The 111,311-nt window shown below is 42.5% G+C and overlaps 3 protein-coding genes and 1 pseudogene across 19 annotated transcripts; 2 read left to right on the top strand and 2 right to left on the bottom strand.

The window, feature by feature from the left end:
- Nucleotides 1-4,120: 4,120 nt before the first annotated feature.
- LOC115900334 (protein atonal homolog 7) lies at nucleotides 4,121-4,606 on the bottom strand. Its single transcript, XM_030940188.1, has one exon. The coding sequence runs from the start codon at nucleotides 4,604-4,606 to the stop codon at nucleotides 4,148-4,150; it is 459 nt and encodes a 152-aa protein (XP_030796048.1). The 3' UTR covers nucleotides 4,121-4,147.
- A 48,037-nt stretch (nucleotides 4,607-52,643) lies between these two features.
- Nucleotides 52,644-98,800, bottom strand: PBLD (phenazine biosynthesis like protein domain containing). 5 transcript variants are annotated; one of them, XM_010375302.2, is made up of 10 exons: nucleotides 98,657-98,800; nucleotides 76,339-76,481; nucleotides 66,410-66,509; nucleotides 65,802-65,900; nucleotides 62,050-62,159; nucleotides 61,931-61,960; nucleotides 58,830-58,918; nucleotides 58,421-58,599; nucleotides 55,341-55,403; nucleotides 52,644-54,281 (listed from the first exon to the last, which is right to left on the bottom strand). In XM_010375302.2, exons 2-10 carry the CDS (start codon nucleotides 76,420-76,422, stop codon nucleotides 54,169-54,171), a joined length of 867 nt encoding a protein of 288 aa, XP_010373604.2. In that variant the 5' UTR covers nucleotides 76,423-76,481; nucleotides 98,657-98,800; the 3' UTR covers nucleotides 52,644-54,168. The 5 variants fall into 5 exon arrangements, with proteins under 5 accessions (XP_010373604.2, XP_030797416.1, XP_030797417.1 ...); XM_030941556.1 differs by having other exon boundaries at nucleotides 76,339-76,478; nucleotides 98,657-98,782; XM_030941557.1 differs by lacking the exon at nucleotides 98,657-98,800 and adding an exon at nucleotides 97,330-97,420.
- Nucleotides 74,247-74,777, top strand: LOC104671697 (annotated as a pseudogene). The gene has a single exon (XR_749313.2). The product of XR_749313.2 is annotated as a 60S ribosomal protein L21 pseudogene (transcript).
- HNRNPH3 (heterogeneous nuclear ribonucleoprotein H3) lies at nucleotides 97,883-108,810 on the top strand. Of its 12 annotated transcripts, none has more exons than XM_010375312.1 (10): nucleotides 97,883-98,107; nucleotides 102,949-103,083; nucleotides 103,614-103,752; nucleotides 104,262-104,446; nucleotides 104,897-104,983; nucleotides 105,200-105,315; nucleotides 106,798-106,933; nucleotides 107,193-107,288; nucleotides 107,374-107,466; nucleotides 107,595-108,810. In XM_010375312.1, exons 2-10 carry the CDS (start codon nucleotides 102,972-102,974, stop codon nucleotides 107,669-107,671), a joined length of 1,041 nt encoding a protein of 346 aa, XP_010373614.1. In that variant the 5' UTR covers nucleotides 97,883-98,107; nucleotides 102,949-102,971; the 3' UTR covers nucleotides 107,672-108,810. The 12 variants fall into 12 exon arrangements, with proteins under 12 accessions (XP_010373614.1, XP_010373637.1, XP_010373623.1 ...); XM_010375335.2 differs by having other exon boundaries at nucleotides 97,883-98,088; nucleotides 104,262-104,401; nucleotides 107,595-108,809; XM_010375321.2 differs by having other exon boundaries at nucleotides 97,883-98,088; nucleotides 107,595-108,809.
- Nucleotides 108,811-111,311: the final 2,501 nt, after the last annotated feature.

Below are 111,311 nucleotides of genomic sequence, written 5' to 3'. Positions count from 1 at the left end.
TTTACTGTAATATGGCAAAATTTAAGTGAATTGGACCTTAATTGTTGAATCCTGCAGCTCCACTAACCACAACCTAAATACACCCCCATCTGGGCCATATCTAGCAGAAATTTTAGCTCTTCATTAGTATAAATGTCAACTCATTAAGAAGCTGGCTATATTGGATGTTTAGCCTCATCTTCCTTAAGATCTGCAAATAGAAAGTATAAGAAGTCAGTATAACCCGTTTTTGGTAATGAGATTAATGCTGGATTGTTCCATCTTTTTTTGTTTTTGTTTTTGTGTTTGAGACAGGATCTCACTCTGACACCCAGGCTGGAGTGATGAGGCACAATCATAGCTCACTGCAACCTGGAACTCCTGGACTCAAGCAATCCTCCCCCAACTCAGCCTCCAGAGTAGTTGGGACTACAGATGCATACCACCACACCTGGCTAATTTTTTGTAGAAATAGAGTCTTGCTTTGCTGCCCAGGCTGGTCTTGAATTCCTGGCCTCAAGTTACCCTCCTGCCTCAGGCTCCCAAAGTGCCGGGATTACAGGAATGAGCCACGGTGCCCAGTCACCTTTCCCATCTTGATAGTCCCATTCATTTGTATGTGGTTCTTCAAGAGTTCTGACCTTGGGGTTTGGGAGCTCAGTCTCTAGCCTGTACCCAGGGAGAGCCCACATATAATAATAGCTAGTTAAACTTTCAGAGGAGGTCTTCCTTTATTATTTAATGCCCCTCTCTTAGGAGCTTTTATAGCACATATCCCTGGTACTACACTATTGAAGGATTCAGCTAAACTCTGTTTAGGACTACTTATTGATTAGAACATGTGTGTTCTCTTTTGGTTGTCTAGCCAAGGACAAGAATGGTGTCACATAAGACTGGGTATGTGTAGGTACTTGATAATATTTGTTGATTTGTTGAAAAAAGGGAGTGCAGATACAAAAATATTTTTGAATTTTAATGTCTTGTCAAACTAGAAAGAAAATGAATGTTCAAGATGAACAGTATAAAATACTACAGCAAGTTTTAGGTTGCTTGGTAATCTAAATTCTATTATCATAATAGATGAATCTTGACTGCAGAAAGATTTTATACTTGGTTTAATCTGAGCTCCTACTTCATAAACCACAATGGATCTCTCAACATACAGTTTGGAGAGTTTCATCAAAGATTGGATTTTATCACTGAGGCTTATTTACTGTTCCCTCAAATGTCTTTCAGGAAAAAAAAAAACTAGTACATTGGGGTGGAAAGTTTAGAAATTTGGCAAGAGCTAAGTTGCTTCCAGAAGCAGACAGCTAAAGGCTTAATATTTAAAAGACAGACTCCCATTCTTTTGGAGGTGTGAGGTTAGGGAAGAAGTATGAGATTAGAATCCCATCATTTTAATTGAATTGTTTTATTTCATTGAGAAAGTGTTGTTAAATTAGTAGCCAAAAATGAAATATCTGTTGAAAAAATAATTTTTTTCTGTGCAAAGCCCTATACTAGAAGCCATAGACAAATAATGAAAAGCACACTACTCTTTCACAAGGTACTTACAGTTCAGAGAGGGAGATGTGACACCCTACCTGGAAAATGACTAATGATCTTAATATATTTTGAGACGTTCTCTGATAAAAGCACCGATTTTGCTCATTCTCAAACTCTGCACACTTACTGGAGTTATTAATGAAGCTTTTCAGGAGATCTGAGTAAGTAGACTATTGTGCCCTAATAGCGAGTAAGGCCTTGAATCTTGCTATTGACCCAAGTGCACACTGCAGAGTGGAGTTGTGACTAGAAAGGGGTCCTGGCATCATCACTTCTAGAATTGTGTTGTTTGTCTGCTAGATTACACAGCATCTTTTAAAAGTTGTTGAAGTCAAGAAGTTAAACATTTCACTAAAGAATTTGCAGTTTCTAAATTTTCAGTTTACTATCAAATTTGCAGGAAGCAAAGTTCTGAGCCTCTCCTCTGTTTCTTATTAACAGATATCACCTGGAAAGGGAAATGCAGCTTCAAACTCCCAAAAGGCTTCTGAAAATACACTTGTGATTTTTTTTTTTTTTTTTTTTTTTAGACAGAGTTTTGCTCTTATTGCCCAGGCTGGAGTGCAATGGTGCAATTCTGCTCACTGCAACCTCCACTTCCTAGGTTCAAGCGATTCTCCTACCTCAGCTTTCCAAGTAGCTGGGATTATAGGCATATGACACCACGCCAGGCTAATTTTGTATTTTTAGTAGAGATAGGGTTTCATCATGTTGGTCAGGCTGGTCTCGAACTTCTAACCTCAGGTGATCCACCTGCCTCAGCCTCCCAAAGTACTGAGATTACAGGCATGAGCCACTGCGCCTGGCCCACTTGTGATTTTTTTAAGTGTAAATGTATGTATGGGCTGGGGAAGACACTTTCCCTCATTACAAACCAAATAGATTTTGATAGGGATAACTAAGAAAATAAAAATTGTAATAAAGTCTGTAAATAAACTGCGAAGAGGCAGCTGTGTCTGAGGTTAGACTTTGGAATCCAAAATAAAAGAGTTTTGGGAGTGATTGGTGTTGTTTTTGTTGACTTGTGACAAGACAAATTCCAAATGCATAGATAACTTAGAGTCCTGCTTTTCCTAATTATGAGTAAGACATTCTCCCAAATGCATGCATCACTCTTCACCAAGTCACTCTTTATATGAAGGGCTTGGTTTATTCATGCAATGGTTAAGCAAATTAATAAAAGTAATTCAAATCAATACCATGTTTATTATTTTGCTCCCATTTTGATTGGTCTTGATGGTAGTGAAGCCCTTATTGTCCAACTTGTACTGATAAAAAGGAAATCACTTCCGGCCGGGCGCAGTGGCTCATGCCTGTAATTCCAGCACTTTGGGAGGCCAAGGCGGGCAGATCACAAGGTCAGGAGATCGAGACCATCCTGGCTAACACGGTGAAACCCCGTCTCTACCAAAAAGACAAAAAAAAAAAATTAGCCGGCCGTGGTGGCGGGCGCCTGTAGTCCCAGCTACTCCGGAGGCGTGCACCCGGGAGGCGGAGCTTGCAGTGAGCCGAGATCACGCCACTGCACTCCAGCCTGGGCGACAGGGCGAGACTCTGTCTCAAAAAAAGAAAAAGAAAATCGCCTCCAAAGGCAATATTTTTAATTTATGTGTTAGTTTTAGAAATACATGTGTGTATTCCTGTATATATGTGTATATGTACATTACTGTATACATATAAGAATAACTACATATATTTGGGTACTTGTAAAGACTTAGTAATCTGCTTAATATGGGTAATAAAATATTGAGGAACTCTGTATCTAGTTACTTAAAAGCTAAATATTTCACTTTAATCTTTTAAAAAATCAACAAAAATTTACAAGTGACAGAGAAAATGTTCAAATTAATTACATGTACTCTCATCAGCTTTTTGAGGCAGTACTACAAAGCGGCACATTCGTTTATTGGTCGTATTAGGTTTAAACACTCCACATCTTTGCTCAGGGAAGCATTCTATATCATCACCTCCGAAGAGTTCTTTAGCGCCATCAGGAAACTGACAAGGTAGTTAGCATGAAAAACAAATCCACGTTTTTATTTATTTTTATAAAATCTATATTTAATAATGTGTACACAGTTTAAAAAAATACAGAGCACCGATACCCATGTACTGTACCCCGAAAAAAAAGTGTTTCTACTTCATGCATGCACACACAATGCACTAAAGCAAAAACGCATTTACACAACAGGAAGGTAGCTCTATTGTGAGTAATGGATACCGTAACTTCACCAGAACAGGACAAACTCACAAAGTTTAAGAAAGTGATTATTTCTCTGAGGACTGGAACAGAATAGCCTAATCCTATTTTTTTTTCCTAAGATTATTTTCCCTCAGAGTAGCCCAGAAAAGGGGAAAGGGGGCATTATTTTCACAGCAATCAGCCCATTCACAAGATCCATTAATGAAATCTACAAAATAGGAGGAGGGGAAAAGAATGGCAATTAAATTATTGCGTCCATAGGTCTGATGATGCAAATAAGGTAATCTGAGAATCGACTGATTTTCCTCGAGGAATGCATTCTTAGAATCCGGGGCTGCCGGAGGCTTCTGGGCTACTTGGGGCAGGGCCGCGGCTCGGAGCGGCTGCCAGGCATCCACCGCCGCGGAGGCGCGCGCCCTAGGTGGCCATCTGGAAGGGCTCGGGCTGGAAGCCGAAGAGTCTCTGGCTGTACAGCTCGCTCTCGCCAGGCAGCTTCGCGCCCGGGAACTGGAGGTAGTGGTCGTGGCCGAAGTGCTCACAGTGGAGACCCACCCAGTCCCGCTCCGAGCCGAATCGCTCGGCCTCGGCCAGGATCCGGGTCAGAGCCATGATGTAACTCAGCGCCATTTGCAGGGTCTCGTACTTGGATAGCTTTTTATCCTGGCCCCACTGGGGAACCACCCTCCGTAAGCGGTCGAAGGCCGTGTTGAGCCCCTGCATGCGGCGGCGCTCGCGCGCGTTGGCCGCCAGGCGCCTGCGCGCCGCGCTCTCCAGCCGCCCGGCCCCGGAGCACGTGCCCGCGCACTCGGCGCCGGCCGCGCACGGGGGAGCAACGCGCGCTCCCGCCGGCGGGCCGCCGGGTTTGCAGGACTTCATCCTTGGCCCGAAGCAGCGAGGCGCCAACCTCGCACGCACGCACGCCCGCTCAGGACCTGCGCGTGGGCTGGTCTCTCGAGCCGCTTCCCAACGTGGCTCTTCTGAGCAAATAAGTCATAAACAAAGCAACTCACGTGCAATCAAATAGTTTACAGGGCGGAGTGCGGGACTCGGCCTTCTGTCCTACTGGATGACCAGGCTGATATCTCTTCACTTCCCCAAATTTAGGAGAAATTGAGACGCTCAAGGGAAAGTCATTTTCTCAACGTGAAGTTGAAAAAGAGAAGGAAACCTTCTGCAGCAGAGTTTGGTGTGGCTGGTTCGAGGAAGGCCTTTCAAGTCCTCTGGGAAAGCCTGAGACTCCTTTGCAGGAAGATGAACTCTTTCCCGAAGCTCAGGGAAGGAGCGCTTTTAGCGGCAGTAGCTGTCGGAGAGTGCGGGATGAATCTTGGAGACAGGAGAATTTATAGCAGAGAGCTGAAGGAGGGAACAGGTGGTGGCAGGTGGGCGGGCGTCCCTCGGCTTCTATCTCAGCACCTTCCTACCCTGGGAACTGCGGGGGGGAGGGGGGCGACTCACAGCAAAATCCTGACATTACAGCCTTAGTCTGTTGAAGTTTCTCCAAAGCTATGTCCAACACTAACTAACACACCATCTGGAGTGGCCTGGCTGTCCCCAAAAGAATAACAAGGTGGGGGTTGGGGCAGAGCTTGGTCTATCTTTTCCCATATCAGTGGGCAGCTTACGTGTCAAAAACTTAACCGAGGATTTGTAAATTATTAGAAATCATCTGTGTGAAGATGTCGGTTTTGGCATTATGAGATACATCGGGACTGTAGCATAAGATGATGTAGCTTTGTTGAGAAGTGTGACAATTTTGCATAACGCTGATCTAATATACTGACATTAAAATTTTAGTTATTAAGTAAATTGGAACAAATTAGCAGGTGCCAATATTATTGCAGACATGGAATTTTACTGTGCAAATAATTTGGCTGTTTTCTATGAAACAATTATTATAACATATCAAAAGATATTAACGTGTGTATAACACTTTATATTATTCTAATTATAAAATTGGGTTGCTTGAGTTCAGATACTTAGGCAAATTAATTCAGTATTTATACTTCATTTCCCCTGCCACAGGTTCATAAATGTTTGTGGGAAATGCACTGAGATGATAACTAATCATTTAACATTTAAATCAAAGAAAACTAATCATAATGCACATTTTTGTGCAAAATGAGAACATCTAAGTAACTTGTGAGGTTTTAAAAAATAGTTCCTAAAGCACAATTTTTGAAAATAGTTTATATCTTTGAACATTTCAGTTGTGTCAACTGCCCCCTGGAATAATAGCAAAGCATGGTTTCTGCTATTGATAATGACAGTCTGCTAGTTTATGTTCTAACGTAACTGTTGTGTGCACAGTACTATTTCCTGTTTCTCTTTAAGTTATGCTTTCATTGTCTTTGGTACTCGGGTTACAATCTCATCAATCCTGGGTACCCTGGATAATGAGCCAGAAAACTACCTCCAAATAGGTTCAATCCAGAATCCTTACTGGATTCTTTAAGAAGAGCAAGTATGCTCTTTCTTCTTCCGAGATATGGACATGTCAGCATTATTCTCAAATATGATTATGTAATTAAAGTATCAAGAAACTCTCACAAACCAGAAGTATTTTAACCGTGACTTGCTTTCCCCACCATTGCTCAGACTATAACCCCATTGTGACTGCCCTGACTCCAAGTCCTGTCTTCCCATAAATAGTTGATTAATCCCCCAGCTGAAGCAATGACAATGAAATGAAGTTGAATGACAGGAAGACAATAGGAAGCAATTGAACATTAATGATCTCCAGCATGACAGATGTTGAACACAGACTTTTGCGTGGAGCCACTCAGCTCTGTTACTTTGAGTCGTAACAGTCTTGGTTGGGAACAGCAGTCCTGTGACAGAAAAAACTATGTTATATAGTCATCAAAATGTCAAATATATTTTTCTGTGTTTCTGAGGAATTCTGCCCTATTAATGCTGTTGTTTCTTCATATTCATTTACTTCATCCCTTTCCTCCAAAGAGCTCCTCTGTGCTGCTCTGTGGAATGTTTCTCTGCAAAATGGACTGTACATTTGTTCTGGACGTTATTGTCCAAAGTGCTAATGAGATGTATGATTTTGCAGGCCATGTACCCAGGATTGATGAGATTGTAGCCCGAGTACCAAAGACAATGAAAGCATAACTTGAAGAGAAACAAGAAATAGTACTGTGCACACAACAGTTATATTAGAACATAAACTAGCAGACACCTGTGATATGAAGTTGATCCAAGGGTAGAGAGAATTGCTGCAATAAAGGGTTTTAGAGGGCATGTTTAAGACATTTCCCAAATGTATTCTGAAAGACATTATTAGTATGAAGAAGATGCTTCTGGGGGAAAGGGTTCCATTGTCAAATAAATTTGGGAAACATTATCTGCTGTCTTCCTCTTGGAGAGTCATGAAGCAAAATTGGCACAGTAAAGTTTCTGAGAAATCCTGGAGTAAAGAAACCTATTGACTCCAGCATTTCTGAGACCTCCTTGAACACAGAACCCTCTTATCCTAGAAAGATCTATTGACAAAGTTCCTTGGCTGAGTGCAGTGCCTCATGCCTATAATCCTAGCACTTTGGGAGGCCAAGGCAGGATTGCTTCAGACCAGCCTAGGCAATATAGTGAGACCCTATCTCTGTGAAAAATGTTGTAAAAATATTAGCCAGGTGTGGTGGCATGCACCTGTAGTCCCAACTACTTGGGAGGCTGAAGTGTGAGAATCGCTTGAGCCTGGGAGGTGGAGGCTGCAGTGAGCAGTGATCACCACTGCACTCCAGCCTGGGCAACAAAGTATGACCCTGTCTCAAAACAAAGTTCCTTGGACACTTTTTCTAACCTACTGTAGTACATTTCATTTCATTTCATTTATTTTATTTATGTATGTATTTATTTATTGCGATGGAGTTTCACTCTTTTTGCATAGGCTGGAGTGCAGTGGTGTGATCTCAGCTCACTGCAACCTCCACCTCCCAAGTTCAAGTGATTCTCCTGCCTCAGCCTCCCAAATAGCTGAACTTACAGGTGTGCGCCACCACAACTGGCTAATTTTGTATTTTTAGTAGAGACGGGGTTTCACCATGTTGGCCAGGCTGGTCTCAAACTCTTGACCTCTGGTGATCCACCTGCCTCCGCCTCTGCCTCCGCCTCCCAAAGTGCTGGAATTACAGGCATGAGCCACCATGCTCGGCCATCATTCATTTTACAGAGGAGAAGGAGACTGAGATCTAGAGACTGAACATTGTACTAAAAGGCACTGAGCAATTTAATGATTAGATTAAGGCAAGAAGTCAAATCTCCTACATCCCTTCATTTTAGAGGCCTTAAAATTATAAGATCACTTAATACAAGCCCCTCGTTTTGCAATGGGCCAACTGATATCTACCAGTGACTTCCAAGTCAGACAAGTCACTAATAAAATTTTCAGTAATAGGATTAGCAATTTTGTGCATAAAGCACAGTATCAGTTATTTTATAACCCTAGTGTCTAGCACACTAGACACTAGAAATAATAAGTAGTCAGTAAATAACCTGGAATGAGTGACTGGAACAATAAACTAGATAAATGATAGATACTGGCCAGAATGAACACATTCCTCGTGAATAACCCAGACAATGATTCATGTTCCCTCACCTGTAGGGAACGGGAGCTAGCTGCACATTTTGAATGCAGAATGACTTCTTAAAAAACAGGCTGGGTGCAGTGGCCCACACCATCATTTGAGCACAGGAATTCGAGACCAGCCTATGCAACATGTAAGGCCCTGTCTCTACAGAAATAAAATTAATTAGCTGGGGGTAATGGAGAATGCCTGTAGTACCAGTTACTTGGGAGGCTAAGTAAGGGAGGATAGCTTGAGTGTAGGAGGTCAAGGTCAAGACTGCAGTGAACTATGATTGCACCACTGACTCCAGCCTGGGTGGCAGAGCAAGACCCTGTCTCAAAAAAAAAAAAAAAAAATCCATAGCGTTTTGGGCCAGAAGAATATGTATGTCAGACTAATTTCCACAGTGTTTCCATACTGAATATATGATCCTACCAGTTCAATTGGTGGTTACCATACATCTGGTGGTTGGCCAGAAATCAAAACTGGCAGATGGAGATAAGGAGATGGCAGGAATTGGGGGTGGGCCCAGGGAAGAAGGAGTTTACACATGCAGAAGGAATAGAAAAATAGAAAATATTATTTTAGAGGTAAAAGATCCATGGTTAGAAATTATTACATAAAATATGTAGAATAGGTTTAAGGGTAAACATTCCTTTATTATCCAAAACTGTGTTTAATTTTTAAGATGAAAGCTCTCAAACACACACACACAACTAAAAGAGAGAAAGGAAAACACTTGGCAAAAAATATTATTCTGAAATTTGCAGAGAAAACTATGGAAATTGAAGACTGAGGCTTCATTATGGAGAGTGTAGCAGTCAGGAGACTCTGGGTCCCCTAAAGACTTAAGAGGAAAGCCAGCAAAAGACAAAGGAACAATGAAGCTGAGGTCCACTCCTATTTTACTGAAAACCAAAAGTGCAGTGTGTTAACAGTTCCTGTAGCTTTATTTATTTATTTATTTATTTATTTATTTATTTATTTATTTAAAGGTGGAATCTGACTCTGTCTTCTGGGCTGGAGTGCAGTAGTACGATCTCGGCTCATTGCAATCTCTGCCTCCTGGGTTCCGGCAGTTCTGCTTCAGCCTCCTGAGTAGCTGGGTTTACAGGCGTGCACTATCACACCCAGCTAATTTTTGTATATTTAGTAGAGATGGGGTTTTACCATGTTGACCAGGCTGGTCTCAATCTCCTGACTTCAGTGATCTGCCCACCTCAGCCACCCAGAGTTCTGGGATTACAGGCATGAGCCACTACGCCCAACCAAGTTCCTGTAGCTTTAATAATGTCCTGCGTAGTTACTAGGAGGAGAAAAACCCACAAAAGGATTGAAGGACTGATATGCTTAGAGAGAGGAAGGGAGAGGCCAAATCTTGTACCTCTGCTCTCTGCCACTCAAAGGTCCAGGGAAGAGAAAAGCCAGTGAAGGACAGAAAGAAGGGACAGGGACTAATCATGAGGTCAAGAGAAAGATGACAGCAATGGGGGGTCCTGTCCCAGGTCTCCGCAGTGATCAATCACCAGAAAAATCCAAGCTCACCAAAGGACCCCAGGAGGTTCTCCAGCTTCTGGTCACTTGGCACACTGCTGGAGAATTCTGGCTAGGCACTTTGATTTAGACTCTAGTTGCCATGAGCCAGACCGACTTGCACAGTTTGCACTCTGCCTTCACTCTTCTTGCTAGTGGATCTTAGAGTCCTGTTGGCACTGTGGCTAAACATAACACCATCTTTGGAGTCCATTTTGAATCCTGGACCCCCCTGCAACTAGCTGAGCTGTATGCTCTTACACAAGTCACTTCTGTTTCTCCTCCTGCAAGGTAGGAGTCATAATACCTACCTCATAGGGGAGATCGCATTAAATAAGACTGGGCCTGCAAAGGACCCTGCCTGGTCCCTAAGAAAGTCACCTTTTAAATGACAGCGAGGATTACATATTATGAATGTTTTTTTTAAAAAAAGATAATAAAAATGAACTTGTCACCAGTTTCTGAAGATTTTGAATTAAATGAGTAATTTTTGAAACTTTTATACATCGAACTATAAAGTCATGATATGAATCTCAGTTGTATGATCTTGGCCAACTTACTTAACTTCTCTGTGCCACTCATGTTATATGTAAAAGAGGAATAGTAACAGTATAATCAATCTCATACAATAGGATTAAATTAGTTTCTCTTTGTAAAGCACTTAGATCTATGCCTGGAATAAAATTAAATGTCATATAGCTGCTTGCTTAAATAAACAAAATAACCTGCTGCAATTTTCCAGGGTATAGAATAGCCACCCACTTCTGCTCATTTTTGCTTCAATTTTCTGCTCTTGAATGCTGGTACCTTAAGGAGAACAGGGACAGGGAGAGAAGGGAAAATTCAAATAAATTCATTTTGCCTTTGATATTGGAGCAATCTGGTTTGAAATGTCAGAGACTGGCCAGGTGCGGTGGCTCATGCCTGTAATCCAAACACTTTGGGAGGCTGATACGGGTAGATCACCTGAGGTCAGGAGTTCGAGACCAGCCTTGCCAACATGGCGAAACCCTGTCTCTACAAAAAAACTACAAAAATTAATGGGGCATGGTGGCACATGCCTGTAGTCCCCACTACTCAGGAGGCTGAGGCAGGAGAATCGCATGAACCTGGGAAGCAGAGGTTGCAGTGAGCCGAGATCGTGCCACTGCAATCCAGCCTGGGCGACAGAGCAAGATTCCATCTCAAAAAAAAAAAAAAAAAAAAAAAAAGGCAGTGACCGAAGCCAAAAGGCTGCTCAGGGAAAGCCTTACTTGTTAGTAAGTTTAGTGATTTCGTTAGAGTTTGAGGTTCAGTTTTACAGTTGTAGACACATATTTAAAAGTGTTCATTTTCAGGGGATGCTCTAATTGTCCAGTGACTGAAATATCTGCATTTACCATCCAGGCCCCTTCCTTCCTGGTACTGAGGTATTTGAGAAGACAAATTGACAATCATGATGTTGCTTTATGCATATAGAACCAGAACAAAGGGAATGGGTCTTAAGGATGTGCTAAGCTTTTTGTGACATACTTAGGCTGGAAGCTACATTTCTCAGAATGCCTTTCCCTGTGTGGCTCCAGATTTGAGTTCCCGGGCAAATGAGCAGTTGCATGAGCTATGGGAGGCATAAGTAAAGTCACCAAACTCTGGAGATGACGGCAGGTTGAGGGACAGGAGAGACAGACACAGAGGTGTAGATGGAGCCATTTGTGCTTGTCTTCTCTTATTCCACATCCAGCACACACCCTCTCGACTGTTGGCCCTGCTGAGCAACAGCAGCCCCAGGCCCACCACCAGATGCTTCATGTGAACTCAAGGAGGTGGCAGCCACAGAGCACCTGACTTCTCTGCCACCTCCCTGCCCTTACTTCAGCAGCTGGACATCCCTGGCTTCTGGAGCCCTTGCATGCTTGGATTCATTCACCCAAGCCCATGCTGTTTAGTGACACTCATCCAATCCTTCAACAACTTCTTTTTTGTTTTGTTTTGGGGTTTTTTTTTTTTTTTTTTTTTTGGAGACGGAGTCTTGCTGTCGCCCAGGCTGGAGTGCAGTGGTGCAATCTCGGCTTATAGCAACCTCCACTTCCGAATTCAAGCAACTCTCCTGTCTCAGCCTCCTGAGTAGCTGGAATTACAAGCATGCACCACCATGTCTGGCTAATTTTTGTATTTTTAGTAGAGACGGAGTTTCACCATGTTGGCCAGGCTGATCTCGAACTCCTGACCTCAGATGATCTGCCCAACTGGGCCTCCCAAAGTGCTGGGATTACAGGCGTGAGACACTGTGCCCGGCCAGCAACTTCTTTTTTGGACCTTTGTGTCCCTAGCTCCTCTCCCAATTGTGTAAGGCCTTGTCCTTCTAAGAAATTTCTTCTTCCATTATGCTCAGAGTAGCTCTGCTTTCCTGACTGGACCCTCACTGGAGCAAGGGATATTTCATCGAGACCGCAGTAAGGCCACAAGGCCTATCCCTACCTCCCAGTGGAGAGAGACCCTCTGCACAGTGTCCATGTGTCCACTAGGATTCGAGACTTTGTCTCTTAGACAGGGATTACTATTTCTATCTGTTCAGACCTGTGCCAGGCAACATCAGTGATAAGACAGCCTTTAGCCCCATTGGAATTCACGATCCAATTCTGCAGGTAAGACCCATTTAACAGATATTAAAATTCTACCCTGAGCAGTAAACCAGGGTCTTGCTCCTCAACAGGTGCATAAGACAACCCATTAGACTATGGGAAAATAATATAAATTTTACTGATATTTGTTTTACATCATTCTTTTAATTTCTGTCTTGGGGTGGAGGGACCCCACACACAGGAAGAAAGTAGACATTTCCCCTCCCAGCCCCCAGCAACACAGCTCTTTTTCCTTTTGCTAACGGCCCCTTTTGAGAGAAATCATGCCCTCCAAAAGCAATGGCAACAGACCTGCTGCTTTGTTTCTGCTGTGAAATGGTGGCATTTGCTATTTCACAGTGAGCAGGTGGCTTTCTTCCCCAAAGGATGGCTCTCATTACATCCAGGTTTCAGGCGGTACCTGAGTCAGCTCAGAGTTAAAGCCCAGAGGCTTCGCTTGCCCAGGCCAGCCGCTGATGTCGGCTCCCTGCCCCGTGGGAAGTGGTTTTCTGTTTATTTTAGTTGGTTTAGCCTTTTTTGTTTCCTTGTGCAATTTCAGCAGCTTGGCTAAACAAGTTATTCTAAGTGTCCAGACACCCAGGTCTTCTGATTCTGAGGTTGTATTCCCATCGCTCCTTACCATTGTTTTTGACTCTTACTTCTTGGCTGTGCGCCTGCCTCCTACTGACCTCCACTGAGAGGGAAGCAAAAAGACACCATGGCTAGCTAGCCAGACATCTGTCCCAATCAGATTCCTAGGCGATCGTTAAGTAGAACCGCAAACTGGAAGCCATATGAGTATATAGTCTTTTCTATTCCTGTGGTAACTATATACCAACTTGTTTCATTGTTTCAAACTGATTTTCATTTGTTCATTTATTCAACAAATTTTTGATCTTATTTTATTTTATTTTATTTTTTGAGACAGGGTTTTACTGTCACCCAGGTTGGAGTGCAGTGGCACATCATGGCTCACTGCAGCCTCAACTTCCCTGGGCTCAGGTGATCCTCTCACCTCAGCCTCCAGAATAGCTGAGACAACAGGCATGTGCCCACCATGCCCAGCTAATTTTTTCTTTTTTTTGAGATGGGGTTTCACCATGTTGCCCAGGCTGGTTTCGAACTCCTGAGCTCAGGCAATCTGCCTGCCTCAGCCTCCCAAAGTGTTGGAATTACAGGCATGTGCCACTGTGCCAGGTTTGACAAATATTTATTGTACTTACTATGCACCAGGGATTGTTTTAGGCCCTAGAGATAGTGCTGAACAAACTGCAAAAATCTCTCCCCCCATGAATATTTAAAACTGGTATTGTTGATATCTTCTTATATGTTTATTTCCTGCTTCTCCCAATAGACTAGAAATTCTCTGAGAGAAGGGACAAATTTTCGATGTCTGGTTCTTACTAGAATGTTCACTAAATACATATTTGCTGCTTGGCTGACTGAAGTTCTTACTTATTCAGGCTGACCTTAAACTAAAAAAAAAAAATGGTGTTATCATCACCATAACAGTATTTGCACCTTCAGGAAATACCAAAGGCTCACCCAGTATTAACTCCAATTCTCATAACCGTCTTTGAGTGAGGACAGTTGTAATCCCATTTCGTGGCCAAGAAAACCAAGGCCCTAGTTAAACTGAGCAACACAGCAGCCAGATTTGAACCCAGCTAGCTCTCTTTCTCCACAGAGCTCATGTCTGTGCTGCACTGGCCCTTGTCTGTAAGAGCTTTGATGGCAGGAATACGGCCTTCTTCTTCACTGTGCACCCAGTTTCTAGAAAAGGAGCTGGGACCCCGGTTGCGCTCATTAAATATGCTGAGATTTGTAAGCAGGCGCTGTGTCAGGCCCAGCTGGTCCCCATTCTGCTAAACTGTAGGCACAGGATCTAGCAATCTGCAGGCACAGATGAGCCTCATTCTGTGAACCAAGTCCAAGGGTTCCTTGGAGCCCCATTTCCCACTAGGTGTTGTCTGATGTACCTGGGAGTGAGCCAGAGGCTCCTGAAGATGCATAAACCTCACCTTCTTCTTTGGACCTTCCTGCAAATCTCCTTCCCCCATAGGCCCTCCTCGTTAGGTTCCCAAAGTTCCCATCAGCTTGGGTAATGGGGTCCCTCGTCCACCATGAGATCTCTCCTCTGAGGACCTGGACTCTTGCTCTTCTCTCAGCAGAGGACTAGGGGCCTACCTAACCTACACGCACCTTCCCAGCCCCAGCACCCACCACTGGATTACTCCCACACTGCATGCACCCTACCTGGAGCCTCTGCATCTCTTCACATAAAATCAAATCTTTGAACATTGGTGCCAAAACAAAGAGTCTCAGTTTGCCTTGTCCCTCTGCTACTGAGCATCTGACCATCCTGCTCACAGGCCAATTTCACCCCCGAGTCAGTTCCTCCAGCCCTGGCTGCCATTATTTGCATGTTCACCTCCCTGGGACTGCCTGCTCTTGAGTCTTCGGTGGACCAGGGGTGGACCTGAGCACCCGGCACTTTGACAGTCATGACATCCCTGCTGACTGCTGTGCTCAGGTGACAAGTGACACTCATGACCTTTCTTTTCAGCACATTTGTCCTGTTTCCTAGTGGCTGCTCCCAATTGCCATAAAATTTGTCACTCTAGGTCACTTGATTCACTTTAGCAAGCTTGCTTTGCTACTATCTGAGGAACACTGAATTGGGTCCCAGGTAACATTGGTTCCATGCCTCCATGCTCCTTGGTGGCACGCATGACTTAGGTAAGTCATCTAGGACAGAAGCCAAAGTTGGCTTATGTACTTAACCACTTCGGGCTAAGAAACACTCCTATAAGTTTTCTGCAGAAGCCCATCAAAAGAACCTCTTACTGATAGGATCCCCAACATGTCCCCAGAATCAAGTGGTTCAGAGTAATTCCAGAGTGCTGACTCAAACCCCAGTCCCTCCTTTTCCCCATTACTCACTTTATCCGGCTCAGTTTTGTTGGTCCTTTGAAGTGTGTTTCCCAAATTGTGTCCTGAAACTGCTACCCTTCAACAAAGAAAAGAAAATTCTGGCTTAGACAAAGCTATATAGTCATCCTTTGGTTCCTGTTGGGGATTGGCTTCAGGACCTTTCTTGGATACCAAAATTTATGGATGCTCAAGCCCCTGATATAAAATGATGTTGTATTTGCATATAACCTATGCACATCCTCCCATATGCCTTAAATCATCCACAGATTACTTGTGATAGTTAACACAAAGTAAATGCTATGGAAATTATTGTTGTACCATATTGTTTAGGGAATAATGACAAGAAAAAAGTCTGTGCATGTTGAATACAGACACAAATTTTTTTCTCAAAAAAAAATTTTTTTTTTTAAGATGGAGTCTCACTTCTGTCAGGCAGGATGGAGTTCAGTGGTGTGATCTCAGTTCACTGCACCCTCTGCCTCTCGGGTTCAAGTGATTCTCCTTCCTCGGCCTCCCGAGTAGCTGGGATTATAGGCATGCGCCACCACACCCAGAAAATTTTTTTATTTTTAGTAGATACGGGGTTTCACCATGTTGGTCAGGCTGTTCTCAAACTCCTGACCTCAGCTGATCCATCTGCCTCAGCCTCCCGAGTAGCTGGGATTACAGGCATGCACCACCACGCCCAGCTAATTTTTGTATTTTTAGTAGATACGGGGTTTCACCATGTTGGTCAGGCTGGTCTCAAACTCCTGACCTCAGCTGATCCACCTGCCTTAGCCTCCCAAAATGTCAGGATTACAGGCTTGAGCCACTGTGCCCAGCCATTACACCAAATTTTAAAATTGTGTGCCTGGATTGGGGCGAATGAGTTGATCATCATCATGTGGGCTCCTGAAATTAGGAAAAAAAAATCAGTCTGCAGAAAATTTCCATTTCAAGGTTGTATTTGGCGATGCTTCAGAAATGGGCACAGAATTCAGAAGAGGAGCAGTGTGTGTCTTCAGGTGTTGGTGGTCACCATCAGTGCCTTGGCCTCAAGGAGGTGACCTGCATACAGGTGAGTGAATCTCACAGAGCCTCCCTCTGGGATCCCAGATATTAATCCAACTCTTTGCTAATTTCACAACCTGCCTGGAGACATCCCTAGCTGCTCCCTGCTGGACTGGTCCCAGTCCTGATGTTACCTACCATGTGTGTTGTGGGGAGGGGGAAGGAAAGGAGACTTAGAGAGATAAATGTAAGGTATAGGAGCACTCAAGACAGGAGGCCATGAGACGGTTGTAACTGCTAATTCCTGACATGGAAGCATGAAAACCCTTAGAAGGAGGTTTTGGTAGATCCTGTGATATGTGTGATAATCCAAAGCAGTGCCGCCGACGCTAACTCCTGCAGAAGTGAGGATAGGTTATGTCATGGCCACCCAGGGGGGATGAGTTCCATGCCAGAGAAGAGAAGGAAATGAATTGGCCCTTACAAGGAATTCTAGCTTCAGCTCAGCTACAAAGTTACCCAGCCTTCGATGACCTCATATAGAAGGCCTCCCTATTTGAGGGAGAGAGGAGAAAGATTTCAGTCTCTTGGTCAGAATTTTGCCCAGCTCCAGAGCTGTCAGAGATAAACGAACCCAACCTCACATTCAGATCCTCATATGAAGCTTTCTGGAGAAGTCAAAGCCAGAGACTTCCAAGTTCAAATCAGTGCCCAAACATGAATTACAATGATGGATATTATGGAAGAAGCCATTTCCAGTGATAACTGTGGGAAATCTGTGGCCTGCCTCACTGTAGGAGTAACATAGCCAAGACTCATTTCCAGCTCATCACTGAAGGCATTGTGGTTCATAAAGAAAAGGAAGGTACTTAGCTGTACAAGTTTGTGCAGCTTGGATGAGCCCAAAGCCTTTTTTCTGATACAGTGGACCTTGGTATTTGAAGAATTAACATTTCAGAGTCACCTCTTCTCGAGGAAGTCCACTTCGGCATTTTGGGTAGGCATAAATTTGAATCCCAGGTTGCCAGACATGGATGCAAATCACTTAGCCAAGAAACAGATCCAGCTGGCTAACCACCTGGCACCTGCATCACCGTGCAGCCTTACACTCGTGTGCCTTACAGCTCAGGTGCCCTTTATGGGGAAAATGTTACATTATGATGATATTCTTTTTTTTTTTTTTTTTGAGACTGAGTTTCACTCTTGTTACCCAGGTTGGAGTGTAATGGCGCGCTCTCAGCTCACCTTGACCTCTACCTCCCTGGTTCAAGCGATTCTCCTGCCTCAGCCTCCCGAGTAGCTGGGTTTACAATAATGTGCCACCATGCCTGGCTAACTTTGTATTTTTAGTAGAAACAGGGTTTTTTCATGTTGGTCAGGCTGGTCTCGAACTCCCGACCTCAAGTGATCTGCCAGGCATGGTGGCTCACGCCTGTAATCCCAACACTTTGGGAGGCCGAAGTGGGTGGATCACGAGCCCAGGAGTTCAAGATCAGCCTGGCCAACATAGTGAAACCTTGTCTCTACTAAAAATACAAAAATTAGCTGGGCATGGTGGCGGCCTGTAGTCGCAACTACTTGGGAGGCTGAGGCAGGAGAATCCATTGAACCCAGGAGGTGGAGGCTGCAGTGAGCCGAGATCACACCACTACACTCCAGCCTGGGCGACACAGCGAGACTGTCTCAAAAAAAAGAAAAGAAAAAAGAAAAAAAGAAAATCCAGAGGTTTTGGGTTAAACCATTTGCAAACATCACAAGCCTACTGTACAAAACTCATTCTCACTCTGTTTTTTTTTTAATTTTTGTTGGGAAATAGTATCACTCAAGCATCTTTCAGAAGCAAAAAGAAAACAACCATTCTTTGGTTAATGTATTTATTTATTTATTTATTTATTTTTATTTCTTATTTTGTTTGAGACGGAGTCTTACTCTGTCACCCAAGCTGGAGTTCAATGGCTTGATCTCAGCTCACTGCAACCACTGTCTCCCAGGTTCAAGCGATTCTCCTGCTTCAGCCTCCAGAGTAGCTGGCATTACAGGCACACGACACCACGCCTGGCTGATTTTGTATTTTTACTAGAGACGGGGTTTCACCATGTTGGCCAGGCTAGTCTCAAATTCCTGACCTCAGCTGATCCACCTGCCTCGGCCTCCCAAAGTGCTGGGATTACAGGTGTGAGTCACCACGCCCGGCCTCTTTGGTTAATTTAAGCAAAAAAAAAGGATTTATGAGAAAGATACTGGGAGTAGCTCACTAAATCAAGTGAAGCTTAAACCATCAATTCTATGTCAGGACGTAAATGAAGGTGACCTTGGGAGCTATTGCTCCTGGCACTGGAGCACTATCATGAGACAACTCTGCTCAAACTGACTTGTCTATTTCAGTCACGTTTTCAAATACCCAGGAGAGAGAATGTAGCTGGCCAGCTTGACAGGTGTCTCTAGCTTTGGCCAGAGAACAGGATAGGGAGCACCAACATAATCACTGGGAGATCAGTTGTGAGCCAGAAGCCACTGCAGGTTGTGTCTACTAGAGAAAGAAGGACCTGCTAGAGAAAGAGGGATCCTGCCCCAATGATGGAAGCCAGCTGAAGCTGTAGATTAATTTAAAAAAAAAAGTAATCAAGCATCTTGCAGAAGCTGTGATTCTGGTTGGTAGCACAGTCCTCCCCACCGCCGCTGTTCTCTACTCATCTGGTAGAACTGGCCCTTCCCCTCCCATGCTCCTCACCCAGCCCCATGCAGAGGCAGAGGTCTTCAAGAGCTCCTATTCTCTTGGCATCCATTGCAATGAAACTGCCTCTGATGGGAGAGAGGATAGCTTGAGGTACATATGGCCAGGCACCCCACACTCCATCAATGTCTGGCCCTGAAAAAAGCAACCCCATCCCCAGCTATATGAAAGCTTTTCTCCTACATGGACCATCACTTGATCTTCCTTATCCATCTCTCACCTGGGAATGATCCACCTGAGAAACATGACAGGAGCCATTGCCATAGCTGTTGCTAGGTACCCCAAGTTCTGGTTCGGATGGGACCCAGGAATTGGCATGAAGTGCTTCCAGAGCAATAACCCATTCATCTCAGGGTGAATCAAAATACAGCATGTTGGCTGGATCGTCATCTCTTTGATGAGAAACAAGTAAGTTTAACAAGTCAGAGCAAAGGAGAAAGAAAAAAGCTAAAGAATTTTCATACAACTTTAAGACTATGGAGTTCAACGGTAAAAATGTTAAAAGTTGAAGGTTTTTAAACTAGCCCTACTACTTCAATGCCACTGTTCCTGCCTATGTTAACAGGCCTATCCTATGGCTGGGATTATTATTATTATCATTATTGTCACCTTTAACACCCAAGATTTATTAAAAAGTGCGTTAATGTACCAGGCACTATATTAAGCCTCTTCAACATATCATCTTACCTCATCCTTTCAGCAGCTCAGTGATGGGGGTATATTATCATACCCATTTACAGATGAGGAAAGTGAGCTCCAGGGAGGTTAAGAAACTTGCCCTACGTACCTTTTGCGGGTGAGTGGTGGAACCTGGATTTGCCTGACTGCAGTACACAACCTCTTAACTGCTCTAAAATCTTATATAAAAAAAACTTATGTAACTACTACAAAATCTTATATGTAACTACTACAAAATCTTATGTAAAGAAAAACTGGTCTGCTTAAAATGGAGTTGGCACTTTGAACATAAATGAACATAATGATTCAATGTTGCTACATGCAGAGGAACCTCCATGTCTTCTTCAGGCTAGAGACAATGTGGTAAGTCATTTGGGACTTGCACGTATTGCATTGAGGATCAAATCTCCAGGCCCTGGATAAATGATGGCTAACCTCATCCTTACTCTGTCTTAGCATGACAGCCAGGCTCCAACACTAACCCCTAGTAAACAGACTCTTCAATTCAACTTATCGATGCACTCTGAAGACGTTTGACTCCATTGCAACAATCCTGGGAGGATGCTCTGAGCTCTCCCCTGCCCGTTAGAGGCTGTAAGTTTGTGCAAATAACCATAAAATTAAACCCACCCAGGGAGGGCCATTGATTTCCAATTGGCACAGTTCGCCAGATGCTGTTTGGTCTAAGAACTGCCTTGACCTCTAGTAGTGACGCCGCCTGCCCTTGGCTTTGCAGGGTGTGTTCCCAGCAGGGAAGGCCTCTCCACTAATGCTTGCTGCTGGAACTTGGGCTGAAGACGTGGTAGGTTCCCCATATGTTGCAGGGGAGAGGCCAGCCACACCCGGCAATGGATTCACCCTCTTATCCAACCCTGGGGCTGAAGCCACCCCCAGGAGATTACAGACGCTCCCACCCCCAACTAATTAAATAGGTGGCCTCCTGCTGTTAAAAGGGAATGAGGGCGGAAAAACAGAGGATGCCTGATTTAACTAGGACCTGGGTAAGTAGCTCGCCAGCAGGACCCAGAAATCACCCATGCGTGCCTAAGCAGTCTCTAATGGGTCAGGGTGGTTCTATGCCTGAGATCTGGAGTTCTGCTTATTCTCAGCTGCCTTGGTACTTTCAAACCTGTAGTCCAAAAAATTCATCATGGAAGCTTTACAAATTATTAAAAATAATATTGTTCTATTAATGAGTATATCTTATACAGCTATTATTACACACCAATCCTTGTGTTCAAACATTGGAATAAAGTGACTATTCAAAGACATTATTTGTTTCTTGTAGTACAACTTGAAGACGATTCTACCCCCTTCCACACATACGCCCACTCGCACGCACACACACAGAGAATAGGCTTCTGAATGATATCCATGCAACTATAAATTTAGATGGAAACTAAAATTGTGTTTCCAATTAAGGAAAGAAACCCCTTAGACTTTTTCAGTTCAGCCTAACAAGCGAGTTACTAATTGTTTCAGTTCTGGTTTAGCTACAAATCATTTAGAAGGAAAGAGGTTCAGAGGTGCAAAGAGGAAGGCAGTTGTAATAATGGGAAATTGGACTAAATTAAAATGATCCTAAGTCACAGCACAACTAGGCCTCTTTGCCACCAACTTTTGACATTCTAATTAGGGTAAATGATTATGCAAATCCAGTCAGTCGCTCTTTTCCCCCCCAGCTGAAGTGCTTGTGATTGTTCAAGTGAGGACTGTTGATGGCATAATTAAAGCTCTCCTAAAAATTAATTGAGAATCGGAGGACAACCTCCAAAGATGCCCTAATTTGTGGGCAGCCCAGCACAGCTGTCCTTTTGTCCTGCCTGCCACCAGGACGCCTCGAGTTTCCCCATCAAGTATAATAGAATGTGACACTCGAGGTGTTCTCAAGCCTCAGTCCTCATGAGTGGAGTGGAGGACGGTACAGCAGGAGTCCAGCACACCTAGGTCACCTCCTTCTGGGCATGTTAGCTGAGGAAACAGGGTTGGGGGTGAACCCAAATACAGAGCACAAAGCACCTGAGTTTGGGGGCACCTATGAAATGAAATTGATCATGAGTTGATAAGTGTTGAAACAGCCTAACATGTACTTGGTTGGTTGGTGGTAGGGTAGGGTAAGTATAGTAATTTGCTTTGCTTTTGTATATGTTTAATATATTAATTTTTTAAAATTAATGCATGCACTGCCAAAAATAACATCTGTTATGGAGAGAAAGTTCTTATTAGCAAAAGTTAGCTTTTGGTTATCTTTTAATGGGGCAGAGTTCTGGAGATACTAATCTTTAAAAGTGGGTATACTGTTCTATTACTTCTCCTTAATCACCTCTCATTACATCAAGAACACATGCCCAGATCTGGCCCTTACTCTTCTCAGTTTAGCCCTAACGCTTGGAAGAACAAAGACTGAATGGCTAGGAAAGAAACCAAGCCAAGTGAGAGGCAGAAGAGCTCTATGTGGGGGAGAAAAGTAAGAGAGATCCCCAGGTAATCCAACCAGAGGATAACTGAGAGCTGACTGTGAATTACTTCTATGTCATAAAAACCCAATACCATCCTATCTGACTTTAAAAGAAAAATAATTTATGTAAAGCCCCTAAATTAAAAAAATTAAAAGTTCCGGAAAACCAAGGGGCAAACTCTCTACAGAGTAACAAGCTTCCCGGGACAGCAATGAGTAAGGATGCTGAGGGAGAAGGGTTGATAGTTTCAATTCTGTAGGTGGAAGTTTTTAAATCTGGGGAGCCCCTTGGCTATAGGAATCATGCTACCAGATAGCTGCCAGCCTTGGAGATCACTCATCTTCCCTGGTGCAGCATGATGCTTTTTTCTTTATCTTTTAGGAGTATCCATGACTGGGGTAATTAATGAGCTCATAAAAACCTGCTCCAACCAGGCTGTGCCCAATGTTTCCTAGCTTTGTTAGAAAAACTTGACAGAATCAGTGTGGCCTAATTAATTGGTCTCAGGTAGTAACTAAATCAAAGATGTCTTGGGTACCCTGGGAAGCTGGAGTCTTCTCTTTCCTGAGAATCAATCAGCTCAAGATTGATGAAGGGCTGCTAAGGTCAGGCTTAGAAACACAAAACCATCTGCCAACTCTCTAGGGCTGATATCTGCAGTAGAGCAATTTTAGAAGAACAGGTGCTCACTTTTAACTTACCTCTTCTTTTCTTTTATGCTGAAATCGTGATTTTTAGCTAGAAAGTACCTCCAGTTGGTTGATGAAATACACAAACTGTCTATTGTAACTTAAAATAACATGGCCCAAAGGTATTGAGATAACTTCAGCTGACTATTACCCAAAGTCATAGGCCATGCATCCCTGACAGTGGCCACTCTGGCCTCCCCAGAAGTATTTGGCAGCATCAGGAAACAGTGACTAGAAGTCACTGCCCCAAGAAGATGAAGCCAAGGAACACTGTTTCATCCTCAGAATGATGCAGGACTGTGGAACAGATCCAATTTGGCCCATCTACTTTGCAAAGCATGCTCAAGAGCCATAAAGTCCTTGAAAGCTGACACTTAAATGTTGCTGGTTCCTTGAAAGTATCTTCTGGCTCAATAGTCTGAGAACATTTTCAAAAGTCTTTGATGATGAACTGTAAGCACATCCATATGTTTGGTGATGATGGTTCAATGACAGGAGGTGCCTTGGCTCAGTATAAAAAAGGTTCAAGATTTACATCAGGTTTTCTTCTTCTTCCTCTTTTTTTTTGAGACACAGTCTTGCTCTGTCGCCCAGACTGGAGTGCAATGGCACGATCTCAGCTCATTGCAATCTCCGCCTCCCGGCTTCAAGCGATTCTCCTGCCTCAGCCTCCTGAGTAGCTGAGATTACAGGTGCCCACCACCACGGCCGGCTAATTTTTGTATTTTTAGTAGAGACAAGGTTTCATCATGTTGGCTAGGCTGGTCTCAAACTCCTGACCTCAGGTGATCCACTTGCCTCGGCCTCCCAAAGTGCTGGGATTACAGGTGTGAGCCACTACACCTGGCCAAGTTTTCTTTTTAGTGAAGGTATCCTTGTTCCTGCTAACCAGTTATGCTCCCATCTTCCCAAGAATATAAGAAACTTCCCAAAACTCATGTGGCAGATTCTATTTTCCAAAGGTAGCTGCAGTTAAATATATTTCATCCTGTATGCTCTTCTTACAATGTGATATTGATGCTTCTCTATCAAGAGGTTGGATTCACGGTTCCTGTCCCTTGAGCCTCGACAGAACTTTGTAAATGCCTCCAACAGTAGAATGTAGCAGAAGCGAAATGGTGTGAGTCTAACTCACAAAAGGTGACACAGCTTCCACTTGGCTCCCTCAGGGCATGTGCCTTATGACCTAAGCCAACGGGGAGGAAGTCCAGTGATCCTAAACCTTCCATGCTAGAAACATCATATGAAGAGACCACATAGAATTAAAGATGCCCAAGGAGCTCTAATTGTTCCAGCTTCCAGCTATTTGAGTGTTCCCAACCCAGGCTCCAAACATGTGAGCAAACAAGCCTTCAGATGACCACAACCTCTACCTTTGAGCCACCCAGGTGAAACCAAGATGAGTAGAGACAAGCTTTCCCCATTATGTCTTGTAAAAATTTCCAACCCACAGAATCTGTATGTGTAATAAATGGTTGTTTTATGCCTCTAAATTTTGGGAGTAATTTGTTACACAGAATAGTAACCAGAACAATACTTGAGGGGTATTCCTTGAAGTGTGAAAGGGCATTAGGTTTGCAGTCATATAGCCTGGTTTTGAATCCAGACCTAACCACTTTACTGAGTGACCTTAAGAAGGTCAGTTTCCTTTCTGAGCATTGCTTTCCTCATCTATAAAATGGGGTTAATAATGGCTACCCACGCAGGGCACAGTGGCTCACGCCTGTAATCCCAGCACTTTGGGAAGCTAAGGCGGGCAGATCACTTCAGGTCAGGAGTTCAAGACCATCCTAGCCAACATGGTGAAACCCCATCTCTAATAAAAATACAAAAATTAGCCGGTTGCAGTGGCAGGTGCCTGTAATCCCAGCTACTCAGGAGGCAGAAGCAGGAGAATCACTTGAGCCCGGGAAGCAGAGGGTGCAGTGAGCTGAGATTGCACCACTGCACTCCAGCCTGGGTGACAGAGCGAGACTCCATCTAAAAAAATTTTTTTTAAAATCGTTACCCAAATATATATCAAATTTAAAAATTAAGATGCAAAACAATGTGATTAGTTGGCCACCATTAATGTTAGACCTAGGTATATGCACAGAGACATATGTACATAGACAAACATACCCACATTGATACATTTGTTCATGTATAAACTTAACTAGGAGAATAAAAATTTGAGAGTCATTGCCTCTGAGGAAGGGAATGGTAGATTAGGGATCAGAGCTGGGAGGGAGACTTACTTTTCACTGTGTATACTTTTGCATTACTTGAATCATCTACCAAATGTTTGCACTAATAATTTTGAAACAATTATAAAATTAAAATAAATAATATTTTGTAAATTTTATAGCAAATTTTGTGTAACAAGTATTAAAATGTTTAATAAAAATAATACTTAAGGCTGGGTGCAGTGGCTCATGCCTGTAATCCTAGCACTTTGGGAGGCTAAGGCGGGTAGATCACTTGAGGTCGGGAATTCAAGACCAGTCTGACCAACATGGTGAAATCCCTTCTCTACTAAAAATGCAAAAACTAGATGGGCATGGTGGCGCATGCTTGTTCCCAGCTACTTGGGAGGCTGAGGCAGGAGAATTGCTTGAAACCCGGGAGGTTGGAGGTTGCAGTAAGGCTGAGATCATGCCATTACACTCCAGCCTGGGTGACAGAGAGAGACTCCATCTCCAAAAAAAAGAAAAGAAAGAAGGAAAGAAGGAAAGAAGGAAAGGAAGGAAGGAAGGAAGGAAGGAAGGAAGGAAGGAAGGAAGGAGGAAGGAGAGGAGAATAAGAAAGAAAGAAAGAAAGAAAAACGAAGAAAGAAATAAAGAAAGAAAGAAAGAAAGAAAGAAAGAAAGAAAGAAAGAAAAAGAAAGGAAGGAAGGAAGGAAGGAAGGAAGGAAGAAGGAAAGAAAGGAAAGAAAGAAAAGAAAGAAAAGATTTTCAATAGGAGATTGAGGGGACTGGTTGAATAAATTGTGGTATAGCTATACTTTGGAATAAAGTTCAAACATTAGAAAGAATAAGCTAGAGCAAGAGCTAAAGAGTCATGTCAGTTGACTGTTACATCAGAAAAAAGGAGGTGCAGAGAAGGTTATAGAACATGACACCATTACTTTAAAACAAACATATATAAAACAAAAATCATATGTAAGTGTGTTCATAAGAGGATATATTATTATATGAACATGGAGAAGAGAATGGAAGAATGTACCACATTGCAACAACAATTTCATGGGGTAGAGGATGGGGAGGGAGGAGGACTAGTTGGGGAAGGAAGAAGTGAGAGTTGGAGGGAAGAGGAAAAAGACTCAGTATTTGCAGATGGATCTCTGAGCAAATCCAGGAGTAGAAAACTAAGCACTCAGCATTCAATAAAAGCCCTGAGATAAGGAGGCAAATCAGTACACGAGTGGAATACGCCTAACTGTGGACACACAGACACAGAAGGGATCCAAGGTGACAGAAACCAATCAGGGAGAGGAGAGTATCTGTGCAAGCAAGCATGGTGGTAGCTTGGAATGGGAATCAGAGTCCAAGCAGGGATAAGACGGCTCTCTTGCAGAGTATGGGGTGCAGAGATGTGAGATGGGTTAGGTATAGGAAGACTGATGAAATAAGTAAATATATTACGGATAATGGAAATTAGGTTTCTCACTGACGGTGAAGGGAGTTACAAATGCAGAAAGGACTGGTCATGTTGAGTTAGAATTGGAGGTATTCGTTTGAATTCATGGTTTTCAACATATATAGATAGATATAGAAATAAATATAAATAAGTGCATGTGTGTGTGTAAAACACATATTTCCTAACTCTATCCACTGAGAGAGGATGGAGCAGCAACATCCAACAGCAATGAGTAGATCTGACAACTAGATCCTGGCATCTAAGCTACCATTTTGCACTAGAAGGAATCAGGGCTCCTTGTAGAAATGGCTGATTCCAGGGCTGGTACTTGAAAAATACAAGATACACTGGAATGCCTATCTTATCATTCCAAAAAGCAAAGAAGTGCTCAAAGAATGATATGGACAAAAGCCAGCTTTAATAGGCTTTCCCTGAACAAATTTGAGATAATTTGAACATCAAAATAAAAATCAATAGTAATACATTATAGTTCATTGTATAATATAGAAAACCATGATCTGGAGAAATATAAATTATAAATTCAAAGTTCGATGAGGAAAAAGATACTTAAGTTGTTTCAAAGTATTTCCCCACAAAATACTTATTAATTATAAAGGGGAAATGGGTAATTTACAGTAAAGAAAGCTAGTAGACACCACCTTCATCAAGAAATCAGAGTGGGCCAGGTCTGGTGCCTGACGCTTGAAATTCCAGCACTTTTGGGGTCAAGGTGGGAGGATTGCTTGAGCTCAGGAGTTTGAGGCGGCTGCAGTGAGCTATGATCACACCACTGCACTCCAGCCTAGGCAATACAACAAGAGTTGCCTCTAAAAAAAAAAAAGAAAGAAAGAAAAAGAAATCAGAGAGAAGGTCATCAGCAGCACCAGGGGCTCATCAAAATTATGTGCCACCTAATAGGATGCAACAAGGTCACAGTATCACCTCTGATAGACCTGCCAAAGGTGCATATCCTGAATCTAACCACAAGGACACACCAGACAAACTCGAATTGAGAGACACGCCACACCAAACTGGCCTGTAATCTTTAATAGTGCCAATGTCATGAATGTCAAGGAAAGACTGAGCAACTATTCCAGATTGGAAAGTGAGGAGATATGAAAAATTGAATAGCATGTATAATTTGGGACTGAATCCTTTTGCTATAAAGGACATATTGCCATTAAGGACTATTACTAAAAACATGAATCAGGTCTGAAGATAAGTGAGCAATAATGTGTCCAAGTTGATTTCCAGAGTTTGATGGTTTTATTTTGTATATGCGGGAGAATGCTCTTGTTCACAGGAAATACACACTAATGTAGTTGGGGGTGATGGGGCATTAGGTTAGCAACTGAATTTTTAAATTGTTTAGTGAGAAAAGTTTTTGTCCTATTCTGTAAATATGTCTGTTGTTTATGATTATTTTAAAAGAAAAAATGATAATAACAGAGAGAGGAAAAGATGACAAATAAACACAAGCATCTAATTTAGCTCAGTCTTAAAATCCACTAAAATGAGAATAAACATAATTTTAAAAAATACATTATTGTAGTAACATATATAACATTTACCATTGAAGCCATTTTTATCTTTTTTCTGAATGTTTATTGACACTTCATTGACACTTTTCCATTTAACACATTTTTTAATTTTTTTAATTGATACACAAAAATTGTATATATTATGGACTACATATTGATGTTTTGATATGTATAATATATAGTGATCAGATCGGGGTACTTAACATATCCATAATCTCAAACATTTATCTTTACTTTTCTTTTCTTTTTTTTTTAAGACAGAGTTTTGCTTTGTTGCCCAGGCTGGAGTGCAGTGGTGCAACCTTGGCCCACTGCAACCTCCACCTCCTGGGATCAAGCAATTCTCATGCCTCAACCTCCTGAGTAGCTGGGACTACAGGCATGCATCACCACGCCCAGCTAATTTTTATATTTTTAGTAGAGATGGGGTTTCACCATGTTGCCCAGGCTGGTCTCAAACTCCTGGCCTCAAGCAGTCCACCCACCTCAGCCTCCCAAAGTGCTGGGATTACAGACGTGAGCCACTGCACCCAGCTATCATTACTTTGTGTTGGGAACACTCAATATTCTTTCTTCCAGCTATTTGAAAATATATAATATATTATCGACTGTAGTTATCATTACCTACAGTGCTATAGAACATTAGAACTTATTCCTCCTCTCTAGCTGTAATTTTGTGTCCTTTAACAAATCTCTTCTGATACCCCCTCAACCTTGTGCCCTTCTCAGCCTCCAGTAACCTCTCCATTTAACAAATTTTAATTGTACAACTCAGTGGCATTAAATTACTTCACAATGTTGTACAACTATCACCACTATTTTCAAAACCTTTTCATTACCCCAAACAGCAATTCTGTCACCATTAAGCAGTAACTCCTCTTCTCACCTTTTCCTAGCTCCTGGTAACTTGAAATCTACTTTCTGTTCTATGGATTTGCCTATTCTAAACACTTCATATAAGCGGAATCATGCAATATGTGTCCTTTTGTGTCGGGGTTCTTTCATTTAGCGTGTTTTCGAGATCTGTCCATGTTGTAGCACATATCAAAACATCATTCCTTTTTATAGCTAAATGGTATTTCATTGTATGTATATACCATTCCTCTATTGATGGGCACTTGGCTTCTTTCCATCTTTTAACTATTGTGAATAATGCTGCTATGAACACTGGCATATAAGTGTGTGTTTGAATCACTGTTTTCTTTTTTATTTTTTTAGACAGGGTTTTGCTATGTTGCCCAGGCTGGAGTGCAGTGGCGCAATCTCAGCTCATTGCAACCTCCACCTCCCATGTTCAAGAGATTCTCCTGCTTCAGTCCCCTGAGTAGCTGTGATTACAGATGTGCACTGCCACACCTGGCTAATTTTTGTACTTTTAGCAGAGACGGGGTTTCACCATGTTGGCCAGGCTGGCTCCAACTCCTGACCTCAGGTGATCTGCCCACCCGTCTCCCAAAGTGCTGGGATTACAGGCATGAGCCACCATGCCTGGCCCTTTGAGCCACTGTTTTCTATTATTTTAGGTTTATACCTAGAAATATAACTACTGGGTCATGTGGTAAAGATGTTTTAGAAAACATAGTCCACAAGATTGAGAGAACAGTGAGAAGTAACAACAATAAAACTGTAGAAGCTAAAGGCATGACCAAGTGGTAGCTGACCGAGTGATCTGAGGAGCAAGGCTACACTGACGGTGGAGCAACACAGGAACCAATAGAATTTCCATGATTGAATCCTGAATTGGTAGCACTAGTTACCGGAGAAAGTTCTAGACAGTGGAGAAGAACAGGCTTGTTTGAAGGTTCTTTAAGAAGTGGTATTAAGCTGGGCACAGTGGCTCATGCCTGTAATCCTAGCACTTTGCGAGGCTGAGGTCGGTGGATCACTTGAGGTCAGGAGTTCAAGACTAGCCTGGCCAACATGGTGAACCCCCATTTCTACTAAAAATACAAAATTAGCCAAGTGTGATGGCGGGCGCCTATAGTCTCAGCTACTTGAGAGCCTGAGGCAGGGGAATCGCTTGAACCCGGAAGGCAGAGGTTGCAGTGAGCTGAGATCAGGCCACTGCACTCCAGTCTGGGCAACAGAACAAGATTCTGTCTCCAAAAAAAAAAAAAAAAAAAAAAAAAAAGGTGGTATTAAAATGCTCAATTTGGGCCACCATAAAGTAACTGGTATCAGACTTACTTAACCTCCGACTGTTAAAAATAAAATTAAAATTAAAAAGCTGGACAAAATGTGAAAACCCAGGGTTGCAGACATTAAGCAGTTAGCAATACCAAGCTGTGATCACAGATGGAAGGGGCTGTGATCATAGAGGAACTCACACAGGTGAGTTCCACATTCACCCTGGCTTTCTCCCATTTTCTGGGCCAAGCTGTGAGGCCATGGAATACAGCCAGGAGAGAAGAGCGTCTCACGGGTTAGGAGTAGACTTCAGGCTCCTCCTGTCATCAAAGCTCCTCAGACCAGAGTCGCTCATGTCTGCTGCCTTGCCATGCCTTCCTGCAGCTGTCACCAGTCACAGACCAGCCTCGTCCTCCTGGGGCTTGAGTGGCAGCTCCATGCATTTTGAGGCAGGGGACACCTTCTACATGCCCAGCATCCAACAGGCTGCAGTGTGTCAGTATCCTCTGCTGGCTTCTTGTCCTCATCTTTCTCTGTGGGCTATGGTGGGGACGATGGGGGCAACAGTGGCAGCTGTGCTAATGCCCTAGCCAGGTCCAACAGGCAGCTGACAGGCAATGAGAAGATCACCATGTAGACCCTCAACAACCACCTACCTGGCCTCCTACCTGGCCAAGGTGAACGCCCTGGAAGAGGTCACCTTAGAGCTGGAGGTGAAGGTCCATGGCTGGTACCAGAAGCAAGGGCCTGGGCCCTCCTGTGACTACACCCACTACTTTAAGACCATCAAGGACCTATGGGACAAGATTCTCACTGCCACCACTGAGAACTTCAGGATTGTCCTGATGATCAACAGCACCCATCTGGCTGCAGATGACTTCCGAACCAAGTTTAAGGAGCTGGCCCTGGGTCTGAGCCTTGAGATCCACATCAACGTTCTATGCAGGGTGCTGGGCGAGCTGAGCCTGGCCAGGACTGACCTGGAGATGGGGATGTTGGAAAGCCTGAAAGAGGAGCTGGCCTACCTGAATAAAAATTACCAGAAAGGAATTGGTGCCCTGAGGGGCCAGGTGGGAGACCTAGTCAGTGTGGTGATAGATTCCACTCCAGGCGTCAACCCAGCCTAGATCCTGAATGACTTGAGACGCAAATAGGAGGTCATGGCTGAGCAGAACCAGGAGGGTGCTGAAGCCTGGTTAACCAGCCAGTCCCAGGAGCTGAATCAGGAGGTTGCCAGCCACATGAGCAACTCCAGATGAGCAAATTCAAGGTCACTGACCTGTGGTGAACCCCCAGGTTTTGACATCGAGCTGCAGTTGCAGCTCAGCATGAAAGCTGCCCTGGAAGGCACACTGGAAGAAGCAAGGACCCTCTTTGGAGCCAAGCCGGCACAGATCCAGGCACTGGTCAGGAGTGTTGAAGCCCAGCAGGGCGACATGGGTGCTGACAGCCAGGAGCAGAACCAGCACCAGTGGTTCATGGACATCAAGTCACAGCTGGAGGAGGAGATTACTATTTACTGAAGCCTGTCCTTGGGCCAGGATGCCCAACAACAACCCACCTGCCTCCAAGGTCCTCTGAGTCCACTGGCTTCTGGGCTTCTGTCCTCCAGAAGAGGGGTTCCCCTGGGTGGGGGAATGGGAGGGACACTTACCCCTATCTCTTTTCCTGGCCAGCCAATAAAGTTTTATGGCCTAAGGTGGGTGTAGGGGTGTGGGGAGGAGAGGTAGATTTCATAGTTGAAGGCTGAGGAGTCAATTGAGATTAAAGGTGGTGCAGGGTGCTGGAAGCAGTGCTACAAAAAAAGGAAACCAAGAAGTCTGTGTGGAAACCTCTTTCAGGTCTTGGCCAATTCCTGGGCCATGCAAGAACAGTGACTAGAAGACTGAGTGCTGGGTGGAGAGCTGGAGTTTTCACAGTGCTGGCAGACATTGGGATTTGGATCCAGCCAGAGTGGAGAAACTTCAGTGAACACCCAACATTCAGTCAAGACCCTAGCAAATTACACAGATGGGTTGAAAGTAAAAAGATGAGGCCGGGCACGGTGGCTCAAGCCTGTAATCCCAGCACTTTGGGAGGCCAAGACGGGCGGATCACGAGGTCAGGAGATCGAGATCATCCTGGCTAACACGGTGAAACCCCGTCTCTATTAAAAATACAAAAACTAGCCGGGCGAGGTGGCGGGCGCCTGTAGTCCCAGCTACTCGGGAGGCTGAGGCAGGAGAATGGCGTAAACCCAGGAAGCGGAGCTTGCAGTGAGCTGAGATCTGGCCACTGCACTCCAGTCCGGGCGACAGAGCGAGACTCCGCCTCAAAAAAAAAAAAAAAAGAAAGTAAAAAGATGAAAAGGATAAACTCTGCAAACACTATCCAAAAGAAAACAGTTGTGCTTTATTAATATAAAACAAAGTAGACTCTAACACAAGAAATATTACAAGAGATATTATACCTTATTAAGAGGGCTTACACAATCATATACATTAAAAAATTAATATGTGCCTGATAATACAGGTTCAAAATATATAAAGGAGAACTTGACAGCACTAAAAACAGGGATAACATCCATCTCCATAGAGATTTTAATAACTTCTATGAGTAATTGATAGCAAAAACATACAAAAACATCAGTAAGGTTGGGAGCGGTGGCTTACGCCTGTAATCCCAGCACTTTGGGAGGCCAAGGCGGGCAGATCACAAGGTCAGGAGATCAAGACCATCCTGGGCAACACGGTGAAACCCCGTCTCTACTAAAAAAAAAATACAAAAAATTAGCCAGGCGTGGTGGCGGGTGTCTATAGTCCCAGCTACTCGGGAGGCTGAGGCAGGAGAATAGCATGAACCCAGGAGACGAAGCTTGCAGTGAGCCGAGATCGCACCACTGCACTCCAGCCTGTGTGACAGTGAGACTCTGTCTCACAAAAAAAAATCAGTAAGATATAGAAGATGAAAAACATGATTAACTAACTTGGTCCATAAAATATTGCACCAACAATATAGAATACACATTCTTTTCAAGTACACTAATATGATTTGGATTTGTGTCCCCACCCAAATCTCATGTCAAATTGTAATCACCATTGTTGGGGGAGGGGCCTGGTAGGAGGTGATTGAATCATGGAGGTATACTTCCCCCTTGCTCATGATAATGAATGAGTTCTCATCAGACCTGTTGGCTTCAAAGTGTGTAGCACCTCCCCCTTCTCTCTCTCTTCCTCCTGCTCCAGCCATATAAGATGTGACTCCTTCCTCTTCACCTTCCACTATGATTGTAAGTTTCCTGTGGCCTCCCCAGCCATGTTTCCTGTACTCCGTGTGGAACTATGAGCTAATTAAACCTCTTTTCTTTATAAATTACCCCGTCTCAGGTAGTTCTTTATAGCAATGCAAGAACAGACTAATACATACACACAGAACATTTATCCAAGTAGACCATGTTTTGGGCCACAAAAAGTCTTCACAAATTTCAAGGGATTGAAATCAAACAGTATGTGTTCTCTAAACATTGTGGGATAGAAAAATAAACTCAAAAGAAAGGAGAAGAAAGAAAACAATAAGATAAAAGCAAAAATGAATTAAATAAAAAATAAATCTATGCTGGAAAAAATCCACAAAGCCAAAAATTGATTTTTTGAGAATAATAATAAAATTGATAAACTCCTAGCAACTAATCTATAACAAAGAAAACACAAATTGCCATCTCTATGAATAAAATAAGGGATATCACTACATATCCTACAGACATTAAAAATATGAAAGGATACTATGAACAACCTTATGTCAATAAACTAAAAATAGAGACTTTCCAAGGAAAAAGTCCTTGGAAAGCACAATTTACCAAAACTGATACAAGAAATAGAAAATTTGAATGGTTATACAACCATTAACTATTCAATAGTTAAATAAATTAACTGGTCAACTGTTAAATAAATTGAATCAATTATTAAAAGGCTTCTACCAAGAAAACACCAAGTCCATATGGTTTGATCTTAGATTGGTTTCCCTGAAAACCGATTCTTAGATGTTGAACTTCATGCAGGAGTGGGAGACACATCTGTAGGAAACTGAAAGCAGGATTGGCCAGAAATAAAAACTGATTCACAATGCAGTTGCAACCCAGACCTCAGGCAAGCCCTAGAGCTGAGATAACCATTGGAATTGAATCAATTTCAGGAAAGGGGCTAGGCTTCAGTATTCCTATCTTAGCACCCTGGAAATAAGCTTAATCTTGGGTGAGGCAGTTCCCTGCAGCTGAAGGTAGCTCCCAAGGAGGAACACACTGTGAGCTGTCAGCATCAGACAATTGAGCAGTTGGAGAAAGGGTGCGTTAAACCTTAGGAGAGATTTAGGTTGAGTACTAGAGTATCCAATAAGGTTGCACTGGTGATTTTTCCAAACATTTAAGGAATAAAATCTTACACAAACTCTTCCAGAGAATAGGAAAAGAGGAATCAATTCTCAACTCATTTTATGAGGTCAACATAACCTGACACTAAAACTTAACAAGGACATTAGGAGAAAGGAAAATTATAGGTCAATATCACTTATGAACATATATTCAATATCCTAAATAAAATATAAACAAATACAATCTAACAATGCATAAAAACAAGAAAATATTATTACCAATTAGTATGTATTTCAGGCATATAAGGTTGGTTTAACATCTGAAATCAAGGTATTTCGTCCTCACTAACAAAATAAAGGAGAAAATCCATAGGATAATTTCAATAAAGAAGGAAAAGCATTTTACAATATGCAACATCTATTCACGCCAAAAGAAAATGTTCAGTGGGGCAAGGTGGCTCACACCTGTAATCCCAACACTTTGGGCTTCTGAGGTGGGGAAATCACTTGAAGCCAGGAGTTTGAGACCAGCCTGGGCAACACAGCAAGACTCCATCACTACAAAAAAAAAAAAAAAAAATTAACCGGGCATGATGTCATGCACCTGTAATCTCAGCTACTCAGGAGGCTGAGGTGGGAGGATCGCTTGATCCCAGGAGTTCAAGGCTGTGAAGCTATGATCCCACTAGCAAACTCTAGCCTGAGTGACAGAGCAAGACCCTGTCGAAAGAAAGAAAAAGAAAGAAAGAAAGAAAGAAAGAAAGAAAGAAAGAAAGAAAGAAAGAAAGAAAGAAAGAAAGAAAGAAAGAAAGAAAGAAAGAAAGAAAGAAAGAAAAGAAAGAAAGAAAGAAAGAAAGAGGAAGGGAGGGAGGGAGGGAGGGAGGGAGGGAGGGAGGAAGGAAGGAAGGAAGGAGAGTTCTCAGCAGACTAAACAGAAGAAAAATTTCTTAATCTGATATAGAATATCTACAAGAAAGCTACAGCTAATGTCATATTCAGTGGTGAAATATTGAACATTTTTCCCCAAGGTCAAGGATGTTCACTGTTTTTTTGTTGTTGTTGACACAGAGTCTCACTCTGTCGCCAGGCTGGAGCACAGTGGCACAGTGTCAGCTCACTGCAACCTCCACATCCCAGGTTCAAGTGATTCTCCTGCCTCAGCCTCCCGAGTAGCTGGGACTACAGGCATGTGCCACCACACCCAGCTAATTTCTATACTTTTAGTAGAGACCATGTTTCACCATGTTGGCCAGGATGGTCTCAATCTCTTGACCTCATGATCCACCCGCCTCAGCCTCCCAAAGTGCTGGGATTACAAGTGTAAGCCACTACACCTGGCAGGATGTTCACTCTTATCACTTTTATTCACTATTGTACCAGAGGTCTCAGCCAGTGCAATAAGGCAAGAAAAGGAAATAAAGGGTAAAAGGTAGAAAGGAAGAAGTAAAAATGCCTTTGTTATTCATAAATGGCATGGCTGTTTATGTAGAAAAACCAAAAGAATCTATAAGCAGCCAGGTGCAGTGGCTCACACCTGTAATCCCAGTACTTTGGGAGGCTGAGGTGGGCAGATCGCTTGAGGTCAGGAGTTCAAGACCAGTCTGGTTAACATGGTAAAAACCTGTCTCTACTAAAAATACAAAAATTACAAAAATTAGCTGAGCATGGTGGTGTGTGCCTGTAATCCCAATTACTTGGGAGGCTGAGGCAGGGGAATTGCTTGAACCCAAGAGATGGAGATTACAGCAAACCAGATCACCACACTGCACTCCAGCTTGGGCAGCAAAGTGAGACTCTATCTCAAAAAAAAGAATGTATAAGCAATTAGAATTAATAAATTCTATTAAGGTCACTGAAAAGAAGCTAAACATATAAAATCAGTTGCATATATATTTATAATAAATTACTGGAAGATGAAATTTTCTTTTTCCTTTTTTTTTTTCTTGAGACTGGGTTTCATGTTGTCACTCGGGCTGGAGTGCAGTGGCAAAATCATAGGTTGCTGCAGTTTCGCAGCCTTGATCTCCCAGGCTGAGACTACAGGCACATGCCACCAGGCCTAGCTAATTTTTTTTTTTTTTAAGTAGAGATGAGGTCTCCCTCTATTGCCCAGGCTAATCTCAAACTCCTGAGCTCTAGCAATCCTCCTACCTCAGCCTCCCACAGTGCTGGATTACAGGTATGAGCCACCACACCCAGCCTGAAATTTTAAACTACCATTTATAACATTTTTAAAAATCACAAACCTAGAAATAAATCTAGTGAAAGACGTGTAAGTCCTACACTGAAAATTACAAAATATTCCTAAGAGAAATAGAAAACTTGTGGAAGAAGAATTCATTGATTAGAAGACTAAATCTTGTTAAGATATCAGCTCTCTATAGATTGATCTATAGAGTCAATGCAATCCAAATAAAATTCCCAGCAAGATTTTAAACACTTTGTCATCCTCAAAAGTTGGCTAACTTACACTTTCAGCTATCAAAATTTACTATAATGTTACATTAAATTAAGACTGCATGTTGGTGCAAAGATAAATAGGCCAGTGGAACACAATAGAAAATCCAGAAAAATACCCCACAGATACAGTTAGTTGATTTAAGAACTGAATTTAGTGAGGGAAAGTGGTTTTTTTCAGTATGTAGTGCCAGAGCAGTTGGTTATCCACACAGGAAAAGAATGAAACTTGACCCCTACTTTACAATACACAAAAATTAATTTGAGGGGCCAGGTGTGGTGGTTCACGCATGAAATCCCAGCTCTTTGGAAGGTCAAGGCAGGCAGATCACCTGAGGTCAGGAGTTCAAGACCAGCCTGGCTAAAACATGGTGAAACCTCTTCTCTACAAAAAATACAAAATTAGCAGGGCATGGTGGTACATGCCTGTAATCCCAGCTATGCAGGGGGCTGAGACAGGAGAATCGCTTGAATCCAGGAGGTGGAGGTTGCAGTGAGCTGAGATCACACCACTGCACTCCAGCCTGGGCCACAGAGCAAGACTCTGTCTCAAAAATAATAATAATAATAAATTTGAGGTAAGTCATAGATCTACATGTGAAAAGTAAAATAATTTCTAAAAGAAAACATAGAGAGAAATTTTCGTATTCTTGGGGAAGGCAAAGGTTTCTTAGACTGAACACAAAAAACACTAATCATAAAAGATCAAATTGATAAATTAGGCTTTATTAAAATAATTTGTTATTAAAAGATACCATTAAAAAAGTGAATGAAGGCCGGGCGCAGTGGCTCAAGCCTGTAATCCCAGCACTTCGGGAGGCCGAGATGGGCGGATCACAAGGTCAGGAGATCGAGACCATCCTGGCTAACACGGTGAAACCCCGTCTCTACTAAAAAAGTACAAAAAACTAGCCGGGCAAGGTGGTGGGCGCCTGTAGTCCCAGCTACTCGGGAGGCTGAGGCAGGAGAATGGCGTAAACCCGGGAGGCGGAGCTTGCAGTGAGCTGAGATCCGGCCACTGCACCCCAGCCTGGGCAACAGAGCGAGACTCTGTCTCAAAAAAAAAAAAAAAAAAAAAAAAAGTGAATGAACATGCCACAAACTAGGACAAAATATTCACAGTATATACATCTGATGAAGGATTCATGTCCAAAAAATATAAAGAACCCCTACAAATCAATAAAAGAGACAACTCAATTGTGAAGTAGACAAAAATTTGAACCAGCATTTTCACAAAAGAAGATCCCAAATGTCTAACAAACCTATGATGAAGTTGTTCAACACCAGAACTCGCTGGGGTATGCAATTTAAAGCCCACAATGAGATAGCACTACACTCTCCCAAAATGTCTACAATTAAGGAGTGACACTACCAAATGCTGGTGAGAATGTAGAGTAAGTAGAACTCTCAGATGTTACTGGTGAAAAGTGTACATTCATTCAACTGCATTAGAAAACCATTTGGCAGTATCAAAGTTAAACATATAATAAACCTATTACTCAATTATACTCCTAAGTATGCTCTTCAAAATAAATGCATGTATATGTCTACCAAAAGACATATACAAGAATGTATTTGTAACCAAAAACTAGAAACAACGCAAATGATCACCAAAAAATGGTAAAAATAGAGTAATACAGTTATACAATGAAATGCTACACAGCAATAAAAAAGAATAAACTCTCCATCATGTATAAATCTAAAAAACATGTTGAATGAACGAAACCAAAACCAGACAGTACATACTTTATGAATCTATTTATAAAAGCCAAAGAATAGGCTGGGCACAGTGGCTCACATCTGTAATCTCAGCACATTGGGAGGCCAAGGCAGGCAGATTGCTTGAGTTTAAGACCAGCCTAAGCAACATGGTAAAACCTCATCTCTACAAAGAATACTAAAATTAGCCAGGTGTGATGGTGTGCACCTACTATAGTCCCAGCTATTTGAGAGGCTGAGGTGGAAGAATTGCTTGAACCTGGAAGGTTGAGGTTGCAGTGAGCCATGATTCAGCCACGGTACTCTAGCCTGGGTGACACAGCAAGACCCTGTCTCAAAACAAAACAAAAAAAAAGCAAGCAATTTATAGTGATAGAAGTTTCAGAATAGTGATAATTTTAGGGAGTGAGATATGGAGAGTTGTTTTGCTTTGTTTTATTTTGCCAAGAAAGAGCACGAGGGAATCTTTTAGAGTAATGGGAACATTCTATATCTTGATCTCAATGACCGATAGACATTGTATACTTATGCTAAAACACATATAATATTGGCTGGGGACGGCACTTTGGGAGGCTGAGGCAGGCGTGATCACTTGAGGTCAGGAGTTCAAGACCAGCCTGACCAACATGGTGAAACTCCCATCTCTACTAAAAATACAAAAATTAGCTGGGCATGATTGTGCATGCTTGTAATCCCAGCTACTTGGGAGGCTGAAACAGGAGAATCACTTCAACCCAGGAGACGGAGGTTGCAGTGAGCTAAGATCGTGCCTTTGCCTCCAGTCTGGGCAACAAGAGCAAAGCTGTCTAAAAAAAAATGATAGATGACAGATAGATAGATAGATAGATAGATAATAGATTAAAATAATGCATATGTGCTGAACAGCTCCCACACATTGGGCAATTTCCTTGCCCCACCAAAGGAAAAAAGACTAGAGGTTTTTTCTTTGGAGAATATAAAACAGAAGATCTCAAGACTCAAAGGCACCAAGCATAGCTGAAGGAGGGATACCTTACTGAAAATCAGGGGGTTAAGTAAACCTATGCATGTCAAATGCTGCTTCATCCCACCTTTTTCCTCACTTGACTCCCTGAACTGAAAACTTACCCTCATGTCTCATTGGCCAGAATTGTATCACATATTCATTCCTAAACCAATGGACAGGATAGGAAATGTCCAAGATGGAGGAATCCAGAAAAATTAAGACAAGCTTGAAGTTTGTCATCACTATCATCATCCTCATAATCATCACACATTTATCATACGTTCATATAACACAGACTTGATTCCATTACCTACTAGACCAAAATTAAACAAATACTGTTTCTGCAGCCATTATTCTGAGAAGCTACCAAATTCCCAGGACAATGTCTCTGATTTGGTTGAGTGTGAGTTGCATGCCCAGTCTCTGATTTGCAGGAAGAGATGGCATCTGGCCACTTTGGCTTCCATGATAGAAGTTGGGTACTACCTCCTTAGACTACTCACAATGAGAATTTCCCAATTTCAGGTGCCAGGACAATGGTGTTTGGATGCTGAATAACCCCAAGTGACAAATGTTCGTTACCAAGAAAAAGTCATGAACTGCCTTTAATCTACCTTGAGCTAAAATTTGAAAACACTTTCCCTGTTATTTATCTGTCTTTGAGTTTATCTGATACCTTTTCAACTGGACGGTCTCATTTCTTTCTTTGCTCCAACAGCACAAGGCTGTGAATCCTCTTTTTGTGATTCAACACGCAGGAGTGTTTCCGGTCTCTAGGAGTTCACCATCTCCCACTCACTTGATGCTCTGAATAAAGTACAAAGGCCTGGTATGTAATTTTTCACTCTTTCTTCTCTAAGTCCCATCCCATTAACCAATGATCTCTGTTATAGTAGATCGCGTATATGTAAACAGAAAATATTGAGCAATACTTCCCCTATGACAGATCTCACGAGAATACTACATGAGTTTTGATATATAGATCAATTCCTGTTGGAAAAAAGTACAATATTAATGTGCAGTGATTAATTAACATTACCAAGTCAATTCCCTAATATTGCATAAAGTAAAGTTTGTTTTGGCTCCCTTAAAAATGAGTATGTTCTATTCTTGCAGGTCTCAGCAACCCAACTTGCTCTGCATATGGTTGCATGTTTAATTAGTGATCTTTCTGTAAGACTCTGCAATTAGCACCGTGATGATTAATAAAACAACTCCTTTAAAGCTCCATTTAGCTAGCAGAACTGTACAATCAGGTATAATTAATTCATCATTAATAAATCATCACTGATTAACTAATCTGTTTATTACCAACACATTACTGAACAGCTCCCACCTGAGCACAGCTAATTTTTCTATGCTGAACAGAGCTAGAAGCTAATAAAAAATTTAAAAAAATAAAAGCTTCTCTAAAAGTGCATTAAGTAGCAAGTGTGTCAGTATAGTTAGGGAGATCATGGGGCAATATACATTTAAAAGTTATTGAACTGCACAGGCAATTGTCACTCAGGAGTGAAGAAAATGGTGGCTAAGTCTGAAAGCCTAAACACCTAACGGTTCTTGAATTTAAACATACTCCAAAATCACCTGGATGGCTTGTTACAACACAGATCACTGGGTCTCCTCCCCAGAGCTTCTAATTCAGTTGGTCTAGGACAGGGCCTGTGAATGTGCATTTCTCTTTTCTTTTTTTTCTTTTTCTTTTTCTTTTTTTTGAGACAGAGTCTTGCTCTGTCACCCAAGCTAGAGTGCAGTGGCACGATCTCGGCCCACTGCAACCTCTGCCTCCTGGGTTCAAGTGATTCTCCTGCTTCAGCCCCCTGAGTAACTGGGATTACAGGTGAGTGCCACCATGCCCAGCTAACTTTTATATTTTTCGTAGAGATTGGGGGGGGGGGGGGGTCTCACCATGTTGGCCAGGCTGGTCTCGAACTCCTGATCTCAGGTGATCTGCCTGCCTCAGCCTCTCCAAGTGCTGGAATTACAGGCGTGAGCCACCACACCCAGCTGTGAATGCACATTTCTAACAAGCTCCCAGGTGGTGCTGATGCTGATCGTCGGAGAACCACCGTTCTACAATTTACTCATATACTAGGAATGACTCACCATTGCTACGATTTCTAAGTTCTTTTTATAGATTTTAATAGTTTCCAAAAAAAAAAAAAAAACAGTAAGAATAACTTTCAGTATTGTTTATCTGTCCTTGTGTTTACGTGTTATCTATTCAACTGGATTGTTAGTTTAAAAATTGCTGTTTTTTAAATTTCTCTCTGTGTGCCCCCAGAACCTAACAACTACTTTCTAGATGTAGAAACCCTAGACAAAACCCACACATGCCCTGAGCGTTCCTCTCTGAATCTTTGCTCACACCCTCATCTCTCTAAGCCCTTTTCTTCAATACTCCCCTGCTTTCGCCCTTGGTGTCTGTGCCATATGTGGGCCTTAATCACAGACCCACACAAGAGCTCATTATCTTTTCATAAAAGGATGAGCCTGGTCTCCACAGTTAGCGTGAGTCCCTTGAGAGCCCAGTAAGCTCCCTCTCTAATCACGTTTGCCGCCTGCCCCCCAGCTCTCTGCCCTGCCAGCTTCTAGCAGGGTGTCTTACATTGCTTTTTACCAACCATGTAAGATTGCTTTATAACACATCTGACCCCAGGCTGTGAAATCAGATCCCAGCTGGGTACCTAACTCGCAGGATACAGGGATGGACAGCAGGGGGGATTCCCCTCCTGAAAAGAACTTGGAAAAAGGAAAACAATTCACCCTCTGAGAGTTAAGCCACAAAACAAAGAAATGAAAGAAAAAAAGGGAAATAAACTTAAAACAGTGGTTCTCAGCAGAATAATGAATTTTCCCCCTCACCCCCACCTCCCTGGGACATTGGGCAATGTCTAGCAACATTAAAGGAACAGAATGGCTTGACTATAATCTGATCCATGTGGAAAGACAGCACTGGTTAGCATGGAAGCTCTGGAAAATCTTGCTCAGGCAGTCAAGCTTTGGCAGGGCCCAGGCAGTTCTTATCTGAGAGAAAGGCTAAGGCATGGAAAGGAGAATCCAGACTATGCTATGAGGCAGGTTACATATAGTGGACTCACACCTCATGCAAGTGCAGGCTAAAGTCAACATGTCTTAGAAAAAAACTGTGAAAAGGCTGGGCGCAGTGGCTCATGTCTGTAATCTCAACACTTTGGGAGGCCAAGGCAGGCGGATCACTTGAGGTCAGGAGTTTGAGACCAGCCTGGCCAACATGGTGAGACCCCATCTCTACTAAAAATACAAAAATTAGCCAGGTGTGGTGGCACACACCTGTAGTCCCAGCTACTCGGGAGGATGAGGCAGGAAAATCGCTTGAATCAGGGAGGCGGAGGCTGCAGCGAGCCAAGATCGGGCCACTGTAGTCCAGCCTGGTGACAGAGCGAGACTCCTTCTCAAAAAATAAATAAATAAATAAATAAATAAATAGCCAGGCCTGATGGCGCATGCCTGTTGTCCCAGTTACTTGGGAGGCTGAAGCAAGAGAATCATTTGAACCTGGAAGGTGGAGGCTGCAGTGAGGCGAGATCGTGCCACTGCATTCCAGCCTGGGTGACAGAGTCAGACTCTGTCTCAAAACAAAACAAAACAAAGCAAAACAAAACAAAACTGCAGAAAAAAATATATAAGGCAATTGGGGAACTGGAACATTAACTGGATAGTCAATAATATTAAGTAATTGCTTCCAATGTTTTGGATAGTAGTTTTCTATTACTGCACCAATATTACCACAAACTTAGTAGCTGAAAACAACACACATCTATTATTTCACAGTTTCTGTGGATCAGAAGTCCAGGCACGACTGAATTCTCTTCAAAGCTGCAATCAAGGTATTAGTGAGGGTTGGGGTCTCAGTCTCATAAGAATGCTCAACTGGGGAAAGACCTGCTTCCAAATTTACTCAGGTTGTTGGCAAAATTCAGGTCCTTGCTTTCACAGGACTGAGAGCTTCATTTTCCTGCTGGCTATTGTCTACAGGCTGCCTTCAGCTTTGAGAGACCACCCTGAGTTCCTTTTGGGTTCCTGTAAACCAAAAATAAAATTCTAAGCCCCTCAGCCATCTGAATGGACCCCTCTTCTTGGCAAGGGCATTCCAAACTTAACCTGAAAAACTAGCTCAGGCCATGATGGGAAGGGGACATGCCTCGTTATACCCTCCTCCCTTTTGGAATTACTGATAGAACAGACTCTTTAAGTCTGATAAGAAACATTTACAATCTTTTTCTCTGAAGCGTGCTCCTGGAGGCTTCAACTGCATGACAAAACCTTGGCAAGGAGAAGGAGAGCATTAGGACAAATACCTAATGCATGCAGAGCTTAAAACCTAGATTGTTGACAGGTGCAGCAAACCACCATGGCCCATGTGTACCTATGTAACAAACCTGCACATTCTGCACATGTATCCCGAAACTTAAAATTAAAAAAAGAAAAACAACAAAATCAAAAACAATAAAACCTTGGTCTCCACAACCCCTTATCATAACCCAGATATTCCTTTCTATTGATAATAACCCTTTCAACCAATTGCCAATCAGAACATCTTTGAATCCACCTATGACCTGGAAGCCCCTGCTCCCAGTTGTCTCACCTTTCCAGACTGAATCAATGGACATCTTACATGTATTGATTGATTGATGCCTTATGTCTTCTCTAAAATGTACAAAACCAACTGTAGCCGGACTACCTTGGCACATGTCATCAGGACATCCTGAGACTGTCACAGGCATGTCCTTAACTTTGGCAAAATAAGTTTCCTAAATTGATTGAGACCTGTCTCAGATAGTTTTTGGTTTATATTCCCCAACATGGTAACTTGCATCCTCATAGCCAGCAAGGGAGAAGGAGTCTCCAACATGACCATGCTACAATCTTATACAACATAACCACGCAATACATATATGTAATCATATACATTCCGTCATCTTTGTTGTACTTATTGGTTATAAGCAAGTCACTGTCAAGGGGAGGTGATCACATAAGGGCATGAACACCACACCACCTTAATGGTCTATCACAGAAGTGATACTAGTGTTAAGGTTACTTTTTTTTTTAAGAGTACTTATATTTAAAAGATAAATACTTAAATATTTGCTGATGAGAGTGTATGATTTCTTCAAAATAATCCAGTGGAGAAAAGAAGTGGGCTCTGAAGTGGGGTATAGATGACTGGCCATGCACTAAAACTGTTGAACCTGAGGGATAGGTTCATGGGGGCTCATCACACTATTCTCTACTTTTGAATATGTTTGAAATTTTCATAATAAAATTAAGAAGATAAGGACAGAGCAAGACTATGTCTCTAAAAAAGAAGATAAAAGGCTGGGCACGGTGGCTCACACCTGTAATCCCAGAACTTTGGGAGGCCGAGGGAGGTGGATCACTTGAGGTCAGGAGTTCAAGACCAGCCTGACTAACATGGAGAAACCCCGTTTCTACTAAAAAATACAAAATTAGCCAGGCATGGTGGTACACACTTGTAATCCCAGCTACTTGGGAGGCTGAGGCAGGAGAATTGCTTGAACCCAGGAGGCGGAGGTTGCAGTGAGCCAAGATCGTGCCATTGCACTCCAGCCTGGGCAACAAGAGTGAAACTCTGTCTCAAAAAAGTAAATAAAAAATAAAAATAAAAATAAAAGATAAAGACAGCATATGCATTCGTTTTCTTTTGCTGCAAAACAAATTACGTCAAATTTAGCTACTTAAAACTATGAACATTTATTATCTCAGTCTCTGTGGGTTAACAATCTGGAGCAGCATAGCTGGGTACCTCTGGTTCAGGGTCTCTCACAAGGCTACTGTCAAGGTGTCAGTGGGATGGCATCATCTGAGGATGACCAGAGCGGGGAAGGTCCACTTTGAAGCTCATTTATGTGGCTGTTGGTCAAAGGCCTCAGTTCATTGCTACATGGGCTTCTTCTTAAGGCTGCCCATGATAAGGCAGCTGGCTTCCCACAGGGTAAGGTATTCAAGAGAGGGAGGTAGACGGACAGAAACTGACCAAAACAGAAGGTGTAGCCTTTTATAACCTAACTGCTTTACCTCTGGATATTCCACTGGTCTCACAGAACAATCCTGGTGCAATATGGGAGGGGACTGCCTAAGGACCTGATAGCAGAAGATGGGGATCACTGGAAATCATTTTGGAAGCAGGCTACCATAATGTATAAGGCAAAAATTAAGTTTTCCAAGATTATCCTTGAAAATCCCACAAATAGGCTGGGTGTGGTGGCTTACACCTGTAATCCCAACACTCTGGGAGGCCAAAGCAGGCAGATCTTCTGAGGTCAGGAGTTCAACACCAGCCTGGCCAATATGGTGAAACTCTGTTTCTACTAAAAATATGGAAATCAGCCAGGTGTGGTGGTGGGCGCCTGTAGTCCCAGCAACTCGGGAGGCTGAGGCAAGAGAATCACTGGAAACCATGAGGCAGAGTAAGCCAATATCACTACACTGCACTCCAGCCTGGGCCACAGAGTGAGACTTTGTCTCAAAAAGGAAGGAAGGAAGGAGGGAAGGAAAGAAGGAAGGAAGGAAGGAAGGAAGGAAGGGAGGGAGGGAGGGAGGGAGGAGGGAGGGAGGGAAAGGAAGAAAGAAAGAAAGGAAAGAAAGAGAGAGAGAAAGAAAGGAAGAAAGAACGAACGAACGAAAGAAAGAAAGAAAGAAAGAAAGAAAGAGAAAGAAAGAAAAGAAAGAAAAAAGAAAGAAGAAAGAAAGAAAGAAAGAAAGAAAGAAAGAAAGAAAGAAAGAAAGAAAGAAAGAAAGAGAAAGAAAGGAAGGAAGGAAGGAAGGAAGGAAGGAAGGAAGGAAGGAAGGAAGGAAGGAAGGAAGGAAAGAGAGAGAGAGAGTGAGACAGAGAGAGAGAGAGAAAGAAAGAAAGAAAAAGAAAGAAAGAAAGTCCCATGAATAACCTGTAAAGCACAGTAGACAAATACACCAGTTCACAAGCATAGCACTACCAGTTTTTTTTCTACAGTGCTAGAACAAATCACCGTTTTGTTGAGTGTTCGACAGAGATGTTTGCTTGAACTAGGGACCATAGTTGTACCAAAAATGAATATATTTAGGCCAAGTGTGGCGGCTTACACCTATAATCTCAGCATTTTGGGAGGCCAAGGCAGGGAGGTCACTTGTGCCCAGGAGTTTGAGACCAGCCTGTGCAACATAGTGAGACTTCATCTCTACAAAAAAATCAAAAAATTAGCCAGGAGTGTTGGCACGTGCCTGTGGTCCCAGCTACTCAGGAGGCTGGGGTGGGAGGATGGCTTGAGCTCAAGAAGTCAAGGCTGCAATGAGCTATGATCTTCAGCCTGGGTGACAGAGAAAGACCCTATCTCAATCAATCAATCAATTAATCAACACTAAAACCACATTTGGCCTTGACCTGAGCACACATAGTCAAATTCGACTAAAGTAAGTGCAGTATGATGGGATTCTATTGTGTTGTTAAAGTGGGGAAGCTTATCATGTCTTGATGACATCTGCCATTTAAGTCCATTTTGCTCCTTGTTTTGGCTCCCTGGTCACCAAGGAGCTTTCGGATTACAATTTGGTTTCCCAAACAGATATGAAAATAGGGAGAAAATGCTCTGATCTAATCTATTCTGTGGTTACATTTCTCATTGTAAAATAACAAATTGGTGTTCTGGCTTTATGTCAGTCTCTATGTGCTAGGTTAATGTGAGTTTGCCCCTGAAAGATAGATTTACTCTTGGTGCATTTACATAATAGGCTTTTGAGACTGTACCCCTAATCCCCTGGGCTATGATAAGTTTACCCATGTAATGTCATCCTAGAGGGAACCATCTGAGTGGCCTGAAAATCTTTCCCAGGCATAGCAATTATATTTACTGTACACAGAATACATCCACGAGCTCTCACATTTCTCAGCTTTTTGGCTGTTAGGTGGAGATATGTGACCAGTTCTGGCCAAAGACTGTGAACAGAATTGACACCTATCACTTCTGAGCCAAAGCACAGGAAGGTCTCCATACACTCTTTCCTCCTGCTGCCACAACCACAGAGACCACATATTGAGATGGCAGAATGAAAAATCAGCCTGAGCCCCTGCATGATCACAAGGAACAGCACCCCTCCTGACCTGTACTAGACAACTGAGGTCAAATAAAATGTTTGTTATTTTAAGTCACTATGATTTTGTAGATATTTTATACTTTAGCATAATCTAGTCTAATTCAATACACCAGAGATGGGATGCCAACTTTACTGGGAGCACTTTTTTCAACCAATAGCAACATTAAACTTGAAAGCAGTGATACGGTTTGGCTGTGTCCCCATCCAGATCTGATCTTGAATTGTAGCTCCCATAATTCCCACAACTTGTGTGAGGGACCTGGTGGGAGATAACTAAATCATGGGGGCGGTTTCCCCCATACTGTTCTCATGATAGTGAATAAGTCTCACGAGATCTGCTGGTTTTATAAAGGGTTTCTCCTTTTTCTTGGCTCTCATTCTCTCTTGCATGCCACCATGTAAGACATGCTTTCACCTTCTGCCATAATTGTGAGGCCTCCCCAGCCATGCGGAACTGTAAGTCCATTAAACCTCTTTTTCTTTGTAAATTATCCAGTCTCAGGTATGCCTTTATCAGCAACATGAAAACACACTAATACAGTAAATTGGTACCAGGAGTGGGGCACTGCTGTAAAGATACCCAATAATGTGGAAGCAACTTTGGAACTAAGTAACAGGCAGAGGTTGGAACAGTTGGAGGGCTCAAAAGAAGACAGGAAAATGTGGGAAAGTTTGGAACTTCCTAGACACTTGTTGAATGGCTTTGACCAAAATGCTGATAATGATGCGGACAATGAAATCCAGGCTGAGGTGGTCTCAGGGATGAAGAACTTGTTGGGAACTGGAGTAAAGATGACTCTTGCTATGTTTTAGCAAAGAGACTAGCAACATTTTGCCCCTGCCCTAGAGATCTGTGGAACTTTTAACTTGAAGGAGATGATTTAGAGTATCTGGCTGAAAAACTTCTAAGCAGCAAAGCATTCAAGATGTGACTTGGGTGCTGTTAAAAGCATTCAGTTTTAAGGGAAACAAAGCATAAAAGTCCAAAAATATTGCAGTCTGAGGATGTAATAGAAAAAGAAAAACCCATTTTCTGAGGAGAAATTCAAGCCAGCTGCAGAAATTTGCATAACAAGTAGACAAATGTTTATCACCAACACCATGGGGAAAATGTCTCCAGGGCATGTCAGAGACCTTGTGGCAGCTCCTCCCACTATAGGCCCAAAGGCCTAGGAGAGAAAAAATGGTTTTGTGGGCCAGGTCCAGGACCCTCCTGCTGTGTGCAGCCTAGGGACTTGGTGCCCTGCATCCTAGCTGCTCTAGCCATGGCTAAAAGGGGCCAAGGTATAGCTCGGGCCATTACTTCAGCGTGTGCAAGTCCCAAGCCTTGGCAGCTTCCACATGGTGTTGAGCCTGCAGGAGCACAGAAGTCAAGAATCAAGGTTTAGGAACCTCTGCCTAGATTTCAGAGGATTTATGGAATTGCCTGGTTGTCCAGACAGAAGTGTGCTGCAGGGATGGAGCCCTCATGGAGAACCTCTAAGGCACTGCGGAAGGGAAATGTGGGGCGCAAGCCCCCACACAGAGTCCCCACTGGGGCACTGCCTAGTGGAGCTATAAGAGAAGGGCCACTGTCCTCCAGACCCCATAATGGTAGATCAACCAACAGCTTGCATCATGCACCTGGAAAATTCCACAGACACTCAACATCAGCCTGTGAAAGCAGCCATGAGGGGGGGCTATACCCTGCAAAGCCACAGGGGTAGAGCTGCCCAAGGCTGTGGGAGCCCATCTGTTTCATCAGCGTGGCCTGGATTAAGCCATGGAGTCAAAAGAGATCATTTTGGAGCTTTAAGATTTGACTGCCCCAGTGGATTTCAGACTTGCCTGGGACCTGTATGTAGCCACTTTGTTTTGGCCGATTTCTCCCATTTGTAACAGTTGTATTTACTCAATGCCTGTACCCCCATTGCATGTAGGAAGTAACTAACTTGCTTTTGATTTTACAGGCTCATAGGTGGAAGGGACTTGCCTTGTCTCAGATGAGGCTTGGACTCTGGACTTTTGAGTTAATGCCGAAATGAGTTAATACTTTGGGAGACTGTTGGGAAGGCATGATTGGCTTTGAAATGTGAGAACATGAGATTTGGGAGGAACCAAGAATGGAATGATATGGTTTGCCTGTGTCCCCACCCAAATCTCACCTTGAATTGTAGCTCCCATAATTCCCACATGTTGTAGGAGAAACCTGATGGTGGGAAATAATTGAATCATGGGGGCAGTTTCCCCCATACTGTTCTTGTGGTATTGAATAAGTCTCACTAGATCTGCTGGTTTTATAAGGGGTTTCCCCCTTTTGCTTGGCTCTCATTCTCTCTTGCCTGCCACCATGTAAGATGTGCCTTTCACCTTCACCATGATCATGAGGCCTCCCCAGCCATGTAAAACTGTGAGTCCACTAAACTCTTTTTCTTTATAAATTACGTAGTCTCAGGTATGACTTTATCAGCAGTGTGAAAAAGGACTAATACAAGCAGAAACAGCTCTCACAACCTCCCTCTGCATTCACCTCTGGCCATTCTCAGTAAGATCAGGTAGGCAAGAGGTGGGCAGAGGTGGAAGAGGCAGGAACAAACCTATCTGGAACTAGGGCTCTCAAACCTGCCCTGCTCATATCAGCAGATAACTCACTATACATTGTATACCCTAGAGGCTCTTTGCTGTTGCTACCCAGAGATGTCACTTTTTATATTTGTATAAAAACATAAAAAGCTGGCCAGGCACAGTGGCTCATGCCTGTAATGCCAATCATTTGGGAGGCCAAGGCAGGAGGATCACTTGAAGCCAAGAGTTCACGACCAGACTGGGCAACATAACAGGACCCTGCCTCTACAAACAATTCAAAAATTAGCTGGGCATGGAGGCACATGCCTGTAGTCCTAGCTACTCAGGAGGCTGGGGTGGGAGGATCACTTGAGCCCAGGAGTTCAAGGCTGCGATGAGCTATGATCACCCCACTGCTCTCCAGCCTGGGCAACAAGCAAGGGCAAAAGAGCAAGACCTTTTCCCTTAAAAACAAAGAAACAAACAAACATTACAAAGCTGCATAGTGACTAAAAAACCAAAATAAGAAGAGTCAGCAAAATGGCAAAATGGACTTAAATCATAGATGTCATCAAGACATGATAAGCTTCCCAACTTGATGAATTAAAATCCCATCATAATGTATTTATTTAGTAGAATTTGACTACACATGCACAGGTCAAGACCAAATGTGATTTTAGTGTTTATTTATTTATTTATTTTTTTTTTTGAGACGGAGTCTCGCTCTGTCGCCCAGGCTAGAGTGCAGTGGCCGGATCTCAGCTCACTGCAAGCTCCGCCTCCCGGGTTTACGCCATTCTCCTGCCTCAGCCTCCCGAGTAGCTGGGACTACAGGCGCCCGCCACCTCGCCCGGATAGCTTTTTGTATTTTTTAGTAGAGACGGGGTTTCACCGTGTTAGCCAGGATGGTCTCGATCTCCTGACCTCGTGATCCGCCCGTCTCGGCCTCCCAAAGTGCTGGGATTACAGGCTTGAGCCACCGCGCCCGGCCTAGTGTTTATTTATTTATTTTTAGACAGTCTTGCTCTGTCGCCTAGGCTGGAGTGCAGGGTGCGATCTCAGCTCACTGAAACTTCTGCCTCCTGGGTTCAAGTGATTCTCCTGCCTCAGCCTCCTGAGTAGCTGGGATTACAGGTACCTGCCACCACATCCGGCTAATTTTGTATTTTTAGTAGAGACAGGGTTTCACCATGTTGGCCAGGCTGGTATCGAACTCCTGACCTCAAGTGATCCACCCACCTCGGCCTCCCAAAATGCTAGGATTACAGGCATGAGCCACCACGCCTGGCCTTAGTGTTTAAATATGTTTATTTTTATATACATGTAGGCATATTTATATAAAGATAAATAGATGTTTTGTTTATTAACTGAATAGGTGTGCTTGTCCTGCCCTGGTCCCTGCTTCCCTGGTGGCTACTTCCCACACACGTGTGCTGCAGCCCCTGAGCCCATTTTCAGCAGGCTGAGGAAACACAGTAAACATAATCAGTGTTCTTACATAAACAGCACCTGTACAGAAAACAGCATAATCAGTATTCTGACTATTTGGACTCAACTATCCATTGGACAATTTCAAACAAAAATCACACAAGCGAATATGTGGTTTGAAAATATAGGATGAAAAGTCAAGTCAGGTGCTACAAATAACAACTTTCATGCGAAAAGGAATCCAGAGTTATCTCAGAGATTTCTTTCCCAAAAATATCTATTAAGAATATAGCACCACCGGGCACAGTGGCTCACGCCTGTAATCCCAGCACTTTGGGAAGCCAAGGCAGGTGGATCACTTGAGGCTAGGAGTTTGAGACCACCATCCTGGTCAACATGGCAAAATCCCATCTCTACTAAAAATACAAAAATTAGCCAGGCATGGTGGTGGGTGCCTGTAATCCCAGCTACTTTGGAGGCTGTGTCATGAGAATCATTTGAACCTGGAAGGTGGAGGTTGCAGTGAGCCAAGATGGCACCAGCCTGGGCGACAGAGCAAGACTCTGTCTCAAAAAAAAAAAAAAAAAGAATTTAGCACACATTTGAAAGATCAGATTCAGATCTGATCAAATTCAGGCCCTCTCAACTATGCATTTATATAAACTTATTCATATAGTTCAGTCTCAGGTTGGGAAAATCCAAAATTGGGGGAAAACCCTCTGGTGATTCTCATCCTTGGTATCATGACCCATGGGAGTGTTGTGATCAGTTGTGAGGTCTGGTGGGGCGGGGGGCACTGGTTACTCATTAAGTTAAGACATTAAAGCTGGTGAACAATTGACTTTATTGCAAATCAGGAGAAACACAAGATTACTGCTATAATAAATTCACTCTTACATGCTTTAGCAAAAATCAGTAAAACCAGAAAACATGGTAGCAATTAAAGTGAAAAAATTGGGGTCATTAAAGAATGTCTAATTGATTAGCTTGCAGTTTTTGAGATGGCTGAGAACCACCATCAGTGAGATCACCTTAAACAAACACTCTTAATGACGTTAAAAAGTCCCCATCCCTAAGTCGATTATAGGTGTTCAAGATCGTAGATTTAACTAAATTTAAAGTTATGTTAAAGCCCATTTTATTGAAGAGAAGAATTCCTTTTACAATATCATTCTCAAGTCATATATCAAGAAAAAGATTGAAATTACATTACTTTTTTTTTTAAATAGAGACAGGGTCTCGCTGTGTTGCCCAGGCTGGTCTTGAACTCCTAGGCTCAAACAATCCTCCTGCCTCATCCTGCCAAAGTGCTGGGATTACAGGCATGAGCCGCCACACCCAGCTGAGATTACATTACTTTTAGTGTTTAATTTCACTACGACAGGAAGTAGCCTAATACATACTGTTTTGTTTTTATTTTCTGGATTCGTCCTGATTTTTAGTCTTTGTACATGAGTACAACAATAAAGGAAATCACTTGTTAGATACATTAAAATTACTTCCAATCTTGCCCCCCACACATGAACTGTTTTCAGTTTGCTATTTTTAATGGCCCATGCTTATCTACATAGACATAGCATAACATTGCTAACATTTTATGGCCTACTGTCCTCTTTCTTTCTTAGTATTATATTATAAAATATTTTTTCTTTATTTCCACATAGTTATTGATTCATTTTAATGGCTGCAAAATCAGGTACTCATTTAAGTTCAAATGGTTTAGCTTCACTCCTCAGAAATGTATTCCTCCTTCTCTTGATTGGTAGTCATAATCAAATGAAGAGACATTATTCTTTGTAGCTGGTTACTTACATTTCAAATACACTCATGAGTGGAGCCAAAACTCCATTAGTTCATTAGTCTGGAAGCACTATTAAATCTCCATTAAAATGTCTTCATTTTTCAATTTTTATTTATATTTATTTATTTATTTATTTTTGTGGGGACGGAGTCTCACTCTGTCGTCCAGGCTGGAGCGCAGTGGTGCGATCTTGGCTCACTGCAACCTCTGCCTCCCGGGTTCAAGTGATTCTCCTTGCCTCAGCCTCCCGAGTAGCTGGGATTACAGGCATACAGCACCATACCCAGCTCATTTTTGTATTTTTAGTAGAGACGGGGTTTCACCATGTTGGCCAGGCTGGTATCGAACCCCTGACCTAAGGTGATCCGCCCACCTTGGCCTCCCAAAGTGCTAGGATTACAGGCGTGAGCCACTGTGCCTAGCCCATTTTTCAATTTTAAACATGGGGATTAAGTAAACTACTATGCACATTTGCTAAAGGCAGTCCCTTACATTTGTTTTTGTGCAGAAAATACTTGGTGGTTAGAGACAGCAGCAGTCAGTGCACCTCTAGGCTGTCAGCGTGCCCTCTAAAACAACAGCTGCACCTCCTCTAATGTCAACCCTTCCATCTGGACGAAGTGAAATTCCCAGCTCTCCTCCTCGTTGGGAACACTGAAATGCTAAAGAAAACAAACAAGTCAAATTAAGAGTATTTTCACCCTTTTAAATTAACAAAGCATAGTGAAAGACTTATTACAAATCTTAGAGTCCTCCCAGACCAGTTTCAAGAATAAACTCCTTCATCTGTTTATGGTACTGCCCACTCCCATCCCCATTTTCCTGCAGACTGAGAGAGCCACAAACTCAATTTGATCTACAAAACACACAGCTCCACATGCTCCCTTCCTGAGCCTTTTCCTGGGCCACCTCCTCTACTAATTCCTGTAATGGCCCAGACACACCCCACTCATCGCTTCTTCCCCAGCTCTCTCTAGGAGTAAGCAAAGATGTTTGAAACAATAGAGGCAGGCCTATAACTCTAAGGAGATGAAGAAGGGTGGTCTCAGTCCTCCTGAGAAGGCCCCCATCTTCTCAGCGCTGAATAGGACAGAGGGAGTTCATTCACTCATAACATATTCAAGCAACCACGTGTGCCAGGTAGACAAAACAGGCACAGCCTCAATCTTCTAGGAGCTCAGTACTTAGGAGAATAATTAGACTCTCCAAGGAAAATGAATAGCCACCCTGTTCTCTCCAAATCAGGGTCACAGACTCCTCCTTGGATGATCAGGGCAGTGCAGCCTCCATCAGCTGCCATCATTTTTCTTTGCCTCTAAGCAATACATTAATCACTAGGGGACTTGGTTCCAAAGTAATTTGTTTGATTCAATCCTGTGACGAGCAATAGCAGTAAGGAACCTTGGTGATCATCCAGTCTCAACCCATCACATTATAAATAACCTCTCTGGGCCAAAGTTATACAGCTAATTTTATTCAACAAACACTTATTGGGCAGTTACTGTGTCTGTGTCTGTATAGTCTCTGTATGTTGGGGGAGGCAGAGGTGAAGGATGTTTGGGGTGGAGGATCTTTAAGAGTGAAGGAATTTTAAAACCTTTCATTTTCACATGGGTGATACGTAACATTTTATTACATTTTCAAGGGGATAGTACATATGAGAAGGAACACTAGCTTTGAATTAGGCAAATAAAAAAGAAATTGGTAAAGAGCTGTCCTACCATGCATTTCTTTCTTCCCCAGCTGCTGGGACCAGTAGCTGCTGAGAACAGCATGTGCAGACCCTCAAAAGAAGTGAAAAGTTAGGAGATAATCCCAATGAAAACAGAGGCAATTTTGTGGTAAATTTCTAAGCAATTACAATCAATTATCCAGTTTAACTAAACCCTAGATCACCTAAATCATTATGTTGGCCAGGCCACCTCAGGGTGTAGAATTATGAATGGAGACAGAAAGGAAGACATAGAATTTATGGATAAACTCTGCCAAATTATGTATCAAATGGTCTTACAGTTTCTTTTCTTTCCTTTTGTCTTTTTCTTTTATTTAATTTTTATTTATTTTATTTATTTTTTGAGACAGAGTCATGCTCTGTTGTCCGGCCTGGAGTGCAGTGGCACAATCACGGCTTACTGCAGTGTGGACATCCCATTCTCAAGTCATCCTCCTACCTTAGCGCCCCACAAGTAGCTGGAACTACAGGTGCACGTCACTATGCCTGGCTAATTTTTGTATTTGTTGTAGAGATGAGGTTTCGCCATGTTGCCCAGCCTGGTCTCGAATTCCTGATCTCAAGAGATCCACCTGCCTCAGCTTCCCAAAGTGCTGGGATTATAGGTATAAGCCACTGTGACTGGTCGTTACAGTTTCTTAAGGCTGAATTAGACTGCAGGTTTTAATTCTTGTCTTGTCTACCAGCTAATTGTTAGCCCTTGGTAGGAGAATCAAGGCCTTTGCGTAATTTTTTTTTCTTTTTTTTTTTTCTTTTTTTTTTTTTTTTGAGACGGAGTGTTGCTCTGTCGCCCAGGCTGGAGTGCAGTGGCACAATCTTGGCTCACTGCAACCTCCGCCTCCCAGGCGGAAGTGACTCTCCTGCCTCAGCCTCCTGAGTAGCTGGGATTACAGGCATGAGCCGTCACGCCCAGCTGATTTTCGTATTTTTAGTGGAGACAGGGTTTTACCATGTTAGCCAGGCTGTTCTTGAACTCCTGACCTCAAGTGATTCACCCATTTCAGCCTCCCAAAGGGCTGGAATTACAGGCATGAGCCACCGTGCCCAGACTTGCATAAGTCTTTCTACATCTTTAATTTTTTGTAGAGATGGGGTCTCCCTATGTTGCTCAGGCTGCTCTGAAACTCCTGGCCTCATGCAGTCCTCCCACCTCAGTCTCCCAAAGTGATGGGATTAGAGGCATGAGCCACTGCACCTGGCCAAAAGGCTAAATTTTCCACCAAGCTAACATTCCTGAGCTTTTGGTGCCAAAAGAACTTCTTTTTTAGTGAGGTATTTTTTCATGTTTGTACTCTAGATTTAGATCAGAGATTAGATTTTAAAATGAAATAACAAAATATATAGCAATAACTGACAGAAAAATATTTTGCAGAGAAAAAGATGGGGAGGAAAAGCCTCTCATTTAGGAAAACCTACTAAGTGTTATGGGGCCGGGCGCGGTGGCTCACGCCTGTAATCCCAGCACTTTGGGAGTCCGAGGCGGGTGGATCACCTGAGGCTAGGAGTTCGAGACCAGCCTGGCCAACATGGCAAAACCCTCTTTCTACTTAAATACAAAAAATTAGCCTGGCATGGTGGCAGGTGCCTGTAATCCCAGCTACTTGGGAGGCTGAGGTAGGAGAATCTCTTGAACTCTGGAGGCGGAGGGTGCAGAGAGCTGAGATCATGCCATTGCACTCCAGCCTAGGCAACAGAGAGAGAGTCCATCTCAAAAAAAAATAAAAAGGTGTTATGGGATGTTCAAGTAAGGCAACCAACCATCTTGGTTCGCACAAGACTGTTCTGGTTTTAGCACTGAAAGTTCTGTATCCTGAGAAACCCCTCAGTCCCAAGCAAACCCAGATGGTTGGTCATCAAAATCCAAGTCCAAGGGCCTTTACACTCTAGAAAAGCATTATTACAGGGAAAAAAAAAAAAAACTTGCACTCTGTGCCAATTAAAATCTTTGTGAAGCAGCTGTGCATGTGCAAATCTGCTCAGAACTTTTCTTCCATGGGGAAGCTGGACTGTTTGGATATTGTTGGGCATTTTCCTGAGTCTTTAAAAGTGCTTGTTTGCTGAGTTTTGAATTTCACGTGTTTTGTTCCTCACAGAGTGACTGAACCATCCAGGCCCTGCCATCTTACCAGAATGGAGCCTTGAAGGCTCTGCCCAGCTTCCTGTGGCCCCTTCACCATCCCACCCACATCCTCCCACATCAAGCTTTCTTGTCCTTTGCAGTGCAGCCCACTGTTCCCAAAAAGGGTGAGAGTAGGAGTCATGACATTTCTGCCCATCTTTGACTCATCCCTCTGCTCCCAGGTGGCGGACAATCTAGAAGTGTTGGCTCAAGGAGCTAGTTTTGTTGTTAATATTAAAATAGATAGTTGGCTAGGCGCAGTGGCTCATGCCTGTAATCCCAGCACTTTGGAAGGCCAAGGAAGGACCATTTGAGCTCAGGAGTTCAGGACAATCCTGGCCAACATGTTGAAACCCTATCTCTACTAAAAATACAAAAAATAGCCAGGTGTGGTGGTGGACGCCTGTAGTCCCAGCTACTTGGGAGGCTGAGGCAGGAGAATCACTTGAACCTGGGAGGCCGAGGTTGCAGTGAACTGAGATCGTGCCACTCCATTCCAGCCTGGGTGATGCAGTGAGACCCTATCTCAAAAAAACAGAATACAATATAACAGCTAGTAGTTATTGGGCACTTACTACGTGCCAGGCACCGTGTTAAGCCCTTAACAGGCACTGTGTTGTTATACCCCTATCAGGTATTACATACAATTTATAGAGGAGGGAACTGAGAACTTTAAAAGTCAAGTCACTTGCCCAAGGTCAAGAGCTAGGAAGCTCGGAGTGTAAACCCAGGCTGCCTGACACTCAGGTTTAACCCTGCTATCTGCCTGCTCTACTTCATGTTTTTCATGTGAGACTTCAGTGAAGGGATGGCAGGAATGGGGAAAGACAGAGGAATAAGGCAACTCAAAACCCAAGCCACCTGAAAGGTCACATGAAGTGCATTTAATAATTATGTGTGATCCTCCTCTTCCATTGTTTAACCCTCACCTGGGCTCAAGTAAAAAGTACCTGTCACTGGGTCTTCAGCCACACCAACCCATGGTGCAAAATATCTGGAGTAAAAGTCAAACGACTGGCTCTGCCCACCAGGCTCTCCTTTAAGGGTAAGAATAAGCCCTTTCACCTTCCCTGTGTTTTCAACTTGCAGCAGATTCTCCGTGTTCACTTTCAGGTTCTCCAGAAATGACCTGGTTCATAAATCAGACGGATTAGGACAAACCCATTTCACAGCCCACTCACCACACAGATTCTGTAAACAGGCCAGGGTGCAGCTAGCTCAAACAGCTCAGCAGGAAGACGGGGAAGAACAAGTAGGAATGTCTTCCTACTGGGGAAAGAAATGCTCTGGCTGCAAGGCAGAGCTATAAATCTGGGCACTCAGCCCTCCCCAAAGTGCTGATACGACCAAAAATCTTACCTGTTGTAAGTGTCACTGAGGCGGAGGAGGAGCTTTCGGGTATCTGGAGAATAACAGATGTCCTGGACCAGTGTGTTGCCTATGGCAGTCTGTGGAGACAGACCAAAAACTCCTCAGGGGCATGCCCTGGGCCAAGTCCTTGATCCCCTGAAATAGGAAATGACCTCTCATTGAACATTCTCTGTGAGCCAAGCACACCCATCGTCTCCAGTCCCCAAGAGTGTCAGTGCAGTTTCAGAGCTTAAGGTGTTCCCCAAGGATGGCCAGTCTCCTGGCTACCAAACAGGCCTCTGTGAGCCTGAAAACAGGCCTTGCGGCCGGGTGCAGTGGCTCACACCTATAATCCCAGCACTTTGGGAGGCTGAGGTCCAGCACTTTCCTGAGGTCAGGAGCTCGAGACCAGGCTGGCCAGCATGGCAAAACCCCATCTCTACTAAAATACAAAAATTAGTCGGGCATGGTGGTGCACTCCTGTAATCCCAGCTACTCGGGAGGCTGAGGCAAGAGAATCACTCGAACCTGGTGAACCAAGAATCACTTGTGAGCCAAGAATCACTTGGCTGAGATCGCACCACTGCACTCCAGCCTGAGAGACAGAGTGAGACTCCATCTCAAAAAAAAAAAAAGGCATTGCTCACAAGTGCCTACTATGTGCCTCAATGCACAACTCCTTCAAGTAGGTATTCTCCCCACAGAGAAGGGGAAAGAGACTTAGAAAAGCCAAAGATCACACACACACACACACACACACACACACACACACACACACACACACACACACATCTTGGCCCAGGTCTGAGAAGGTCAGAGAAAAAGCTCTACATCCCTACTGTCCACCATCTTTAGAGATGGCCTCATGTCCACCTCTTAGACCTATAAGGATTAAATAAAATAATGTATGTGGAGTATCTGCAGCAGCAATTAGAACATTCCACGTGGCAAAGACTCAGGGCTAGCAGTTTGATTGGAAGTAGGGACTAGAGGGCTCGTCTTACGCTGCTCTGTTTGGCAAGCATACCACTTTCACTAGAGTGTATGTGACAGATCAATAACATAACCTGTTCTCAAGATACCCTGGTTCACTCCACCTGACTGCACATAATCTTGCTGAAATCCAGGAACATCATTTGTTTGTATGTTTGTTTGAGGGTGGCTTGGGGCATTGAGGGGGATTATGAGGAGACAACCCCTTCCCACACCACCAAGCCATCCTTTGGCACCAGCCCCAGCTGCCAAGCCCAGCAGATGGTAATTACATGGTAGTTGTATGGTAGTCACTGGGTGGCTTTAGATTCTGTAATCCTTGTTAGAGGCCAAGACACTCCAGTTCCCACATCCAGAATTCCTTCTGCCTTGGGTGGTACTTGGGCTTTCTGCCTCTGTGACTATGGGCTGACCAACATCACTTCCTCAAGAAATGGGAACTCCTACAGCCAGATCCCACCTGTTCTCCAGAGCCTTAGTCTCTCGAACCCTGCCCTTATCTGCATGGGTTCGTACGTTGATTTGAAAGTTTAAGGGTGGGCATGGTGGCTCACGCCTATAATCCCAGCACTGTGGGAGGCCGAGGCAGGCGGATCACCTGAGCTCAGGAGTTCAAGACCAGCCTGACCAACACAGAGACACCCCATCTCTACTAAAAATACAAAATTAGCCAGGCATGGTGGTGCATGCCTGTAATCCCAGCTACTCAGGGGGCTGAGGCACAAGAATTGCTAGAACCCAGGAGGTGGAGGTTGTGGTGAGCCGAGATCACACCATTGCACTCCAACCTGGGCAACAAGAGCGAACTCCGTCTCAAAAAAAAAAAAAAAAAAAAAAAGTTTAATTCTCCGCTGGGAATCTTACTGCCAGTTTCTAGGGAAGAACACAAAATGGCAATACTTACAACCCTTTGTTATCCCATTTAATAAATGCTGACTCTGATGATAAGTTAAGTTCTTTCTACCATGAACAAGGTCTACCATTATAAGGTTTTTTCCACTTTCTTACCAGTATGTTTAAAGCAGTTTGTTTTTAAATTTGTCTTTAATCCCCTCCAAAACCCAAGCCATGGGTGGGGCTGAGTATAAAATCAGGATCCATCATGCTTATTTGTTTATATTCTTTCAAAACATAGATAAAGCCAAATACTACAGATTACAAATGCTGTAGTTAAAAATTCACTGAGAAATAGTAGTACTCACAATAGGCTAAGCTACAGAATCATTTTTCTCATGACAGCCCTTGCCCTGGTCCTGACCTGGGTCCTCTCTTCTCTACACACCAAGACCCTGGTCATCCAGGGCTGCTCTAGCCCTGCAGAACCTTCATGGGACAACTGCAGTGCCTACCTCATTGAGAAACATTGAGAATTAAATGGACAATGCAAGTGAAATGCTCAGTATGTGGCACTGCACAGAGAGAGACTCTCAAAATGTTTCATCATTATTAATATCATTAAGCCCCAGGCCCACACAGACCCCATGAGGAGCCCACGTTCCGTATCTTGTCTTATCTGTAAGGTACTCATGCTTTCTTGGTTTCCTCTATCAAAGCACAGCTCTCCCCCACCTCAGTCCCATACTTTACTACAGAAACTGGGGCCACTGACAGCTGCCAGGAAGGTTCCATTTTTTCCCTCCACCTTGTGTGTATGGATTTTATCGAATGACCTCTTCCTGCCAGGAATTCCCAACTTTCATACCTGAACTAGCATGGCCATGCTCGGGACCCATTCCTCTCCTTCTAGCTAGAAAAGTACAGAAATTCAACATCCCTTAATTTCCCTAAAGGCTGGTCTTCTCCCAGAAACTTACATTTCCTTAAGACATCCTATTCTCCCTCTTCTTCACCACCTCTATTGGTTCTTTTGTGCCTTTCAGCCTGTCACCTAACAGTGTCTCTTCCCTCCATCCTACCATGGGGCCAGCACTGACAATCAGGAGCCAAGGAAAACTGGTCAACCTTCTCACCAAATAGACTGAACATTAAAATTCAAACCTGAAACACTGTAACATTTATATTGGTAGAATGCCTATCTTTAGGGATCAAATGGTACCAAATCTTTGTGTGCAAACAATAACAAATAACTAGGCTCAGGTTTGATTCTTTTTACCAACCTTTATCAAGTCCTCTACTTCATGGAAGTCCTAGATGGGGGGGAAAAAAACAAAATTATTATAAAACAGGAGAGCTGTCAGTTGTACACGGCTTAGGGCAATAATTACAAAGAGCTGACCTGGGGGTAGACTGGATAAAGAGGCAAGTCCAGGACGATGCCATCGTCTGCTTGTCTGGCCCTTAGTTCTCCACTCAGAGTAACAAACGTGAGTGTGCTATTCATGTTTTCTGGCCAAAATAGGAATCAAGAAATAGGAAATAAACTTTGTCATATATTTGTATGTCCATTTCAAACACCTTTGCATTGTCTTAGATTTTCTGGCAATGCCATCCTTTTCTATGACGGAGCGAGGTTTGGGTTGCTGGGGTCTAGAATGGAGAAAACTCTCACTAGATTCTAGCTTGAGAACCAAGAACAAAACTGATTGGATGTTGCGTCATACTTCAAGTCTTCAGATCCCAGCTGTTTATTGCTTACTGTGCCCTTACTAACTTAGCCTCCTTTTCTTTTTCTTGAGACAGGGTCTCACTGTGTTGCCCAGGTTGGAGTGCAGTGGCGCGATCTCAGCTCACTGTACCCTCTGCCTCCCACGTTCAAGTGATTCTCCCACCTCAGCCTCCCAAGAAGCTGGAATTACAGATGTGCACCATCACACCCAGCTAATTTCTGTATTTTTAGTAGAGACGAGGTTTTATCATGTTGGTCAGGCTGGTCTCAAACTCCTGACCGCAAGTGATCCACCTGCCTCAGCCTCCCAAAGTGCTGGGATTACAGGCGTGAGCCACCACACCTGGCCAGCCTCCTTAAATCTTGGTTTCCTCCTCTATAAAATGAGATTAATACATTAAACCTACCTTTTATAATGTTTTCTCTTTCTTTGAGGAACTGTCTCACTCTGTTGCCCAGGCTGGGGACTGGCTCACTGCAGCCTTAACCCCCTGAGCTCAAGCAATCCTCACACCTCAGCCTCCTGAGTAGCTGGGACTACAGGCATGAGCCATAATGCCTTGATAATTTTTAAATATTTTGCAAAGGCAGGGTCTCACTATGTTGCCCAAGCTGGTCTCTAAGTTCTAGACTGAAGCGATCCTCCCACCTTGGCTCCCAAAGTGTTGGGATTACAGGCGTGAACCACTGCACCTAGCCTAAAATGTTTCTAATACAGATTTTAAAATATCCTGCAGCAACAACCATAGAGTCATAACCTCTTCTAGTCTAAGATATGCCAAGGGAATAACAAAACATTTAAGTTGTAAATATCAGTTTTATATGAAATAAATGTGGTTTATCCTAAATAAACCAAACTTTGTACACAGCAATGTGATTTAAAGAATGCACCACAAATGCTGGCATCCCATGTTACTGATACACCTTGGGCTACTTATCACTGTGTATAACATTTTTAGTGAAAACAAAGAATGGTGACCTAATTCTTTTCTCTCCCTTAATATTTTTGTAAAATTGAAATCACATGTCAAAGGTGAAGAACTTTGACTTATTAACTTTCACTGAGCATAAAATTGACATTTGGAAACACAAAGCTTAATTTTTCTCATTACAATCGATGTAAGACATTACTATTTACAAAGCATTTTTTCATATCTTATCTAACCTTAAGACTGCCCCTATGGGGGGTTCCAGGGTGTTATTATTCCAAACCTCAGCATCAAACCAACCCATGTGGAGTCCAGTTTTCAAAAGACACTCAATCTTGCTTTGGGAGGTCGAGGCAGGTGGTTCACCTGAAGTCAGGAGTTTGAGACCAGCCTGGCCAACATAGTAAAACCCCATCTCTACTAAAAATACAAAAATTAGCCAGGCGTGGTGGCAGGCGCCTGTAATCCCAGCTACTTGGGAGGCTGAGGCAGGAGAATCACTTAAACACAGGAGGCAAAGGTTGCAGTGAGCCGAGATCTTGCCATTGCACTCCAGCCTTGGTGACAAGAGCAAAACTCCATCTCAAAAAAGACAAAAACAAAAAAACAAAAGACACTCAATTTAATTTCAGTAAATCCTATTTTTCAAGACTCAATTCCTAAACATTTCAGAATGTCTGCTTGCCTTTGCACGTGTCCCCTATCCACAGATACCAAAATCATCTTTTTGAAATGTATATTGAATTATATTATATGGCCTCTCAACTTTATCCCCGCCAATCATATAGACAGGTCCCAGGGGCTTTGTAATTGCTAGCCTCTGCCTGGGATGCTCCTCCTCTCACTCTAGCTCGTCCCACAGATGCTTCATCTTATCCTTTAGCCCAAAGTTCTCCTTCTCTAGTGGGTGCTGATCCAGATTCTATGTCCGACCCATGGCCTCAGGACTGGGACTCCATGAGGCAAGGAAGTACCATAGGGTACAAAATGTAAGGAGGCACCTGCTCTCAGCTGCAACCTGGGGCCTTGCTGGCTCTGCCTATACCCGGCCCTGACCCTGCTTGCCCAGAGTACTGGTGGCCTACAGCTCTCAACTGAGTCACTCTCTTGGAGTTACCCTTGGCTGAGTAGAGCTACCTTGTCCAAAGTCATACATCTTTTCCAGGTTTTGGGGACTGGTCCATGGAGGGTAAAAAGGCCTGAATCTCTGCCTCTACTTGGAACTATACTACTTGAAAAAATGTCCAGCTTTTAGAGCTCCCCATGGATTTCTTTGTTGCTACTACTCTGCAGTTCAATTTCTCCCTCTCTTCAATCCTGCTTTCTTTTTTTCCTTTCCTTGAGGCAGAGTCTCGCTCTGTCACCCAGGCTGGAGTGCAATGGCACAATCTCAGCTCACTGCAACCGCCACCTTCCAGATTCAAGTGATTCTCCTGCCTCAGCCTCCTGAGTAGCTGGGACTACAGGCATGCACCACCAGGCTTGGCTAATTTTTGTATTTTTAGTAGAGACGGGGTTTTGCCCAACCCCCACAGTGACCTTCTGTCGTATCATCCTGTTTCTTTCCTTGTTTCCATTTCCGTTTGCTGTCTATGCTTGTTTCTGGCTGCTTCCATCTCCTGTTTTAGGGCATTTCCCAGGAATCTCTCCTCTGTCCCATCCCCACAAGGCCCTGATCTTTGTCCATTAAACTAAATGCAGCTAAGACAGAAACTGGCAGGATTAAGGTGCTGCAACTCCTCTTAAGGTGAATGTACATATACAGTGGGAGCCCAGGAATCTTTAAAATTCAGAGCAAAGAAGCTCTTATTGGCTGGGCGTGGTGGCTCATGCCTGTAATCCCAGCACTTTGGGAGGCCAAGGTGGGTGGATCAATTGAGCTCAGGAATTTGAGACCAGCCTGGGCAACACAGCAAAACCCTGTCTCTACCAAAAATACAAAAATTAGCCAGGTGTGGTAGTGTGCACCTGTGGTCCCAGCTACTTTGGAGGTTGAAGTGGGAGGATGGCTTGAGCTCAGGAGTCAGAGGTTGCAGTGAACTGATATCCCAACTCTGCACTCCAGCCTGGGCAACCGAGCCAGGCTACATCTCAAAAAAAAAAAAAAAAAAAAAAGTTTATTGAAGAATCTCTTACTGTGAAATGAATTTCAATGTGGAAGAGGAAATAATTGGAGCAAAATGTTCCTGTTGGTCCCCAATCTCATATCGTATGAGATGACAATTCTGTCCATGCAAGCTTCACAAAGACCAGAGATCTCCGGTTTAAAAAATAGCATTCTGACTGCAGCTTTCCAGTGATGCTGGGCACATACTCAGAAAGGCAAAAGTGCTACTGAAGGTCACTGGTTTTGTTTCTGCATTATGAATAGCATGAAGTAAACTCTACAAAGTCTTTATACCAGTCACTTTGGACCATCAGAATAAGTGTGGGAGAACTTAAAAAAAAATGCCATTTGCTAAATGTTAGATTCATTAAAGAAAATCACATTACTTATTTTGTGAAACAGCACAGCTGCAGAAGCCAGGGTGGCGTGGCCACAGAGTGGGACCTCACTTGCCGGTGTAAACCATCTTAGTCCAAAGCAGGAACCTGAGGGTAGGAAAAGCCAAAGAGAGATGAGATCATTCCCATGCAAGCAGGTCACAGATTTCTCATTTTCTTCTTTCCTAAATATTTCTCTAGAATGATGAACAACCAAAACATGTTGTAAAAGGAGGAATGATGGCTAGGCAAGCATCCTAGGGCTCCCCAGTGCTAGATCTGGAATGGAAACATTCAGGTTCACCAACACCCTTTCCCCCAGATGAACTGAAAACGAAATCAGAATCTCCCGCTCTATCTACTGTCTGCATGCAAATAATAAGGGGGCATTTTCCTTAAAGATCATTCCCCCACCTAAAAATAATTTCTGGTGTCATTCAAGAATGATTGTAAAGTGGTGGCTCATGCCTTTAATCCCAGCACTTGGGGAGGCTGAGGCACAATTGCTTGAATCCAGGAAGTGGAGGTTGCAGTGAGCCAAATTCATGCCACTGCCCTCCAGCCTGGGCGACAGAGCAGTTCTTTAAAAAAAAAAAAAAAAAAAAAAGCATATTTACTTTGTGCAAAGTTGTCTGTCGGGTGCAGTTTTCGGATAAAAGCAGTTTCAGAGAGGTTCATCTCCCTTGCAATTTTCTGATGCATGTCTTCATCCAATTCCTTAATTAGAAACATAAGATCATTGAAGTTTCAGAAACACAGATCAGACTTCCTTTGGACAACAACTACCATTAATTTAAAAAGCAGTTTATTAAGAATAAAAGTTATATGCTTAAAAGGAAACAATTACCAAGGAATTCAAGACACTTTTACAAAGATTGGTTCTCAGAAACCCAGGTTTGCAGTACCCTGTTAAGAAGAGTTATAAATGTACAAGCTGGAATAGATTGTGAAAAACTGGCTGGCCTGGCCTGTCTTTTGTCACATTAAGATCTAGTCTAGCTGACAGAGTGTGCTCTCTTCTAAAAACAATGGCCATGCAAGGAAGTACCCCAATCTCCCTTGCTTTGTTGGTGAAAAAGAGGTTCAGCACTCACTCTGGGCAGGCTGGACTGCTCCTCCCCTGTCTTTGCATAGTTTACTCCCTTTCGTGGGAAGGGCTTCAGGCCAGGGGTCACCTCCTCCAGTAAGCCTTCCCAGACCACTGTGTCTAAAGGTGTTGTCTCCTCACCAGTGCTTAGATGTCCTGAAATTGCCTAGTATGCCCTTTACTGTCTGGCCTCCCCACCTCTGATTCTAAGTTCTGTTGGAGTACGGACTGTGCTGTCTTGCTTTGTCTGGACCTGGAACAATGCCTGGTATTCATCCCAGCACAGTAGGAGGTCAACAAACACTTGTTGAAAAAATAAGTACATTATTTCACTTAATCTCATTTTTAAAACCCTCAACGTAAATATTTTTGTACCCTTACAAATGAAGAAATTAAACAGAGAGATCATATAATATCCTAAGGCCACAATATACCTAATAAACACTACAGTGATTAAGAATGAGAGCTTCGTTAGGCATGGTGGCTCACGCCTGTAATCCCAGCACTTTGGGAGGCTGAGGGGGGAGGATAGCTTGAGTACAGGAGTTCAAGACCAGCCTGGGTAACATAGTAAGACCCTGTCTCTGTAAAAAAGATTTAAAAAAAACAAACAGAGTGAGGGCTTTAGCTGGGCACGGTGGCTTATGCCTGTAATCCCAGCACTTTGGGAGGCCAAGGCAGGAAGATTGCTTGAGACTAGGAGTTCAAGACCACTCCCCAGTCTCTATAAAAAATAAAAATAAAAAATTTAGCCGCCATGGTGGTGCTTGCCTATGGTCTAGGCTACGTGGGAGGCTAAGGTGGGAGGATCACTTGAGCCCAGAAGTCAAGGCTGCAGTGAGCCATGATTGTGCCACTGCACTCCAGCCTGGGTGACAGAGCAAGATCCTGTCTCAAAAACAAAAAAGAAAAGAAAAAGAAAAAGAATGAGGGCTTTGCAAATGTGGACAATAGCAAAACTGGCCAGGCACATGCCTATAATCCCAGCACTTTGGGAAGCTCATGCCTATAATGCCAGCACTTTGGGAGGCCAAGGAGAGTGGATCACTTGAGCCCAGGAGTTGAAGACCAGCCTGCGCAACATCATGAGAACCTGACTCTAAAAAAAGTTTTTTTACATAGTAACAACTAGTGAATCTAGGGGAAGGGAATATGCATGTTCACTGTACCATTCTTGAAACTTTTCTGTAGGTTTTTAATTTTTCAAAATAAAATGTTTAAAAAAATTATGTGGGTTTGAAAACAGAATTGAATTTCTATCCTGGGTGAGCCCCTAGTAGCAGTGTAAAAGTGGGCAAGTCATTTAATCTTATGGCCTCAGTTTCCACACCTTTAAGATGGGAATAATAGCACTTGAGTCAAGGTTTATTGTGAAGATATATACATGCATACAAACCCACACACACACACATTCTTCAACTCAAGAAAAAAGTGGACCCGGCTGGCCTGTAATCCCAGCTCCTTAGGAGGCCAAGGCAGGTGGATCACGAGGTCATGAGTTCGAGACTAGCCTGGCCAATATGGAGAAACCCCATCTCTACTAAAAATACAAAAAAATTTCCGAGAGTGGTAGCACGTGCCTGTAATCCCAGCTACTCGGGAGACTGAGGCAGGAGAGTTGCTTGAATCCGGAGGCGGAGGTTGCAGTGAGCTGAGATCGCACCACTGCACTCCAGCCTGGGTGACAGAGCGAGATTCCGCAGAGTCTCACTCTGTTGCCCCAGCTAGAGTACAGTGGCACTGTCTCAGCTCACTGCAACCTATGCTTCCTGGGTTCAAGTGATTCTCCCACCTTAGCCTCCTGAGTAGCTGGGACTACAGGTGCAGACCACCATGCCCGGCTAATTTTTTGTATTTTAGTAGAGATGGGGTTTCGCCATGTTGCCCAGGCTGGTCTTGAACTCCTGAGCTCAGGCAATGCGCCCATATAGGCCTCCTAAAGTGCTAGGATTACAGGCGTGAGCCTCTACACCCCAGCTCACCCAGAGAGAGACTGAAAGAAACAGAGAGAGAGAGAGAGAAATAACTCATCCCAGCGCCCAACACATAGTAGGTACTTGATACATGTTAGCTTTTTATTTGAGTGGCTCAAAGTCATGTTTTAACCAGCCATACTACACGGCCTGCCCACACAAAGACAAACTATTATTAACCCTTTAATATGCTACAGACAGGGAAAACCAATGCCTAGCAGAGAAAATGGACCCCTGAAAGGTTTCTAAGACAGAACAGCAATCAACCAATTAATGAGTGCTGTGTGAGCCAGAAGCACGGCACCACAACTAAGTGGATTTGTTAGAAATGCAGAGCCAAGGCCCCCTGTCTTGGGCCTCTGACCTTCTGAATCAGAATCTCCATTTTTACAAGCTCCCCAGGTGATCGTGTACACATTAAAGTTTGAGAAACCCTCGTGAATAAGCCATGGATCTAGCATCTAGGTGGGGAGTCAAGACAGCCACAGACAGCAACTGTGAACAATACTACAGAATATGTAATTGAGACACGTAGATTTTGACAATAAATACTCTAAAACTTTAAAGATAAGGTCTTGTGGTGAACCTAGAAAAGAGGGGAGATTTCGGTGATTTGGACAGAAAAGTGTGTGCAAAAAGCTTTGTATTAGGATAGCTTCTTAGGCAAGTTTCTTGATCTCACTTCTGTTCTCTCTTTTTTTTTTTGAGATGGAATCTCGTTCTGTCACCCAGGCTGGAGCGCAGTGGTGCGATCCAGCTCACTGCAAGCTCCGCCTCCCGGGTTCAAGTGATTCTCTTGCCTCAGCATCCTGAGTAGCTGGGATTACAAGTGCGTGCCACCACTCCCAGCTGATTTTTGTATTTATATTAGAGATGGGGTTTCACCATGTTGGCCAGGCTGGTCTCAAACTCCTGACCTCAGGTGATCCACCCACCTCGGCCTCCCAAAGTGCTGAGATTACAGGCATGAGCCACCACACCCGCCTGTTCTCTTGTTAAATCAGAGATTAAACTTTAACATGGCTGGGCGCAGTGGCTCAAGCCTGTAATCCCAGCACTTTGGGAGGCCGAGACGGGTGGATCACGAGGTCAGGAGATCGAGACCATCCTGGCTAACACGGTGAAACCCCGTCTCTACTAAAAAAATACAAAAAAACTAGCCGGGCGATGTGGCGGGCGCCTGTATTCCCAGTTACTCAGGAGGGAGGCTGAGGCAGGAGAACGGCGTAAACCCAGGAGGCGGAACTTGCAGTGAGCTGAGATCCGGCCACTGCACTCCAGCCTGGGCGACAGAGCAAGACTCCGTCTCAAAAAAAAAAAAAAAAAAAAAAAAACTTTAACATAACGGACACTCTAGAATTCTAGAAATAGGATGATGAAAATGTGGTGGGATGAGTACCTATCCCACCTGTGGGCACCTATGGGCCTGGATAAGTGAGAAATCCCACCTAAGTAGAGGAGTAGAGGGGGCCGCTGGAAAGTCCCAGTCAACAAGACAACAATGTTAACAACTGAACTCAAGCACTTCCCATGGCCTGTTGAATGTTTTCTGTGGAAACTGGTCCAGATGCCCATGCACACGACACCTGATAGAAACTGGGAGGTATTTTAGCCCCTTAGTGCAGAGTTTGCAATCACAAGTCTCAGTGGTAATCGAAAGGTGATCAAGAAAAGCCTTTGCTGGCCTTCCTGGACTTGCCTCCTTGCCTGCAGAAACCTAAAGTGCCTGCCAATCCTTCCTCTATCTGATCTGGCCAAATTTCCTATCTTTGTCCTTACTTTCTTTGTCTATAGCTCCCTGTGACCTTTAGGATAAGTCTTTAAAAGTATTAAAACATCTACATTGTAGCCAAGCTCACCATCTATTGGTAATAGATTTCTTTGCAAATGGGCCCTTTCACACATTAGCTAGGACACAAACTCCACTGCCCACCAGCTCTTTAATCCTCTCTACCTTGGTATACTGCATTTCTTGCAATTTGAATTTATATAACTGTAAATTCTATTTCAGGACACTGAAAAATGCACCTGCTATTTGCCTGAGGGACCAGAGACACGTGGAAAGTTTAACAGTAGTAGCCCACAACATGTACCACTGGCAGCTGGACTTTCACTGAATTTCTACACTGCAACCAAAGGTCAAGACAATGGTGAATCATGGAAAGACTTCAACTTTGAAAGCCTTACAAACAAAAGAGAGAGGATGCATTCGTTCAAAATACTGGCTTTTCTTTCCAACAATTTTTCCATTTTACACTGGGAGCTTCTTTTCAAACACTGCACAAAACAGTCGCAAACCAACAGTTATGAATTCCCTTGCTTTAATATCCATTTCCCTTTGGCCGTCTCATGTGAATCAAATTTCCAAAAGCAAAAACAGAGTGATGTTTGCCTTTCTGAGTTCCAGTGCACTGCTTTGGGATACTGAGGCTCCATCATCCCTATGACCCACAAAGATGATCAGAAAATCAGAGTAAAGGTTTAAAATACTCCCATCTTGTGGCAGTTTTGAAATATGGCAGCCTGAATATGACAGCCCTGACTTATCAGTCCTTATTGTTCATTTGTCCCTCTGCTGTAGACAAGATTCCAGTAAAGTCATCATACCTGGATGGAGAAAGTTCTAAAACCATCAAGGAAGTGGAAAACTTGTAAACTAAAATCTACAAAACATTAGGCTGGGTGCAGTGGCTCTTGTCCAAGCACTTTGGGAGGCTGAGGTGAGAGGATCCCCTGAGGCCAGAAGTTAAAGACCAGCCTGGGCAACAGAGCAAGACCCTGTCTCTACAAAAAATAAAAATTAGCTGAGAGTGGTGGTGCACACTTGTTGTCTCAGCTACTCAGGAGGCTGAGGCAGGAGGATAGCTTGAGCCTAGGAGTTCAAGGCTGCAGTGAGCTATAATCGTGCCACTGTACTCCAGTCTAGGGGAGAGAGCAAGGTCCTGTCTCTGAAAAAAAAAAAAAAAATACAATTAAAAAAAAAAACACCACTGGTTATTGCCACCACAACCAGCAGCTAGTCATGGGTCCCTCTAGTTTTTTACCAGCTGTCATCATAATGTGTCTGTTTTCGTGTTTACATTGCTTCTACACATTTTCCATGCTTCTACAAGGTCTCTATTGTCAAACGGATTGTCAGGCATCTGAGGGCACCATCAATTTTTTTATTATTTATTTATTTATGTATTTATGTTTGAGACGGAGTCTCACTCTGTCACCCAGGCTGGAGTGCAGTGGTGCTTTCTCAGCTTACTGCAACCTCCGCCTCCCAGGTTCAAGTAATTCTACTGCCTCAGCCTCTGGAGTAGCTGGGACTTCAGGGCAGGCATCACCACACCTGGCTAATTTTTGGCTGGTCTTTAACCTTGGCTAATTTGACAGGGTTTCACCATGTTGGCCAGGGTGGTCTCAAACTTCTGACCTCAGGTGATCTGCCTGCCTCAGCCTCCCAAAGAGCTGGGATTACAGGTATGAGCCACAGCACCCAGACAATTTTTATTAAATTTTTTTCAAATATTTGTTTTATGTTCCACTTAGACCTTAATCTGTTTTTGTTTTCACCTAATATATAGTGTTATATGTTTCTCATGTGAAAAATTTAAAAATTTAAAAATGTCAGCTGGGCGTGGTGACTCACACCTGTAATCCCAGCACTTTGGGAGGCTGAGGTGGGAAGATTGCTTATCTCAAAAAAATAAAAATAAAAAAAAATTTTAAATGGACTTGTCTTGAAAACAAACAAAAAATCCTTTAGAATATCATAGAAGCTCTTGAACTTTATTACTCAAAAGTTTTTACTTTACTTTTAGTAGTCTTTTATCAAATGTTAAAAAAGCTCAAAGCACCATGACCTAGTCTTTAGTCAATCCAACAGGTTTTCCTGTGGTTAGTCTCATCCTGGTCAAATTTTGAATAATTTAAAACAAAGCTACAAAAAAAAAAAAAAAAAAAAAAAAAATTCCTCGGAAGCCCTGCACTTAAAATCTGAGTGTTTTTACCTCATAAAACCTAACATTATTCCATTCTCTGAGTCCTGGTACCTTTGTACCTGGTACCTTCAGGTCTTAGCCTCTGTGGTGACTACTGAATAACGATCAGTTTACATGCCCATTTTCCGCACTAGACTCTGAGCACCTCAAGGGTGGGTGAACTTGTTAACCTTTGTACCTCTGGCTCCTAGCCCAGAGCCTGGCTGAATCCCTACTGAATTGTGGTCAATATTATAAGGTTTAGCGTTTATTTGTCTCTGACATTTTCCTGTGGCCACCTGTATTCTCTCCACCATCTCAGGACAACGAACCCAAGGGCAGACACCACCATTTATACTTCTATTATAATTTTTATTGATTATGAATTAGGAAAAGTGCTACCTTCGCCTCCAGGAGGACAAGATTCTCACATCCAAAGAGCAGAAAAGCATGACTAAGAGGCCAGCAAACTAATCTTGAGATACCTATTCAGGTGTCCCTGACAGGCCATGAAATTATCCTGGTCTCACAGGCCCCAGCCTCAAAAGAAGTGAATTGGAAAACTCTTTAGAGAGCGTCCCCAAATTATGGACTTCCTTATCTTCTTTTTCCTTCTTCCATTCATACTAAAGCATGTTGTTTTAAACTACAAGTTCTTTGCTTAAATTTTTATTTCCTAGTTTTTCCAAATATATAATTAACATACAAAGTATGTTTTAATGGAGAGATAGGTAGAAAGAGAGAGGAAAAGAGAAAGAAAGAGAGATATCAATCCTATAAATCTGATGTTTGGTGAATTTACTGGAAATAAAAGGAGTAAGTTGGAGAATAATCCAATTCTTGTTATCTGATAAAAATGGAATATATTCTATTCAATATAAACTACTGTCAGAACTCTTCAAGGATATTACATGGGGACATGGGGCAAGTGTATTAAGATTTTTGATAAGCAGTTATAGTCAATTCCACAATTCCTTGACAGGAAGTTGTGTCTACCAGATTGTTTCTAAAGAAAGGTCATGATTTGGAATGTGGTTGTTAATTGTTTTCATACTAATCTTCCCAAGCTCTTGTAATAATGGACAAAGTTTATTAACTTTATTACCTTCTGCATTTTGTGGAGAGAAAACACCAGCTCAAGTCTACATAATGAATGTAGAGTTAAGGTAAGACAAGGACTCTTGATGGCCATCTTACTGCTCCACTTGAGGGAAAAGTGTGAAAAGGACTCAATTAATAATATTCCACCAGGTGCAGTGGCTCAGGCCTGTAATCCGAGCACTTAGGAAGGCCAAGATGGGAGAATCACTTGAATCCAGGAGTTTGAGACCAGCCTGGTCAACATACCGAGACCCCATCTCTATTTTATAAAAAAATTAAAAAAATAAAATAAAAACAACAGCAATAAGAAAACGATGTTCGTTTTCCTTTCGGCCGGAACCGCCATCTTCCAGTAATTCGCCAAAATGACGAACACAAAGGGAGAGAGGAGAGGCACCCGATATATGTTCTCTAGGCCTTTTAGAAAACATGGAGTTGTTCCTTTGGCCACGTATATGCGAATCTATAAGAAAGGTGATATTGTAGACATCAAGGGAATGGGTACTGTTCAAAAAGGAATGCCCCACAAGTGTTACCATGGCAAAACTGGGAGAGTCTACAACGTTACCCAGCATGCTGTTGGCATTGTTGTAAACAAACAAGTTAAGGGCAAGATTCTTGCCAAGAGAATTAATGTGCGTATTGAGCACATTAAGCACTCTAAGAGCCGAGATAGCTTCCTGAAACGCGTGAAGGAAAATGATCAGAAAAAGAAAGAAGCCAAAGAGAAAGGTACCTGGGTTCAGCTGAAGCGCCAGCCTGCTCCACCCAGAGAAGCACACTTTGTGAGGACCAATGGGAAGGAGCCTGAGCTGCTGGAACCTATTCCCTATGAATTCATGGCATAATAGGTGTTTAAAAAAATAAATAAATAAAAGACAAAAAAGAAAAAAGAAAAAAGAAAAAAGAAAACGATGTTCACCTCAGCAGTCCTCTTTTTTTTTTTCTTTTTTCTTAGAGACAGGGTCTCACTATGTTGGCCAGGTTGGTCTCAAACTCCTGGCCCCAAGCAATCCTCCTGCCTCAGCCTCCCAAAGTACTAGGATTATAGGCAAGAGCCACCGTACCCAGCCCAGTTCTCCATCATGATTGCACACTGGAATCACTTGGGAAACTTTAAAAAAAACACTGCTGGCCAGGCACAGTGCTCACGCCTGTAATCCCAGCACTTTGGGAGGCTGAGGTGGGTGGATCATCTGAGGTCAGGAGTTCGAGACCAGCCTGGCCAACATAATGAAACCCCGTCTCTATTAAAAATACAAAAAATTAGCTGTGCATGGTGGCGGGCACCTGTAATCTCAGCTACTTGGGGGACTAAGGCAAGAGAATCACTTGAACCCGGGAGGCGGAGGTTGCACTAAGCTCAGATCACGCCATTGCACCCCAGCCTGGGCAACAAGAGCAGAACTCCATCTCAAAAACAAAACAAAACAAACAAAGAAAAAACACTGCTGCCCCCACTCCCAGAGAGTCTGCTGTAATTGGTCTAGAAGACAGCATTTTCAAAGTTCCTTGGGTGATTTTCATGTATAGCCAGGTTGAGATTCACTGTCCTCAAAGGCCCCAACACACACTTTGCCCAACTTAATATGACTTATTTAAGATCATCAATTGCTAACTGTCCTCTTGAAGTAATTTTCAGATAATCTACTTTTGTGCTAACTGCTCTGAGTGAAAGGACACCTTACCTTGTTTCTTACTACTTAGGGACCAACACAAGGTCAATATTCCTTGACCTTGAGGGTCAATATTTAAATATTAACTATTAACAATATTTAACCATTTATTCCATTAATATTTACCTATTTAACTATTCTATTAATATTTAACTATTCCATTAATATTTAACCATTCCATTAATATTTATCCTAATCAAAAAGCCACTTTAAAAATGAGTCTTTCAATAAGTTATTTATATATTATGGCTTAATTCCTTCTACCTCTCTACTTAACTACTTAATTCCTTGCAAAATGTCTCATTTTCTTGATCCTGAAAAGAATTTCTAATTGCCTGAGCTATAGGTAAGGTTAAAGATACTCAGCTAGGATCTGTTATGCTAAATGTGAAATCGGCTATGTCTAGTCACACAGAACTCATCTAATTTCATTCTCCTCAACACTTGGTGCTAACTAAATGAAAACCTGATGGCTAAAAGGGAGCTCTAGCTCTTCTTTTTTAAAATTGGCTCTAGTTCCTCTTTATCTGAATCTTCATTTCACTGGACGTACCTGAGGCATAGGCATTTTTATCAAATACTTTGGTGAAAATCAACTTGCATACATGAACATTACTGATATGATGGCAAAGAACACAAACGAAATTGGTAAACGAACAGGTGAAACTAGTCTTTTAAAATAAGTAATTGTTTACAGGAATCTAGAATTGCAGGTACTGTAATTCAAAACCAAGCACTTACATTTTCTAGGAGGCAAACAGCAGCAGGATTCCCATGAAATGCTCTTGCTGTGAATGCATCTGCTATGAAAATAGGAAGCTTCATTTTCCTTGCAAGCTGTTTTTGCAAGTTCTCAAAATCGCTGGTAGCCTGCTTTATGTCTTCTTGGGAAAAAAAAAAAATCAAAAAGTTAATGTTTTACTTGGTGTCCAGATGCAAAGAACAGTTCCCAGACACAAAGTCAAGCAATTATTCAAACATACTACATTTAAAGTCGTATAATCCCCTAACTTCTTTTTTTTTTTTTGAGACGAAGTCTTTCTCTGTTGCCCAGGCGGGAGTGCCGTAGCACTGATCTCGGCTCACTGAAACCTCTGCTTCCCCAGTTCAAGCGATTTTCCTGCCTCAGCCTCTCGAGTAGCTGGAATTACAGGCACCCGCCACCACACCTGGCTAATTTCTGTGTTTTTAGTAGCATCAGGGTTTCACAGTGTAGGCCAGGCTGGTCTCAAACTCCCGACCTCAGGTGATCTGCCCTCCTCGGCCTCCAAAAGTGCTGAGATTACAGGCGTAAGCCACTGTGCCCAGCCAATCCCCTAACTTTTTAAAACCTCTAAAATGAAATTCATTTTAAAATACTGGCTAAATTGATTTTTTCCCCATATTTTGTATTGACTTTTCGTATTATACATAGAACTTAGCCGCACAATCATAGTCTTTCTTAGAGTAGCCAGAACTAGCTTAGGCTCTGTTTTTAATGACGTGCATGAAACGTCCAAGAAGCATGTATGTTGCTTACAGTCTCCCAATGAATATTATTACCCTTTTTTAAAAGAATGCATTTTTAATTTAAAAATATGCTCATTATAATACACTTGGAAAATAAAGACCCATAAGTGCACAAATTAGCAATAACATTATGAATGTTCTGGATGTACAGCTTTTATCAGAATTTTTACCCACTTAACAGTAAATTGCCCCTCTGTATTCACAGGGGATAGATCCCAGGACCCCCTGAGGATACCATAGTCCCACAGATGCCCAAGTCCCTTATATAAAATAGCATAATTGGAGGGCCATTCCAATACAATTGGAAAATACTGTAGAGCATGAGTATTTTCCAAAGACACCAAATGCTTCAAAAACATCATTTTAATGATTTACAATATGTTTACGGATATGCTCTAAGTTGTTTAACCATATCCCTTTGGGTGAATATTTAAGTTGTTTCTAATTTTTCACTTATAAAGATAATACAGTGATCAAACCTGCTGAATGTAAATTTTGTTCTGTGTTCCTGATTATTTTATATATATTCCTAAAAGTAAAATCCCAGGGTCAAAGTGTACAGATGTTTTAACTTAAACAGTTAAATTTATCTGCAGAAAAAGTATACCAATTTAGACAGTATATGAGAGTGTCTGACTAATTGCTAATCTGATAGATTTTTTTTTTTTTTTTTGAGATGGAGTCTCGCTCTGTCGCCCAGGCTAGAGTGCAATGGCGTGATCTCCGCTCACTGCAAGCTCCGCCGCCTCCCAGGTTAACGCCGTTCTCCTGCCTCAGTCTCCCTAGAAGCTGGGAGTACAGGCGCCTGCCACCACACCCAGCTAAATTTTTTTGTATTTTCAGTAGAGATGGGGTTTCACCGTGTTCGTCAGGATGGTCTCGATCTCCTGACCTCGTGATCCACCCACCTCAGCCTCCCGAAGTGCTGGGATCACAGGCGTGAGCCACGGCGCCTGGCCAATCTGATAGATTTTAAAATATCTTGTTTTCATTTGCATTTCTTAGATTATTCTTTTTTTTTTTTTTTTTTTAGACAGAGTCTTACTCTGTCACCCAGGCTGGATTGCAGTGGCACAATCTCCATTCACTGCAACCTCTGCCTCCTGGGTTCAAGCTATTCTCCTGCTTCAGCCTTCCAAGTAGCTGGGATTACAGGCATGTGCCACCATGCCTGGCTAATCTTTTGGTATTTTTTGTAGAGATGGGGTTTTGCCATGTTGGCCAGGCTGGTCTAGAACTCCTGACTTAAGTGATCCTCCCACCTAGGCCTCCCAAAGTGCTGGGATTACAGGCGTGCCCCACTGCACCTGGCCTGCATGGGGCATGTGTGTGTGTGTGTGTGTGTGTGTGTTTTGAGACCATTCTCTTGAATTTTAATCTTGGTTCCATGTGCCATGTAAATGTAGGAAAATCCCTTGTCCAAATAGCTGAGTCATTAAACCTGCCTATGGATGTTCCTGGGGAGGGTGAGACATATTTGTCCCTCTGTAATAGTCTTAGTTTGTTTACAGTTTTCCTGTCACTGCAAATTCCTGTTATTCTGTAGCTGTTAGCACAAAAGAGCCCACTTAACGGCCTGGTGCAGTGGCTCACGCCTGTAATCCCAGCACTTTGGGAGGCCGAGGCAGGCAGATCACTTGAGGTCAGGAGTTCGAGACCAGCCTGGCCAATGCGGTGAAACCCATCTCTACCAAAAATATTAAAAAATTAGCCAGGTGTGGTGGCTCATGCCTATAATCCCAGCTACTTGGGAGACCAAGGCAGGAGAATTGCTTGAACTTGGGAGGCGGAAGTTGCAGTGAGCTGAGATCGTGCCACTGCACTCCAGCCTGGACAACAGAGTGAGATTCTGTCTCAAAAAAAAAAAAAAAAAAAAGAACCCACTTCACTATTGCTTATGACTTCTGCCTCAAAACTAGGCTACTCATTAATAAATATCAGTTTAGTTCTTTGAAAAAAATAAATATTGGCCAGGCGTGGTGGCTTATGCCTGTAATCCCAGCACTTTGGGAGGCCAAGGCAGGCGGATCATGGGGTCAGGAGATCAAGACCATCCTGGCCAACATGGTGAAACCCCGTCTCTACTAAAAATACAAAAATTAGCTGGGCGTGGTGGTGCATGCCTGTAATCCCAGCTACTAGGGAGGCTGGGGCAGGAGAATCACTTGAACAGGGAGTTGGAGGTTGTGGTGAGCCGAGATCACGCCACTGCACTCCAGCCTGGTGACAGAACGAGACTCCATCTCAAAAAAAAGGAAAGAAAAAGAAAATATAAATATGTAGGCCGGGCAAGGTGGCTCACACCTGTCATCCCAACACTTTGGGAGACTGAGGTGGGTGGATCACTTGAGGTCAGGAGTTCGAGACCAGCCTGGCCAACATGGTGAAACCCCGTCTCTATCAAAAATACAAAAATTAGCCAGGCGTGATAGCAGGCGCCTGTAATCCCACCTACTCAGGAGGCTGAGGCAGGAGAATTGCTTGAACCCGGGAGGCTGAGGTTGCAGTAAGCTGAGATTATACCACTGCACTCCAGCCTAGGTGACAGAGAGAGACTCTGTCTCAAAAAAAAAAAAAAAAAAAAAAGAAAGAGAAAAGAAAGAAAATACATTTAATAATAGAGTACTGGCATTCAAAGTGTATCCAAACACCATCTATTTTTTCTCAGTTGGTGAAAAGAAAGTAAGTATCAAAAAGCATTACAAAGTGTAAGTAAGTTTTAAATCAAAATTTGAAAGAAAAATTTTATTTTTACTTTATGGTTTCTTTTAATTGACAGATAAAATAATATTTATCATGTACAATATAATGTTTTTAAGTATATATATATATACACACATTGTGAAATGGTTAAATCTAGCTAATTAAGAAATGCATCACCTCACATAATTATTTTTGTGATTAAAACACTTAACATCCACTCTCTGAAATTTTCAAGAATACAGTATATTGCCTTATTAACTATAGTCATGGTGCTATACAATAGATCTCTTGAACTTATTCCTCCTATCTACTGTAATTATGTATCCTTTGGCCAGATTTCCCCAACCACTCCCCTCCCCCAACCACCCCTGCCTCTGACAACCACCATTCTACTGTCTACTTCTATGACGTCAACTTTCTTAGATTCCTCAATGAGTGAGATTTTGCAGTATTTATCTTTCTGCATTTGGCTGACTTCAGTTAGCATAATGCCTTCCAGGTACACCCATGTTGATGTAAATGATGGGATTTCCTTCTTTTTATGGCTGAATAATATTCTATTGCATAAATATAGACACTCCTCTACTTTTGATGGGGTTACATCTCAATAAACCCATTGTAAGTTAAAAATATCATAAATTGAAAATGCATTTAATATACCCAATCTATCAAACAATATAGCTTAGCCTAGCCCACCTTAAACATCCTCAGAACACTTAAATTGGTTTTCAGTTGGGCAATCATCTAACACAAAGCCTATTTTATAATAAAGTGCTGAACATCTCACGTAATTTATTGAATACTGAAAGTAAAAAGCGAAATGGTTGTATGGGTACACACCATTAATGTATACCACTGAAAGCACACTGGGCTTTCAGTGTGTTTTCAGTTTGAAGCACTGAACTAAAATTGGCCAGGCGCGGTGGCTCACGCCTATAATACCAGCACTTTGGGAGACCGAGGCAGATGGATCACCTGAGGTCAGGAGTTCCAGATCAGCCTGGCCAACATAGTGAAACCCCATCTCTTTTAAACAGTAGTTACTGAGTTTCTTTCTGTTATTGAGTTTTTTAATTTCCTCTTTCTTTTTTCTTTTTCTTTTTTTTTTTTTTTTTTGAGATGGAGTCTCGCTCTGTCCCCCAGGCTGGAGTGCAGTGGCACAATCTCGGCTCACTGCAAGCTCCACCTCCCGGGTTCACGCCAGTCTCCTGCCTCAGCCTCCTGAGTAGCTGGGACTACAGGCGCCCGCCACCACGCCTGGCTATTTTTTTTTGTATTTTTAGTAGAGACGGGGTTTCACCATCTTAGCCAGGATGGTCTCGATCTCCTGACCTCATGATCTGCCTGCCTCGGCCCCCCAAAGTGCTGGATTACAGGCGTGAGCCACCAGGCCCAGCCTTTTTTTTTAGACAGGGTCTCACTCTGTCACCCAGGCTGGAGTGCAGTGGTGCAATCATAGTTCACTGCAGCCTCAACCTCCCCAGGCTCAGGTGATTCTCCCACCTCAGCCTCCTGAGTAGCTGGACTACAGGCATGCACCATCACGCCTCACTGATTTTTATGTTTATTGTAGAGAGGGGGTCTCGCCATGTTGCCCAGGCTGGTGTCAAACTCCTGGGCTCAAGCGATCTGCCTGCTTTGGCCTGCCAAAGTGCTAGGATTACAGGCATGAGCCAACGTGCCCGGCTGAGTTTCTTATATTTTTTGAATATTAATCCCTTATCAGATGTATAATTTGCAAATATTTTCTCCCATTCCATACTTTGTCTCTTCATTCTGTTGTTTCCTTTGCTGTACAGAAGCTTTTTAGTTTAATGTAATCCCATTTGTCTACTTTTTGTTTTGTTGCCTGAAGAAAATTGACTTCTAAATTAGTTTCACCTAGCTACTAATATAGATCTATTCAAATACTATATATGTAGTGTTCAACTACTTTGTGTTTACTTTTATGCATACTTCCTGCACGTCACAGAAGCTCCGAACACCACCTTTGTTAAAATGTTCATAGGTTAGTTCTGAATTCCTCAACCAGATTTACGTTCAAACACCGGATGTTTGGGAATTTTTTCACTTTTCTGCTAAAATTTAGGATTCTCATATTATCATCATGATTTACCATTTACCAAACAAATTTTATGAAAACACTTTGGTGTTAAGAGCCACATTCTTGCTCCTCAAAAGCTCAAGGGCCTGGAAGGGACTTCAGAAAATAGATTATAAATTGGTATTAAGATGCTTTCTAAATAAGAAAACGTGGTTCAGTACTTTGTTTGCAGTGGTCAAACCTTTACCACATGCCAGAAAAAGACAACAACAACAACAACAAAAGTCCTTTTCCATACGCCACAAATTGTTTAGGTTCTTTCTGCTGCTCTATTAAGGAAGCTGTACTTGACAATCCAATTGAACTGGAGGTTCATGTTTTAAACTTATCATTTCTATTTTTATTTTTACTTATTTATTTATTTATTTGTGGAGACAAAGTCTCACCCTGTCACCCAGGCTGGAGTGCAGGGGCACAATCTTGGCTCACTGCAACCTCTGCCTCCCAGGTTCAAGCGATTCTCCTGTCTCAGCCTCCCAAGTAGCTGGGATTACAGGCGTGCACCACTGCACCCAGCTCATTTTTGTATTTTTAGTAGAGATGGGGTTTCACTATGTTGGCCAGGCTGGTCTCAAACTCCTTACCTCAGGTGATCCACCCACCTCAGCCTCCCAAAGTGCTGGGATTACAGGCGTGAGCCACCATACCCAGCCTAAACTTAGAATTTGCAGTTTCACAGTTAAAGACTTATGAATCTTTTTATAAAGCACTGGTGGAGTTTTGCTCTATCTTGAAATTAATGGGGAAAACTGGGTCCACAATTTTTTTTTTTTTTGAGACGGAGTCTCGCTCTGTCGCCCAGGCTGGAGTGCAGTGGCTGGATCTCGGCTCACTGCAAGCTCCGCCTCCCGGGTTCATGCCATTCTCCTGCCTCAGCCTCCCGAGTAGCTGGGACTACAGGCACTCGCCACCTCGCCCAGCTAGTTTTTTGTATTTTTAGTAGAGATGGGGTTTCACCGTGTTAGCCAGGATGGTCTTGATCTCCTGACCTCATGATCTGCCCGTCTCGGCCTCCCGAAGTGCTGGGATTACAGGCTTGAGCCACCATGCCCGGCCTACATATTCTTTAGGAAAAGACATTATCTGTCACTCTTCCCCTAGTTGATCCTCTCTCCCCGACTACATGATAGCCTTGAGAACCACCATCCTGCAATCACCTGATAGCTACTAGAAGGGACAGGATGTGGTTGAAGTCTCTTCAAAGCTGCATTCATAGAGAATTGTCATTTGACTCATCCTGGAAGACCCTCACTAACAAGGTTTGCCTTTTTTTTGAGACAGAATCTCACTCTGTCACCCAGGCTGGAGTGCAGTGGCGCGATCTCGGCTCACTGCAACCTCCGCCTGCCAGGTTCAAGCGATTCTCCTGCCTCAGCCTCCTAAGTAGCTGGGATTACAGGAGCGCGACACCACACCAGGTTGATTTTTGTATTATTTTTAATTTAAATTAATTAATTTATTTATTTGTTTGAGACAGAGTCTCACTCTGTTGCCCAGGATGGAATGCAGTGGTACGGTCTTGGTTCACTGCAACCTCCACCTCCCGGGTTCAAGCGATTTTCCTGCCTCAACCTCCCAAGTAGTTGGGATTATAGGCACCTGCCACCATGCCCAGCTAGTTTTTGTATTTTTAGTTGAGACAGGGTTTTGCCATGTTGGTCAGGCTGGTCTCGAACTCCTCACCTCAGGTGATCCACCTGCCTCGGCCTCCCAAAGTGCTGGGATCACAGGCATGAGCCACCGCGCCCAGTCGTGGCTTCTCTTTATTGACCTGAGTCAAAGCTCAACGAACACAAACAGCCTCTCCTCCAGGGTTGTTTGTCAAAAACAAACAGCAACTGTTTAATAGCACCGTGGCTGCCTAAGTCAGTGGATAATAGCTAAGGCAAATGATAGGCTAATCAAAATTTGATAAGGAATAGCAAGGGAATGAGATGTCCAGAAAGGGTTTTGAAAAGCTCTGATGGCCAGACATGGTGGCTTGCACCTGTAATCCTAGCACTTTGGGAAGCCTAGAAGGGTGCATGACTTGAGGTCAGGAGTTCAAGACCAGCCTGCCAACATGGTGAAACCCCGTCTCTACTAAAAATACAAAAATCAGCTGAGCATGATGGTGTGTGCCTGTTATTCCAGCTACTCGGGAGGTTGAGGCATGAGAATTGGTTGAGCCCAGGAGGCTGGGGTTGCAGTGAGCTGAGATCACACCACTGCATTTCAGCCTGGGCAGTGACAGAGTAAGACCCTGTCCCATAAAAAACAAAAAAACAAAAAGTTTAGAGATTTGTTGCATAATGATATGAATATACTTATTACTATTGAGTTTAACTTCAAAATGGTTAAGAGGGTAAATATAATGTTACATAGTTTTTACCACAATAAAAAAATAAAATAAATAAAGAGCACCAGTAGACCAGACAAGGTGGCTAGTGCCCATAATCCCAGCCCTTTGGGAGAAAGGTGAGAGAAATGCTTGAGGCCAGGAGTTCAAAACCAGTCTAGGTAACACAGCAAGACCCTGCCTTTATTAAAAATAAAAATAAAAAAAAAAAAGCCAGGGAGGGTGGCATGAAAGGTTGAGGCTGGAGGTTCCCTTGAGCTCAGGAGTTGGAGGCTGCAGTGAGATATGATCATGCCACTGCATTGTAGCCTTGGTAACAGAGTGAGATCCTGTCACAAAAAAAAAAAAAAAAAAAAAAAAAAGACAACTGCATAAAGCAATAGTCATAAATCTGTATTGATGCCCATAAAATGTAAAAAGATATATTTGAATGGCAAGAAAATCACAAACAGGTGAGGTGGGAATGGAGCTATATAAGTGCAGGTTTTTTATACTATTAAAATTAAGTTTCTGTTCATCTAAACTAGATTATTAGGCCGGGCGCGGTGGCTCAAGCCTGTAATCCCAGCACTTTGGGAGGCCGAGACGGGCGGATCACGAGGTCAGGAGATCGAGACCATCCTGGCTAACACGGTGAAACCCCGTCTCTACTAAAAAATACAAAAAACTAGCCGGGCGAGGTGGGGGGCGCCTGTAGTCCCAGCTACTGGGGAGGCTGAGACAGGAGAATGGCGTAAACCCGGGAGGCGGAGCTTGCAGTGAGCTGAGATCCGGCCACTGCACTCCAGCCTGGGCGGCAGAGCGAAACTCCATCTCAAAAAAAAAATAAAATAAAATAAACTAGATTATTATAAACTTAAATGTTAAATATAATTCTCCAGGCAACCGCTAGAAAATGACTCAAAATATATAGAAAATGAAGTGAGTTGGGTACAGTGGCTCACATCTATAATCCCAACACTGTGGGAGGATGAGGCAAGAGGACTGCTTGAGTCCAGAAGTTCACAGCTGCAGTGAGGTATGATCATACCACTGTACTCCAGCCTAAGCAACAGAGTGAGACTTTGTCTCAAAGAAGAAGAAAGAAAGAGGAAAGAAGAAATGGAGGAAGGAAGGAAGGAAGGAAGGAAGGAAGGAAGGAAGGAAGGAAGGAAGGAAGGAAGGAAGGAAGGAAGGAAGGAAGGAAGGAAAGAAGGAAGGAAGGAAGGAAGGGAGGGAGGGAAGGAGGGAGGAGAAGGAAAGAGAAATAATAATGGTACACAAGAAAATATCTAGTTGGGACTAAACTGATGGAGAGTGGAAAAAAACAGGATGAAAATATCAAGTTACCATAAAAAAGGCAGTAATGCAGGAGTAAAAGGAACAACAAAGACATGAGACATATAGAAAACAAACATCAAAATAGCAGTCAGGAACTCTACCTTATCAGTAATTACATTTAAGTGCTTAAACTCTCCAAAGGGCAAAGATCAGTAGACGGCATTTTAAAAAGTAATCTAATTTGCTGGGCAAGGTGACTCAGGCCTGTAATCCCAGCACTTTGGGAGGCCAAGGCAGGTAGGCTGCTTGAGGCCAGGAGTTCGAGACCAGTCTGGCCAACATAGTGAAACCCCATCTCTATTAAAAATACAAAAATTAGCCAGGTGTGGTGGCATCTACTAAAAATACAAAAATTAGCCAGGTGTGGTGGTGTGTGCCAGTAAACCCAGCTACTCAGGAGGCTGAGGCAGGAGAATCACTTGAACCTGGGAGGTGGAGGTTGCAGTGAGTTGAGATCACAACACTGCACTATGGCCTGGGTGACAGAGGAAGACCCCGTCTCAAAAAAAGAAAAAGACAAAACGAAACAAAAAACTAACTAAATGCTTTCTACAAGAGACAAACTTTTTTATTTTTATTATTTATTTATTTATTTATTTTGAGACGGAGTCTCGCTCTGTCGCCCAGGCTGGAGTGCAGTGGCCGGATCTCAGCTCACTGCAAGCTCTGCCTCCCAGGTTTACACCATTCTCCTGCCTCAGTCTCCCAAGTAGCTGGGACTACAGGTGCCCGCCACCTCGCCTGGCTAGTTTTTTGTATTTTTTAGTAGAGATGGGGTTTCACCGTGTTAACCAGGATGGTCTCGATTTCCTGACCTCGTGATCCGCCTGTCTTGGCCTCCCAAAGTGCTGGAATTACAGGCTTGAGCCACCGCGCCCAGCTATTTATTTATTTTTATGTATTTATTTATTTTGAGACAGAGTTTCGCTCTTGTTGCCCCGGCTGGAGTGCAGTGGCACAATATCGGCTCACGGCAACCTCCCCCTCCCGGGTTCAAGCGACTGATTCTCCTGCCTCAGCCTCTCAAGTAGCTGGGATTACAGGCATGTGCCATCACGCCTGGCTAATTTTGTACTTTTAGTAGAGACGAGGTTTCTCCATGTTGGTCAGGCTGGTCTCAAACTCCTGACCTAAGGTGATCTGCCCGCCTCAGCCTCCCAAAGTGCTGGGATCACAGGCCTTAGCCATTGTGCTCTACCCCCCTTTTTTTTTGAGACAGAGTCTTACTCTGTTGCCAGGCTGGAGTGCAATGGCACGATCTCAGCTCACTGCAACCTTTGCCTTCCGTGTTTGATCAATTCTCCTGCCTCAGCCTCCCGAGTAGCTGGGACTACAGGCACGCACCACCACGCCCAGCTAACTTTTGCACTTTTAGCAGAAATGGAGTTTTACCATGTTGGCCAGGCTGGTCTAGAACTCCTGACCTCAGGTGATCCGCCCACCTCGGCCTCGCAAAGTGCTGGGATTACAGGCATGAGCCACTGACCCCAGCCCTAACCCCTTTTAATATTTTTAGTTTTTTTTTCTTTTCTTTTTTCTTTTTCTTTTCTTTCTTTCTTCTTTTAGTATTTTTGATCAATGATGGATTAACTCCACAGATACAGGATCCACAGGTACGGAGAACCGACTGTAGCTGGAGATTTCAATGCCTACTTTCGACAGTGGATGAAATAGCTAGACAGAAGATCATCAAGGAAACAGAAGACTTGAGTAACACTATAAACCAACTAGACCCAACAGACGCCTACAGAACACTCCACAACAACAGTAGACAACACTTCTCCTCAAGAGCACAAGAAACATTCTCCAGAGTAGGCCATTTGTTAGTCCATAAAAGAAGTCTCAATAAATGTAAAGGGCTGAAATAATAAAAAGCATGTCCCTCAACCACAATAGAATGAAATTACATAACAGATGGGAAAGGAAATTTGGGAAATTCAAAAAAATGTGGAAATTAAACAACATTCTCCAATAGTAAAAAGACCTGGAGCTTCCTGGAGACATGACTGATTGTAGCATAAGTGCAGGGAAAAGACCAGGTGAGGCTGGAATCTCTTCTAGTACTAGAAAGCAAGCCAGTACTCAAAAAAATAAACAAAAAGGAATACAGGAGTCAACCTGGAAGAGCTCCCAATGGCCTAAGCAAGAACAATTTGAATAACAAAATAAGCAACATAGTATTGGATTATAACCCAAAGATAAATTAATATCCATAACCCATACTCACATAAATGAAAGACTACATAAATAAATGGAGGAGAAGAGACAAACTTCCTTACAGAATTCCAAATAGCTTATCTAGCTAACTACCTAATCTCCTCTCCAGGAGATGGAGCTTAACTTCCCCTGGACCCTGAGTATGGGCTGCACTCAGTAACTTGCTTCCAAATAACACAGCATGGAAAGACAGTAAAGACTTTACAGTGGAGAAACCTAGCAAACACTACCTCAGCCAGGTGATCAAGGTGAAGAGTCATGTTATTACTATGTGAAGAGGATGGCACTTTACCTCTGTGGTTTTCCTCCCAAGAACCCATAACCCCTGTCTAATTCTGAGAAAAACATCAGAAAAACCCCAAATTGAAGGATATTCCACAAAATACCTGACCAACAGATGCTAAGGAGACATGATGATTAATGTAATGTGGTAGCCTGGATGGTATCCTGGATGGGATCCTGGAACAGAAAAAGGAAATTAGGGGAAAACTACTGAGCTCTACATAAAATTTGGAGTTTAGTTAATAGCAATGGATCAGAGCTGGGCATGGTGGCTCACAACTGTAATCCTAACACTTCAGGAGGCTGAAGTAGAAGGATCACTGGAGTCCAGGAGTTCGAGACCAGGCTGGACAACATAGAGAGATCTCGTCTCGACAAAAAACTGAAAAAAAAAACAAAAACAGGCTTGGTGGCACACACCTGCAGTCCCAGCTACTTGGGAGGCTAAGGCAGGAGAATTGCTTGAGCCTGGGAGGTCGAGGCTGCAATGAACCATGATTGTATCACTGCACTCCAGACTGGGTGACACAGCGAGACCCTGTCTCAAAAAAAAAAAAAAAGCAATGGACCGGTGTAATTTCATAACTTGTGACAAATGTAGCACAGCTACTACCATCAATGTAAGATTTGTTTTGTTTTGTTTTTTGTTTTTGAGACAGGGCCTCACTCTGTTGCCCAGGCTGGAGTGCAGTGGTAGAATCATAGCTCACTGCAACCTTGGACAGGCTCAAGTGAGCCTCTCCGTTAACTGGGACTAGAGGCACACACCACCACAACTGGCTAATTAAAAAAAAAAAAAAAATTGTTAGCAGAAATGAGATCTCACTATGTTGCTCAGTCTGGTCTCAAACTCCTGGTCTCAAGCAATCCTCCCTCCTTGGCCTCCCAAAGTGCTGGGATTACAGGTGTGAGCCACTGTGCCAGCCAAATAAATATAAGATGTTAACAGAGGAAAGTGAGTGAGCCACATATAGGAACTCTATGTAATATCTTTGCAATTTTTCTGTAAATCTACAACTATTCCAAAATGTAAAATTTTATTTTATTTTTAATGATCTGAGGCCTACAAATAGCCATGGGAGTGAGTTTTTAAGCAGATCCTACCTAGTTGACCCTTGAGATAACTGTAGGTCCAGCTGACACTTTAATCATACCTTTGTAAGAGACCCTAGGCTGGCATGGGGTGGCTCACACATGTAATCCCAGCACTTTGGGAGACCAGAGTGGGTGGATCACATGAGGTCAGGGGTTCAAGATCAGCTGGGCCAACATGGGGAAAACCCGCCTCTACTAAAAATACAAAAATTAGCCAGGCTTCGTGGAGCATGTCTGTAATCCCAGCTACTCAGGAGGCTGAGGCAGGAGAACAGCTTGAACCCAGGAAGCAGAGGTTGCAGTGAGCTGAGATGGCACCACTGCACCCCAGCCTGAGGGACAGAGGGAGACTCCATCTCAAAAAAGAAGAAAAAGAGATCCTGGGCTAGAAGCATCCAGCTAAGCTGCCCCAAGATTTCTGATCCACAGAAATTGTGAAATAATAAGTTTGTTGTTTTAAGCTGTTAAGTTTTGGAGCAATTTGTTACACAGCAATAATAATTAATAGAGTATACTTCCTTTCATGTAGAATATTCAGAAGTATCCCCCACAAAAACAGTGGGACAATTTGCATTCCATTTGTTTGACAGTTATATTTTTCATTGTAAATAATAAATTCTCATTCTGGTTTCTACAACAGATTCCACAGCAAATTTACTTAGCCTGAGACCATCCCAAAAAACTTATTTTGAAGTATAAAAGCAAAATATATGTCAATGAATGCCAAATCTACATTCCTATCCCAGATTAATTTCCTACTAGACACATTCACTCGGACAGTACATGGCATCTTAAAATCAACACACCCAATATTCCTATATTTCCTATGTCAGTTACAATTCTCAACATCCAACCCTAAGCCAAAAATAATTCATCCTTGACCTCTTTTTACTCACCCATGCACAGGCTCTCTACTCAAGCACTAAACCCTGTTGATCAATAGCTCCTAAATTTTTCTTTCTTTCTTTCTTTTTGAGATGGAGCTGGGACTACAGGTATGCGCCACCGTGCCTTGCTCTGTTGCCAGGCTAGAGTGCAGTGGTGCAATCTCGGCTCACTGCAACCTCTGCCTCCCGGGTTCAAGCGATTCTCCTGCCTCAGCCACCCAAGTAGCTGGGATAACAGGTGCCTGTGTAACAGGTGCGTGCCACCATGCCCAGCTAATTTTTGTATTTTTTGTAGAGATGGGGTTTCACCATGTTGGCCAGGATGGTCTCGATTTCTTGACCTCGTGATCTGCCTGCCTCGGCCTCCCAAAGTGCTGGGATTACAGGTGTGAGCCACTGTGCCCAGCCAAATATTTCTTAAAGAGAGCTCCTGTATCTATCCCTAATACCATTGCTCTAGTTTAAGTGCTTATCATCTCTACTGGTCCTTCTCCTAGTCTCCTCTCTTCTTACCCTCCCAGTATCTACCCTCCACACTTTATTTATTTATTTATTTATTTATTTATTTATTTATTTATTTATTTACAGTGTCTCACTTGCCCAGACTGGAGTGCAGTGGCACAATCTTGGCTCACTGCAGCCTCCGCTTATCATCTCTACTGGTCCTTCTCCTAGCCTTCTCTCTTCTTACCCTCCCAATATCTACCCTCTACACTTTATTTATTTATTTATTTAGAGATAAGGGTCTCACCTGCTCAGACTGGAGTACAGTGGCACAATCTCGGCTCACTGCAGCCTCCGCCTCACAGGCTCAAGCAATTCTCCTGCCTCAGCCTCCCAAGCAGCTGGGATTACAGGCATGTGCCACTACTGCCCGGCTAATTTTTGTATTTTTAATACAGACAGGGTTTCACCATATTGCCCAGGCTGGTCTTGAACTCCTGACCTCAAATGATCCACCTGCCTTGGCCTCCCAAAGTGCTGGGATTACAGGTGTGAGCGATCATGCCCGGCCAACTCTCCACACTTTAATCAGAACTATCTAATTAAAACACTACATTGGGTTAGGCGCAGTTGCTCACGCCTGTAATCCCAGCACTTTGGGAGGCCGAGACAGGCAGATCACGAGGTCAGGAGTTCAAGACCAGCCTAGCCAACATGGTGAAACCCTGTTTCTACTGAAAATACAAAAATTAGCTGGGTGTGGTGGCAGGCACCTGTAATCCCAGCTACTCAGGAGGCTGAGGCAGGAGAATTGCTTGAACCTGGGAGGCAGAAGCTGCAGTGAGCCGAGATTGTGCCACTGCACTCCAACCTGGATGACAAAGCAAGACTCCGTCTCGGGGGAAAAAACAAAACAAAACAAAAACCCACTACATTGGCCAGGCGTGGTGGCTCATGCCTATAATCCCAGCACTTTGTGTGGCCAAGGCAGGTGGATCACTTGAGGTGAGGAGTCTGAGACCAGCCTGGCCAACATGGTGAAATCCTGTGTCTACCTAAAGATATAAAAATTAGCCAGGTGTGGTGGTGTATGCCTATAATCCCTGCTACTCAGGAGGCTAAGGCAGGAGAATTACTTGAACCTGGGAGGCAAAGGTTGCAATGAGCTGAGATCATGCCACTGCACTCAAGCCTGGGAAACACAGTGAGACTCCATCTCAAAAACAATACAAAAAAAAACCCAAAAAACACTACATTGATCATCAATCTTAAAAGCCAAGCTCCATAGGGTAGCACACAAACTTCTCCAAGATCTGGTTCATATCTACTTCCTTATTTTACAATGTTTCACCTGCTTAGAGTTTCCACTTCTGCCAAGTTATTTTGTACATCCATGCCTTGGATCTTACTGCCTCCTCAACTGTAAATGCTTTTCCTGTTTTTCATTGCCCAGCTAAATATTACCTATCCTCCAACACTTAGCTCAGGAGTTGTCTCCTTCAGAAAGCTTTCTCTGAAGCCCTAGACTGTGTGAATGGCCAGATTCTATGCTCCCCAAATACTCCGTGCTTACCCTATTTTATCACTTGCTATAGTTTAATGGAATGTATCTGTATGCTCTTGAAAGTCAGGGACAGGTTCGCTTCATGTACTTGCATTTTTTCTTTTTTTTTTTTTCTTTTTTTAGCTCATCCAACATTACAGAATGTACTTGGTTTTTTGTTTTGTTTTGTTTTTGTTTTTTGAGACAGAGTCTTGTTGCAGAGGTTGGAGTGCAGTGGCGCGATCTCAGCTCACTACAACCTCTGCCTCCCAAGTAGCTGGGACTACAGGCGTGCAGCATCATGCCCGGTTAATTATTTTTGCATTTTTAGTAGAGATGTGTTCTCACCATGTTGCCCAGGCTGATCTTGAACTCCTGACCTCAAGTGATCCGCCAGCTTCGGCCTCCTAGAGTGCTGGGATTACAGGCATGAGCCCCTGTGCCAAGCTGTACTTACAGTTTTTATGGATGGATGGAAACATATGCTGACCTACTAGGAATTCAGTAATGCTCTCAAATCAATTTCCATTTATTAATAACAGCTGCATCTGCCTATATTGGAAAATCAGCAGTACATTACATGTGAAATATTATTTATTCTGCCCACAGAATAGTTCATATGAGTTATAGATTTCACTGAAATAATTTCCTAGCTCCCAATATAGTTCTTAGGATACTGTACTTACTTTAAAAATTCTATTAAATTCACTGTTATTAAATGAGTTTAGCAGGAATGAACCAGATTCATTAACAATGCTCTGACAAACACAAATAAAACAGCATGGAACTAGAATTAACATTATTTCAATTACTAATCTCCACCCCCTATATAATAACCTAACAACCCATTTTAGAGATTAAGAAACTGAGGTGGCCGGGCATGGTGGCTCATGCCTGTAATCCCAGCACTTTGGGAAGCCGAGGTGGGCAGATTATGAGGTCAGGATATCGAGACCATCCCGGCCAACATGGTGAAACCCCGTCTCTACCAAAACTATAAAAATTAGCTGGGTGTGGTGGCACATGCCTGTAATCCCAGCTACTTGGGAGGCTGAGGCAAGAGAATCGCTTGAACCAGGGAGTCGAGAGTTGCAGTGAGCCAAGATCGCACCACTGGCGACAGAGCAAGACTCCACCTCAAAAAACAAACAAAAAAAAAAACTGGGGTTCAGAAAAGTTAACTGGTTCAGAATCAATTCACTGGTAGCTGGTGTCAGAACTGGGACTCCCTGATTATGAAGTCAAGTCTAAGTTTTGCCATTTACTTTTTTGGTAAACTTTGAAATATTACTTTATCTCCTGGCTTTTTCATTTCTTGGTCCATGAAATAATAACTTTGCAAGACTGCAGTGAAAATGAATTACTCAAAGTGTCCCTGCCCCCAGTGTGACCATCGTTATTGTTTGCAGACTGAAAAACATAGGTATATGAATAACAAGAGCTATATTTTTATCTACCACCAAGAAGCTTAAAATCTGGTTGGGCCCGGGCGCTCTGGCTCACGCCTGTAATCCCAGCATTTTGGGGAGGCTGAGGCTAGTGGATCACGAGGTCAGGAGTTCAAGACCAGCCTGACCAATATGATGAAACCCCATCTCTACTAAACATATAAAAATTAGCTGGGTGTGGTCACGCATGCTTGTGACCACGCATGCAGCTACTCAGGAGGCTGAGGCAGGAGAATTGCTTGAACCCAGGAGGTGGAGGTTGCAGGGAGCCGAGATCATGCCACTGTACTCCAGCCTGGGCGACAGAGCAAGATTCCACCTCAAAAAAAAAAAAAAAAAAAAAAAAAAAAAAAAAAAATCCCGTTGGGGGAAATGGTCTATTACCGTATTATCAATGCTGTATTTTCGAAGTTATTAATGTGCTTATGACATACGGAAAAGCAGTACAATAATTTGATTTAAATTATTTAAGTAGCTATCTTTTTAAGCTTCTTTCCCTAGCCTTCACAGCAATTCACTGAAACAAAAAGAATGTTTATTTTCAAAAATTAGAGAAAGAATGTGTTTAGGTGCTTTCTTCCTTTTGAGTTTTCATTTGTTTACTTAGTATAATTATTAAGATTGAATAGGTCTTTTGGTTGCCAGATTCACAAAGAACACTTAGGTGACTCAGAGAAACAAAAAAATATCAAGAATATAAACTGTGTAATTCAGCCTTGTCTTGAGAAACAATGTTGAACCATAGTAAAGGAGATCAGTGCTTTCTAAAGACAATAGATATATAGGATGTAAACCAAAGAATAAGCATTTCACAGTCTTACACAAACTTAGTGTTTAAAAGGCATTAAGTACCTTAATTAGATGAAATTTAGTGGATTTTGTTACATTTTTTAGCTTATTTGCTTTTCATATAGGCAAAAGATTATGATAATCCAGTTTTTATGGTACTTTACAATATCATTGGGGATATGTGAACAAATATCTTAACCAAATTTTCGTTTATGTGCCTTCCCTCCCCCCGAAGGGTGTAATCTCTTTCCATTTCTCTTTCTTTTTTTCTCTCAGGCTCTGCACGGAATTTTCCTCTCCTCTTCAACCTAATGGTGTAACATATGATCACGTGTTCGTTGTCTTGTTTTCCTCCGGGTCGCATGGGTACTTCTATTTCCTTTTCCTTTTTCATCTTTTCTCTCACTATGGTCTCTAACAAGATCCTCTCCAGGGTCCCTCTGATCTCTGTGCTAACAGGAAAGCACTGGAATGATGGAAAGGAAGACAAAGAAAGTCCCAAAAGCAGCTGGGAGTCCTTGGTTCTAACCATCTCTATGGAAACAATTCCACAGAGATAGGTCTGGAAACAATTCTGTAGGGATCACTGGAGCAGTGGTGAGCCAGTCTCACCAAGCCTTATTTACAGGATACAACTTGCAAATGGGAATAGTTGACAAGATTTGTTGTTGTTGTTGTTGTTGTTGTTGTTTTTTAAGAGAAGTAGTAAAACAGGAAGTCAAATAAAATGTACATTTATGACTATGTAGCGTTTTGTTTTTTGTTTTGAGACGGAGACTCGTTCTGTCACCCAGGCTGGAGTGCAGTGGCACGATCTCGGCTCACTGCAACCTCTGCCCCACCAGGTTCAAGCAATTCTTGTGCCTCAGTCTCCCAAGCAGCTGAGATTACAGGCGTGAGCCACCACACCCAGCCTATATAGTGTATTTTTTAACTCAAAACTTCCTACTGTAACAATAAAAAGGCAAAAGGAATGTGTAAACCAATTTCAAGTCCTTCCTGAGCATGCACATTGGCAAAGAGTGCCTAACCCAAAGAAATTATGGCAAGCAAGCAAGCAAGCAGCAGTTTGGTAGTGAAAAATCATTCATGTCATTAGAATGATTTTAAGATTGTGACCCATAACCACACAAAATATGCGGAAGGAATGCTAAATTCAATCAGGCAGTAAAACAAATTGAATTCAAGCAAGGAGTGAAGGAGATTACAGAATTCCATGTACCAAATCAGTTTGAAAGACCGAAAGGATAAAAATAGCCATGTAACTTGAACCCAGGAGGACCAAGGGAAGAACTCCATCAGAATTGTGGGAGCTTAGAGTCTTATTAATACAGCAATTATTTTTTTAAAAGGAGGGAGAGGGGTTGGGACTCACAGTGTCAGTGATAATGGGACTATAAAGTTTCGGGCCTGTTCAAAAAGTCTCCAGGCAATAAGCTAGTAACCACAGGTCTCCTGAAATGGTAACTCCAGTGTTAATTAGGTGACATAACCTCAATTTTCCAAAAATGATGTCTGTTTCCTTAAGTCATAGATATTTGTAACCTCACGAAGGTTTATAGTGTTTTAAGACCCTGGCCCTTGGGTAAAACCACATGGGCTCCAATTCTAGCTCTACCACTCAACTGCGTGACCTTGGGCAACTATTTTCACTTCTCTAGGACTTAGGCACTTCATCTATAAAATGAAGATACTTATTTTTCAGGGTTGTAAGAGTACACGTGTGTAGGTTATGCTACACACGTGTACTCAATTTGCTGACTCTTTACAACCCTGAAAAATAAATATGAGCCATTTTTATTACAGCATCCTTGTTTGGTTTTCCATCTCTTTTAATGATGATAACACTGCCTTTCTGCCTTCCACTCAGTACTTTTAGGGAGTGGGCCATTGTGTGTATGTGAGCACCATGTTCTTACTGCCCCACACTCGTCTTAGGCAGGTTTGAGGATGAATTAAAGCCTTAAAATGTCTTACATCCTACACACTGCAGATCTCATGGGAGAAAAAATTATACATCCTCCTACGTTGCTAACACCTCTCACTCCACCTCCAACAGACTTCCCAATGTCTGTACCACAAAGTTCAAAGTCTTTTGGCCAGACATTGAAGACTGTCTACAATCTAGCTTCACCCACATTTCTAACATTACGCCATCTTCCTGACGCTTTGCACTGGAACTTGCACTGATTTTTGTGTGTGTGTGTGAGGGGGACGTTGTCTCGCTCTGTCACCAAGGCTGGAGTGCAGTGGCGCGATCTCGGCTCACTACAAGCTCCACCTCCTGGGTCCACTCCATTCTCCTGCCTCAGCCTCCTGAGTAGCTGAGACTACTGGGGCAAGCCACCACGCTCGGCTAATTTTTTTTTTTTTTAGTAGAGACAGGATTTCACCATGTTAGCCAGGATAAACTTGCACGTATCTCTTTACCAGGCTTCCCCTTAACTCTTCGCGCAGAAATTCGGTTTTTTGTTGTTGTTATTTTTGAGACAAGGTCGCCCAGACTGGAGCGCACTGGTGCAATCACGACTCACTGCAGCCTCAACCTCCAGGGCACAAACCATCCTCTTGCCCAGCCTCCCGAGTAGCTGGGACTACTTGGGAGTCCCATCTACCCCCGTGCGCTGCCATCACGCCCAGCTAATCTTCGTATTTTTTGTAGAGACAGCGCCTCACTATGTTGCCCAGGCTGGTCTCCAACTCTTAGGCTCAAGCGATCCTCCCGCCTCGGCCTCTCAAAGGCGTGAGCCACCGCGGCCGGCCTATTTTGGAACTTAAAAAAAAGGCCATAATATGTCATTAAGAACCTTAGTGGCATGACTGCAAAACCAAAATGTGCTTATTAGGTGTCACGTGGAAGCGCAATTTTCAACAACGCAAAACTATAGAAAACAACCCAACGTCGGCCTCCACAGGCTAATCAGTCCCCGAGGCACTGACGGCGGGAGAGATGAAAACGCGAAGGCCAGAGGAGAAAGACAGGAAGGATTTGCAAAGAGAACGGAAACGTGGACACGAATTCACCCAAGAAACCAGGGTCCCGCGCGGCGCACCGGGACGAAGCGCGCTGGGGGACGGCCAGCAGCTCCGGGCCAGAAGGAGGCAGACACCCAGCCCGAGAGCCGAAATCGGCCCCGGTGGACGTTTTCATCTTCGCGGCCCAGAAACACTCCTATTTTTCACAGGACAATGCAAACATGGTGGACCAGAAAATCCGCCCCGCGTCTGCCGGCCGAACCACGTGGCGCCCTTTCCGCGCCGTCGATGCCGAGCAAGGGCGGGGCCCTCACGGAATTTGTTCACCGTGGGGGCAGATCACCGGAGAACTTCTCCAGACCGCGACAGCACGGTTCCTTTTACACATTGGCAGAACTGTCATTGCCATCGCCCCGAGGCGGCAGAATGGTATGCTCTGAAAACTAGATGGTTCTACCGTAAGCAAGAAAGACTGCACGCACGGCAGCTCTTTAACTGGACTAGCCTCTGCTCTGTCTACCTCGCCCCCAACAGCTGGGAAGCCCACCACCGCGCAGGCGCGCTTCGTGCTGCCAGCGCCAGGCGAACCTGACTTTCCCGTCTCGCGAGAGTGGGGCCGGCCGCCTTCGCAGTTCTCGCTCCGCCCCCCGCTTCTTGCTCGCCCCTTCCCATCCCCCCAAGCCAGTTGCTGTGCTGCGCAGCTCCCTAAGCGGTTGTCACCGCTGTAGACGGTTGGGAGAACCGTTGTGGTGAGCGCTACACGAGGCAAACGACTTCTCCCTTCTCTCGACTGGACCCCGCGAGCGGCAGAGTCGGCGTAACTATCGCCTGACAGGGTATCTGAAGTAAAAGGGGGTAGGTTGGGCTGGTGGTTTCAAGAGCGGAGTCGGGAGAAGGACGAAAGAGGCCGGGAGGGGCTGGGTTGGGGGGTAGTGCGGTGGTCGCCGCTCGGAGGCCGCCGCTTGGAAGCGGCGGGGCTGCGCCTCCCGGACCATCTCCCACTTCAAGGAGGGCGGCCTGCCGATGGGAGGACTTGCTCAGGTGGAACTCAGTGGACGACGCCGAGGCCCGAAGTAGGGGACATCCAGCATTTCCCCCTTTCCCTGCTGGCTTGGCCTCCGCCATTTTGGGTACAGTGGCGCGGCCACCTCGGCTTCCCGCCCTTCCCCGCTCTTTTTACTTTTTGTCCCCCAGCTTCCGAAAACTGATCTAGAAGGCCAGGGGAGGGGGTGGTCAAAGCTCCCTGGAAGGGATGAGGGTGGGTAGTGAAGCGAGCAGGGAAAGACCGGGCAGTTGGGTGGAGGGAGGATCGGGGTTGCCGGGCGCGCTCCCGATGGAAATGGCGCCGGATGGGCCTGGCCTCCCACCGCGGCCTCCCTTCCTCCGCAGTCTCGGCAGGGCTACCTGGGCTGACGGGACTGCGAGTGACTTCTGACGCAGATTCCCAAGATGAGAGAGGCTGAAGCTGGGGGAGGAAAGCCAATGGCGACGAAGGTGCTCAACTCTCAAATCCAGGACAAAGGAGGCAGACGGCCTCCTTTGTAATTCCGCCTCCCGGTGGCGAAGGGTTTTAAGCCAGGCTTGGCTGCTGGTGGGAGGGGGAAGGGGCGTACTCTCCCTAGCTCTCTGGTCTCTAGGGCAGCTAGATAAACGGAAAGTCTCCTGGGAGGAATAAAGGACGCTTAGCCGGCCCTTATATTCCAGATTTGGAACTTCGAAAAGAGTACGTACTGATTTTCCAAAGGGTTTTTTTTTTTTTTTTTCATGTTTAAACGTTAATAAGGACTTCGGGGGTGATTTTGTAAGCAGAAAAGTGGGTGATTTATCAAATAGGAATGTGAAATGGACATGTTTCAAGTAGGTCGTCTGGGCTTAGTGAACTGTGATTGTTGCTTTTTGAACTTTGGGGGTGGGGGTGGGTGATGTAGCAATTGTTTTGCGTAGTTTGGCATATATATATTAGAATTTGTTTTTAAGTTTCACTTTTGGGAAACAGTTAAAACAACCCAGTGATGGTAGATGTGTATGTATTGGAATTGAGTTCCTTTCGATATTAAATCTTCCAAGAGCTGTATTTTGTGCAGTTTTTTTTTTTCTTGGCATTAAGGCTCTAGAAGTAAAATACTTCAAAATACGGTTACGGCTTTTTTTTCTTTTGGTATCTAGGCTTTTTTTTTTTTTTTTTTTAAGTGTAGGAGTATAGTACACTGTAATCGTATTTTAAACAAGGGAATAAGCCTATTAAACAGAAAAACAAATTGTAAACCCAGTCACGTGGTGGTGGTGTGATTCGGATGAGGGTCCTGAGAACTGGATCCGTAATTTTCATTGAAGACACAGTGCAAAAGGGACGGGAAAGTCCTGAGTGAGAATTTCTGATAATTCATGTAAAACTTTATAAGAATATTGTTACCTACTTTTCTAGCTCTAAAAACAAAAACTTACTATTGTTGAAGATGTTCAGTGATGCTTTGTCAAGATTGCCAAGGAAAAGTTTACGAAAATCTTACCTTGAAACAGTAGGTTTGAGTGGCCGTTTGAAAAGATAGTCCAGACTGTCCTATAAAGTTATATATGCTATAGCAAATAGCTTTACTAATTGGATTGGACTACACACACACACACACCTTTTTTCTGTCCTCTTTTTCAGTTGTGCCGTTATCTGGAAGTCCAGCTTACTGCCTTTTTAAAATAATGTTATGTTTGATTTCGTTGTATTGGTAAACAACTGACTAAACTGCAGTAGATAAAAACATGGTTCATAGTAAACTAACATTTTAGAGACCTTACCTCCTTAAGCTGTTAGGGGTGTGTCTAGTTTTTTTGTTTTTTTAAAGAGCAAGCCCATTGGGAAGGAATGATGTAAATTTTCTGTTAAACTTAGATCATCAGCACTTTTTCCAAAAAATAAAATTCATCCTCATTTCTTGACCACTGGGCTGCCATTTAGAAAGTTATTTATTGATGCATAAAATCGTTTATGCATTACTTCAGAAGATAGGCAGTGCCTCCGTGTTAAGAGGATTCTCTGTTTCATTTGTTCTCTAGTGGATGTTTTTTCTTTAATGACTTTGGTATATAATTCACATACCATAAACTTCACCAATTTTAAATGTACATTTTAGTGGATTTTAGTACATTGACAGCGCTGTGTGACCGTCACTACAATTTAATTGTAGAACATTTTTGTCACTCCAAAAAGATACCAATACCCTTTACTGGTCATTCCCGTTGCTGGCATTCTCCCTCCCGTCAAGCCTCAGACAATCATGAATACAAATGGAGTTATACAATATGTAGTCTTTTGTGACTGGCTTGTTTCACTTGGTGTAATGTTTAAACAATTATATTTAAAGTCTCATAAAACTGACCAGAGCCATCCTCATATTTTAACTGTGGTATATTTTATTGGTACTAGCACCTAGAATTCTTAAAGCAGAGTAGTGATTAGCCATGACATTGTTGGAAAGAAAGGTTGAGGTGGATTATCCTGAATAATTAGTAAACTGTTTTAAGTAGTTTCTGACAGCTTTATTAGAGCAGATTGCTTCTTCCTGTGCCCTTAGAGTTTTTCTTGTTTTTGTTTTGTAGGTAGGATTTTTAGTTTTGAAGGGGTAGGTAGAGTGAGGCTCTCTTTATTGTATGTGCTTTGCATACAGGGTCGCCCTGTAAAATAGATTAAGTGTTCCGAATTTGGTTGGGTTTTACGCAATTAAAAACTGTGTTTAGTGTTTATTATAGATAACATTGATAACACTTTTTTGTTTTCATTGGGTCTTATCATTGGTACAGACAGATCCAAAAATCCAATTGGCTTGCTAGTATTTTTTTCTTGTGAATTGCTAAGATTTATGAGTAAATTAATTTTTTTTCTTTCTTTTTTTTTTTTTTTTTTTTTTAAGCATTTGCTCCTTAAATGCAAACTACTAAAATTCTTTCACAACAGATTAAGGTTGAATTTGCAGAGTTCTTAAATTTTTCATTAAGCAGTGAGGGTAGATCTGTACCACTTTTTCCGTTCTGTGTAAATCACCCTTTATGGGAAACACTTATTTTTTAGGTTGGTGCTATTAAAAAAAATAAATAAAACGGTAGGCGTTTTCAAAACATCTCTGAACTTTTTTTTTTTTCAAACTGGGTTGGGGCCTCCTCCTCTCAGAGCTACTCTTTAGTATTAAACTTTTAAAAGCCTTCGCTGGCTTTGGGAAATAAAATTTTTAACAATTCTCAGTTCTCTTCGAGGTTTGAATTGTTTTCTGTCCTTTAAGGTTCACATATTTTGTGTATGGTATATCTTGTTGGCTTTTACAGGGCCCCTTAAAATCCAGTAACAGTTGCCATCAGTAAATGCTTAACATGAGGCAGACCAAGCACTTGAATAGTCCAGTGAGGTATAGATACCACTGCTATAGTTTACAATTGAAGAGGCTCAGAGGTTAAGTGGTTTAGGTAACCAGTAAATGGCAGAATAGGGATTCATACTATTTATTTGTGTGCATATTTTAAATGCATGAATTCTAGGGAAAAAAACTTTACCCTTTGCAGATGCCACCCCTAAGAGTTGCACCAACAAATAGATGACATGAAATTAAGCATTAGTGAATGCTGTTGATACGAAATATGATCTTCAAACATAAAGGAATCAAATGAACAAACTGTTTTGTTTACAGGGGAGGAGGTGGTGAGGGAAAGGTTTGAAATACTCAGGTGAGTAGGATTCCTACAGCTGCATAGTGAAATTTGTAAGGTTCTGGTAAGTTTCTGCAGCTGAAGGACTTCTGCATTCGCCTCTTTTGTAAATACTATCTAATTTTAAACGGAAGGATGGTTGCCTCTGGGGAAGGGAACTGGGAACTGAGGTCATTTTGGAGGGGAAGGGGGGCTTCTAGATGTACCTTTCATGCTTTATTTAAAAGTATATTACGTATTTTTTAAAGTTTGTGTTTAAATCTATTTGATTAAAAAGTTGAGTAAACTGGTTTCTATACACTGTCCAGTGGCTTCAAAAACACAGGTACTGTTGGAAGGCATTCACTTTTGAGCAGCCTTTGACCTCAGTTTTAATCTAATTAATTCAGTCATTTTATAAGCTTACTCTTGGTGAGTTTAAACTAGATTTGGCTATAATAGAGGTGAGAGTGTTGGCCCTTCAAAGACAGTTTGATGTGTTCAAAATTGTAGTGCATTTAAAAGGGTTAGACTTATGTGATATTTTTCCAACATGAGTCAGTACTCATTGCATTTTTTACTTAGGCTCTTGATGTTAGTGGATACTGGTATTATATGCAACTTCTGAATAAGTTTTAAAGAATTTGAATAATCAGGTGAATAAAAACCTGAAAAGTGGTGAATCAAAAGTTGAGAGATAAGGAAAGGCTAGAGTTGGCATTCAGGGGACGCAGTCAAATAGTTTGAAGACTCTGGTAGTAGAATTATGCAAGTTTTCTTAAAATTAGGCAATATATAATATTGATACTAAGAAATTCAGTACTTTTCTGTAGGAGGGCTCAGATCTCATTGCCTTTTCCCTACCCCAAAATATGAAAGGTGGTCTACAGTTTTGTCATGGCATTGTCACGGGAGTTGGCCCCATGTTACATTTCCTCTTGTGGCACCTCTGAGAGGTGTTTCTTCATTACCTCTTGACAAGAGTATATTTTGATTGACTGCTCTATGTGCTTGTTTATTTTTTATAGCATTTAAATCAAACGGTATTGAGATGGATTGGGTTATGAAACATAATGGTCCAAATGACGCTAGTGATGGGACAGTACGACTTCGTGGACTACCATTTGGTTGCAGCAAAGAGGAAATAGTTCAGTTCTTTCAAGGTACCTCTAGTATTAGTCAAAGTTTAGTAATATTGTAATTTTATATTTGTATTGTTTCACTGTTTTTAATTTGTAAAACCCATTTTGATTTTGGAACTTTGAAGTTTAACTATGATAGTCTTGGTTAATGTATTAAAATAATATGCTCCAATTAATATTCAATACAGAATGTGTAGAATATGTAAAACCTAATTAATGTGCAGTAACATATTTGAGAATTGTGATGAAATGAACCGTGAATTAGTATATTGAGCATATATTTGATTTGTAGCCTTTTTTCATGTAATATAGGTGGGCTTTTAGAGTGTGTGTAATTACACAGTGTTTTTACACTGGTCGCAAAAAAGATTTATTTAATCCAGTATTATTTGAAAAAAATCTTTCATTTGTATTTATGGGGTGATGGGAAACTAAGCTTTTTTGTTTTGTTTTGTTTTGTTTAGACTTGTTTTAAATATTTGATTCAGATGGGAATGTTTCAGCCTTTAACACTGTTCCCCTTGATGGGGTTATTTGTCCTTGGGTTAAAGGGTTGGAAATCGTGCCAAATGGGATAACATTGACGATGGACTACCAGGGGAGAAGCACAGGGGAGGCCTTCGTGCAGTTTGCTTCAAAGGAGATAGCAGAAAATGCTCTGGGGAAACACAAGGAAAGAATAGGGCACAGGTGGGGATGGAGAGTTTGGGATGGTGTTAAATTTTTATTTTTGGGGGTTGTGGGTCACTATTGCTTAAATGGGGGGGTAGCCATAACATTTTTCTGGGGTAGTTTAAAAGAATTGATAATTAATCTAAATTTAACTTGGAAACTACGGATTTGGGTGGGGAATTAATGCTAATAAATTAAAAGTAGATTGTTTCCATTTCTCTGTAGGATGTTGTTGATAAATGCTTTTGTATAATCACCTATTTCCTTTAAAACACCTATTATGTACTAAAAGAGACAAAGTAAAAATATATTTATACTTCATGAATTGTTTTCAGTGACTAATTTCTTTGTAAAACTTAAATATTTAATTAAGTTTGTAGGTTTAAACTGTTAACTTATGGTGTATTTAGGCAATTTAAATTGGGTTATGTATCTAGATGTAGAAAAACTTACTGCATTTTGCCCAGTATCTAATTTACACTAATACATTTATGCTGAAACCTGTACCTTAAAACATTTTTAAATAGGTATATTGAGATCTTCAGAAGTAGCAGGAGTGAAATCAAAGGATTTTATGATCCACCAAGAAGATTGCTGGGACAGCGACCGGGACCATATGATAGACCAATAGGAGGAAGAGGGGGTTATTATGGAGCTGGGCGTGGAAGTATGTATGACAGAATGCGACGAGGAGGTGATGGATATGATGGTGGTATGTGTATCTAATGAACAAAGGTTCTGTTGTCATTTTCTTAATGTTCCTGACACTTTGTCAAGAAATACAGAAATGGCAGTAATTTCAGTACCTGTTAGGTTTTAAAACCTGTTCATGAAAATATGGATTCCCATGGCTAGCTGTGGGACTTGATTGATGCACATATTGGCACCTAGAAAACTTACACAGAAATTAAAATTTAGATGTTGGCATATTTTGACCTTTTTTTGCTTAAGGATGAAATTTAATTTACATGTCTGAACTTAACCTTTTGAGAGTTTAAATTTCCATCACATGTTGACTGCTTTCTTCATAGACTTTAAGTTGGGCATTGCAAACTGCAATCAAGTTACGCATACTGTTTACCACAAAATGTTTTTGTAAACTAGATTATAAAATTTATCTCTGGAAAGTGTGTAGTCATGTATTTCTCCTTAAATTACACAGGTTATGGAGGTTTTGATGACTATGGTGGCTATAACAATTACGGCTATGGGAATGATGGCTTTGATGACAGAATGAGAGATGGAAGAGGTAAAATAAATATTAAAGACATTTTTATTCATAGGTAAATTTTAGTATTTGCTTTGCAAGCTCTTAGTGGTAATGTAGGAAACTTGTATAAGAAAGGTAATTCAGACAAATTTCAGTGCATTCCTATACAGAGCTTTATACCTTGTATAGTATGTATGTATACTTCCCTACCTAGATCTGTAAGAGTTTATAATCTTGGCAAATTGTGTTTTCTAGGTATGGGAGGACATGGCTATGGTGGAGCTGGTGATGCAAGTTCAGGTTTTCATGGTGGTCATTTCGTACATATGAGAGGGTTGCCTTTTCGTGCAACTGAAAATGACATTGCTAATGTGAGTAATTTTTAATAACTATTAGTGGTTTTATACTTATCCTGGTAGCTACATTTTTAAGCCCTTCTTAATGGTCTCGTGTTTATAGCTTAATACCAAAATCCCTTGAATATAAAAATAGATCTACCTTTAACTCTAATCACTGATGGATATTTTTGTATCCATTGTGTGTTAACCTACATAGGATTCAAGCAAGTAAAAAGCTACATTCATGAAGTCCAGTTAAGAATATAATGAAAGACTGATCCACATAGAATGGTGATGACTATATACCATGTTGTGCTGGTGTCTTTTGTTGTACTGTTTTTTTGCTTTTTTGTTTTGTTTTGTTTTTTGTTTTTTGTTTTGTTTTGTTTTGTTTTGTTTTGTTTTGTTTTGTTTTGTTTTCTTTTTTGAGACGGAGTCTTGCTCTATCTAGAGTGCAGTGGCGTGATCTCGGCTCACTGCAACCTCCACCTCCCGGGTTCAAGTTATTCTCTTGTCTCAGCCTCCTGAGTAGCTGGGATTACAGGCACACTCAACCGTGCCTGGCTGATTTTGTATTTTTAGTAGAGACGGGGTTTTGCCATGTTGATCAGCCTGTTCCTGACCTTGTGATCTGCCTGCCCCAGCCTCCCAAAGTGCTGCGATTACAGGCGTCAGCCACCACGCCTGGCCTGTATTAGGTTTTGAAAGAGTGAATATATAAGTATTAATTATTTAGTTTGGCTTTCTAGGCTAGGTAGTGATTAGAAACTGAGGAGTTGAAAATAACAGAAATAGATACTGGTGTTGTCATTGATGTGAAACCGGTTGGTTTCAGATTTGTTAGGAGGTCAGCAAACTTCAGTTGACGGGCTGAATCCGGTCGCACCATTCCTCTGCCTGTTGAGTAGTTACATTAGAGACCCAATGGCCATTCGAGCCAAAAGTACTATCTGGCTTTAAATGCAATAGTTTGCTCTAGATCTTACTGGGAATCAATTGGCCTGAGTTCCAAGTGCTTTTAATGAGTTTAAAACCTGGCTACTTTATGATTAGAACCAAATGATACCTTTTGGGGAACAATTTCATATAGTTTTAAATAGGTTTATTCAAACCCCATGGTTCCAAATCATGATACCCCCATTTCTCTCTCTCTCTCTGTATTTTTTTTTGAGACAGAGTCTCCCACTCTGTCTCCCCAAGGCTGGAGTGCAGTGGCCTGATCTTGGCTTACTGCAGGCTCCTCCTCCCGGGTTCAAGCGATTCTCTGTCTCAGCCTTCTGAGTAGCTGGGATTACAGGCATGAGCCACTGCATCCCGCCTATCTCCTTATTTTAAAAGCAGTAAATTCTTTACATTATCCCTAAGTGTATACTCTGTATATTCACAGAACCTCTGTAGTTGACTTAAGTTATTAGTCTGGCAGGGCAATTTCCTAATTGATGAGGAAAAATCAAGGTATGTGGTAATTTTAATGTTCTCAATAGAAAAGTAAGTAACCGGTGTTTTCTTATTTAGTTCTTCTCACCACTAAATCCAATACGAGTTCATATTGATATTGGAGCTGATGGCAGAGCCACAGGAGAAGCAGATGTAGAGTTTGTGACACATGAAGATGCAGTAGCTGCCATGTCTAAAGATAAAAATAACATGCGTAAGTGATATCTTTGGCATGCTTATTTCCTAGACGTGAATTTATAAAATAAGAGGCTCTAAGATGTGTAGGCAACGCTTGGCAATTGTTGGGATCTAAAACCATTTGACCTCTATAATGGCTTTTTGTGGGCTTTATATATCGCTGTACTAGTAATTGATAAGCATACTTTGTTTAATATTACTTAACTGATCTTTTTTAGAAAGCTTGTATTGATGATCCATCATTCCTTTCTCCCATTACTCTTTTTTTCTTAAAGAACATCGATATATTGAACTCTTCTTGAATTCTACTCCTGGAGGCGGCTCTGGCATGGGAGGTTCTGGAATGGGAGGCTACGGAAGAGATGGAATGGGTATGTAAAGTTTTTAAAATATGCAGGGTTAGCTACTTATCAATGAGTCTCAATTTTTGTTCTTTTTTCTTTTTTTTTTTTAAAGATAATCAGGGAGGCTATGGATCAGTTGGAAGAATGGGAATGGGAAACAATTACAGTGGAGGATATGGTACTCCTGATGGCTTGGGTGGTTATGGTAAGTATCTCTAGTTCAGTTTGTGTTAGTCCCCATATGTAGTGCAAACTTTAAAGTGCAGGTATTACTTTTATTACTTTATGCACAGATATCTCCTGCTGAGTGATTCTTAATATCTTTTTCTTAAGGCCGTGGTGGTGGAGGCAGTGGAGGCTACTATGGGCAAGGTGGCATGAGTGGAGGTGGATGGCGTGGGATGTACTGAAAGCAAAAACACCAACATACAAGTCTTGACAACAGCATCTGGTCTACTAGACTTTCTTACAGATTTAATTTCTTTTGTATTTTAAGAACTTTATAATGACTGAAGGAATGTGTTTTCAAAATATTATTTGATAAAGCAACAGATTGTGATGGGAAAATCTGTTTTCTGTAGGTTTATTTGTTGCATACTTTGACTTAAAAATAAATTTTTATATTCAAACCACTGATGTTGATACTTTTTATATACTAGTTACTCCTAAAGATGTGCTGCCTTCATAAGATTTGGGTTGATGTATTTTACTATTAGTTCTACAAGACGTAGTGTGGTGTAATTTTAGAGGATAATGGTTCACCTTTGCATAAACTGCAAGTCTTAAGCAGACATCTGGAATAGAGCTTGACAAATAATTAGTGTAACTTTTTTCTTTAATTCCTCCTGGACAACACTGTAAATATAAAGCCTAAAGATGAAGTGGCTTCAGGAGTATAAATTCAGCTAATTATTTCTATATTATTATTTTTCAAATGTCATTTATCAGGCATAGCTCTGAAACGATCTAAGAGGTATTGATTTCTGAATATGCATAATTGTGTTACCTGGGTATGGGAGTGTTGGAAGTTTGTTCTAGCCCTAGATTTTGGAGTAAAATCCCTTCAGCACTTGACCGAAATACCAAAAATGTCCCCAAAAAATTGATAGTTGCAGGTTATTGCAAGATGTCTTAAGAGTAGGGTTAAGATTCTCAGTGACACAAGAATTCAGTATAAGTACATAGGTATTTACTATGGAGTATAATTCTCACAAATGTATTTTAAGTTTTCTGCCCAATAGAGCATATGGTTTTTAAATAACTGTATAAATGATGACTTTTAAAAAATGTAAGCAACAAGTCCATGTCATAGTCAATTAAAACAATCCTGCAGTTGGGTTTTGTATCTGATATCTGCTTGGAGGTTTAAAGAATCTATATGTAGCAAGGAAAAGGTGCTTTTTAATTTTAATCCCTTTGATCAATATGGCTTTTTTCCAAATTGGCTAATGGATCAAAATGAAACCTGTTGATGTGAAATCAGTTATTGAACTTGTTACTTGTTTTTGCCAGAAATGTTATTAATAAATGTCAATGTGGGAGATAATAATAGTATGGCGTCTGTCCTAGAATGCTTTGTGTCAGTTACTAATTCAAAAATCAGATTGGTAGAAGGTACTACATACGATGTCTACAATTTAGGAGAGGGAGCCCGAGGGCAGCCTATATATGTGGAGCCTCATGATGGAAGCTATGATTCATCTTAATGCTTGTACCCACTTCCTTTAATGAGCAATTTAAATATTAGGGCATACACCACCTGTCTTTTTTGAAAGTTACATGTGTTCTATTTTCCCAGGATTACCCTCTTAACATAAGCAGTAAAAGTGTACAGTATTAATGAAACCAAAGTTGCCCTTTTAAAGCAGGCTAATTTTCCAAATCTTTATTTAGTTCATAAAATTGACATTTTATTTTTTAAACATAGGTTAGAAGAATTACAATTGTAATTCCTTGGCACCATGATAGCATTATTGTAGTACTGCTAGGTTAGGAAATGGTATGTTAAGTCTGTTTTGAAAAGTAAAACGAGTTCACAATCACAAAATACAGAGTTAAAAGTTCTGTAACAAAAAAATCCAAAGTTAGCATAGTTTTTAAATAAGCCAAAATTACATGGAGCAAGTTGCTGTCATAAAAGCTGCCTAAAAAAAAAAAAAAGTCAGTGGTGATACATGAGTTTTGAAAAGTGAGAAACTTAAAGGGTGACTAAAAATCATGGTTTGGTGAATGAAATCAGCCTTGGAATTTAAGCAACTTAAGTCACATTTAAAAATTTGTTCTAAGCACAGTAATAAAAAAGCCTATTTGAAAACTTTCATTTATGCTTATTCAATAATCATAAAAATGTTAGCCCATTCCACCTATCAATATAAAATGGTTCAAGAATATAATTCCTATCTTGAGGACATTTCTATCAGTATTCAAGAAAGACCATCTAAAAATCTGTCACATCTGACACCTCAAAAACTGACTGGAAATTTACGGGTTTTGGAGAAAATAGATCTTCAAGTATACTTAAGGTATTCAGAAAATTTTAAATTTCATAGAAGTATATATTCATGAGGAAAAGATACTGCAGTATTAATAAGCAACTCCTTTGTGGGCAGGGAGGTACCTAGGATTAACCAATAAATACAATGCTCTTAATCCATAAATTTCCTATGTATTTTTTATAGGCTCACAAACTTAAAGTGCACAGTTAATTAATGTAAAAAATAGGATACTGAATTGTGGTAGTGTTTATGTGACTATTCAGAGGTTATTTATACAAGTTAAATTCTTGGTATGCCATAAGCAATATGACTTGGATTAGTGTTCATTGAGTCAGCTTGAAATAGGTCAAGTGTACTGGCCAGGTGCAGCGGCTCATGCCTGTAATTCCAGTATTTTGGGAGGCCGAGGCAGGTGGATCACCTGAGGTCAGGAGTTCGAGACCAGCCCGGCCAACATAGTGAACCCCTGTCTCTACCAAAAATACAAAATTAGCTGGGTATGGTGGCACATGTCTGTAATCCCAGCTACTTGGGAGGCTGAGGCAGGAGAACTGCTTGAACCCGGGAGGTGGAGATCGTGCCATCGCACTCCAACCTAGGCAACAAGAGTGAAACTGTCTCGGAAAAAAAAAAGAAATAGGTCAAGTATGTATATTTCATCATCTCAACGCCCTTGGCATAGAGGTGCTCAATGGACATGGTGAAATTTTACTGTGGATGTATACAGGTAGGCCACTACAATGTGATGCTTCCTAAAATTTACTCCAATGAAAGTGTTAATACAAAATTTTTTGAACTGAACTCTAATACATTACCAAAGCAAAGTTCTGATTTTTTTTTCTCACTTTTAATGCTTAGAGGAGAGGATCTTTATAAGGAGCCTGTAATATCTCCTACTATTACATCCTTTTTTTTCTGGGGAGGGATTTGTGTTTTCATCTTTGAATTGGGGTCTGAGTCACCACTTAAAAAAATAGCAATTTAGTGAAACAGCATATGGGACGATCTATAAATCAGGAAAAGAAAGATGGTTATATGTGGGAGGCTGAGGCGGGTGGATCACTTGAGGTCAAGAGTTCGACATCAGCCTGGCCAACATGGTGAAACCCCATCTCTACTGAAAAAATAAAAAATCAGCCGGGCATGGTGGTGTGTGCCTGTAATCCCAGCTACTCAGGAGGCTGAGGCAGGAGAATCACTTGAACCCAGGAGGTAGAGGTTGCAGTGAGCCGAGATCTCGCCACTTCACTCTAGCCTGGGCAACAGAGACTCTGTCTAAAAAAAAAAAAAAAAAACAAGAAAGATGGTTATATGTAACTTCCTTTCAAGATTAGAAGGAAAAAAGTTGAGGCTAAGGCCAAATAATGCCCCTTTTAATTTAATCCACTGTAACTGAAAAATCATCAGCAAGCACAACAATAACTGATTTTTAAAAAGACCAAGAGGAAATTCTGTAGGACAAAATATTGGCTCTGTCTAATGCAAAAGAAGCAAAGGGGGAGGGGGAGAAGAAAGGACAAATAAATATAGTTGAAATCTTACAAAGATAATGAAA

The sequence above is a fragment of the Rhinopithecus roxellana genome, chromosome 11 (assembly GCF_007565055.1).
Source record: "Rhinopithecus roxellana isolate Shanxi Qingling chromosome 11, ASM756505v1, whole genome shotgun sequence".
In the NCBI taxonomy this organism is placed as follows: Eukaryota; Metazoa; Chordata; class Mammalia; order Primates; family Cercopithecidae; genus Rhinopithecus; species Rhinopithecus roxellana.
Note: the sequence above shows the minus strand (reverse complement) of the source record. Positions and strands in the feature narration are given on the sequence as shown.

Coding starts and splice junctions, on each gene's coding strand:
- PBLD (XM_010375302.2), bottom strand. CDS start 76,422: ATGAAGCTTCCTATTTTCATAGCAGATGCATTCACAGCAAGAGCATTT. Junction 61,961..62,049: donor TTTATCCAGTCTACCCCCAG/GTCAGCTCTTTG, acceptor CCCCCCATCTAG/GACTTCCATGAAGTAGAGGA. Junction 58,919..61,930: donor AAGTAGAGGACTTGATAAAG/GTTGGTAAAAAG, acceptor CTGTCTCCACAG/ACTGCCATAGGCAACACACT.
- LOC115900334 (XM_030940188.1), bottom strand. CDS start 4,606: ATGAAGTCCTGCAAACCCGGCGGCCCGCCGGCGGGAGCGCGCGTTGCT.
- HNRNPH3 (XM_010375312.1), top strand. CDS start 102,972: ATGGATTGGGTTATGAAACATAATGGTCCAAATGACGCTAGTGATGGG. Junction 103,753..104,261: donor AAGGAAAGAATAGGGCACAG/GTGGGGATGGAG, acceptor ATTTTTAAATAG/GTATATTGAGATCTTCAGAA. Junction 105,316..106,797: donor CTGAAAATGACATTGCTAAT/GTGAGTAATTTT, acceptor TTTCTTATTTAG/TTCTTCTCACCACTAAATCC.